This window comes from Chrysemys picta, chromosome 4 (assembly GCF_011386835.1).
Source record: "Chrysemys picta bellii isolate R12L10 chromosome 4, ASM1138683v2, whole genome shotgun sequence".
NCBI classification, from domain to species: domain Eukaryota; kingdom Metazoa; phylum Chordata; order Testudines; family Emydidae; genus Chrysemys; species Chrysemys picta.
Genome location: NC_088794.1, coordinates 138,578,440 through 138,722,618, shown reverse-complemented (window position 1 = coordinate 138,722,618; position 144,179 = coordinate 138,578,440). Strand labels below are relative to the sequence as shown.

General features: G+C 41.0%; 1 protein-coding gene across 3 annotated transcripts; it reads left to right on the top strand.

Annotated features, from left to right (window-relative positions):
• The first annotated feature begins 28,648 nt into the window (after positions 1–28,648).
• On the top strand, positions 28,649–123,189 carry JAG2 (jagged canonical Notch ligand 2). 3 transcript variants are annotated; one of them, XM_008168216.4, is made up of 26 exons: positions 28,649–29,517; positions 30,289–30,612; positions 68,445–68,499; positions 76,365–76,619; positions 77,897–77,957; positions 92,588–92,718; positions 93,151–93,270; positions 95,669–95,782; positions 97,149–97,262; positions 97,901–98,014; positions 98,830–98,876; positions 99,219–99,392; positions 102,196–102,346; positions 102,899–103,063; positions 103,790–103,903; positions 105,816–105,929; positions 106,390–106,503; positions 107,497–107,613; positions 108,745–108,772; positions 110,059–110,144; positions 112,692–112,805; positions 113,010–113,125; positions 115,513–115,761; positions 116,245–116,376; positions 117,449–117,605; positions 120,874–123,189. In XM_008168216.4, the coding sequence occupies exons 1-26, from the start codon at positions 29,437–29,439 to the stop codon at positions 121,347–121,349; spliced, it is 3,723 nt and encodes a 1,240-aa protein (XP_008166438.4). In that variant the 5' UTR covers positions 28,649–29,436; the 3' UTR covers positions 121,350–123,189. The 3 variants fall into 3 exon arrangements, with proteins under 3 accessions (XP_008166438.4, XP_065449819.1, XP_065449820.1); XM_065593747.1 differs by lacking the exon at positions 97,901–98,014 and having other exon boundaries at positions 29,096–29,517; XM_065593748.1 differs by lacking the exons at positions 28,649–29,517; positions 30,289–30,612 and adding an exon at positions 31,134–31,436.
• Positions 123,190–144,179: the final 20,990 nt, after the last annotated feature.

The following is a 144,179-nucleotide window of genomic DNA, read 5'->3' as shown; positions in this document are numbered from 1 at the left end:
TAGTCAATAAGGTGTGTCACTTCTCAGATTCCAACATACATTGCAAATTGCTGCATCAACAAATAAACTAAACACCCTTCTTTGCCTGGTAAGGTGATGAAAAACATAAATTACAAGGTCTTTAAACAAAAGGGAAAAGGTTGCCTTATTAGGCTTCAGGGTCTTATGTGTATATGTCCCTTGTAAAATCCCTGTCATTCCAGGGTCTGTAGATCTGTATAATGTTCTGCACAGATTCAGCCGAGTGGCCAGCATTCCAGAGCACTGCCTGGGCTTGGGGATTTGTCATAAAGATGTGTGTGTATATATATATTTAAGTAGCTAGAAAAAGTTACAATCCATGCTGGTCCTTTCACAGAAACATCGCCCTGTGAGGAACATGCTTTGCCTAGTTTCTGGTGTAAGAGGCTCTCTCTCTTTTACCCTCCCCTCCCCCTCAAACACTTTTGCTTCTTCTCCGTTTATGTAGAATATACTCAGTTGATTCAATCTCTTGCTTTACCGTATAGTGGAGAGCAAAGTTCCTCTAATGCCAGGCTAACAGAGCACCAGTTATTAGGAGCACAGCGCCTTCTCCCTTCACATTCACATGCCCGCTATCTATTCCCACTTCGCATTCTCAGTCACCTCTGAATTCAATCCAGCTATTCTCATTCACTCTCTTCCCTACACTCATTCACCCTACTCACTCTCGCCTCGTTCATTATTTCCCCCACTGTCATGCCCTCTTACTCATTTCCCCAGTTTCTCCCCAGTCTTTTCCCCATTCTGTTTCCCTCTTCCTTATCCCATCTCTCACCTCTTTCTTACCTATCCCTCCAACATCAATTGCTCCTGTCCTTCTCCTATCTTAGGCGTAGGTGCTGGAACAAGGGTTGCTGCCGCACCCCCTGTCTTGAAGTGGTTTCCATTATATCCAGGGTTTACAGTTCAGTTCAATGTCTCTCAGCACCCCCACTATACAAATTGTTCCAGCACGTGATCTTAGGACAACCCATACCTGCTGTCTCTTAGGTGCCAGAAGACCCTCTGTCTGGGGAGTAAGGGAGGGTAATAGGATCATTATTCCCCCAAAGATTGGGAGGAGAGAGGCAAGATAAGATCCTGGATGATCAGTGGTAATCACAGGAGCCTCTCTGCCAGTCAGGAGAAGCAGCGGTGGGTATGGAAGGATGTGAAGTCCTGGAGCTTCCCACTAGGGCTGGTCAAAGATTTTTCATTGAAACGTTTTGTGAGAGAAAATTGGGCTTTCGACACAGTGAACATTGTTGTGGAAAGTGCGTCCCTCAAAATGTTTCGGTTTTTCATCAGACAACTCAAAACCTGATTTTTTTTTTTTGATTTTTTTTTAATTTTTGGCTGAAAATATTTCACTGTGTCAATTTTCAGTTTTCCAACAAAAAGCTGAATTTTTCATCTGAAAGGTCAAACTTTCTGTGAGGAGAAAACAACCCATTTTCTAACCAGCTCTACCTCTGTCCCTAACCAGGAGGCAGAAGCTCAGATAGTGGTGCTTGACAGCAAGGAGGTAGGGTGGCTGAGCACATGTACGACTAGGCAGGACCTTGGGCTAACAGGATAAAAAATATATTGATAAAATTGGGAAAAATACCCCCAGCCCAGCTAAATCTCTCCATGGGAACCTAGGAGTAACAGATACCCCAGTCAGCTTAACTTGAGCCTGGCGTTAGGCAGGGTTACAGCAGTTGTGTTAGCTTGTGACCCCAGTTGGACAGTGTTAGTCTGACACAGGAGGTGCCATTGAAACCTGGACATTCCCTACCTGTACCAGTTACCTATGCTCTGGCCTTTGAGGTATTTCATGAATGATGATCATGAAATAGGAGAATGCAGGAACTCATCATTCCATGAGTGGTGCCTGTTTGTACATGAGTTGCCCTGTACCTACCTAAATAGTTTTTTGTCACAGTTCAGGGCAACTGCACCTGTATTTCCCCTCAGGGGCCCAGTAAGGGGACCCACCCTCCGGCTTCTGGCTCCCCAGCCGTTGCCTTTCTGGGTGGAGACTCGTAGTTTTCTCCCTTCCGAACGGGGTATTGACAGGCTGCACAGTTCCCTCTCAGCACTGTGTATTTTCCAGCACAGACAGGTAGCCCAGGACCCCTGCTTGCTTTCTCTTCAGAGATGGTTTACAGGTGTAATTGCTGCAGTTATAAGGTACCACACAACACTTCCTATGCAAACCTGCTGTTTAGGTATAAAGCATTATAAAGAAAAAAACATATTAAAAAGCATAAAAGAACCTACACATGTGCTAATAAGCTCACCAGAGTTAACCCCGTGGGCTCTGGCAGGAGCAGGCCTCCAACACCCCACCCAAGGGAATTGTTTTGTGGTCACAAGTTCATCACAGTTCCAGCTCAGAACAAGCACCCAGAAGACCGAGTCCTTCCAATCCACCCTACGGATTGGGATTCTCCATAGACCAGAGAGCCCATCCATTAGCTAGATCCTGAGCCGGTTTAAAACCAGGCTATTTATCCAAAAACCCTTTCTTTGTCTGTTGGTCCCAGGAGAATCCAATCTGAACTATGTATGTGCACCTTTCCACCGGGGTGGCTTTTCTGGAGAGGTCACATTCTGAATGAATTTGCCTACTCACCCTCTGTTGTTCTCCTATCTATCCTTCCCATGAAAATACATCTAATTCCACAATCACACATACACAACTACATGTTTAATACAATGGATCCCAAAGGTATTCGCCCTAATTCAATACAGTTTAACTTTATTCAATAAGGTTTGTTCAGGATATTACAGGAAATTGTCAGTCTGTCACAGTTTTACCTAAGTAAATAGTTCAACTCTAGTCCTACACCTGCTGCTAGAGGAAATGCCTTGAATGCTGCAAATACTGACATTATCTAGCTGCAGATATTTCTTAGTCATCTGAGGCAATTGGCCAGTTTTTAAGGTCCACCATTGTCGATTATGATTAAACCTTGTCCTATTGATGTATGTTTTATATATTCTTACCAAATATGTAAGGCTCATTTCTTCTGGGGAGCCTTTGACCATGAACCTGTACTTCTGGTCTCTTTCCCAACTTTATTTCCTCAAATAATAACCATTCACTTAACATACATTTAAAATAAAACAAGAGAAAAGGAACACAAAGGAACCTAGCACAGTGGGGTCCTATCCCATGACCCTGGCTCCTATGTACTACAAATAGCAATAATAATAATTAATGAATTAATAAATTGCATAACAAAGCTTATCTCGATAGCTTACTGTTATGATTATTCTTCCTCCCGAGCCCACCTCCACCCTTTGTTCATCAACAATTTACCATGCGGTTATATCTGATTTGGGTTAGAGCAACTGCAATTCCCATTAAAGTGAATGAGTTATCTAGAGATATTTAAAGACAGTGGAGGCTGTGGGTGATAAACAAGTCTTAGGATCAGGCATGAGGCAGGGATCTGTCTTTTGTACAGGTCTGTAAAGCACTAGTCATAAATTTGGCACTACATAAATAATTACATCCAAAAAATCCCTCAAAACAAACAAACAAACAGCCCCTTCCCCCTTATGTTAAAAGAACATTAAGATTGCAAAGTCAAGCACTCAGAAGTTAGGAAATGCCCCCTCGACTGTATGTATTATGATATAGTCTTTAGTTATATGATCACATACTATTTTTTCCACAGGACTCCTGTAGAGAATGGGTAGTTATTCAATATTTATTTTTATCTTTCTCATTCAGTGTGTGGCTGGAGGTCTTATTTACCACACAACATCCAAACCCTACACTGAATACAAAATTCTTAATTTCGTCATGAGCATTTCTATGGTACTCTCATCATGGTATCTGAGTGCTTCATAAACAATAATGAACTTGTCTTCACAATACCCTGTGAGACTGGGGAGTATTATTATCCAGCTGGGGAATGGAGACACAGAGAGATTAAAGCCAAATATGTCCACTAATTTTGGGTGTCCAATTTGGGACATTGGGGACTGATTTTTCAGAGTTCTTAGCATTTTAAAACACGTTATACGTCCAAAGCACAGCTTCCACTGACCTTAGCTGCAGTCGTGAGAACTCAGCACGTCTGCAAATCTGAAACCAAGTGTAACACTGAAACTCTCTTCCATGCCTAAACCCTCACCAACCAAAACAAAAGAAATGATTAAAATCTTTCAAAAACCCAAACAACCAAAACAAAAAACCCTACCCTAAGCAGAGTTTTCATCCTGAACCAAAAGAAGTGCCAGAGACTTCATGACGTCACTTAGCTACTTTGCTACTGATATGGATTGTATGTGATAAGCTCAGATGCTATAGTGATGGACAGCAGTATAAAAGCACAATTCATATAGATAGATAGAAGATAAATGTCTCATGCTGGGCACCCAGAAAATGAGGAAAACACAAATAGTGTTCAACGGTGACAATTTTGATCTAAATGGCTTGCCTAGCATCACACAAGAACTCTGTGGCAGAGGCAAGGATGAAATCCAATTCTCCCGGACAGCATTCAACTGCCTTACCCATGAGACCATCTTTCCTCTTTCCAATGCTTCATTCACTAAACACCTTCCAATTTCTGCAACAAAAGAGGTTGGGATCCTACAGACAACAGTCTCCTGAACCACGCAATCCTGATTCATTCTCGGAGCACAGTGTGTTGTGTGTTCTAAACAAGGCAGGAGTGCTGAAGAACGGAGCAATTGGAAATGGCGCATCTGCTGTCAGATTGGCATGCAGGAGCTGTGAGAGTCTGGTACATGCTCAGTGCAGACAGAATCTTCTAAAAATTTAGCTGTTTTTGAAGCTTTTCTGTTGCAAAATTGCCACCTTTAAGTCTGTTACTGAGTGACCAGAGAGGTTGAAGTGTTCTCCTACTGGTTTTTGACTATTATGATTCTTGATGTCAGATTTGTGTCCATTTATTCTTTTGCGTAAAGACTGTCCAGTTTGGCCAATGTACATGGCAGAGGGGCATTGCTGGCACATGATGGCATATATCACATTGGTAGATGTGCAGGTGAACGAGCCCCTGATGGCATGGCTAATGTGATTAGGTCCTATGATGGTGTCATTTGAATAAATATGTGGACAGAATTGGCATCAGGCTTTGTTGCAAGGATAGGTTCCTGGGTTAGTGTTTTTGTTGTGTGGTGTGTGGTTGCTGGTGAGTATTTGCTTCAGGTTGGAGGGCTGTCTGTAAGTAAGGACTGGTCTGTCTCCCAAGATCTGTGAGAGTGAGGGATTTTTACAGACTCCAATGAGAAACTGCTGAGCTTGAATTAATATGCAAACTAGATACCATTAACTTGGGTTTGACTAGAGACTGGGAGTGGCTGGGTCATTACACATAGTGAATCTATTTCCCCACGTTAAGTATCCTCACACCTTCTTGTCAACTGTCTCAAATGGGCCATCTTGATTATCACTACAAATGTTTATTTTTTCTCCTGCTGATAATAGCTAATCTTAATTAATTAGCCTCTTACAGTTGGTATGGCTACTTCCACATTTTCATGTTCTCTGTATGTATATATATCTTCTTACTATATGTTCCATACTATGCATCTGATGAATTGGGCTGTAGCCCACAAAAGCTTATGCTCAAATAAATTTGTTAGTCTCTAAGGTGCCACAAGTACTCCTGTTCTTTTGAGGGAGGAGTGAATCCCTTTCCCTGTCTTGATGGTACGCAAGTTAGGCCTCAAGTGGGCAAAGGCTTATGCACATTCTTGATTATATGCACATCAATAGTCTCACTGACTGCTCAGATGAGTAAAGTTGTGCACATTCATAAATCTTTGCAGGATCTGCCCCCCAGTATCTATATTATCAGGATGGTTCATCCTGGGGCAGGCTAAGGGTGAGTAATTAAGGTTATTTAAATGTGCATTTTTCCTTGCTAGAAATTGTGTAATGTGTAATTTTAACTTTGCATTTATTAACTATCTGATGTTCTGGCCTTTACCCTTTCATTTACTGATATATATTTACAGCTTTAACTCTAGCTAAATTAAGCTGTTTAGCTAGGAAATTGCTGTTCATTGTTTAATGTCACCCACACATATCTCTTTGGCAACTCTGTATATGAATTTCTATAGCTAAAACAGCAGAGAGAGGGAAAGCGATAGAGACTGCGATGTTGTTGTGTTATTGCAGCCACTTCCAATGTAACCTTCTTTTTCAAAATGTCATACCTCAATACATTCTCAGCCCTTCAATACATTTCCACATCCTAGTGGCCTTAGACAAAGCTCAGCTGATCTTCAAAACATAGTGAAAAAGCAGAAATCCAAGGCTGATGTTTCTGCTGCTGCTTTATCCAGTGTTACTGGCAAACCATGGTTCAAAACAACACTTCTTAATGCGCTGCCTTGTGTCAATGCTAATTCCTGACCTGAAAAAAACCAAGATCCAGTGTACTAGCCTTCCACGAGGCCCGAGCTTGTAAGGTATTGAAATACACCCAGCTGGCCGACACCCTGAGAGACCAAGGCTACGAGGTTCAGATCCATGCCCTGATTGTGGGAGCCCTGGTTGCGTGGGACCCTCACAAAAAACCGGTCCTGAGACCATGCGGAGTCGGTCGGCGCTATGCCCGGCTCATGAGACAGCTCATGGTGTCCGGCACCATCAGGGGGTCCAGAGACACACACACGGAGCACATCACGGGACACCGTCAGTACCAGGTTGAGTAATTGAGAACGCCGATCAGGGAAATAACCCACTTCCTTCCTTCCCTGACGAACCAAGGGACGCACCCCACCCATGTACTTATTCACTACACCAGTACTGACTTAGACTCTGAATGCATTCTATGGGTGGTGTACCCGAGACCACTTATCCACTGACATTTTAAAGACTCCCACACCCCAATCTGGGACTATGCTGGTTATGTACTATGTATGTATCCTGTGAACCTTGTAACCGACACTTTTAATCCCTCATAACCCAAGTCTGACCCCAGATGTACAGTACCTTCCTTCTTAACTTGTGTAGATTTGATCTTAAACATTAACTTTAATAAAATGTTTATATCCTCCAGTAGACCAAGCAGGATCTCTAGTCAGGGCCGGCTCTGGCTTTTTTGCCGCCCGAGGCAAAAAAGCCTCCTGCCCCCCCCCCTCCCCTCAGAGTGTGGCAGGGGAAGGCGCCGAGCCCGGCCGCGGCTCCGCTCTCCCAGGCGGCCAGAGCGCCAGGGGGAGGGCGGCGAGCCCGCCGTGGTTCCGCTCTCCCCAGCAGCCAGAGCGCCGGGGGAGGGTGGAGAGCCCGCCACGGCTCAGCTCTCCCCGGCGGCCAGAGCGCTGCGGGGAGGGCGGCGAGCCCAGTCGCGGTCCCGCTCTCGGGCCGGAGCGCCACGCCGCCCCCCTCCAGGTGCCGCCCCAAGCACATGCTTGGTGGGCTGGTGCCTGGAGCTGGCCCTGTCTCTAGTAGCTATAAGAACCTGGTGTTGTGTAAGTCAAAGTAGTTTGCGTTCTGGTACAATGCTCATCCAGTTCCAGTCCAAACCAACCCCTGTGTGGTGGAGGAAAGGTAGTGAATGTGACACAAGAACAGTCTGTGGAGAACTGCTAATAGACTATCTTATCTTCTATCTGCAAAAGCCATTGGTGATCACGATTTCCCCTTCTACCCATTCTGAACTCTCATCAGTATAAACAGACTGATACGGCTCCTGGAGAGAAAATACAAGAAAAAACATGTATCTGTCTGATATTCACAGTTGTATGTATGGCTCTGAGAAGCCAGCGGCACAACATAATTTGCAAAGTGCAACTCTGCAGATGGGTTGTGAAGAGAGCTCTTAGAAAGTCGGCTTTACAGTTTAGAAACGTTCTTGGTTTTTACTCACCTCGTTGTCATTTAATTTTCTTTTAGCTGAGATTGCTCTTTTCACTTCAGACTTCCTTTTAGCAGAACCATACTCAGGCAATGTCACACTGGAGAACTCTGACCCACATGCCAACTTTGGAGGGCCTCTTCCTACACCCTTAGCCAATACTTCAACAGATACTGGAATATATATACTGTTTAATTGATTTTATGCAGAAGACACTAAGATCCTATGGTGATGGGTGACAGTACAGAGCCCTAAGATCAGACAAGACATAGAGTATATGCAGCATTTTATTGTTTTGCTTTTTAAGTCCAAAGGAAAGGAGAGAAGCAATGAGGAGGAGACATGGATTTCAGCTGAGTCTTCTGTGTGTCTGTGCATATGCAGAGAGTACTGGCAGTGTTGCCAACTGCCATTTAGTGAACCAGATGGACCTTGAAAAGTCTCTAGACAATGCAAAATATCTATAAACTCCAGAGAGCCTGTGCTGTTAGAGTTTGGCCAACTGCCTGATTGTTTTCTATTGGTCTCTGTCATTGCATGGTACAAAGATGTCATAAGAACGGCCATACCGGATCAGACCAAAGGTCCATCTAGCCCAGTAGCCTGTCTACCGACAGTGGCCAATGCCAAGTGCCCCAGAGGGAGTGGACCAACAGGCAATGATCAAGTGATCTCTCTCCTGCCATCTATCTCCATCCTCTGACAAACAGAGGCTAGGAACACCATTCCTTACCCGTCCTGGCTAATAGCCATTAATGGACTTCACCATGAATTTATCCAGTTCTCTTTTAAACGCTGTTATAGTCCTAGCCTTCACAACCTCCTCAGGTAAGGAGTTCCACAAGTTGACTGTGCGCTGCGTGAAGAAGAACTTCCTTGTATTTGTTTTAAACCTGCTGCCTATTAATTTCATTTGGTGACCCCTAGTTCTTGTATTATGGGAATAAGTAAATAACTTTTCCTTATCCACTTTCTCCATATCACTCAAGACTTTGTATACCTCTATCATATCCCCCCTTAGTCTCCTCTTTTCCAAGCTGAAGAGTCCTAGCTTCTTTAATCTCTCCTCATATGGGACCTGTTCCAACCCCCTAATCATTTTAGTTGCCCTTTTCTGAACCTTTTCTAGTGCCAGTATATCTTTTTTTAGATGAGGAGACCACATCTGTACGCAGTATTCGAGATGTGGGCGTACCATTGATTTATATAAGGACAATAATATATTCTCAGTCTTATTCTCTATCCCCTTTTTAATGATCCCTAACATCCTGTTTGCTTTTTTGACCGCCTCTGCACACTGCGCGGACATCTTCAGAGAACTATCCACGATGACTCCAAGATCTTTTTCCTAACTTATTGTAGCTAAATTAGCTCCCATCATATTGTATGCATAGTTGGGGTTATTTTTTCCAATGTGGATTACTTTACATTTATCCACATTAAATTTCATTTGCCATTTTGTTGCCTAATCACTTAGTTTTGTGAGATCTTTTTGAAGTTCATCACAGTCTGCTTTGATCTTAACTACCTTGAGCAGTTTAGTATCATCTGCAAACTTTGTCCCAACTCCACATTACTTTCTAGATTTTATGCCTGATTCTACTGCTATTAAAGTAACTGACTTGGAGCAGCCTAAACAGTAGGAGTGTTGTAACCAACAACAAAACCAGAGTGCATCTGATTGCAATGTTTTGATATTTGGTAAACCTTTATAGAATACTTTGTAATGCTTTTATAGAATTGTTTGCAGGGGTACATTTTAATACACAATTTTCTCTCTCTGTTTCTTTTTCTTCTTTTTTGAAAAACATGGTTAACATATGAACTACATCAGTAAAATCCTGAATTATTCTATATGGGCTTTACTCAAATAGTGGTGGAATCAGTTTTAAATGTCACACTTTTGAATGTTATTGTAGCATGCAATTTGCAATAAAAATCCACAAATATAAAAGCTAAAAAGAAAAGTTGCTTCTTTCAAACATTAAGACAGCTATAGAAACAGTTAATTGGAGTTTTAAAATCATTAACACTGAATTTTAAATAAAGTGAATACAGGCTTCAGGACTACCAATTACTTTTCTTCTGCATGGATCCAAGAGATTGGTTCTTTTGCTGAAAAGGAGAATTCTGATGATTCTGCTGCAAATGCTTCCCCTTTTAAATATACTGTAACAAGACATAACCGGTCTGGGTTAAGTGCTTAGGGGTGGAGAGTGCTCTGTGGAAGCATTATGGGTGTTAGATGGCTGAGAGCTGGGCAAAAGGCTCTGTGTAGGACACAGGATGATGGGTCTTAGGGGGTGGTGTCAGGGGCTCTGTAAAGTGGTGAGGGTGATCAGTGCCTGAGGGGAGGTCCTGGGTGTCTGGGGGATGCAGGGTACTAAGGGGAGAGGGGTGCTGGCAGTCTGGGGGTGAAGGGCATTGGTGGTGGGTACCTGCAAGAGGTGAAGGATGCAGGGGGCTGTGAGCTGTGTGTCTAGGGGATGCAAGGAGCTGGTGGTGGGTGCTCAGTGTCTAGGAGGATGCAGGGAACTGGGTTGTGGATGCCTGAAAGAGGTAGAGGATGCAGGGGGCTCAGTGCTGGGCATCTAGATGGATGCAAGGGCCTGGGGGGATGGCAGATGCTTGGCATCTAGCAGGGTTGTGGGTACTGGGTGTCTGCGGGAGGGATTATGCAGGAGGCAGGGTGTTGGTGTCTGAGGAAAGCAGGAGGTGGGGAGGCAGGGGTGCCTCCCCTCCTTCCCTGTACATCCTCCGGTCAGGGGCAGGTACCCAGTACCCAACCACAGGAACAAACTAGAATTTTCCTGAGGGGGGACCGAGAGGCATGTGTGTGTGAATGGGATTTCCTCCTTCACATTGCTGCAACCTCCCCTTCCCCCTCGTCTCTCGCCAGAGAGATCAGGACCTCTCCCTCCATGTCCCACTGTAGAGACATGAACCAGCAGGGACTTCTCCCTCCCAGGCTAAGGTCGGGGGCGGTGGGCTCCCCCCATAGTGCTCGGCTGCTCCTGACTCTTACCTGCCAAGCCCAATGAGACTATCTGCAGACAGAGGCTCTGTCTTCGATGCTGCTGCTTCTCGTGCATCAACAGCAACTGGCTAAGCAGTGGCTGCCATGTGCTGCTGCCTACAGCTACCCGAGAAGTGACTGGCACCTCCTCAGCTCCTCCTCCCCCCATGCAGTGCTCATGCGCAGATGCCGCCAATTCCAAGCAAGGCTGCCTGTGTCTGACTGGAAATGAAGCCCCGTCCCTAAGCCTGGGCAAAGCAGACGTTGCAAAACTATCAACAGATTTAGTAAAAAAATCAGTTTACTGAGTTATCATAGCAAAGCTTGGCAAATCTTTTGGAGACCTAAAAGGTCACTAGATTTAATGGCAAATCTGCTAAATTGGCAACACTACAGAGTAGGGCGAGGGGTGGGGGTGTGTGTGGGGGTTACTTAGAAGAGACATCAAGAGGCAGAGTGTGGTAGTTACAGTACTAGACATTCTCAGTAGCTATTTCTGAAGCTGCACAGAATATTTCCATTAAGGGTAAGTAGTCTTGCAGGTTCTGCATATTTACCATCTAGGAGCTGAACCAATGGGAACTTAGGAGGGAAAGGTTATAAATACAGGAGTTGGAGGCAGCCCTTCGCACTCAACAGTTGACTGATGAAGGATTAAGACGTGTTGGTTGTAGCCAAGCACCGTCTACCACTTTGGATTATGACGACAGATTCTCTGTCTTGCTAGAAACTAAGGAGACACAGTCAGCTATTAGCTCAGGGTCTGGAATTGTTGCTGGTTGTGAGGACTTTGGACTGTTGTGTTGCTGAGGAGATTCTGAAGTGTTTGGAGGGGAGCTGAGGAGGCTACCATTTTCCTCAGGCTCTGGAGCATCCAGGTGACACACGAGTTTGGAGGCCACGTCATAGAGACTGAGAAATCATCGGTGTGAGAAGATCGGGGGTGGGGATGTGTTTCATACTGAAGTATAAAAGGGTACATGTTCAAACGGTGAGATATATGTATAGCAACAAAATGGGGAAGTCTGTATAAGGAACAACTGTAGACTTGCTGCTACTAGTGTTAAGAAGTTACTGAAAAATATTCCAAATACCGTTTGCAAATGTTTGTATATGTATTAAATGTTCACTAAGAAATTGTATGGTACTCTCTCTGAGGCTGGCTGGCACCCACCTTCAGGGTTCTGCAAACTACAGCTCTGAGGTCTAACTCTGTGTAATACTTTTTTTGAAAAGTCCTGAAAAGACACAACTGTGGCCTATACTTCTGCAGAGAGATAAGCGGAGATGCAGGAAAATGGGAAGTATAAGTGTAACCAACACACCTCCTGGGTGTGGTGTCTTGTCCCATCTAGTGGCACTGAGACCACTTAGCAATTAATGAGTCTGTTACAGCCTGAGCTAAGGGCCATCTGGCTTTTAGCTCATGCGGTAGAGGCTCATACACTGAGGTCCCAGGTTCGATGCCACCCGGTGATGACCGGGGTCTGTCGGTGTTACATAAGCATCCCTCTAGGCCATTGCATCAGGAAAACGTAAAATCAGAGTTTGTAAATGTAACAGTACAGCTCTTGATTCTATATGTACTTCTGGCCTGGAATGATTCCCATATGAAAAGCAGTGGAACACCATGAGTTGCAGGAAGTGTACAGGTATGAAATGCCCTCAGTTTGCAGAGATCTTGCCTCTGTGGTGTTGAAACTTGGGAGTCCATGCAAATTTGTGATGGAGTCCATGTGTTTTTGGACAAGGTGCCCAAATAGCAATTGAACTGGCACCAATGGATGCTTGTTTTTAGAAAATGAAGTGGTAATGTAGTGTGTTACCTTCCTGTGATCTAAACATAGGGGAGCAGATCTTGCCCTAGTGTAAATTCTCATCAGGGATCTGCACCAGGGAACAGAAATGGGTATTGTGATGTGTATAGCCCTTAACTTCAGGTTTGCTTTGTAGACCAGTCCCTCTAAACCAGGAGTGGGCAAACTATGGCCCACAGGCTGCTTCCAGCCCATCAGACATTTTTATCTGGTCCTCGAGCTCCCGCCCGGGAGCGAGATCAGGGGCTTGCCCTGCTCTGTCCACCTGGCACACCCCAGCCCCTGACTCTCAATTCCCTTGATGAGCACCATCTGCTGCCACACTGAGCAGGTGTGACTTCACTGTGCTGTTTCTGGGATCGGAACCCCACCCCTTTGTGGCAGCCCTTCCTCCCCACATGGCAGCACACTCAATCCTCTCCCAGTCTCCTATGGCCTCACCTTCGAGAGCCTTGAAACTGCCTGTACCTGTCCCAGCTAGGGTGCCTCTGCCCGAGGCGGTGCCTGGTACAGCCGTCTTGGTGGCACTGCCAGCAGGGCCCCTAGGAGTCCCCGGTACAGCCCCTGTAGAGCCCCCTCTGGCACCATGCCACATCTCATGAGTCCCCCCTCCCCCAACCTCGGTAATATCCCTTATAGAGTCCCCCATGCTACACCCCATAGAGTCCCCCTCCCCCACCAGGCATTCATGGCTCCCCATACAATGTCCATACCCAGATGCCGCTCTCAGGACAATAAATGTGTCCACTCCTGCTCTAAACGAAAAGCTGATAACTAAGAATAAACCAGCCTGAAATGTTCCATGACATTTAACTTTGAATGGACTCCTGGGGTTGCTCTTCCACTGCTTGGCACCTTGTGTATTCCTTTGCACCTGTGAAAATTGAGTGCAAAGTGGGTGCAAAACATTCCTGCTCTGATTTGGTAGCATTTCTGATCCAATGCACAGCTGTGAATGATTACACAAGGCCCAAAAGAATGGAGAATCAGGCCCTGGTATGAATTAATCACACTGCAGAATTTGTACTGGGATTTTGAATACCTCAAAGGTCAGGAGTGTTTGGACCTGGGGGGATGGGGTGTTGGTCCGTTATAAAGATAGGAGCTATTTTCAAAACCAGATTTAGGTCAAGACTGAAAAATCTCAAAGTTCTGAGGTATTAGCTTTGTTTAGGGCACATCTCATGTCATTCGGTCTGGAAAGAGTTTAGTTCTTAACCTTTCTCTGTATGCAAGCCAAGGGCCAGATCAGTCCTCTCTTGTTATTATTATGAAAGGACATTAAGCTTAGAGCATGTGGTGTCTAGCCACAATGGTGATGGGCACATTAAAAATACTGTACAAGTAAATTAGATTTGACTGTAGTAAATTAGACTGGAGATCTGAGTTATTTTCTTTAAAACAAAAAGCCCATTCAATGTTTGTGTCTGGTTTGAATATAGTTCAGAGGCCCTGTGATCAATCTGGACCATGAAAAGAACCCTCTGGTACATTTGGTGGCAAGCAACCAATAAGGGAGTTAGTGAGGTGCTGTAAATCGGTTTATCGTGTAGCAACAATCATTTGTGAAAATGTCTTTGTAGCAACAGACAAGTCTATTTGATGGTAGCACTGAGTAATGTAAATGAGGATTAATTAATGATTTCCCGCAGTGATGTTGGCAGTGATGGTGCTGTATTCATGTAATTTAATTTCTATTGACAGGGCTGCTAATGAAAATGGATACAGATGGGTGTATCTTACAGCAGGCTAGTTCTTTCACAGAAGCGATTTTGCTAGCTGTTAGCTGGATTTGTTCAATGGTGGGAAAGATGTAATGAAAGGCGACCAGTGAGAGAACAGAAAATAATGGGGTTTATTGGCTGGTTTGTACCAACAGCACTACTCACTTTCTACAACTGCTTTCCTTAATGCTTTGAAAGATAGTTCAGAAATAGCCACACGTAAATGGGTCGAGAGTACTGCTATGAGGCTGCTGTCATAGAAGCAAAGGGACAGAAGGAAGTTTTGGCATCAAACACCTCACCCCTCCTACCTCGCTAATGTTGACATATTTTTAACTCTCTCTAATTGCTTCTTTGTTCTAGGTAGTTGATTCCACAGATTGATTACTCGTTAAGTCAAGATATTTCTCCTAAATTTCCTCTGTTCCCAGACCCTGGTTGGCTTAACTTTGTGTTCCTGTGTTCTGGAGCTAGGCATAAGTTCAAAAAGTTCTGCCCAAGGCTGATCGTACAGTCCTTACTTCAAAAGGAGTTTGAATTGATATGCAAACTAGACACAATCAACTCAGGATTGAATAAGGACTGGGAATGGCTGAGCCATTACAAACATTGAATCTATCTCCCCTTGTAAGTATTCTCACACTTCTTATCAAACTGTCTGTACTGGGCTATCTTGATTATCACTTCAAAAGTTTTTTTCTCTTACTTAATTGGCCTCTCAGAGTTGGTAAGACAACTCCCACCTGTTTATGCTCTCTGTATGTGTGTATATATATCTCCTCAATATTTATTCCACTCTATATGCATCCGAAGAAGTGGGCTGTAGTCCACGAAAGCTTATGCTCTAATAAATTTGTTAGTCTCTAAGGTGCCACGAGTACTCCTGTTCTTTTTGCGGATACAGACTAACACGGCTGCTACTCTGAAACCTGTTCAAAAGGAGTTTTACCCTTGTAAAGACTGCATCAGCAGCAGCAAGAAGATGTGACTCCTCTTTCTCTCCATTTCATACATTTCGAAAATGTCTCTAACCAATACAAGCGAGTACTATACATTTGCATTTCTATAGTGCCTTCTCTTGATTTCAGCAAGAACTGTGGGTGTTCAGCACCTCTGAAAATCAGGCCCTTGGCATTTAAATTTGGGCACCCAAAATTGAAGGATATGGGTGATATCCTGGCCACCTTAAAGTCAGTGGGGGTTTTGCTATTGACTTCAACGGGGCCAGGATTTCTTCCCATTTTTGAAAATTTGGACTGAAGTGAGCCAAGAGTAGAGCCCAAATTTCCTCACTTCTCCTCTTTTGCCATAACAGCAAGACAAATAGCCTCTGGGAAGTCCAAGAGAGTCCCTGACTGAGCAAACTTCCTGGAAGCATCATTACTTAAAGACTGAGATACCTTATCATTGTTAGTTTCCCCAAGCCAATTGCTCATCAGGCTGATGCTTTAAGGTACATCAGTTACCCCTACAGTTCACCCAGCTGCAAAATGGGTACCTGATCCATGGGGTTAGGGCAATCAAAGGCAGTTCAACATGATGCTGGCCACATCACTCCTTTGGATACCATGGGCTATGAAACTGATGTGCCTTATCACTGTGACAGAAGCAATTCCATAGATGACTGGAGGAGCTTTCTGGACCACCGTTTGAGAGCTGCAAATTTTAGAAAACCTTGTGTGTCCTGGAAATTAATCTAGTACCATTACAGGGTTTGTCCCATGTTTGTTTGTTCCCTGTTTTGGATCTTTGACAAATATTTGAAAAGCCATTTACACTGTGGATTTTACCAGGAAGTGACCGCCTGCTACCTCTGTGGTGGTGTACCATTCATGGGTTTTTTCTAACCACCTGCTGACACTTTTTCTGCTAGTTGGTAAACACCTTCACTTAAACTGTTAATCTCCTTCCAGGAGATGTGACCAGTATAACTCCTCTCACTCCGCTGGATGTATGTCAAGAACATCCATTATACCCTCAGTTTCGGAAGCACTCCCTTGTTGGGTTTATGGTAATGACAGTGTGTCACAATCCACCATCAACATTCATACCCCACATAGAATTTCTAACCATACTTCGTTTGCCAAATGCTATAATTGTATGTTTTATATGTGGAGATATTAGAGGCAGGATGGCATTGTTCAGTTTACAGCATTTCACTGCAATTTCAATCTACTCTTTCATGCCTAAGATGTAAACAGACAGCCTATTTAATAAGCAGCGAAATTCTGTCAATACTGGTAGTTGCTATGGAGAGAATTCTGTGCTGTGCTGTACTATTTGGTCACTATAAACCGACAAAAATGTAGGTGTTTGTGACAAGATAATCTGCTCCCACAGTGGTGCCTAGGGGTCAACCCCCCCTCATCATGTGGCATGGCCCTTTAAGATTTGGGGAGGTTTTGATGTATGCACAATCCTAGGAAATAAGAGGTATTGGTAGAAAGGAAGCAGTCTTGAGCATAAGTAATATTTGGGAGAAAGTTAGTTACTGTTTCTTTAAGGGACCAGGAGCCTTGCAGAGTGGGTGGGGCAAGGTTACCTTTCCCTGACCAATTGGGAATGAGCTGGAGAAGGGGATTGGCATAGATGCTGCCTCCTCCCTCAAAGCAGGGCAGACCAGACAGGATACCAGCAGGGGATGGTCTGCCTGCTGAACCCTCCTACTATGGGAGTGAAGGACTAATTTTAGGAAAAGGGCCAGGTGGAGGAGAACCTTGCTGAGGTCCTACACCTGACCTAAATTACAACCCAGCTCCAAGGAGGACTGCTGGCTTAAGGAGGGACAGAGAATAAAGTAGAAACTCAACTCCAGGAAAGGGGACTGGGTAGGGTTGCAAACCCTCCAGGATTGTCCTGGAGTCTCCAAGAATTAAAGATTAATCTTTAATTAAAGATTGTCATGTGATGAAACCTCCAGGAATAAATTCAACCAAAATTGGCAACCCGAGGGCTAGGGAACCTCCCAGACAGGAGCAAGAAACCAGCACCCAGAGTGGGTGTGAACTAGCGTGACTAATGGAGTGAGTTACACTTTGTAGGAAGTCTTAATCAGACCCAATGAAGTGGGTACATTGATTTAAAGGACCCAAGGGGGCACTGACAGGACCATGAGGGCCCACAAAGGGGGGGCATTTTGGGGATCAGCACCCTATGACAGAATTTCAGATGTATAATACAATATTCACTATGCTATATTTGAAATGCATCATAGGAGATAAGCTAAAATAATCAAAATACTCAAAAAATCTAGCAATGAAGCAGTCAAAACCAAATACTTGTGAAAGTGACCATAGGAGAGTGACTCAGTGATTTAGGTAAGAGAATATGAAATTGTGGGATCAGCTGTTCAAATCCAGGAGTACTGAAGTTGTTACTGTCTGATGACTGTTTGTGAAATTAGCTGACATTTCCAGCACAGTGCCAAGTAGATACGGCTTCACATCAAAAATTCACTAGCACCACTGTCACTAGTTGGCATTCTCCTTGGCCGTCCCAGCAGAGAGGGCAAGGAGTGAACAGAGATAGAGAATTAACTGCTCTTTCAGCCCCAGTGGTAGTCTGGGCAGAATAGAGTTGTGTACGGGTGATGTTGGGTTGCTTGATCTGCCTCTGGATGTGCTGTATCTTTTCTGTGCAAGGAAGAGTCAAGTCTCCAGGACTGTCAAGTCACCAATTTTCAAATGCAGGAAATGTTAAATGCAAAGAAAGTAAGAGGTTAATAAGTGAAGGTGGCTGGAGTTCATAATGGCTGCGGATGTTTACCTTTCATTGGTAGAAATAGAGCATTATTTTGTGATTTGGCACAGAGGTATTTTAGCAGCCTATAAAAGGTAAACTTGGTATTATAGCCAGCCACTTGTACTGTACAAATAAGAGCTGTGAATGCATTCTGGAAGTAATGTCAAAGAGGACCAGATGGGAAATGAGCAACATTCATTCTAATTTAACAGACAGCTAACTCAGTACTTGCATCAACACATTTAGCATTTTTAGTCCGATTCCATTCAGAACAGATTTTCAATATCCTTTCCAAACACAGGAAATGGAAGGAATGGCTAGTCCTTTGTCAGTTCTCATTCTTTGTTAATTGGAAAGGTTTGTCTTTCAAAGCCAGGTGTCACTGCACTTGTACCTGTTATGCCCACAAAATCCTGCATTGTAGCATGTGCATATTGGTCTAACTACACGTTTGTGTGCAAACATGAAGGGTTTTTGTGTGGCACCCCTATTATGCTTTACTTTGAATGTTTGTAACATAAAGACAGTCAAGATACTCAATATTAGATTTTGCTTTTTAAAATGTTAACTCACATCTGTCCTATTGCAAGATTGATCGAGTGGGACTAGTGGAAACCTGGAGGGGGAAAAAAGGGATTTTTTCCTGAATGAAACAGACTTCACCATCTTGTTATTAAGCACAGACACAACTTTTCCTCCTTTTTTTCTTAACTATAAAAAGGAAGTTAAATGCAAAGAAACCATGGACCAAATCTTGAACTTCATATTCACATTTTATTCAGGCCTTTTATCTGGCATTTTTGACTTCAGGGGGACTCTCTTCTGAGAGGAGTTCAGGACCCTTGTGTTAAAGTTGTGCAGTTAAAATAAAAAAAAGTCCAAACGGGCCAAAGATCCCACAGCACTATTAACTCAGTGCCATTTTAAAGCCTGTGTTTTATGGTGCTTTGGTGGTTTGCATTTAAAATAGGAAATCAATTACTTATTATGAAGAATAAAGCACAATTTTAATGTTACATTGACAAACCTATCTTCACTTAATTCTAAAATATTCTTTGTCATGGGGAAATCTATTCACATAACCAACACCTGATACTTAGTCTATTCTTCTTTTAAATACTGAAGCAAAGGAAAGCCTGGAAAATACTGAGGTTAGACTGATCAGCCTTTTGGCTCCTTGTGGCCTTAAAATCTGTGAATCTGATAACTGATAGTTCCACATGCAGGTTGACATGGTACAAAAATGTTTTTCTTTTGATTAACGCATCTGATTTAATGGGTCCTTTTAGTCCCTTAGTTTTATCCTACATACTAACCCTGGGCTTCTCCTAGGCTATTCTCCTGTTTTCACTAAAAATCACATCGGAAGGTGCTATATGTTACCCTAGGCCAGTAATCTGTCTGGAGGCCACCACAAATCTTCTTTATCTGTCTCAATATACATAGAGTGTGTACAGATGGTATGTGAAGAAGTCACTCAGAGAAGAATAGGATCTCTAACTTTCCAAGTGAATGATCTGCCATTGATCTAAAGGAGCAGCTGGGCTAACTCAGCTCAGCAGGGACTCTGTTATAGTTGGGGTAGATGGAATTCTGCAGCATTCCAGGGCTTATTTCTGCAGCAAGTGCGAGATAATTTTGTGACAGATTTTACCAAAATTTTCTGTTGTTCTGTGGATGTGCCAACATGTAACCATCTGTGATTCTGCACCCACGGATCTCTACAGCATTGCATACAGGCTGGTTTTTCACAATCCCCCATAGCCACAGAGTTAGCGAAGCAAATATTTGCCATGCAATTTATTTAACTTTTTTTCAGCACTCTTGGGGATAGTGAATACATCCATGGAGAGTCTATATGGATGACTAAATGAGCATGCGTTGGATCTCCTGTCAAATCACTGCTGGTAATATCCACCTACCTGCTTCACAGTGGTGCTGTGTGCATTAAGCAGTTAGGTCCTGATCTTTCTGCTCACATAGGTAAAGTTTTGCATGTGCTTACGTGTTTGCAAGATTGAGGCTTTAATAGTTGTACAGCATTTTGAACAATGTAAAATTGTTATAGTATAGAAATGCTGGGCGGGGAGTGGTTATTGCCAGAAAAATGAGCAGGGGAAAAAATCCTAAACTATAATCGTGTGCAGTACTGCACACTGAATCCACCATGGCAATGGATACAGTTTTCACTTTATGCTAACAGCCTCTGATAAGCCAAGGTGGCAAATATTTGTTGGGACTAATGTAATGAAACCTATGATATGTCTTGACATCACTATCTAAGCTGGCTAAGACAAATCAACTTCAAGCTTTACAGGAAAGCGAGTAGTAAAAAAAATGCTTTTAAAAGGCTTTTAAATAATATCCTATCCCTTAACAAAATTACAGCAGTAGTTTCCTCCTTTAATAGCACTCTTCTCCGGGGTAATCTTGTTTTAGTTATGGTTTGTGACAGGCAGACGCCGATGGCTAAATCATCTGACACCCCTAGGGCTTAGTTCACCTGGCTCTAGGAAAAGAATGGGATTCTATTTTGGGGCAAGAGACCTCAGCTGGAAGAGAGAGTCCATATTTGCATTTGCTTCTTCCTTCTACTCCTCCACCCCACAAAATTTCTTGCAAAAAGCAATGTCAGCCACTGGCCAAAAGAAAGGGCAAAGGCTGAATCTAATCCTGATGAAAGTAAGTGCTCATGGAGGCAATGGGCATAAGCAATTCAAACCAAGAATTCTTGTGTGGAAAGTCATTTCTCTTAGGCACACAATGGCCCCAAATAAACCCAGAGGTACTTTAATCTATCTGCTGCCATTACTGTATGTGATTTTAAGTATCAATTTCCCATAAAAGTGACTATGTAAAAATAATACCATCTGATCCGTCAGGGCCCTGATTCTGCAGTGAGCTCCCCTGTGCTATTGAAAAAATCATTGTAGGATTGAAGCCCAGATCTGATTTTGGGTGTATTCAGAGTCCATTCTGCTGACTTTGGTGACAAATAAGTTTTTACTCATGTTATCCCCACAGATCTGAACCAGCTAGTTTCTGTTCTTTCTTGTGCTTTAGGAACAGAATTGCTTACTCAGTTCTAGCCAGTTTCAAGCCCTTTGATGGTAACAGGATGGCACAGATATAACTGAGAGCCTCAACTGACCATTGATAATTTGGCCTGCAGCACCTTTATTGATGGTGATGATCTATGAGAAGAGGGAACCCAACTTGACTTGCAGATCCCATGTGGACTTTGCAGGGCTGGCAGTTTAGATAGAAAGATATTTTAACTGTAAATTGAGCATATTTTACATAGAAATCACCTAGACACAATAAATGTGGAAGACCATGATACCAGTTTTATAATCAAAATAAAAGGGAAGGATGTGCAGAAGGGAGAGCAGAAAGGTCACACAAAGGTGCACATTAAATAAAATTATATGCTGGACACCAGCTTCAAATAAATATATGTTGTAACAACAGGTACAATGGGACACAACCTAAAAAAATGTCTGCCATTACTTGTGTGTGTGGGGGGGAGGAGGGTTCTATTATACACCCTTAATAGCATAGCATCTGAGAGCCCTTCCAGTAGTGCATTATGTGATATCACTAACTTCTGTCATGTGTGACTTATTCTCTTGCTCTCATTCTCTCCCCAGGGGGAGAATCGTGGGTGCAGAATAGTGTTTCGTTTTGGGAGGATATATTTAAAAACTTTTAACTGTACACAAAGGCAGGTTGAAGCACTTGGAGAAGAAGACGGTGAAGTTTGTGATGTGAGTTTGTTCCACAGTCTGGGATAAGCCAACAGGACAGTTCTGTCTTCTGCAAGGACACGCTTTACTCTTATGGGAGAAAGTTCTGTTGTGCCTGAGGAGCAGAGCCGTCAACTGTGAAAGTGTTTAGATATCCGAAACTTGGGCCATTGAGCATCTTGATGATAAGGACCAAGACCTTGAACTTGATTCGATTTTCTATGGGAAACCAATGTAGGGAGTGGGGGACAGGTTTGAGGTGGTACTTGTATCCTGTGTGGTTGAGGAGATGCACTGCAGTGTTCTGTACTAGTTGAAATTTCCTACGGGTGGACGGCTTCATGTCCAAGTATATTGCATAGCTATAGTCCAGACAGTGACAAAGATGTGTGTAACCACAGCCATGTCATCATCTGCAAGGCTAGGATAGAGTCTCCTAGCCAAGACTCGAGTATTACTTGAGGATGCTGCCATCTGAGAGCTTCGTGTCAATAAGGAATCCAGGAGCATTTCTAAACTTTGGGCTGAATTGACCAATTGTGGGTGTTTGCCTTCAACCTAAGAAGGTGGCACTGTAGCTGTGAGTGCCTCAAAGTACTTTGCTGTGTTCAACAGCATAACCTCCATCTTGCTAGGGTTCAGCTTCAAGCAGCTGTTCTTCATCCATGAGCGTCTCTTGTCCATCTTGGTGCTAGTATGACCAGTTGTCCTCTTTGAGGTACAGGGGATCAGCACTTTATACCATCCTAGTCCCACTTGGGTGAATCTGGTCCCTTGACTTGTGTTAGTAACTCCAATCAAACAATATCCTTCAAATTCAGGCTGCTTTGTTTCCATGCAGAAAGATGCTTGTAAAAACATTAAATGGGCCAAACAATGTCCAGGGATAAGACATAGTTAGATTCCGTCATGTCCACAGCAAAGCTCAAAAGTGTCAAGCCAAGTTTCTGACAGGAAAAGAAATCTCTCTCCTCCCATTACCTTTTAACACCAGCTGTCTTCTTGAAGAGCCTTCCCCACTCTTATTAGTAGACTCAGCCCACCACACTTTCCTCTGGGAGTGTGCTGGATGATGAAGGAAGGAATTTTTCAAGCTGGTTCTGTCCTGCAATTTTCTGCGCTTAGGACAAGAAACTGTGGTCCTCCTTGTACCCTGAAGGAAAAGGTTAACCCCTTCCCTGCTAAGCTTTTAATGGAGTCTATATACATCACCGCAACTTCCAACATGCTCCTCCTGCCCTTAACCTTCCCAGTGGATAAATTCTGGCTTGGGTTAATCCTATGAGGGTTCCCATTTTACATACAACAAGACAACAAGGCAAGTGAATATAGTGAACACTGTCTCCTGTGTCTTCATAGGTGCCAAGTTTTCTGCAGCTCCATGTCACAGCTTATACAAACGATTTAATGAGCCAATGTGCACATTTGCAAGTTACTTGCATATAATCATAAAAAAAAGTGTGAGCGGCCCAAATCCTGCCCCAGAGCATTGGGAGCAAGTAGGAGCGGAATCCCACCCTGTCTTGAAGGAGTTGGTAGCTGAGCCCCTCCTCTGCCACAGGGATCAATGCTCTCTGGTTTCCTTTGGCGTGTAGAATGCATAGATGCCAAATTTAAGTTTAAAACATGTTTAAATAAAGCACAGTCTCTCCCAGTCGCATTTCCAAAGGGGTTGTGCTGCTTCCTTATACCGTCCATAGCTCACACTTACCAGTATGGATTGTAGGTGGAATAGGAATGAGCCAATGGAAAGGGGCTGAGGGAGGGGAAGAGACTGTGCATTGAGATGTTAAACTTCAGCTCAGCAGCCACTGATTCCACAAAGAGAGGGCAAGGAAGGGGCATCTGGGAGCCTGCGTCTCCCAGGAGGGAGAAGCAGAAGAGGGTGCAGGAGGGAAGGGGAGTCCCAGAGCCCCCTCCCCCAGGCAGAGCGTAGGTGTCTCTTGGCACAGATCACCGTGCTCCAAGCATTGAGCAGACAGCATACTGCCTACGAGCCAGGTGCATGGCCTATTAAGGTGAAGGAGGAACCAGAGGGGTGCAGTTTAATGAATCTAGGGTGTTGGTGCCAAGGCCAGTTGTGTGAGTGGTGAGGGAGCTATGATGGGTAGCTGCAGGGGTAAATGGTGTGTGGAGGGTAGTCAGATAATTACTCGTGCTGGGGTAAGTAGCTGGAGGAGCAGAAGTTGGTGATGAGGGTAATCTAGGTCCACAAAGGAAGCCCCCGTTGTTTCCCCACTGCGATCCAGCAGGGGGAGTAGCAAGTTGGAAGACAGAAAGGGCCGCCTGCTCAACAGGCACCACAGCCATGTGGAGTAACAACTGTGAGCAAAACACCTGCTGCTGCTTCTCTGCAGCCCAGCCAGACACATGACAGTCAGGATAGGAGGTGGGATTGGGTGACAGTCAGGCTGGGTTGCAGGGGTGTGTATAATGTGAGGTGTGTGACACTTGGAAGAGCTGTGCACCCTTTCACCTTGGGTTCTGGGTTCAAATCTAGTCTGGGACCCTAAACACTGCTCCATGTGCCTTCTCAAGCAGCCTGCAGGATCAGGGCTTCATCAAAAGTGACTGAAAACTGTTACCCTTTGAGGGTAGATCTTGCTGTTATGGCTCACCTAAAACACCCACTGACCTTAGCATGCTGTGTGAAAGAAACTCCCAGGGCTGTCTGATACCCTTTGGTACATGGATTTTGTGATCTCAGTACAGTTCTCAGGGGACACTAATCTGCATCACAAAAACCACCACTACCATTGGCCATTTCGGGAGAGAGGACAGTGAGCAAATAGGACTCACCTGCCTCCCTTTAGAGGTGGTCTCTCCGGGCCAGGTCTAACGCACACTATTTGAGCCATGAGGACGCTTCCTCTGATACTGCTTGTGCTATACTTGTTCTGTGAATAGTGAGCGTCCTAGCCCAGGGCTGGGAACAGAGCACATTTCTAAGGAACTAAATTCACAAATGAAAAATATTTTCATCAGCACCTCTGTGGCATGTGAACATTACCTTCACCTGCTCAAAAAACTAGCATTACACACACAAATGTCTCTGTGTAGAAGAAGAAAGTGAAAACCTATGGCACTCTGAGAAAATACAGTTTGAAGCAAGTTCATGCTCAATAGCTACAGTAAAATACAGTAAAATCAGGAAAACATGTGATTCAGGCTGTGACGCAATAGGGAATAGTTAAAACTGTGGAGAAAGGCATAACCAGAAAAGAAAACGAATTAGGAAGTAGCTCATCTCTGTCTGTTCTTTCTGAAGTATGGTTACAGTTGAGAAAGAGATTTTTAAATGGTGTCATATCATTGCACATCTTCTCCCCTATACGTGTCCTAGCTATTTATGTGCCCTTTTGCCAGACTATCTGATCACCTGATAAGAGTTACCCCTGGGGAACAGAGGCACAGAAAGTAGAAAGATGAAGCAATTTGCCCAAGGCAGTGAGTGACAGAGCAAGGAAGTGAGGCGGGGTCTCCAGAGTCCCAGGACAGCGCTGTAACTACTGCACCCTCTTTCCTCTTTGTGCTATATTTTCTTTGCTTAGTGATAAAAATACATGTATTCTTTTCCCACACGCATACTGGCTTTAGAATGCTGAAATAGATGTGTGATACTTGTAATGATGATATATACAAATAGAATGGCCTTAGCATTTTGCTGCTCGCCACTTCAGTATAACCAATTCCCAGCTACCATGCTCTCATCACTAGACAGAGAGCAGTGCTTAGTACCTCTCCCCAGCAGCCACGGAGAAGCTTTAAAGCTAAATAACACTTTCCCCTTCCTTTTGGAACCTGGGAAGGGAAAGAGGTGGGAGGATGGGGGTTAGTGGAGGTTTTGCCTGGCAATTTAATGTAATAACCTTAAAATATCACTGACTCTTGTTCCTCCTCCAGCTCCCCTTTGCTGAAAATTACCCTATGCCTCTTTCTAAAGATAGCATTATGTCTTGAGGAGGATTTGTGCACACACCATAGATGAAAGTGCCAAGGCTATCTTAACCAATAGACAGATGGATGCAGCTATGATGAGGGACATCTATGGGAGGTGGAGGGGGAAGGGGTCGGAGAGCATAAATGAAAATGAATATTCATCTCTTGAGGCTTGAGCTATTTTAATTTAGAGGGGAAAGCAGAAAATCAGGAGTAACTGGCTGATTGAAGGAAGCTTCCTGAAGTCAAGTCAGGTGAGTAATGATAGCTGTGGGGGTGGCTGGGTGGGTTCAGAACAGCAGGGCAATGGGTACCTGTAGCAGACTCTGATGAGTGGGAAAAGGGGTGGCGGAGGAGAAACAGGCCTATCGGTGGGTAAGCAGAAAGGCACAGCAGCAAAGGAAGATGGGGAGGGCAGGAAGACTTTGGTGAGTGGCTGGCCAGCTGGCATACATATCGCAGCTGCTGTTGTGTCAGCCTAGGGGAGTAGCTGCAGCTGCGTGCTGGCCATGAATAGTGGAGAAGTGGTGCATTGGCTGGCTGCTGGAGGGAATGAGGAGTCAGGCTGGGTCTCTGCACAGAAAGGAGGAGGGCTGGCTCTGTGAGGTTTTCAGCACAGTGGGAGTGCTACAGCCCTTTGATTTCTGAGCTGTTTGTTCCCAGTAGTCCACTTTACTGGATCATCAGTAATAAAAGGTTAATGTGAGGAGGAGTGGCAGAAAATGTTAGGGCCTAAAGGTTGAGCCAGTCTTCTATAATGTATCTGTAACACACCGGAGCTCTGTGGTCAGAAGAAATCAAACCTGCTATTTTTAGCACCAAAACCTCTGCCCCGGAGCTAAAGGAGAAATCCTCTACTGTGCTACTCTTATCGCAGGCTCTTACACTTCCTTGAGCCAGCCTCTAGAGGAGGACAGGATCACACCACTTAGTCATCTGTTCTATATATTATAGGCTGGGCTAGCAGCATCCCCCTTTTATTAAGGTTGCCCAGCCCTTCCCATTATAAGACCCTGTTTTCAGTTGCTTATAACTTTGTGAAACTTTAACCATTTTGGATGGTTTCCATGCTGGGTATCTGCTTCAGGCTGAACTGTTCTGGAAAATTTCAGCCAAAGTGGTTCAGGTCTACGCTACCGCTTACATCGATCTAACTTACGTCACTCAAGGGCGTGAAAAAGACATCCCTCTGAGCGACCTACGTGCTGTCCACACCGGTACTACGTCTGTGGGAGATGCTCTCCCGTCAGCATAGAGCATCTTCACCAGACGTGCTACAGCAGCTGTGCCGATGTAGCGCTTCTAGTGTAAACCTGCGCTAAGAATGAGGCTAGGGAAAAATACATTGTTCTGCCCATGTTAAAAAAGTTCTTGAGACATTTTCTTTGAACAGTGCTCCCAGGCTTTCTGAGATGAGAGGCTGGGGGTGGAGACTGGGTTTGGGAGCCAGTGGGGGTGGGGAGGCTGGGAGTCAGTGAGGGAAACTGGAAAAAATGGAAGCCAGTTGGCCTGGGGGGGGGGAGGGCACAACACATATTTGGCCTGGCTGGACAAAGAGACTGGGACAAGGAGCCAGGGAGGTTGAGACTGGATGAGGAGCCCAGCAGGGGGAGAACTAGGACTGGGTGGGCAAGGAGACTGGTGAATTTGGATAAGAGTGGGGGAAACTGGAAGTGGGATGAGAATCCTGAGTCGTGGAGGGTGAGATTGGGTAGGCAGGGAGAATAGGACTAGGATAAGGAGCTAGGAGTAGGGAAGAGACAGAAACAATTTTACAGATTGGGAGCTGAGGCACAGAGATTAAGATAAAAAATTGCCACCCATTTTGGGTGCCCAATTTGAGATGCCTAGGCCCTGATTTTTCAGAGTCATAACATTTCATGTGTTTAAAGCACAATTCCAATTGACTTCAGTTGCAGCTGTGAGTATTCAGCACTTCTGCAAATCAGACCCCAGCATTTCTAGTCAGGCACCCAGGAAATGAGGAACACACAATTAGTGACTACCTGTGAGAAGTATGGTTGAAGTGACTTGCCTAGCATTGCACAGGAAATCTGTGGTGCAGGCAGGAACAGAATCCAGTTCTCCATTCAACTGCTTTAACAATGAGGCCCTCCTTTCTCTTCCTACAAACCTCTGACTCATTCATTCAACACCTTCCAACTTCTGCAACAGACAACAGTCTCCTTCTCTCCAATACCCTGATTCATCCCCAGAACAGGTCTGTAGCATACGCAGAATAAAGCAGGGGTCCTGCGGAAAAAGTGATCCCGCAATTAAGGACTGTGTCAAAATGCATGGGCGTAAGGGGGCCAAATTAAGGTTGCACAGGCAACTCTACTGCCTCTGCTGTTCTGAGATTGCTCAAGCAGAGTGAAATGAACAAAAAACTCTGCTCAGTTTGGTCGGTACTGTTCAGAACCATGTAGAGGGCAGTAAAAGGGCAAGATTCGTGTCAATTTCACTCTGCGGCGGCTGCTGCTTGGGAAAGCTGTGGACAACAGCAGAAGTCGGGACTATAGCCATTCAGAAAGGAGGACGACCACAAAAATAGAGGAGCAGAAATTGGAGTCGCCCCTTTTAGCAGCTAGGAGGCTGGTAGGTGGGGGGCAGAGCAGCCGGCCTTCTCCCAGCTAACAGGAAACTTGGGAGAAGTAGAGTAGTATCAACGTCTTCCCCGCGGCCAGGGGCTCTTGGGTGGTGAGTAAGACAAGGAAAATCCATGTTCCTTTTTATCAGCCAGAGGGTAACGTCACATGTCTCATTACCCAAAGGCGGATTTAAGAAAAAAAAAAAAGGGACTCCCCTAACTTCCTCCAGCCTTTCCCTTGCCAGCAGCAGGTGGGGCCAGGGAGGGGAAGAGGACTGGGCCGCTAAGCGGTGCATTAGCCCTAGCTGCTGTCTTATCGCTCCCTCCCAGTTTGCTCCGGGCTTGCTACGGTCTGGTAAAGTTTTCCACCCCCAGACACACCCGCTGGACGATTGATGGCGCACCTCTCACAATCCACAAGGCACGCAGCTGTGATCACACCGTGGTGGATAGGGCACCCCCAGCGCGCAGGTGGCTGCATGTGAGCGCACGAGAAGTACTGGGGCGTACAGCGCGCACTCCCGATCCCTGCGGCTAGTCGGCATGCACCCCTGGGCTATGGTTAGCGCGCACGCCCTCGGGCTGTGCCCATCTCCGGCGGTCTCCCAGTCCCCAGCCCTTTAAGAACAGGAGCAGCGCCGTGTGGCCACACCCGCCTGCTCCTGGGTTGGGCCCGTCCCCCTCATTAATATGAAGGCAGAGGCGCCGGTGACTAATGGGTAATGAAGCTGTCACTCTGGCACCTACTTGTTGGGTGTTCGTGCAGTGCGGGCGCGCAGAGAGCGAGCCGAGCTGCCTGCGAACCAGCGCTGCTGCTGCGGGAGCACTCTAGGCGGTCCGTGCTGACAGCCCATGCCCTGCACCTCTCGGGGCGGTGGGGAAAGCTTCCCGGGCAGCAGAGAACGCATAGGAGGCTCCGCCTTGTGCATGTAAAGACCTTCGCCGTCGATGCTCCGAGCAGCGGCCGGTCCATGGCTGGTTTCCTCGCCCGTCTCTGATCAAGCACCATTCGGCTCGGAGCAGCAGGCATGCTGGGTTCTAGCAGGCGGCACTGGGCTCCCCTCACAGCAGCACTGAGCCTGGTGTTGCTCCTAACTTTGTGGGTGCAGGTAAGAAGATTGGCGGTTGCAGAGTGGTGGGGAAATGTCCTGGGGGCTGCAGCAGAAGGCTTTCCTCCCTGAAAGGGATTTACCTTCCCACCAAATGGGGTGCGGTGGAGGAGAGGGAATGCATTTAATGTCGTAGGCAGAGGTAACTGTCTTTTTAGCATTGCCCCTTTGGGGGCATGGCTCCTAGACCTAAAACCCTGATCTCATTGTGGGGGTTGCCATGGCTTCTTTCTGTCTGTGTAGCCTTTCAATCAGTCTCCTGTTCATGGCATTAGATCCGTGGGTTTAAACGAGGGGGGAGGAAATCAATATGCTGTGTTAGAAGAACATATACAACTTGCAGCTACATGTCCTTCACACCCATTTTATTTTAAGCGGTTCTGTATGAAAACGAAGGATTGCATTTGCAGAGATCATAATTACTGTTGTATTTCAGGAGTTGGGTGCTCACTTCTGTATACGTCTCCTCTTCATACCTTTATCAATAATTTATTCAGCCTTGAGGGATCTTAAAATGTCTATATCCCTTGCAGTGGATTATGTATGCACAGTACTTTTGCAGTGCAGTTACCTAGTGCAGCTGTTTGTATTGCTGCAGTAACAGCTATACAGTTCTAGATGTATTATTTTATAGTAAATAGAATTTTAATAGCAAAACGCTTTACTAGAAGGCTTAGGAGGAAACCTTGTATTGGCTGATTGCAAACTTCCATGCACTTTCCCAAGACGCTATAGTAATGAGGTTGACTCCCCTTTGATTTTTATTTTTAGGTGTCCCAATCCACGGGCTATTTCGAGCTGCAGCTTAACGCGGTGAAGAATGTAAACGGAGAATTGTTGAATGGGGAATGTTGTGATGGCATGAAAAGTCCCCAGAACCTGAACTGTACCCGGGATGAATGTGATACTTATGTGAAAGTTTGTTTAAAGGAATATCAGGCCAAGATCACGCCCATTGGACCTTGCAACTACGGATCCGGATCTACCCCAGTTCTCGGTGGAAATACTTTTTATTTGAACAGCAACAAATATTCTCATCAGGGCAAAAATCATGACGTGGGCAGGATTGTTATACCTTTTCAGTTTGCATGGCCGGTAGGTTGACTCTCGTCCCTTTTTCTATAACATTTTAATTTCCTCAAAGCAAAAACCTTTTTCTTGGTGCATTGAATAGGCTGGAAGGAATAAACTAGGAAATAGGGGGTTTTCCCCGATGGTTGCTAATGGATGGCTGAATAGTTATGACCTCCCTGTGTTCGTTTCTCCACTTCCTAATTTGAGTTGCCTTTTTCCTTCCACCCTGCGCTGCAGTCCCTCTAGTAAACTACTGAAGGGAGTGTGTGCTCTTTGCTTGTGGAGGTTAGAGGAGGTATGGAAGGTGATGGTTACCCGGTTTAATATTAACGCTTGCTGTTTGCATGTACATTTGCAAAGCTGGGGTTTCCCCTATTCACCAGCAACGATTTCATTGGTCTTGCAGATCGGGATCTGTAGGGCTAGGGGAGCTGTATTACATCCCTTATGTGATGATAGGGAGGCATTCGAGAAACGCTTGCAACAGGCTGCAGTCTAGTGACTCGGAGTATTTGTGGCAGTAGTAGATATAAAGCATAGGCTGCAGTGTAATAATAAATAAATCCCATAAGTACCTACATAAGGGTGTTTCAGTCCTGCAGGAGCAGCTGGGGAATCAGTTGCGTGACCGCTCCTGCTTTTCGCAGATTCCAGGTGTGGGCACTAAGCCATGCAAAACGCATTTTGCCTCTGCATGGAAGGAGATACGTTGTTTTTGGCTGCAGGACCTGCAGCTTTGCACAGACTTGGAGCCTCCCCTGTTTGTGGCGCAAGGTGCTGCCTGCTTGCAGTTAAATGGGGCATGCATTGAAGGGAGCCTCCCGGCAGGGGGCGCGTGCACCACGGTGAGCCTAGGGCGTGGGGAGGCGAGGCGGCAACCGCTGCACTGGCCCCAGGCTATGGGGAGCGAGTGGAGAGCGCGTGCGGCGGCTCGCGAAGGGCGCGAGCTGCTCGGCTTCTGGAACTAGACCGGCCCCGGGGGCGGGAGGAAGTGGCTGGCGGGCGGCCGTTGGCGCAGCAGTGGGCGGGGCTGAGGCTGGGAAGGGAAGCCGCTGGCCTGGTAGGCGTGTGGGGTGCGCGGCGCCTAGACGCCAGGAGCCCTGCCCCACCCACCTACCGGCGGAGGCTGGGAACCGTCCCCTGTGGGCGGGGCTGAGGCAGGGCGGTGGGTTTGGGCCGGTCACGCCCCCCGGGCCTGGGAGCTGCCCTCGGTCTCAGGGCGCCTGGCGGCGCCCTGCCCGGGGGTGTGGGGCTGCAGCAGCCAAGACTGGCGCTGAGGGGGGGGGGGGGGCGCGAAATCCAAGGACTGGCCTCCCTGGCGTGGGGGAGGGGGAAGAGGGGTCGGTGTCACGTGGCACGGAGCGGGGTGAGTTCGGGAGAGGCTGCGAGCAGGGAGCCAACTCCAGCCTTTCCGGCCCGCGCCAGGCAGGTGGGATCCTGCAGGCCCCGCTCGGCTCTGCTCGGCAGCTGCCAAGGGCAGCTTTGCTGTGGGGGTGCGGCTTGGCTAGTGTCGGAGTTGTGGGGACTCGTCATGGCAGCGTGTCCTAGTGAGGCTAGGAGCCTCACACTGGAGGATGAAACCCGGCTATGGCAGTTCTCGGGCCGAGCACATTGTTGGTACTGAACAACAAAGGACTGGATCCATGCTTGCCTTGGGCTGTGCAAAGCTTGTAAGATTTTCCTCTTCTGGAAATCATCAGTCGTTGGAAATGTTAAATGACGAAGCTAAGACTGGTCATGCTAAAGAAATAAGTCCCACAACATTTAAATCCTCAGTAGTACTGAAGACTCATCCTGCGAACAGTTCCCACTAATGGGGGAGCTGGTCAGTTTTAAACAGGCTTTTTGTAGTACAAAAGGGAGAGGGGATACTTCAGATTAGAAAGATACTTTAACTTTTCGCTGTTTAAATCCACATGAAGAACTTTAGAATGGATACAAGCTCTTACATGTTGATCTCTGTGTACACAGTGGCTTAGCTTCTAATGGCCAATGCAACTCTTAACTCTTTCCTAGTCTTCTCTTGAATTATAAGGCTCCCTGCTGATGGACTATGGTGAATATTATATAAATGATACTTGATGAGTGAACAGCTAGCTGAAATGTGATAAAGGATTAAATAAAGATGCTTTCTGTCTTAAAAAGTCAGCTGTAAAATACAGGTGAGGTGAAATTATAAACTTGGCTTTGAGTAAGCTAAGTGAGCAACATTAGCATCTGAAAACGTTTTATACTTGAGGTGCATGAGGAAGTAGAGGTAATTTAGCTCATTATTTTATTGTGCCAGTTTCTAGTACTGCTTCTTGAAACTGGCAGAGAATTGGGTAGTCTTCATAATACAGGTTCGGAGCTCAATTCTGTTTGCTGTCAAAATAAGCGCATTCCTATCTTGCAGCTACCATCTACTATGTTTCTGTATCCTGAAGAAGTCCTAAAATTTAACAGGGCTTTCTACTTCAGACAAACTTAGTACAGTACTTCCAGCACCCAAGTAATATCTGTCAACCATCAAATCCTTTACACCACTACCCACACCACTTTATGGAAGCACTGAAGCTGAAACACTTGGTGTTTCATTTCCAGTGTGTCTTTGCAGCTGTTGCAAAGCAACCTGTAATTTATTTAAACAGTGCAACCAGTCACAAAATGCAGTTTGGTGGGTGGCTTGCATTTTGAGTTTGGAAGGAATAAAGTCCTCTCCCTGCCCACCCTTAACTCTAAAAATAACTGTAGACTAGCTGTGCTACAGCTTTAAAAACTACCCAAGCTGTTTTATATGCTGCATTTAAACTGGTATGTTGTAGCCTCATCACGAGTGTCCAGCTTTAAGAGGAAGGTATTGGGAACGCCAGACTTCCGTGATACATTATACAATTAGACCTGTGATGAACAAGAGTAAATTGAAAGACTTCCCAGTTCATGTAAGACTTTTTATTTTAACATAAATGCTAGAAATAATTGCATTTTTGAGCTGAATTGTGTTCATTGGTGAATAGTCCTCAAGAAGTTGGCTTTAATGACTCAAACATCAAATTCTTAAAACTGCCATTTTCAAAACAGGTCACTTTGTGTAAACTCTCCATATTGGCATACCTGTCACTTGCTGTACTCTTATCATGAGGCTAGTTTTATGCACATCAGTGTGCACATAAGCATACCAGTAATGAGTAATGTCACTTACTGATCAAGTTGGAGGAGATGCCATAAAGAGGGCAAGAAAGCATATCCTTAACTTACATAAAATGCATTTGGTTTGGCATCTACTATCACCAAGGGACTTGAAGCCTAAAACTTCTTGTGTAAGCCAGGGGGAAAAAAATATAAAAATCTTTGGATAAAATATCACCTAATATAAATAAATTGGTATATGTGCACTTACTGGTCAGCATATTACTGGCCACTAATTGAAGGCTTGGTTGCCTACTTAAGGAGACTGTTTTTAACTTCTTAGTATTGATTAGGACAAATTGAACACTGAGGAAAACTTGTCTCTAGTATTCTTCCCTCCGTGTAATCTCTTAATATCGCAAATTAACAATGGCTGTAAATGAAATGTTTATAACTGTTAATAGAAACACCCTTTTCAGCTGTTAAGATGCTTTATTGTAATAAAACATACTTTTCAATTAGATTTGCATATTTCAAGTCTCTTTTAAAAGGACAGTCTTCTTTAGAGTAGTCTGAGGTATGACAACTCTGTTCTATAAAGCTGAAACACCTGAGTTCAGTGATCCCTACAAGGTGATATGAAGTGTCAGTTGTTGTTCATTCCCTGTTTCCTGTTAGGTGTGTGTGTGGTGTGGTGTTTTTTTTTATTATTATTATTATTATTATTAAACCTTTGTAGCTTGATCCGTTTTCAAGAGAAGGTTGGGATATTGCCAAAAAGTTCTTAAAATTGCTACCTTGGGATATATATGTCTTTTGCAGAAATTTGGCAGTGGGAGAAATTGAGGAACAGCTAGAACAATACAGCTGTCTTCTTCACCCACCCACCTCAACTCTCCCCTTCCTCCTTTAAAATTTGAGAAGCTTAACATGTAAAAGATTATCAATAAACAAATTTAACTTCATTAAAATAAAAGTACTTCTCAAGTTAAATATAAACTGCATAGATGGCAATAATTGCTTCTAAACCACTGTCATCTTATTTTGTGTTCTAAGTATAGAAGTTTCAACATCTGACTAAAATACTACTGAAAACTGACTTCATTGCAAGGCATGTTGAAAATCAAAAGTGTTCAATCTTGAATGCAATTGGGATGCTTCTGTATGCAGAAGTTCAGCTCTACTGGATTTTTATATTTAAAAGCTCACATTCCACAAACTTTTAAAGTGGTAGGTTCTTTGCCCAATGCATTGTGTTAACCTACATTACTGGGAACTGTCTGCATCAAGAGATCATGAGAAACGTCACATTTATAGTTGAGTCTAATCTCTTGCTGCAGAACAGGCTCTTCCTAAATTGATGGATTGATTCTGGAATAAGTTTGCCATGGCAACTGGTAAGTGACATGTAAGAAATAAGTGATAGGTAGCTTTCAGACTTTCTGAAATAGTATCTCTTTAACTGGGGCTATCAAACATCTTGAAGATGCAGGAATATAATAATTGGTCCTGCATTTCCACAAAATGCGTAGGCTTCCATTAATTTTAAAAACTGGTTTTGTACCTTGATCAGGAGAGAAGCATTGAAAGGTGTATTATATATGAATGGGGCTAACCACCAGTTAAACAGGCTGTGCTGGGAGTATTGACTAATGGTTAGAGCAAAAGATTGGGAGTTGGGTCACTTAATACTGACTCTCCATCACATCGGTAAGGCTTAGTGTTTGGAAGGAGCTCCTAAGAATCTTAGTTGGAAGATACACATAATCATTATCAAAATAACCAGTATCTAATTATCCAAGGCTAGGTTCTTGCTTTGCCAACTCAAAAAGAGGGTCTGTCTTCTCTCTGCCCCCCCCCCCCTACCTATTAGGGGCTTACTTGTGTCTGCTCTGTAAGAGGTCAGCTCCTCTGAGAGTCAAGCTGTATGTGTAAGGTCTCTGCCAAGAAGATGGGCATGTATGCCAATGTTTTGCAAATATCTTGTAGGCTATTGTGCACAAAAAAAAGTGTAGCACCTTAACACACTAGATCACATCTTGACCTATCAGAGGGCTAACTGATCTCCTAGAATGGTGACCAGGACTTCTCCACCTGTGGGTTGCAACAAAACCGTGTTGGGATTGCTACCACCATTCCTCTGTCCTCTTATGAAATAGTACTTCAGCCCCTGTGGTGGCAGAGAACCTTGCAAGTGTGAACCAGTGTAAACCGCTGCAGTGATTCCTGGTTGAAACAATAGCCCTAAAAGGTGTGAACTGTTGCATTCAAGGCTCCATTGTGTCTGGCCTTCTGTAGCCATGCAATCTCTGACCTCTCCATCATGCCATGAAATGGTGAATTCCATGGCAAAAATGTTTCACTTTTTCTGCACCAGGCACTAAATATATTGGTACTCTATCTGGCCGTGCAGTTGAGTTAAACATGCAGGTGTATTGTACTGACAGGTCTTGAAGTTGAAAATTTTGAACAGAGAATGGAAAACCAGTAGTTGCCCCCCCCATTTTTCAGACCCTTGAATGTGATGGTCAGATAAGAGCATATTACACCTGTGTGCTACACAGGCTGTCAAACTCTCTAGGTAAAATTCAAAGTGCTGATTCTGTCTCCAAAATCCTGAATCCTGAGTGGTTAGGCTTTTTTCTATTTGTTACCTCCAGGAACTTGCCAGAAGCTTAGTGTGCCCTATGCTTTTGGATTGTGGCCAGGATTTCCATAAGTGTTTCAGCTCTTATCTAGCCTGTAAGGGTCCTTCTCAGTCAAAATTTTGTAGGACTGAGGGGAACTTTCAGGTATTGGATCTTATGTATGAAAGTGTGGTGGTTTTTTTTTTTTTAACTCTAAGTTTTATATGCTGTACCCAGATACTAGGGTGATCCGTCTCATCCAGATGTCTGGAATTGTTTATGCTTTAGATCAAGTTTGAACTAGAGTGTGGAATATATCATACCCAAAAGTGTTGAAAGACTAACTTGGCTGCACCAGTACATCTAAGATCCATGTGACACTACACCTTTAATATATAATTTAAACCTGTTCTTTAGATGTTCTCTAATTAAGCATAATCCTGCACACACAGTTAGCTCAGGTAGACTCCCCTAACTCAAAATCTGAGAGCTGCATGGTTGTAGCAAGGGCAGAATTAAAGATTGGAAGAGATTGGATTGAAATTTACCTGGACTCCTTGCTGCCTTTGGGCACCCAAATAGCTTTGGTTGGAAAATGCCTCTCCCAACCCTGGCTAGGAAACTGCATCCCATCTTCTCAGTTCTGGGTCTGGCTGCAGTGAGCCATTCTTTTGTCGCTCAGGCAGGGATTACCATAATGCAATGCACTTGGGATCTCTGATCAGCAATGCTTTCTTCACTGGATTCCCATTGATTACTGGATCAAATTCAAGGTCATGTCATTTTCAGTCTTCCATGGGACCAGCCCAAGTTAACGATGCAAACTAAATGCCTTTCGAATGAAATGTAAAACCTCCTACTTTTGACAAGCTGTCTCTTAACCCCATTGACACTCAAGTTTTAAAACAACAAAACTTGATATAGAATAGAGTGGGTGAGGGGAAGGAGAGAAAGTGAACATAAGATCATCTAACAAACTAAAGTTCTCAGAGATAGGTGCAGTATAAGCACATTATATGAATTAGGCCAGTATAACAGGAAATGAATATGAAAAATGAAGTAGTTGGTAGCTACACATTGGTTGCAAACATAAAATATCTATGCAACTTAACTTGACTGTAGCTTTTTTTAATGGAAGTCTGTGCTGACCATACAGTTTCCCTATAAACCAGGGGTGGCCAAAATTACTGACCCTCCAAACCACATGACAATCTTCAGATGTTCGAGAGCCAGGGCATATCTGCTGAGGCTCGGGATTCAGCCCTGTGGGAGGCGTCTGCCAGGGTTGGGGTTTCAGCCACACTCCTGCTGAAGCCCTGAGATCCCCCCCTCCCTGCTGGGCAGAAGCCCTTACCCCACCACCACCCTGCTGCAAGGCCGAGGCCCCCAACTCACCCACCCAGTCTGGTACGTGGAGACTCGGGGGGAGGGGGCGGAGGGACGGGGGCGTGAGGGGCTCCACGAGCCGTACTTCAACTGTAAAAGAGCTTGTAAGCCACGGTTTGGCCACCCCTGCTATAAACTCTTAAGACTTGCCACAAACTGTTCATATTAGTAAGGTGGGTGTAAATCTACTCTGTGCTAGCCTGCTGTGCATGTAGTGTTGAGGTGGACACTACTGCCCCTCACTAAAAGTTCCCTAGTGTGCATCAATCTACTATTTCGAAGCAGAATAGATCCAAGTGTGGTAGGGAACTTTTAGTGTGCAGCAGCAATGTTCACATGGACACTTAATGTGGGGTATATTTGCACCCCAGCTTGCCACAAAATAGGTGTTTGTGTAGGCAAGCTCCTAGTTTAATAATCTTTCAAATGAAATATTTACTCTTAAGTGCCTTTTTGTGGCACTTTGGCTAGGCAATTTGAGAACCTTCTAGTAGTACTGTAATAACCATCACAGAAAGTTTTCTGACTCTAAAAGGACATGCTATGCTAATAGCCCAAAATGATACTTCCAGATAATCATAACTTATGGATGTGCATCAGAAATCATCCCCTGCAGCCTCTCTGCTATGCATTTATGAATACATAGACTGGGGTGTACAAGGAAATCTTGCTCTGTTTCCTATGGGTTAGTGGATAAATGCGTTTGGATAAATTTCCAGCTGCTTAGTACTTGTCTTCACAGCTCTTACTCCTCTTGGGATTTTGTGTGTGTGTGTGTGTGTGTGTGAAGGACTATTTCAGTATGTAAACAGTATCCCTTCAGTATTAGATCAGAGCGCTTTTGAGTTAAATCTTGCATGTTCACTGTTGATAATATAGCAATGATCTAGGCTAGGGGTTCTCGCATCAATTTTTTTGGTGGCCTCAGAGTGCGGCCACCAACACACTGACACTTTTTTCCCCTAAAATTATTTATTTTTTTCCTAAAGTTAATAAAGTAATAGGCACATATATACTTTCCACGTTCTTGTTTTTTATTATTTTTTATTTATTTATTGTTTCTTTTGCTTTTTTGGTAGAAGTGGGTGTCTGTACAACAATTCTGAAGTAAATTTGAAAATGCTTTGACATAATAAGTCCAAATAATAATTAAACATGTCTGGGAAGGAGCGGAGGGGAGGCATGGCTGTGGCATTGCAGCTTGCCCAGAGTAGAAAGTATGAAGAGAGAAGTTTCGTGTAACTATAGAAAAGTCCTCTTCCAAATTTCAATGGAAAGGTAACCCTTGATGTCCTCTGCATATTTCAGACATAACTGAACCTAGAATTTCTTGTAAAAATAACTTGCAGTGCAGAGAGATTAGTGGCCTGCCAGCTGTTCTATTATACTTTCTTAACCTTTCTTCCTTCATATGCCCTTAAGAGTACTTTGAATAACTCTTCAGATAGTAGTAATAGAAGGACAGTTTAAACTTAGTCCTGCCTTAGTGCAGGGGGCTGGACTAGATGGTCCCTTCCAGTCTTGCATTTCTATGATATCTGTGCCTCTGAAAGCTTATTTAATTCTAACATTTAAAACTTCTTTGACACACCAATGTTTTACTAAAGTTCTCTTCTGTAAGGATACTGAAGCTTAATTCAGACTATGCAGGCTTTAGTATTATAGATGTGAAAGAAATTCTGATTGCCAGGTATCCATCCATTTCAGAAGGCACTCCAGGCAGTGCATCAAGGAGATCGTTTCACTCTTGTTGCAGTATACAGGACATGTGCATTGATCCGTTTATTCTAATATATAGTCCATCTGCAATCAAAGAATCCTATTAACAAAAAAATAATAAACCTAGGATAGAGGAGGGGAAGGAGGTTCTTATCGGTCACAATTTATTATTGTAGAAGCTCTGTATCATTTCCACTTATAATACTGTCTTGAGCAGTTTGACCCTATTATGAAGTGTGAAGCCACTCTGGCTATGTCTACAGCAAGAAAAGTATTTTTACAAGGAGATAACTATAAAAGGTTATAAAAACTAAGCATAGGACAAAATGTAGTTTTACCTCAACCAACTTTATTTTAAAAAAGTAATTGTGACTAGATGCAGCACTGTCCTTTGATCTGCCGATAGTTGTAGATACTCTTGTGCCTATAAACTTCTCTTTCCCCTGCCCCGCCCCCCCCAAGTAAGTGGAATAAAACTAATGATCATATGTCAACTTTGTGTAGATGCTGATTGAAAAGTCCTTGGCAGAAGCAAGCAATGATGCTACTCCATGGGCGGGGGGGATGTGGTACAGTAGTTAGCAGAAAGTAAGTTTTTCTTCGTTTCTTCTTCTTTCCCCACCCTATTGGTTTACTTAAAGCAGCCAGGAAGCTCCTAGGTTGAAAGAGGAAATATTTTTTCCAGGAATGGGATGGGGGCAAGGGTGGGGCTTCAAATGTATCAAAACTTAGCAGAGGATCATCTAAAAGATGGAGCTCCTGAACAGGGGCTAGAGAGAGCACCTCTTCAGGAATCCTGCCATCCTGCCCCTTTCAGTGGAGGTGTGTCAGCGTGCTAAGCTTCGTACCAGTGAGTTGCCCTGGCCTTTGCTGCTGGTACCACCATTCACTTCTGGCTAGTAGGTATCTAAATCATTTTGATTGTTGCTTTTAATTTAGTAGGGATCAACTCCTAACAAAATGTCATATGGAACATTCTTGGGTGAATTTTAGAATAGAGGCCATCAGAAATCCACTGAGACTGTGTTTGTGGGTCAGTTCAGTCCTCAGTGGCATATATCCAAATTCCTATTTGGATAATTTCATTCTTGCTACCTAAGTTAACTGCTTTTTAATTGGATACAACATACTATTTAGTCTCAACTCTTGCCATAGTGTTGCTCTGCCAGCAGTGTTCCACATTGAAATGGCTGCATTTTATGGTGGATAAAATAATCCTCTTACCCATCTCACAAGTTCTGGGGGCTTAAATACTCTTGGGGGGATCATGAAGTATAATCTCCAAATCCTATGGTTTGCTTGGAAACATGTCCGTACTGCTGCTTGCGGTATAAAGATGCTTTTCTTATATAAAGTCCTACTGAAGACCATTCACTGTTGCAAAAATTCTTGTTTCGTGAACCAGGCTCTTTTACCTCTTTATAGAGTCTGACTGGAATGGACCAATGTGATCATCTCCTCTGACCTTCTCTATAGTACAGGCCATAGAACTTCCCCTAAAATAATTCCTAGAGCATATTTTATAGAAACAACATCCAGTCTTGATTTTAAAATTGTCAGCAATGGAGAATCCACCATGACACTGGTAAATTATTCCAGTGATTAATTACTCTGATTATATAGTGACTTTCTTCCCAAAGGATCCAACTACAAACACTTAGACCCTAGTTTGAGTGGTTTTAGCTTGGTAGTTCATCTAAACAAATTGAGGGGAAGAAAATGGATTATTTCAGCAGTCAGCATTTCAGTTGTTAGCTAAATGAAATAAAGGGAAAGGCATATAGTGAAGAGCTTTCCTGATCTCTGGCATCAGAAAGAATTCTCAGCTGAAATGTGTAGTGAGCATGGATATTATCCATGGCTAAAACTATTATTTGTTGCCTAATAGCAGTTAGAATCCTCTATTAGATGAAAGGGGCATGGCATTTCAAGGATAAATGACAATCTTGGCCTTACTTGATTAGAGCTTACAGAGGTTGCTAAGAAACAGACTAATAGTTCTTGAATAACCAATTATATACCCCTTGGACAGATGCACAGGTGCTTGCTCTCTGAAGTAACTTTTATTTATTTATTTATTTATTTAAAAACTTGGGATAAGACTGGCGTATTAAGCAGGCTGTAAATAGATTGCAGTTTACTTAAGTTTTAAAGTGTATATATTTTTAAAAAATTGTCCCTTGTTGCACATCTTGTCTAGTGGGTTTTTTATTCCCTGTATTATTCTTTAGACTGTACTGTATTTAGCATTCATGTATATATATTTTTATTTTCAAAGGGGAATCTTCCTCTTACCTTTTTATTCCCCCTGAATAGTCATCTCTGCTGCTATAGTTTCTAACATGCTTTTTGCTTTAAGATACTGGAAATTGTTCCAGTCCCCTATCTTAGGTTTAAAACTAGATACATGTGAAACTTAAATTTCTTGCCCTTCAGTGTTTACTTGTTATGACTCGTCTCTTCACTAATCTTCCTGGGTAACTAATGCTTGTGTACTTCATTGGACTGCTAGTGCCTTTTTCTGGGAAAGGGTCTCTTCTATTATTCGTGCAGAGCAAACCAGTCTACCTTGCTTTTTTTTTAATAATATCTGATAAAATCTGCCCCACATTCTGGAAATAATTTTGTACAGTGCAAGTGTTCTTGGGGACTAATTGCAATTTGAATGGTGAGCTTTGTCTTGCTGGGATTTCAATCCATAGTGTCTTTGCTCATATAGTATTTGCCCTTTTGGATTTTTAACTGTTGTGTATATGAACACTGCATAGGTAAAGGAATTATGTAAGTGAGGTTTTATGGACCTACATTAGAGTTATGAACTGACTGGTCAACCACACACCTCATTTGGAACTGGAAGTATGCAATCAGGCAGTAACACAGAGGAGAGGAAGAAGAAGGAAAAAAAAAAAAAGCAAATACAGTATTAAACCTAAACAACTAAAAAAATGTAAAAATCTGACAAGGTAGGGAAACTTTCTGTGCTTGTTTTATTTAAATTAAGATGGTTACAAGCAGCATTTTCTTCCACATAGTAAAGTTTCAAAGCTGCATTAAGTCAAAGAACAGCCATAATGTTTTGTTCAGTTACAAACATTTCAGAGTTACACACAACCTCCATTCCTGAGGTGTTTGTAGTGCTGAGGTTCTACTGTACTTAGTTTCTGGCGATCGGGATAACCAACTTCTAGGTGCTTTTTGATAGCCCATAGTGCTTCCACAGCATTACCTTTTAACTGGAAAGGAAGATGCAAATATTAAACATTTAAAGTACAGCTTCAGTTAGCAAAGTATACCTGTGTATTCCTTCTCAAAATAAGCAATGAACAGCTTTTCCAATATGAAATTCACACTGACTACAGAATGAATTTTGGTACAGTAACATTATTTCTAAAGTCTTCTAATAGCTTGTATTATAAACCATCATTTAAGAAAAATGTGGTGGTGGGGCGGAATAGGGAGGTGAGATCCGTTAGCCTTGTGCAGCTGTAAAGTCCTCTAGAGGGGGGTGGGAAATAATTTACATTTGTGATCCAAGAACCTCTTAATGCCAGCTGGCAAAGGGGCACAGAGGGGGTCAGGGTTGCCAGCCCTCCAGGATTATTTTTAATTAAAGATAATCATGTGATGCAACCTCCAGGAATATGTCCAATCAAAATTGGCAACCTTAGGGGGGTACATAGAGTTTACAAGTATTTCCTGAGACTGGTATATTACATCCTGGTTCACCAAAGAACATCCTGTAGGATATCAAAGGAAAACAGCAAAAACGAGGAGTCCTTGTGGCGCCTTAGAGACTAACAAATTTATTTGGGCATAAGCTTTCATGGGCTAGAATCCACTTCATCACAAAAGCTTATGCCGAAATAAATTTGTTAGTCTCTAAGGTGCCACAAGGACTCCTCGATTTTGCTGATACAGACTAATACGACTACCACTCTGAAAGGAAAACAGGTGTCACTGGTTAGGAATATTGTCATAAATTTTATGTACTGCTACTATGTAAGGAGGGGTGTGTGTGTGTATGTGTGTGTGTATTTTATACTAATATATATATATATATATATATATATATATATATATATATATATATATATATATATATATATATATATATATATAAAAAAACTGGTTTCCTGTCAGAGCAGAGATGTTTATCCGTCTGTTGCAATGTAAAGTGAGTATTGTCTCACTCGCAATCATCAGTCTGAGTGAGCTAAATGCAGATGAAGGATTGAGGAAGAGAAGGAACAGCAGGGGAAAAAAGCCTTATCTGAGGGTGCATGTCAAAGGTTTATTGGACTATAACTAGGGGACAGGTAAAGCACCCTGTTATCCTGCACCTAAGAAGTGAATGGACCTCATGTTTACAATCAGCCTTTTGCAGTGTTTCCAACCAAGGCTAAGCGTAAGAAAAGACTGCTCTAGACAGGAGGTTAGCCTGTTTGTTTAGGCTCTAGAAAGCATGTATTGATTTTTGTTCTATATGTAACCCTTCCGTTTCCATTATCTTCACTCATTCTCTTGAATCCTGAGCTTTGATGATAAAATTACAGTTTTCACTATAAATATCTGTGCTGTGGCATCTGTACAAGGAGCTGATCGTAAATTGAACTAATCAAGAAGGTGTGTATGCTGTTCCCATTGGGGGCAGCAGACCTAGTAAGTGTTCAGTGAATGAGGGGCTGTCCACTTCAAGGGAATGCTTCAAAGGGTTTTGGGAACTGAGGTGCACTTATTGTTAATCTGTGAGGCAAAGTAAGGGCTGGCATAGCCCAGAGAGGATTATTTGGGTGACTAGCAGGCAGGAGGTGTCAGGGAACTGGCATCTGGTTAAGCACAAGCTAGTCTCACTGGAGGCAGGGGGATAACAAGGTGAATCACAGTCCTGAATATCCTGAGAACTATCACCATATTTATATAGTGCCTTTTGTTTGAGGCTTTCAAAGCTTTGTACTTCACACTGCACAGATGTGCTATGAAGTAAGGCCATATTATTTTTTTATTACAGAGAGGAAAATGGGGTGCTAAATGACTTGCACATTTAAAAAAAAAAAAAAACTTTGGAAGAGAAACTGGCTCTGGACTCAAATCCCTGTGCTTTAACCACTAGGTCCTGCTGCCCCTCATGAGAACTACCAGCCAAAGTATCATGGATTGTAATTGTCACAAATAAGATCAAAAGTTTGCTATTCTGCAAAATCAAGTATTCCTACTTATTAGCTTGCCAAGAAACTGGATTGAGCAACCATGAATAAGGAAGCCATGACAAACTGGACACTTTTTCAGCTTAAAAACACACTTTTTTTTTAGTGGTTGCATGTTTTGCTGTTACTAATTGTGACCAGTGCTGTGCTAGGAGTGCTTGGAAATAGTCTTTAAGTTATAGGACTAGATTTAAAAAGTGATGAAGAGCTGTTAACATCTTGATGGTTGTAAGTGGCTTCATTCCAGTTCTTCACTTGGCCATATCACAGAAACAGTAGCAATTGGTACTCTTTGAGGAACTAGCTAGAAGCCAAGGATTGGGGGAAACTCATTCAAGTACTTGCCCTTTTAAAATAGGGGTGATTTCATATTGATAGTACAGAGTTTTTGTTTTGATTTTTAAGCTGCCTACATAGGGACATGTCCGGTATTGCACGTTTGAATGGATAAATGTTTCATCTTTTAGCAGGAGGTTCTACTTATTTAAAAACAGGTATCTTGTCTTGCTGGATGTGTATGTAGAATGAGGATTTGTTAAAAAGCATACATCTAACTTTTTTGTTTAATTGTTAATTACTTAAGCTATTAAACTACAGTGCTACAACATTTTATTTTAGAATATTAAAATTGCTAAGAATTAAAAAATAACTCACTCTTGCAAAAATGTTTGCCATACATTATAGAAACTATAAGACATTTATATTTTGATTATACGTTTACCTTTTAGTATACACAGTTGCAATACAAAATACAATGCATGCAGGTGTTCTCTGTTTAGAACAGTAATTAAAGTACATTATTACATGGCTAGTTTAATTCCCTCTTGACTTGAAGTTGAAATTATAATGATGCACAGCTTGAAACACCCAGAGGACCTGATAATATCCATGCCACATGGAGCATGGGGGGGAGGGGAAGAACAGTATTAATTACTAGTTCAGCGCTGAATTCTAAATATCGGCATGAAATAATTATGTAAACCATTAATGGCTCTTCATGGTCATTACATACACTTGAAAGAGACAATTTGGCTTCTTTTTCATCAGCATAAGAAGAGCATGCAGGAGGCATGTTTCCCTGTAACAGCTATAGGTCATGGAGAACTTGCATATCAAAACTTAAAGTGACTTTTGAGAAGTGAATAGAAGGTAGATGACCCTCCATGTCCACAACAGGTCAAAAGGATGGTAGTAAGGCTGGAAGCTTTTTTTTTTTTTTTTTTTTGAATATTCAAATATTTGAGTAAAAATGGTGTTGACTACACTTCACACAAGACTACATCACACTTGTTTTGTATTGCAAGTTTTCTAACTTCATAGATGCTTCATTGTATATCTCTGCTATTGGCGCACTCCATGTGAATTCCTGGAAACGGCTTGAAGCTCACTTCAATCAGCTGGCATGGAGAGCACTAAATCTTAAATAATTGTGTAGTCATGAAAGCATCTAGGATGGAAGTAGAGAAGGAAATTGCTCTAGGCTGTTATGACCAGGCAAAGAGCATGTCTATTGTCTTCATCCATCATGTCTCTCCTCTGAAGACAATATCCTCTTCAGAAAACTAGTGGAAGGAGAAATCTTTGGCTGTGTCTGAAACCAAAGTTCAAAGTGGTTAAAAAGATATTAGCATAACAATTTTAAAAACACTTTCTGTTGAAGTGGTGACTATGATTTCTTAAATTAACTTTAACATGATTAACTATATATATAAAAAGATTGCTTCTACTTTGAATAGTAAAGAGGGACATAAAAATGAACTTTCTGTGACAACTTTAAAAAAAAATTAGATGATACATTTCAGTTTTTGTGTGCGCACACTCTCCTCTCACCACTTCAGAAGTATTTATGAAGGGTGACATTGGGGGAGGATTCACAGGATTCACTCACTTAGGAATCTGATAGAATAGAAAAAATTGGAGTCATGTGACTTAAGCCTATTGATGAGCTTGAATCCCAGCTCTTTTTTAAATTTGGAAATATAAGTTAAGTTTGAGGGGACAAGGATGTTAACACTTGTATGGTGGTAGTCCTACATACAACAGCTATTAAAATGTGTGCAATTCATTGGACCATCAGTTATGTTTTCAGCAACTTGCACTAGCATTTCTAATATTGGTCAGCATCCTTTCTGAGGTGTAAAAAGAAAGCTTTGTTGAATTGACTTATACCCTCATTTTTGTTTATAATAAAAAAGCTGTAGTTTGAGATTTTGGGCTGACTTAAGTTAGCTATTTACTATGTTGCCAAAATATTAAGTATTCAAAACTGTTATAAAAGATTATACTTAAGGATGTTATACAGAAACATGACTACTTCACTATCCTCTCATACGAGTACAAGTGGCTTTTACTTCATTAGCTAACTGAAGGAAGATCGGGGGTTGGGGGGGGAGGCTCTAGTTTTGCTTTCCCAAACAGATATTTGCTTGCTGCATTAGCTTTGTTTCCTGTTCTGGCTCCAGCAAGTGGAAGTAATTCTCATGCTGTCTCCTGGCTTTGTTTTGGAAGCTGATAAGTGTTAAGCCTGGGAAATAAGGCTATGTTTCAGTTTGTACCTTTAGGGCACGTCTTTGCTACCCGCTGGATCAGGGTATATATCGATCTATTAGGGATCGACTTATCGCGTCCAGTGAAGACACGATAAAATCGATCCCCGATGGCACTGCCATCGACTCTGGAAATCCACTGCAGCAAGAGGCGGAAGCGGAGTCGTCGGCGCAGCAGCGGTCGACTCGCCGCCGTCCTCACAGCCAGGTAAGTCGACCTAAAATACGCAACTTCAGCTATGTGAATAGCATAGCTGAAGTTGCGTATCTTAGGTCGACCCTCCCCCTCCCCCCAGTATAGACCTAGCCTTACTTTGCTTGAGTAGCTTCTCTTTCCTGACATCACACACAGATTCTTCACAAGTGCTATGAACAGTGTGTCCTATTTCTCTGACATCTGGAAGAAATGGCACTGCAGGGGAGGTTCTTGCTTCTTTTATAAGAGGAGCTCTTACTCCCGATGCATGCAGCTTACTAGGGAGCACTGGTCCTGCATAGTGGACCTCTGAAGGCATGTCCATGTCTCAGGCAGGGTCAGTCAAACACTGCCCCTCAGGCTGAGGACATACAAAATGTGGTGGGGATCCTGCTCTCTTTAGTGGAAGAAGTGTTTGGCATTACTAGATGTGAATGCTGAGTTCCTGGAAATTTCTCCAGCCTCTGAAAGAAGCTCCCGAGAAGACTGTTCCTCACAGTACCTGTGTATTAATCAAAACCTCTCCCGGCATGATAGTGCTTATGGCTTGCTTTACTGAATAATGTGACTTCTTGGAATTTAGTACAGAAATGTTAATCCAGTTGTTTGAGAACTATAAAACCTGGGGTTAGGCCTCTGTGCAGTCTTGGATCCAGAAGGCATGTATTTCCCCTCCCCCAAATGTAATTGGGTTTGGCTTCGGTCTTGACTCATTATTATTCCCTCCCTGTCTCTTAATTCTGAAGCTGTACACCTGGCCCTATTTGACAGCTGATGCCAGGTGAACCCTCCTGGGGCTATTCTTTGGAATGCATCTATATCTGCATGACTCTTCTTTTTTTTTTTTTTTTTCCCCCTTTAATTTTATATTGTTGTTTTTTGTTTTTAATGTGGCATGTACTGAATGAAATAAAAACTGGCTAACTGATCTCAAAATGTAACTGTAAACAGTCAGTAATTGGCGTTTTGAACAGGGCCTCACAGGATTCAGTTGTTGGCCTTATGTTTGTTTTTCTCAGTGACCTGGGAAATAAACCATAAAATCATCACTGAAAGAGTTTGCAGATGACCCAGGAAATTGGGAGAGTGGTAAATAATGAAGAAGACAGGTTACTAATACAGAACAGAGAAGAGCCATGAGAACATAGAATCATAAGACTGGAAGGGACCAGGAAAGGTCTTCTAGTCCAGTCCCCTGCATTCAAGGCAGGACTAAATATTACCTAGAGCATCCCTGACAAGTGTTTGTCTAACCTGCTCTTAAAAATCTCCAATGACAGATTCCACAACCTCCCAAGGCAATTTATTCCAGTGCTTAACCACCCTGACAGGAAGTTTTTCCTAATGTCCAACCTAAACCTTGCTGCAATTTAAGCCCATTATTTCTTGTCCTATCCTCAGATTAAGGAGAACAATTTTTCTTCCCGCTCTTTGTAATAATCTTTTTTTTTTTATGTACTTGAAAACTTCTGTCCCTCTTCAATGGTCTCTTCCAGACTAAACCAACCCAATTTTTTTCAGTCTCCCTTCATAGGGTCATGTGTTCTAGATCTTTAATCATTTTTGTTGAAGTGTGATTTGAATGATTGAAGCATGGGAAAATATGTCCTTATAGTGATCAGTTAGACTGAGCTCCCTAACCTTCTCTTTAAGTAGCCTTAAGCAGTGGCTTGATCACTCGGTAGGTGCCTACATGGGGAACAGAAATGAGATGGCAGGCTCTTCAGTCTAACAGGTAGCAATTCAGGCTATCTAATGGCCCCTGCCAGGAATTCAGGTAATCAACCCTTTTCCTTCAGGAAGAGACTGGATAGAAAAATATTCCCTGGTTGAAGTACCTTGGGCTGATTCTAGGCTGATTCTCTTGTTAAAGTATCTGGAGACTTCATATTTATGGATGACAACACTTCAGTCTGTGACTGAAGTGGTTCATTAGGGGAATTCTCTGCCATCAACTTCTGGGATGCCTATATGCTGTTTCTAATTTAGCTTCAAGGTACTATCAAGTTTGTCTCCGTCACTGGAATTTCCAGATTGTCGTAGTGCCTCATGACTTCAGGTGATGAGTTCCTTGCCAGCCATACTAAATTGTTCTACATAAGAACAGCCATACTGGGTCAAACAAGGTCCATCTAGACCAATATCCTGTCCTCTGACCGTGACCAATGCCAGGTGCCCCAGAGGAAATGAACAGGCAATCATCAAGTGATCCATCCCCTGTTGCCCATTCCCAGCTTCTGGCAAACACAGGCTAGGGACACCATCCCTGCCCATCCTGGCAAATAGCCATTGATGGACCTATCCTCCATGACTATATCTAGGTCTTTTTTTGAACCCTGTTGTAGTCTTGGGCTTCACAACATCCTCTGGCAAAAAGCTTTACAGGCTGACTGTGTGAAGAAATACTTCCTTTTGTTTATTTTAACCTGCTGCCTATTAATTTCATTTGGTGACCCCTAGCTCTTGTGTTATGAGAGGGAGTAAATAACACTTCCGTATTTACTTTCTCCACACCAGTCATGATTTCATAGTCCTCTGTCATATCCCCCGAGTCGTCTCTTTTTAAAGCTAAAAAGTCCCAGTCTTATTAATCTCTCCTCATACGGAAGCCATTCCATACTCCTAATCATTTTTATTGCCCTTTTCTGAACCTTTTCCAATTCCTCTTTTGAGATGATGCATGCAATATTCAAGATGTGGGCATACCATGGATTTATATAGAGGCAATGATATTTTCTGTCTTCTCTATCCCTTAATGATTCCCAAGCGTAGTTAGCTTTTTTTTTTTTTTTTTTTTTTGGACTGCCACTGCACATTGAGTGGATGGTTTCAGAGAACTATCCACAATGACTCCAAGATCTTTTTGAGTGGTAACAGCTAATTTAGACCCCATCATTTTATATGTGTAGTTGAGATTGAATTTCACCTGTCATTTTGTTGCCCAAAGTTGATAACTCCAAAGTAATGCACACTAGAAATCAATCACCCAGTTTTGTGAGATCCCTTTGGAATTCTTTGCAGTTTCCTTTGGATTTAACTATCTTGAGTAATTTTGTATTATGCAAATTTTCCCACTTCACTGATTACCCCTTTTTCCAGATCATTTATGAATATGTTGAACAGTACTGCTCCCTGTACAGCCGTGGCAGACACCACTATTTACCTCTCCATTCTGAAAACTGACCATTTGTTCCTACCCTTTGTTTCCTATCTTTTAGCTAGTTACCAGTCCATGAGAGCACCTTCCCTCTTATCCCATGACAGCTTACTTTGCTTAAGGGCCTTTAGTGACGGATCTTGTCAAAGGCTTTCTGAAAATCTAAGTACATTATATCCACTGGATCACCCTTGTCCACGTGCTTGTTGACCCCCCCTCAAAGAATTCTAGCAGATTTGGGAGGCATGATTTCCCTTTACAAAGGGGAATGTTGACTCTTCCCCAACAAATTATGTTCGTCTGTGTCTGATAATTCTGTTCTTTACTATAGTTTCAACTACTTTGCCTGGTACTGCAGTTGGGCTTACTGGCCTGTAATTACCAGGATTGCCTCAGGAGCCTTTTTTAAAAATTTGGTGTCACATTAGCTATTTTCTAGTCATCTAGTACAGAAGCTGATTTAAATGATCATAGAATATCAGGGTTGGAAGGGACCTCAGGAGGTCATCTAGTCCAAACCCCTGCTCAAAGCAGGACCAATTCCCAACTAAATCATCCCAGCCAGGGCTTTGTCAAGCCGGGCCTTAAAAACCTCCAAGGAAGGAGATTCCACCACCTCCCTAGGTAACTCATTCCAGTGCTTCACCACCCTCCTAGTGAAATAGTGTTTCCTAATATGCAACCTAGACCTCCCCCACTGCAACTTGAGACCATTGCTCCTTGTTCTGTCATCTGTCACCACTGAGAACAGCTGAGCTCAATCCTCTTTGGAACTCCCCTTCAGGTAGTTGAAAGCAGCTATCAAATCCCCCCCTCATTCTTCTCTTCTGGAGACTAAACAATCCCAGTTCCCTCAGCCTCTCCTCATAAGTCGTGCTCCAGACCCCTAATTATTTTTGTTGCCCTCCGCTGGACTCTTTCCAATTTTTCCACATCCTTCTTGTAGTGTGGGGCCCAAAACTGGACATAGTACTCCAGATGAGGCCTCACCAATGTCAAAGAAAGGGGAATGATCACGTTTCTCGATCTGCTGGCAGTGCCCCTACTTATACAGCCCAAAATGCCATTAGTCTTCTTGGCAACAAGAGCACACTGTTGACTCATATCTAGCTTCTCGTTCACTGTGACCCCTAGGTCCTCTTCTGCAGAACTGCTACCTAGCCATTCGGTTCCTAGTCTGTAGCAGTGCATAGGATTCTTCAGTCCTATGTGCAGGACTCTGCACTTGTCCTTGTTGACCCTCATCAGGTTTCTTTTGGCCCAATCCTCTAATTTGTCTAGGTCCCTCTGTATCCGATCCCTACCCTCCAGTGTATCTACCACGCCTCCCAGTTTAGTGTCCTCTGCAAACTTGTTGAGAGTGCAGGCCACACCATCCTCCAGATCATTTAATAAAGATATTAAACAAAACCGGCCCCAGGACCGACCCTTGGGGCACTCCACTTGATACCGGCTGCCAACTAGACATGGAGCCATTGATCACTACCTGTTGAGCCTGACGATCTAGCCAGCTTTCTATCCCCCGTACAGTCCATTCATCCAGCCCATACTTCTTTAACTTGGTGGCAAGAATACTGTGGGAGACCGTATCAAAAGCTTTGCTAAAGTCAAGGAATAACACATCCACTGCTTTCCCCTCATCCACAGAGCCAGTTATCTCATCATAGAAGGCAATTAGGTTAGTCAGGCACGACTTCCCCTTGGTGAATCCATGCTGACTGTTCCTGATCACTTCCCTCTCCTCTAAGTGTTTCAGAATTGAGTCCTTGAGGACCTGCTCCATGATTTTTCCAGGGACTGAGGTGAGGCTGACTGGCCTGTAGTTCCCCGGATCCTCCTCCTTCCCTTTTTTAAAGATGGGCACTACATTAGCCTTTTTCCAGTCATCTGGGACCTCCCCTGATCGCCACAAGTTTTCAAAGATGATGGCCAATGGCTCCGCAATCACATCCGCCAACTCCTTTAGCACCCTCGGATGCAGCGCATCCGGCCCCAAGGATTTGTGCTCATCCACTTTTTCTAAATAGTCCCGAACCACTTCTTTCTCCACGGAAAGCTGGTCACCTGCTCCCCGTACTGTGCTGCCCAGTCCAGCAGTCTGGGAGCTGACCTTGTTTGTGAAGACAGAGGCAAAAAAAGCATTGAGTACATTAGCTTTTTCCACATCCTTTGTCACTAGGTTGCCTCCCTCATTCAGTAAGGGGCCCACACTTTCCTTGACTTTCTTCTTGTTGCTAACATACCTGAAGAAACCCTTCTTGTTACTCTTAACATCTCTTGCTAGCTGCAACTCCAAGTGCGATTTTGGCCTTCTTGCATGCCTGAGCAATATTTTTATACTCCTCCCTGGTCATTTGTCCAATCTTCCACTTCTTGTAAGCTTTTTTGCGTTTAAGGTCAGCAAGGATTTCACTGTTAAGCCAAGCTGGTCGCCTTCCATATTTACTATTCTTTCTACAAATTGGGATGGCTTGTTCCTGCAACTGCAATAAGGATTCTTTAAAATACAACCAGCTCTCCTGGACCCCTTTGCCCTTCATGTTAATCTCCCATCTGTTCCCTGAGGGAGTCAAAGTCTGCTTTTCTGAAGTCCAGGGTCTGTATTCTGCTGCTCTCCTTTCTTCCTTGTGTCAGGATCCTGAACACGACATCTCATGGTCACTGCCTCCCAGGTTTCCATCCACTTTTGTTTCCCCTACTAATTCTTCCCTGTTTGTGAGCAGCAGGTCAAGAAAAGCTCTGCCCATAGTTGGTTCCTCCAGCACTTGCACCAGGAAATTGTCCCCTACACTTTCCAAAAACTTCCTGGATTGTCTGTGCACCGCTGTATTGCTCTCCCAGCAGATATCAGGGTGATTAAAGTCTCCCATGAGAACCAGGGCCTGCGATCTAGCAACTTCTGTTAGTTGCCGGAAGAAAGCCTCATCCACCTCATCCCCCTGGTCTGGTGGTCTATAGCAGACTCCAACCACAACATCACCCTTGTTGCTCACACTTCTCAACTTTATCCAGAGACTCTCAGGTTTTTCTGCAGTTTCATACAGAAGCTCTGAGCAGTCATACTCCTGTCTTACATACAATGCCACTCCCCCACCTTTTCTGCCCTGCCCGTCCTTCCTGAACAGTTTATATCTATCCATGACAGTATTCCAGTCATGTGAGTTGTCCCACAAAGTCTCTGTTATTCCAATCGCATCATAGTTCCTTGACTGTGCCAGGACTTCCAGTTCTGACTGCTTGTTTCCCAGGCTTCTTGCATTTATGTATAGGCACTTAAGATAACTCATCGATCGTCCCTCTTTCTCAGTATGAGACCGGAGTCCTCCCCTCTTGCACTCTCCTGCTTGTGCTTCCTCCCAGGATCCCATTTCCCCACTTACCTCAGGGCTTTGGTCTCCTTCCCCCGGTGAACCTAGTTTAAAGCCCTCCTCACTAGGTTAGCCAGCCTGCTTGCGAAGATGCTCTTCCCTCTCTTCGTTAGGTGGAGCCCATCTCTGCCTAGCACTACTCCGTTCTTGGAACACCATCCCATGGTCGAAGAATCCAAAGCCTTCTCTCTGACACCACCTGCGTAGCCATTCGTTGACTTCCACGATTCGACAGTCTCTACCCAGGCCTTTTCCTTGCACAGGGAGGATGGACGAGAACACCACTTGCGCCTCAAACTCCTTTATCCTTCTTCCCAGAGCCACACAGTCTGCAGTGATCCGCTCAAGGTCATTCTTGGCAGTATCATTGGTGCCCACGTGGAGAAGCAGGAAGGGGTAGCGATCCGAGGGCTTGATGAGTCTCGGCAGTCTCTCCGTCACATCGTGTATCCTAGCTCCTGGCAAGCAGCAGATCTCTCAGTTTTCCCGATCGGGATGGCAGATAGATGACTCAGTCCCCCTGAGGAGGGAGTCCCCGACCACCACCACCCTCCTCCTCCTCTTGGGAGTGGTGGTTGGGGAACCCGCATCCTAGGACAGTGCATCTTTTGCCTCCCAATCGGTGGAGTCTCCTTCTGCCCCCTTCCCTCAGATGTGTCATCTCGTCCACTCTCCGCATTAGTACCTATAGAGAGAACATGGAAATGATTGCTCACTTATATTTCCATTGCTGGTACATGGACGCTCCTCTTCTTCTGGAGGTTGCATGCTGCCAAACTTGCGCCTGCTCTGAATCTTCAGAACTTTGTGGCCATAGAAGCATCTCCTGATGTCTGTCCAGGAAATCTTCATTTTCCTTTTTGCAATGCAGAGTTGATATTTGTTTCTCCAGACCTCGAACCTTCTCTTCCAATATGGAGACCAGCTTGCACTTTGTACAGACAAATGATAGGTTGCATACCACAGTTAATAGGTCTGTAATTTCACATTTGAGTTCCTTCAGAATTCTTGTGTGAATGCCATCTGATCCTGGTGCCTTATTACTGTTTAATTTATCAATTTGTTCCAAAACCACCTCCTAATGACAGCTCAGTCTGGGACAATTCTTCAGATTTGTCACCTAAAAAGAATGGCTCAGGTTTGGGAATCTCTCTCACATCCTCTGCGTTGAAGACCAATGTAAAGAATTCATTTAGTTTCCCTGCAATGGCCTGATCTTCCTTGAGTGCTCCTTCAGCATCTCGATCTAGTGTCCCCACTGGTTGCATAGTAGGCTTCCTGCTTCTGATGTACTTAAAAATTTCTCTGCTATTTTTGAGTCTTTGGCTAGCTGTTCTTCAAATTCTTTTTTTGGTCTTCCTAATTATATTTTTACACTTCATTTGCCAGAGTTTATGCTCCATTGTTTTCCTCAATAAGATTTAACTTCCACTTTTTAAAGGATGCTTTTTTGCCTCTCTATCTACCCTCACTATCTGGGTGACAGATTGGTAAAGGAGAAAACAAAAGAAGTAGTTTTTGTTTCCTGAGACTTTTTAAAATAGGAGAAAAATCCTTGGATGAAATCCTGGCCCAGTCGAAGTCAGTCAGGCCTGTATTTCACCCCTGTTTTTGACTGGTTACAGTGATGTGAAGGAGCATGGCTGTCTGATTAACAGATACAGTCCTTGCAGAGTTTGGCCTCAAGATTAGGTTTGATATTTGGCTCAGCAATATGGGTATCAAGCTGGTCCCAGGTTTTTGAACAGACGGACAACCCTGAGTCCAATTACTGAGTAGACTGAGGCTGGGGCGGGGAAATAACAGTTAACCTTTAGCAAAGCCTTGTCATGAAATTGTTCAAGACTATCATAACAGGATAGTTACAGTTTAAGGGTGCATGTCTGCAGCGAGTTTCTCAATGTAACTGTTTGAGTTTCCTCTTTCGGTACACTTATTTTTCTCCTGAGACCTAAAAAATGGAATTTTGTTGAAATTACAACAGATTGGTAAGTAAGCACATGTTTAGTTTAGTTAGTTTCTTATTTTTGTATTATTGTAGCACCTAGGAGTCACACTCCTGGACCAAAATCCAATTGTGCTAGGTGCTTTATAAACAGAGAACAAAAAGATCCCTTCCCCTAGGGGTGCTGCATAAACAGTGAAACAGATGTCTCAGTTGATGACACAAATGTATGTTGCTGGTGGACAAATCTGCATAAGATGTTTCTTTTAATTTAAAACAAAAAAATCTTCTCTTAACAACAAACTGGTTGGTTGGATCACCTTTCCGTAATGTAGATCCTGACTAAGTCTAGACTTGTCCTTAGTGTTAAACAAACCAAAAAATAGCTTTCCTGGTTATGTGGCTAGCTGTCAATGGATGATTGTCCATCTAGATCAGTGGTTCCCAAACTTGTTCCGCCGCTTATTCAGGGAAAGCCCCTGGCGGGCCGGGCCAGTTTGTTTACCTGCCGCGTCTGCAGGTTCGGCCGATCGCAGCTCCCACTGGCTGCGGTTGGCTGCTCCAGGCCAATGGGAGTTGCTGGAAGTGGCGGCCAGTATGCCCCTCAGCCTGCACCGCTTCCAGCAGCTCCCAAAGGCCTGGAGCAGCAAAGCATGGCCACTGGGAGCCGCGATTGGCCGAACCTGCAGACGTGGCAGGTAAACAAACCGACCGGCCCACCAGGGGCTTTCCCTGCACAAGCAGTGGAACAAGTTTGGGAGCCACTGATCTAGATGAACTTGTCTTGTGGAGAAGTTAATCATCTGCATATGAAACTTCCATTTCTTCTTTATTTTCCTTTACATGTAGTAAAGGAGCCTCAAATTAACAGTTCTAAACACTTCCGGCCTTATTCAGAGCTTGTGCACTTAGTCAGTAACTGTATCAATCCCACAATTTTTTTTTACTATTTATAAAGTCTGTTTTCAGCTCTTATTGTGATGTATTTTAAGTAGCAAAGCCAGCACCCTCTTTTGCACAGACATTTTTACAGGTAACTACCATTTAGTGGACTCCTGTACACATGCAGTGCACTCTGGTTTCGTATGGTGGCTTTTACTAACTTTAATGGTGAGAACATGTACATAGCCTTACAGAAATCACTGTAATATCAAGCTGCTTTGTGACTTTGTTCTGTGTCATAATTACCTTTGAATTTGTTGGGGGTGGGGTGAGGTGGAGAATCTTTTAGTATCTCAGACTGAAAGTTCCCTTCCTTAAAAGTCATAAATACAATTCTATAACTCAGAATTTTCAAAACTTTACTTAAGGATTTGACTAGTTTGGTGTGGAATAAACTATTAGCATACTGCAAGTGTCTCTTTGGTTGGGTAAGGAGAAAAGCAAATCTCTGACACCACCTGGTCAACCATGGGATTGGTAGTTAGTTTGTAAGCACTACTTGCTTTACCACAATGCTGGCATTAGCAGAATGTAAGGTATAGTTTGTTCATGGAACTAGATAGTCAAACTTTGAGACAAGCATGTGTTTTGACAGGCAAAAATTCTTAATCTGAAGAGGAGGAAAGTACTTGCAGAATTAGATGTGGAAACATACCTAAAGTCATACAGGATTACGTGAGGTATTTTCACCCAACCTAGAAATGTAGTTAAACGTATAAACTCAAGTTTCGGATGATGATTTCAATTTGGCCACAATCTTATTTTGAACGACAAAAGTAAAATTGACTGTTAAAGTGGGAGTACAATAGATTGCACACACAGCTGTCAGAATTGCTGTAGAAAAGTAATGAGACGGATTAACTTTGTGTAAGTCAGTCTAGAAAAGTTTTAAATAGACTAACCTCTTGATTCTCTGGCCCATATAATCAGAATACTGTTAAATTTATTTGAGCTACTTTACACAAGTGTTTTTCTACTTAAATGATTCTTCAAGTACATGACTGAAGACTCTAAGATCATGCCATGTTGCCACTATGAGGCTAGTCTATAGGGTTCATGATAAACTAAAGAATTGCCTTTGTTGGACAGGTTGGAACTCTGAATACACAACTCTTCCAGCCAGTGTCATAGACCTCACCAGTCTAACAGAAAGAAAAAGAGTCAGAAGGGGACAGCTTGGACTGTACAATGAGTGTCTGTCAGTCCTATACCATATCTCTATATCAGACCGCCTCTGTGGAAGAAAGGATCACAGGGATCCTCGTATCTCGATAACTGAACATCTGGGATTGTCTAGCTTAGTCAAAGTGTAGGGAGAGGATACAATTAAAAATGGACTTCCAAACACTGATGTCCAAATTGTAGTGGCTAGAGTTGTGACAGCCTGGAATCAGGAGCCCACATACTTGGAACTTGGCCTGTCCAAGAACAGGAGTTATGTAAACAGGCTGGAGATTACAGCCTAGACACCGAGCATTCTTCTCTCTACTTCCTTCCGCTCCCTCAGGAGTGCACTCTGTCCCATGTGAGCTTTTTGGTTGCCATGTACTTGGCAGGAAAGGAGAATACTTAATGATGTAATGAGTCTCCTTGGTTAATCCAGAGACCACTCATAAGGATTTGGGAGTGAAAGATCAGACCTTCCTCTAGGGAGGTGTTGGGAGGGTATCTCTTTGCTATTGGACTAAACAAGAAGCTAATGTCTGTATTCTCATGGCTCAGATAAAGAACTGCATTAGCAAGGGAACATGTTCTTCAATCAATGGAGAAGGAGGCTGCTATATGCCTTTGCACCAATTGCTCTGGCAGCAAAGGTACTGGCAAAACTCAGTTGAAACAAAATTTGATCCTAATATCCCTATACTGGTGCAGACAAGTGTGGTTGTGAACTGTTTCAGATAGCAATGGAAAGTGTCCATCAAGCTGTGATTCAGGCCTTGGATCCCTCAAAACTGGGGCACCTTACTTCATCCCAGCCCCAGAATCTTCGTTGATAGCTTGGCTTGTAAAAGAGCGTGTATAGATGGAGGAAATTGTGTTTCAGAGCAGGTGAGTAATGTCCTTCTGGTGGATGCCAGAGGGGGGACAATTGCCAATGGAAAAAGCTTGCAGACCAATGTGGAGTCCTCTGTTCACCCTGTGCAAAAACTGAGTGACGGAGTACTTTAATTTTTGAGCCTAACTTTAAAGGACAGCTCTCTCTAGACATTTTGGCCTATCATGAACTTACTGAAAGTAGATCAGTGTCTCTGCGGCTTAAAATAAAATGAATCCCTGTCCTATAAGATATTAATGAGGTTCTAACAAAGTGGCTAAAAACGCCTCTTCTCCCCCCCCCCCCCCCCCCCCCCGCCCCTTGAAACTCTCTGAAACAGTATGTCTTCCTGACCACTGATTGACTTGCATAGTGAGTTTCAGGCTCTAGTTATTGAACCATTGACATTGAATATCGGACTTATGGTAATGCATGCAGTGCTATGGATTTGGCATCTTGGAGGGAAATCTACAATATCATACTCCATCTTTAATGCATCTGTCTGTCTGTTCTTCCAACTAATGTATGCCCGTTGCTGTGCATTTGATGTTGAAAGATCTTTTTGGTGTGCTACTTGGAATGGACTAAAGCACTCAGTTCCTTGTTCACGTATATGTGGTGATTTTTGTTTTTTTAAATACCCATTTAACAGCATTGTCCAACAAAGTGCTATGTCTGCGTAGATGTCAGTGTTTCACATTGTTACCTCCGTCTTAAAGTTACATATGCTAGCCCATCATTTTGGCATCTGAGTACTTGAGCACAGCAAAGTCTGTGGTGGATTTCATGGAGCCTCTGGATCGCCTCTTTTGGAGTAAAAATTCTGTTTGGGTGTTTTTTTGTTTGTTTTGTTTGCTTGTTTCAAGATTTTATTTGGGTAGATGGGTGTGTCAATATCATTCTTATTATGGTCGAAAGGCTTATTTGGAGAGGAAGATGCGTGGTTTTGTTTGTTTTCTCAACACTTTTCTTAGATTGATGAATCCAGAGTCTGAAGAACTTGACCTGGCCATGGACCTAAGTTCCAGAGCCTTTCAGCTGGGTTTTTTTTTGTTTTTGTTTTTTATCCGCCAAGAGGCACGTAACCATCTTTGTAGTTCTTGACCTAGCTTGAAAATAGGCTTTAACAAAGCTTGTTTAAAATTGAGGCAAGGCTGCTACCACTATCTGTTACAGATGTCTGTAAAATAGCTATTTGATCCCCCTCTTAATACACAAAGTATAATTGCTTGGCTTTGGCTTCCAAAAAGGAATCTTTATTTGGGACTCCCAGGCCTGGGACTTTTTTCCAAGGTAAGGGGAGTGGTGGTGGTTAGGATGTTCCTTCTCTTCAGCTGGCCAAGTCTTGCACGTAGGGTTTGTTGCAATTTTAACTTCACATCTAGAACATCCATAAAGTTTCTTGCTTTCCAGGAGTGATACGAACAAGACATGTTTTTTTTGTATTCTAAGCGAAGGAAAAAGTTACTTCTCTTCAGTTTATCTGAAGAGATCACTGCAGGATTCTCTAGCCTCAATTCTGACACCACTTTTTTTTTTTTTTTTTTTTTTTTTTGAGATCTAATTCTTGCACCTTGTTTTTTTTCTCTTGGGCACATCTTATCAAGATCTTGAACTAGCTGTTCTTTGCCTCCCATGCGGTTGAGTGAACTAACTGGATTGTTTTGGAGAGCAGCATCTGTATCCAATCCCCTTGCTATCGAACAATGAGTAGGAACCTGGATAGTGTTCTGTCTCCCTAACCTAAAGGGTTCTCTTAAGACGTCTTTCCCTCCCACCCCATTCTTAAGAGCTGAGAGATTCAACCATACTGCACTGGATTAATAGGTCCAGCTGGACAGGAAGCAATGGTGAGAGGTTCTTTCTATTAGTTCACTGACCCTTGGTAACTATCGAGTCAGAATAATACTGCTCTGTGAAGTGCAAGAGGTCTGAAGTGAGGCAACCAAAATGATGGAATTGAGCATCTCTACAACATAAAAGCATCTATTTTTTTTTTTCCTCTGAGGCATGCCAGGGATAAGTGATGTTACTCGATACTGGTGGGATTTTGCTTCACTGAAGATTGCAGACTGTGAAACTAGAGTAGACAATGCATACAGAAAAGTGCTAATTTAACCATGGAACAGAAAATATACATGTTGTAACATTTGGATGTAGAGAGGTTCACTGGTCAATCTTTTCCATTTTATAATGCATTCATTGTTTCCTCCAACCTTCTGATCCTATTAAAATATTGATTAAACTGTTTTAGTGACAGAATCCCAAATGCAGTTAAAATACCGTTAATTAAGGGTAAGTCCCTTTTAATATACAGTGGCTTGTTATGGAATCTGAAACGGGAAACAATGAATCTAGTGTCACTTCCAGCTAACAGACTTAAAATTTGCAGTTGTACCAAAAAAAAAAAAAAATCTTTTGAACGTGAGGGGGAGGGGTACAAATTAGCTAACAACTTGAGGTTTCAGTCTAATCTGTGGTGTGTACATCAGCAGGCTAAGTATGATTGATTGAAATGAATCTTTCTTGGTATGTTAATGTCCTTGAAATTGGGATTTGATCCATTGTGTGGTGGTTGCTTTTTGAGAATATATCATAAGTGTTAAAGGTTTAACCCATGAAAAGACATTGCCAAACAAAACTAATTTTATTTTTGGGTCTGTTTAATGAAAATCATTCAACAAGTGGATTTGGTCAACATGAAGCCATAAAATCCTCCTGAAGACATTGATTCAGTTTTATTTAATGCATCTCTTCAGAAAGCTGAACAAGTAGTCAGTTCTCTAGTTCACAGACGGTAGCATTTCTTGGAGGAAAATAGAAACTGAACATTTGCATAACTGGTAGCCTTTGACACATTCTCAGTTGCTTCATTCACGTGAACACTTGATTGGGTTTAATCACTTTCTTCTTGAAAGAGAAACTTGCACATCAAAGTCAATAAAAATGAGACTTTACTTCTAGTGCTATCAGCTGTTCATACCATCTTCATATGTCAGTAACTCACATTAGGTGTTGATTTCGGGGGAGGAGGAATTGTCTTCTAGCGTACTATTTGCTACCACAATGATGAACAGTAAATGCTATCTGATATCAAACAGCTTCCATTAATTGCTTCACATAACATACAAGTTGATATTTTATCAGTTTTTTAACTTCATACTGGTTAGAAAATGTGCAGTAGTTTTGACTTTTTTCAAAGTAGTTTCACTAGACATATTGCTTCTGAGAGGTTTTTATAATTGCTTATTTAGTAAAATATTTTAGAAAACCTAAGTCTCTATGCAAGAACTGACAGGTTGCATTAATAGGGAAATCTTGTCTAGACTACTAGCTGACATTCTAATTTAAAAGTAACCCTAAATCGCTTGATCTAGTTCTGACTTTTTGGAGCTACGCTTCTGGCTGGTGCTTTAATAGTGTTATATTAAAATCCCCTTTAAAAAGAGATCAACTGTAAATAAGGCTTGGCCTGTGGGAAAGAGCAGTGCTACTACTGACTTCCATAAATCTCCCCCAAATTGTTGCCTTTAGGAATACAGAACATTGTTTGCTATAAAACACCTTGTATTGGAGAAGGAATTTTGTCTTGCATATGGCAGTATATACCATATTTATATGTAATGTCATTAATGCAGTCACATGGCTACTGAATAACTTTTGATAGTTGGGCTATAATCTTAGGTGCCTGAAGATGCAGCATATATCCTTCAGAGGTAATTGGAGGGTGTAGTAGCTCTATGTATGTCAGATGGATATCTGCTGTTATCTTAACTGGGGATGCGAAAAGGCTAATACAAAGTTTATTTCATAGAACAGACCTATTAGCTTGAAAAAAGTGTGTGTGTGTGGGGGGGGTTGTGTTTGTTTGTTTTGCAGATGTTGAAACTGTAATAGTTGTATGTGCACTAAATTGAGGACTAAGTCATGGAGTTGCCTCTTGTTTTAGTGTTAACTGTATCCTAGATGAGACCTCTTCCCACCACAAAAATTAATTCCTTTTGTTTAAACATATTGAATGTTTGGAGTTGAGGATGGGGTTAGAAGCTGAGATGGCCATGCGTATTTGTATATTTTTCTAGAGAGGTAGAAGAGCAAACACCGAGTTGGAGCATAGTTTGATTTGTAGAGGCTCTGATACCACACTCATAACCAAACAGCTGAATAAAATAATGATTATGCAGAAGCACTCATGCTCTTGTCCACAGCCAAGTAGAAATCAGGAAATTTCATAACTGAGAACTGCCCTAACTGAGAACGTCATTTTAGTATAATGAAAGAAAACTACAGATGAACAAATGTAGTACTTGATAGCATTTTTAATATGAAACTTCTTGGCAATGACTTTAATATTTCATATACTTACATAGATACAGTGGTAGTTTTAAAAAAAAGACATTCATAATCCAGCTATTTTATATGAGGCAGAAGTAGATCTGAAAGACCAGTTGAGAGTGTGGGATACCAGCAAGTCTCCAAATTTAATGGTATGGGTCCTTTCTTCATCACTTTTCTGGCCCTATTTATGTCTTGTGTTTTGAGATGTCGCTTTTAAAAATCATTTTGGGGCGGTGGGGCAGGGAGAAAGTACTTTTTAATGTAGTTCCTCAGTTTTACAAGACTGTTTCGCACCTTTCAATTGTCTAAATTATTAATTAATACAAATATATAAGAATGTTAAATTTGAGTCCAAAACTCAAGTTGCACATGTAGGATCATGCAATTTGTGACTGTCAAATAAAACCATACCAGTTTTCTGAACCTTACATGCGTAGCATCGTGCAATTTCATTCTTGTATGCTTCTAATTTCCTTGTCCTATTGGTGTGGCATATCTTATTTTAGCATTTTGGGCACCTCTGTGTTGTAAATTTTTTTTCTCTTTAGCCAACATGCAGCCTTGCCTTGGTGCAATTCAGGGAATGAGGCAGTTTGCCTAAGCTGATTTTTGGTGACCTGTGTATGCCAGGAAATTTCTGTTGCTCCAAATATTGTAAATACTGTGTGTGTGTGTGTGTGTGTGTGTGTGTGTGTGTGTATTTATATATATATATAATACATACACAGTACAAGAAGCTGCAAGTTGATATAAGGTTGTTACAAAATTTATGGATTTTTCATTACTTTAGAAATAGTATACTACTGTGTAAGTATAGACTGGAGGCACTGCACCTTCAGCTGTGGGATTCCCTATTACACACAGTTTTAAACAGCTAATAGATTCTATATTGCATCTGAAATATAAACCTAATTTGTGTCCGAATCGCTACCACTGAGTATCTACCTTGTATGAGTTGGACTCTTAATAATCATGAGACCTTTGGGTTCCAATGGACTTGACAAAGCTATTGCATACTCTCATTTTAAGAAATGTGGAAGAATAGCATATTGCTAGTTTGAGGTCTGGAATTGGGGATGTTAGTGTATGCAGGTTAATAATTTAGTGCACTTAATGTAAGGACAGTGATTCCTGGAATGGGTCATGCTGAACACATGTTTGAAATAAAGATTCAGAGAAGCTGTAGAATAACTAAACTGGACTTTACCTCAGACTTTCCTAGAATCTAGACTAAACTGTAGCCATCTGAGTAGATTGCAATTTAAAGAACTTTTATGGACAGCAGAGACTACTTTTGAGTAACATTCAAGATGGGTGGGGACTTTGCAGAACCCTTTTCAGATTGGTGTAAACCGAGATCATTGTATATGCAGAAGGCACCTCTGGGTTACTGCATGTGCAAAAAGTGAGACAACCTGAACCTTTAGTCTTGACGGCCTAAAAATCAGGCCCTAAAACATGTAGCCCATTGTTTTAATGCAATTAAAACTGGATGTAATGGCACACTAATGGTAGGAAGACCTTTAAGAGGTAAAACTACAGACTAGAAAACTCTGATCCCTTACATTTTTATGTAATATAAATTAATAAAAGCAGGAACCTAAGCAAAATTCTGAGTTGGGGTTTGGGGGAAGGAATAGATGTTACCAAGCAGGGCCGGATTTAGGGGCAGGCAACCCAGGGGACCACTGAGGGTGCTGGGCTTGGGGTGGTTGTTTGTTTGTTGTTAGTGACAAAAGGGAAAATAGAATGTTTGTTTCAGGTATTCTGTATGTGGATTCATTTTTCACTAACCTCCGAATGTTCTGGACCTCTGTAGAATCTCATGGAACCTTCCAGACTTTCTGAGAATTACGCCTTCCTTGAACCTCCTAGAATGTTGTCAGCCATACCCTTGTGGGCATACAGGGGTGGGGTGTTGCCAATTAGTCAATGAGGTATAAAAACAAAGTGAGAGTCCAGCTGCAATATTGTGAACCTTGTTTTATTGTGTAATTGTGAAAGAGTACACTTGTCTTAAACCTCGAAGAGTTTAAGTAGCAACTAATAAAGGACATATTTGATGAGACACCAGAGATATCTGTCAAACTCCTATCTATGCAACAGTATTTCTTTTATACTGTTACATGTTAAGCATGGCAAAAGAAATAATGTTTGACAGTCGCGAGTGGTGAATGCAACTTTTCAAAGCTCAGGCTCATTAAAACATATCTTTGATGGATGATGGCTGAGAGATTGACAGCCTGCTATTTTATTCCTTGAAAATGCAGTTGGCCAGTCTTTGGATCTCTCTGATTCTGTGCTTCAGTTCACAAGGGTAAAGGCGAGAAAAGCGACCTTTTTGAACTAGGGTTAACGTTCTAAGGCTGTCACCTACTGTAACACTATTTAATACTGGTCCACCCGATCTTGGTGCCCAGTTAAATTTCTCGATGTTAGTACACTTCAGTTATTAAAATTAAAATGTTTCTATAATCTTAGAGGAAAACATTTTTACTTGCTTATATATGGCATGAATAATACAGAGTTACAGATCCTAGTGTGCAAATTTATCTTAGATGACCGGGATAAATTATGCGTGCAAATTGTGCATCAAAGTTGTGAAATGGGCCACAAATGTAATAAAAAATAAGGCATTCAAAAGTTTAACAAAGGGGGGGATGGGGACTCTGAAGATGCTCCTTGCCTGTAGTGCCATTCGATTTAAGACTGGTATTTGAGCTCACATTCAAAAGCAAGAGAGCAATAGAGAAACTATGTAATACATCAAAGATTATAATATCCTTACTAGAATAACGTTCAGTCAGAGGGCTGCCAGAATATATGCTGAGAATCTCTTAACCACTAGAATACAACTTTCATGGAGTATTTGTCTATCCCTGTTGTATGTAGTTTCTGAGATTTTACATTTATACTCTAAATGAATAGTAACCGTGTAAGAAATGTGCGTTTAGATAGGTCTTAAAACTTTGAGTAGCACAGCTACATATCATTTCAACTGTTCCTCACAGGATCCCTCTTACCACCAGTTTAATAATAATTAATAAAAAGGGGGTGGGGGAAGGTCTTTTGGAAATGTAATGGCTGCTATTACACTTTGAACAAGTAACGAATTGTCTCTTTCCTAGCTATGCTCTTACCAGCTGTCCTTTTCCAAAGCAATCTCTCACTAAAAAGATCCACTTCCCTGCCCCACACTGTTGCTGTCCCCTTGTTACCTCCTCCAGTCAGCAATTGGGCTAACTCTTTCCTGGTACTTTGGTAAATGAAAAGTTATTTATACTAAAATTATCAGTTGACAAGCTGCAAAGTGCAGGAGTCTGCAGAATTCTAGAGAGACCCCTCAAACCATAACAAACTGCATTTTTAGCTGAAAGTGCATGAGGCGCATTTATTCAGAGATTGTAACCAATGTCCCCAATATTCACATAACTCTCAGCATTTTTGTATCTGAAAAATGAGGTCTAGAAGATGCATGTCTAAATAGGCTTTGCTGACTTCTTGTAGTATACCTACAGAAACCAAAACAATTGGCATTTTTAAAAATACTCTACTTTTATCTTCTAGGGGTGCTGCACAAGTTATGCTTTTAAAGCATGTAAACTTTGGAGTCTTAACAAGCTCTTTTGAGAGGGGCTAAGTGCTAAAGAACTATGGTCAAACACTGGTATACGTCTGCTAATGTAAAGGTAGGGTAGCCCTAGATAGCCTTCCTTGCTGCCTCCTTCCAAAAATAACCATGTAAATTGACCCAGATCCCTTTTCCTAACAAGGGGCCTTCTATTTGAAAACTGAACTTGTCCAGGTCACTTCAACTCTGTAACTGCTGTACTTAAGGAATGTTGCACATACTAAATTTTGTACAACTAAGTGTGGTATATGAGAACTTGAGACTTTTTTTTTATGCCTCTAATTTATGCATAAAGTGTATGAATATTGTATGTTTCCCATAAGAGTTCTGGGGTGCTGTTGCACAGCTGGTTTTGTTTTAGTTACATTTATATGAGCACTTCAGTTTGATGTAAACAAGACTGTAAGATAATATAGTAGATAAACAGCTATTCTCAGTTGAAACTAAGATCTAGTAAATATTTAGACCTACAAATAGGACTCTAGTTTCCCCGCTGAGTAAGTACAGCACTTAAATGTGCTAGACAGTTATGATCCGACTAATTAGATACTGTGGGTGTAAACAATATTCAAGACTGTTGAAAGCTTTTAACTTTAAAGCTTTCTTCTTCCCCACTGCTGCCTCCAAACTATAGCTACTTCATTCTAGATCACAAAACCTGGGAAGTGTTGCTTTCACTCTTTTTTTTTCCTAGAAAGGGAACACGTTGTTCACCAAAGAATGTTTTTCTCCCTCCTTCCCCCACCGCCCCCCATATATGCTCTGTTTAATTTTGCTGACGAGCCCTGCCTTTTCTAGGTGCATTCTTCACACTTCCCCTTTTATGAAAAGATCAGTCAAAATTTTTGGTAGGTCTTAATAATGAAACACTCTATATCTGTAAAAAGCAACAGAGGGTCCTGTGGCACCTTTGAGACTAACAGGAGTACTGGGAGCATAAGCTTTCGTGGGTAAGAACCTCACTTCTTCAGATGCAAGTGACTTGCATCTGAAGAAGTGAGGTTCTTACCCACGAAAGCTTATGCTCCCAGTACTCCTGTTAGTCTCAAAGGTGCCACAGGACCCTCTGTTGCTTTTTACAGATTCAGACTAACACGGCTACCCCTCTGATACTCTAAATCTGAATCAGGGATCAGTTTAGAATATTGGATTTTTGGACATCTTCATGGTGGTTTTCCTCTTCTTAATTTATTTTTTTTTAGCCTAAACACTTATTAGCTATTTCTTGTAGCTAGTAGTTCCATACAACTGAAGTGAAGTGTCTTTTTGGTTTTGTTTTGTTTGTTTATTTAAAATAGGATTAATTTATACAGTTGTGGTGGTCGGCCTAATTGGAACTAAAACTTACGTTGGCTATAGAGGGTCTTCATATGTGTTTTGTTTTAGTGCTGTTTTATATTACTTAAACCAGCTCTGCTTCACAAACTAATGCTGCTAATGCAATATTTTAAGTAGTATCTTTGAAGAGTTTCACATTCCAAAAAAAGTGAAGTTTTTGAGATTGCTTTGCTTTGAACCTTGGATCTTTCTTGGCAGTAACACACGCTGTTTCCAAATCACGGTTTCTGGCTGGCTTTGTAAATATGGATGGGTGGGTGGGTTGGTTGGTTTTGTTTAACCGGTATCTAACTAGTGTTTTGTTTCTTTTCAGAGATCATTCACATTAATAATAGAAGCTTGGGACTGGGATAACGAAACAAAAAATGGTGAGTGTTTATGAAGAACTTCCATATTTCGCTCATCCAAAAGTGTATTTACACAATGTACAGCAAAATTGTGCACGTTTGAAACTGGAATCTTGGATTTGGGAAGCCTTTTCTGAATGCATGTGTCCTGGGATATTGCATTGAAAACTGGAAGTTTACCAGGGAAAAATGTAGGTTAATAGTCACTAAAACTTCTAATGTGGCTCATTGTTAAAGGTAAATGAAACCTCTGAAAGCATAATAATCAGGGGCAGACATCCATAAGCGCGCGCGCACACACACACACAATGAATAGCAGTTCTCTGTGATAAGTGGAAAACTTGTTAGAAGCCTGATGGAAGGAAAATGTGACTCCTAGTTTTGTCAAGCTATTTGAGGGACTGGATGATGGCAAGTGAATATATTCTAGTCATTGGTTCCTGATGCCCTGTAGTTTTCAATTGTATTTCAAGACTTGCTTGTCTTTGAATGCTCTTGTTACTAGGGGAATTGTGCCCACACAATTGACCCCCCCCCCCACACACACACACACTCTCTCTCTCTCTCTTTTCTTTGATCTCTGCAACTCCTACTTAACTAACTCTATTTCTCTCGTCCTCATCCATCAAAAGAAAGCGTACTTAAATATGATTGACCTCTCTAGCTAACGTTCATCATACTTTTGTGGTGTGATTTTTATATTTATATATAAATATTATGCAATTCCTTTTCTACATTGTTTTTGCCCTATAATTTCATTACTACTTTGTCACACTTTTTGGTTTAAAAAAAAAAAAAAGTATTTACTAACTGGTTGGTGCAGACAACATGGGCAGGATGTCCCCTTGCTGTTTCTTGAAAAATAGAGCGTACTGTAACATTTAAAATGGACTGAGTAAACTGGTCACCATTTCTTCTCCCAATAGCATAAAAGAATCTAATTTGAACACCCTGTTTAGGAGAACATATAAATATGATACCCCGTAACTTTTTGTCTTGATTAGTGGTGCTGGGTTTTGAATGTTAAGAGTAGTTAAAGCTTCATGACTTCTATGATGGCTACTGTTAAAGCTGATTTAAATTTAGAGGAAGGTAAAAGAGAGAGGTTGGAAATCTCAAAAACTTTGGCAAAATATTTCACTTTTCAGACTAGCTCAGGGCTCCCTTCCCCCCACTTTTGTATCAGCCCATTTAAGAGGACAACCACGATTATTCAAGTAGTAGATGGATGCCTTCCTAAATGAGACCTAAAGCATAGGTTCTAGTTAAGCTTGGGTAATATGATGAAGTTAAGATTTTAGAGTAAATGCTCTAAGGCTTGATACAAACCTTTTTGCTCTAGTAACAGATATTTAAAACTCTGTGCTATATTGTATAACAAAACAAAAAGCACTTCAGCTGCACTAAAGAATGTAGTTACAAATCAAAACAGTGGTTTGATAGCTTTATATCTGGGAGACCTATATTAGGGTAGCTGGCTTGCCAACATGAACCTGACCAAAGAGAAACACTTGTCTGTTTCAGATATTAAACACTGAATTTTGTCTTGCACTGGTATCATTCCAGAATGCCCTCAAAATTGGATATATTTTGAGTGATTGGATGCTAAATTGTTTTGTGCTAAACTGAAGTAATCTACTCTGTTCTCTTGGATTGGCTCTTGTGAACTTGAAACCACTAAGAATCCAGCTGGTAGTGGCACTAATAGCAGTCCATACCAATGCATTTAGGAGCATAATTAGATGTTCATTTTTTTAACTTCCTTAGCATCTGTAATAAGTTCATATTTGTAAGGTGCTTTGAGAACACATCTATACAAAATATCTTTGTTAAATTCTGGCAGAACTATGTTGCTTATAGAATTGAAAATAAAATCAAGCTGATTTTAAAACTTTATATTTTGTGCTACTAGCACTAACTAAGCCAGGTTCTGCTACTAGTCTGTGCTAACACTACGGTCTGTGAAAGCTCCCTGTCCCCTCCAGGTTCCAGGGATGACAACTGGAGTAGGCAGTAGTGCAGCCTGAATGGGTTCAGCTCACCTCTATCTCTGGACCATAGCTCTGTGCAAAATGGAGGAATTCAAGTGCGGTATAAATCCAGCCTCTACTCCTGAAAACTTCAAAAGATACATTTAAATCTCTAGAAGGAACTGAAGTAGCAGCCATGCAGTGAAACTTCACACTAGCATACTCAAATTACATAGTGCTATCTGGCAAATCCCCTCAGAGGTGGAGAAGGAAAGAACTATCCATTGAGCATGCATGGAGCCCTCTGCTTTCAGAGGGGGAGATGTGGTGTCACATCTAGTATACATTTGATGTGTCTTAGATATTTATAAACATGAGCTGATGAAACCTCAGTGCTTCTGTGACACTTTTGTAACTTCTTACAATGTCTTGTACATTCAGAACTTAAAATGACTTTGAATTTTAAAGGAAGCTTAGTGGAAAGGTAATCGGTGGTTTTGGGGCCTGAGGGAATGGCTGATGTTTTTACAATCTTGTAAAACGCATATACAGGAAGACTTTATTATAATAAACTTCATTGAGTCTAGAAAAACACTTGTGGACTGAGCGATAGTCCATAAGCATTTTTTGGTATCTGTCAGTGATGGATTTGCATAACCTGTAGAAGACCACAGAATTGTCAGAATCCATTTTGCAGCGCTAAAGAAAGTGCTAATGTGTAGGCATACAAGTGCAGTTGAGTGGAGTAAGTTTCCTTCATTCTTGGGTGCATGCTAATGTAGTTAGTTGGACTGACATCTGAAACCCCAAAACAAAACCTTAAATCTGAATTTGTGAAGCCGTTATCAATCCCATAACCTGACAAGGCACCAATTAAACAAAATACCAGATTTGTGAAGTGAATCTATTTATCATCCCCTTAATGTTGTAACTCTGCAATTTAAGCTTGCTATTTTAGGGTTCTAGGAAAGACTCTTTAACATTGGAGGTTTTAAAGAACATTCTTTATCTGATGAGGCTTAGAGACCCTATTTTATAAGCAGGCCAAAAACTACCAGATCTTCTATTTGTACTTCCTGTCTTTTTCTCTTCCATCCCCTTCCCTTTTTGTGCTTTGTTTCTCTTCTGCTTCCTCTCAAATTTTCCTAGCCCAGTATCTTGTTAAAAAATTGATGCTTCAAAGAGTTGCTGTAAGCAGCATTACTTTACTTGTGATTGGAAGAAAGTGGATGTGCTGAGGTTCTTGGGTTTTTTGTTTGTTGGTTTGTTTTTTGGGTGGAAGGAACGGGCAAATTGCATGGATGTAAAACTGATGAATAGGTCTAGCTTAGCTTCTCTACTCTCAGACATAACAGGCCCTCCTGTCCACTTTCCAGCTGTCATTTGATTTAGTCTTGTCTGCAAAGGGATTAAACTGCATTAATTGTGTGCACCCTCTCATTCAGAATTAAAGTGGCCTTAATTCAGTAAACCAGTTATCATACAAGTCCCACATGGGGATTTAATGCAGTTTAACTAATCTACTTCTAATTCACACCATTAGTTAATTTGGATTAAATTTCATGAGTGGCCTCAAGTAGACAAGCCTTTAGATAGAAAAGAAAATGATTCTACTAGGAGTGGGAAGGAAGGTTGTCTTTGGTCCAGCGTAGACCCTTAGGAAAGCAAGCTAGTGTCTGCGTGGTAAAGTAGCTTGCAATTTAACTACCTGCCAGCCTCCTACTTGAGGGTCCTGGCATATTTCCTTCTTTACTGCAAGCCTCTGTGAAGAGGGGATAGACTCACATTCACTTTCCTCTCCTATAAGATCAGTCATAAAATATAAGAAGGCCAGAGGCAAAACACTGGCTGTTGTCTTCCAGATCCTCCCTTGAAGGGCTGCAAGGTCTCAGCCAGAGCCTGTGGAAGTGAGTGGTTCAGAAGAGACTAATTTCTCCAGAACCTACTTTCTGATATGGCAGAACCGTATTGAAATTAACAGCAGGTTTCTGGGTATCTATTTCCTTGCAGAGGACTGGTAGGTGGTGTCTATCACCAGATCTGCCGCTGTCATGGGTTTTACATTAACAAAAACGTAGTTACTGGCTGGTGCCTAAACAGGGAAATCATTCTTCTGTTTTTTGTTTTGGTTTCTTGAGTAGCTAGAATCTATGGCACAGCTACCGATTGCAGATACAGCTATGGCATCTCTGTCAAAGCCATCTTTTGCGGGGATTCCTTTCCTAAAGACCAGGTGGGCTGCGAGGTCTAATATTAACTCAGAAGAAACTCTAAGAGCATCAGCTGCTATCATGCAAGCCTCTCTGCCACCTTTATTTTACAAAGAAGTAGGCTTGTGGGAAAACTGATTTCTGATCATAGAAAAAAGTCAAATTGCTATTGAGTATGGTGTCTCTTGTTTGTCTCTGTAGCATACACTTCCTTTAACCGGTAAGACTTGCAGCAAGATACGTTTCTTAAATACCCTGCCAAGTAACCCTAGCTCAGAACTAGGAAAAGTCCCTTTTGCCAAATTTACAGAAGTGAAGTTTTGTAGGCTGCCTGGAGACTGGTTAGACAAGGTCATAAAATAAACTTTAAAAGGCAACTCCTTGATGAGATAAAGGAGTTTTTGGCCTAGCAGTGGAAGAGCCATGTTAGTATTCTTCCACCACTCTTCCTTTGGATAGGCCAGCTCCTGACTACATATCGCAGTCCTTGTTTAAAAACACACATGGGATTTAAGGGCCTTCTTCATCTCTACTCTTGAAGTAGACTATGACCCTGATAACACCAGAACTCTGAGAGCTGATTAACAACTTTTTTCCTCCCTTCCCCACCTTACCTCCTCTACTTGGCCCAGAGCCAATTCCTTGTATTTCCTAAATAAATACTTATCTAGGCTTCTAAATAATCTCTCAGGCAGGAGCTCCAGGAAGAATTCCCAAAAATGAAAATATTTTCCAGGATGGCTATAACTTATTCTGAAAGAAGGCAAAGTGGGAAATTTGGGACATTTGAACCTCACTTCTGATTCATGAACAAAGTTCTGCATGGAAATGCTAGCAACAACTCTTCCAGAAATAATCAATATTTTAATGCCTTAACTGAATCTAATGAATGTGCACTAGCCCACTTATGTTTAATGAGGTTTCATTACCAAAGCTACTCCTTTTAGTTCAGGCCTTAAGTCAGGTGGATAGCAATACCTCGGCGGGTTTTTCCAAGAGTATATGGTGGTAGTCATTGCAGCTCTTAGTTTGTAGACACTATGTAGATTTCTCACACTTGGAAAACCGTTATCAATGCATTTTTACTTGAGCCACCATGATAGTCAGTCCTTGGGGTCATGTAGGTTCCTAACTGAGGAAGAGTGCCATTGTACTAAGCTGAAGGATAAACAACATAGCAGTTAGAGTGGATTCTACATCCTTCTACCACTTGGTTCTGTTCCTGCAGTTTAAATAAAAAAAAAAAAAAAAAAAAAAGTGGAAATATATCTCCACGTGTATGTACTCATGTATATGTGGAAATATATATATGTGGATCTCACTGTCACTCACTTTTTTTCACATGTAATACACCATACTAGGTTTTAATGTGTCCTTATTTGGCTTTGAAATTTCTTCTTTGCAGAGCTTTAGGGTGGCCCATCCAAGGTGTATATTCTGCCTATTCTGATCTGTCCATGTGCTGCAGCAGAAGAAAAAAACCCACATACAAGGACTTATGGGCATGTCCTTAAAGACCAGCAATAGGCAGATATTTGAACTTGTCTATCTTATAAATTCAATTTTTAATACAAGCCAGTCTCAACAGACTTAAATTGCTTTCTTGTGTGGATTTTTACTGTTTCAGATCTTCCTACTTCTTATATTTACTGCTAACTTTTTAAAAATATTTACTGGGCTGGAGGAAGTGAGCGTAACTAGCCCCAAATCCTACTGAAACTTGAGCGCCTTGTCATGCTTGAACTAAACTTGCATAATTCTTACATCTGAATTCTTTAATTTTTGAAGGGAAGATGTAGATGTCATACACTAATGACAGAGGAAATGCTATTACATTGTTTGTTTTTTGGGAGGGGGCAGGACTTCTACTTCCAGAGACTATACTTCTATAGTCTTCTTCTAATCTTTGAATGACTTTTATTTGAAAAATGTTCACTCTAGTCCCACTGAAGTCCTCTAGTCTTTACCAAAGAGGTATAACTATGGCAACAGACATACAAGAGGCCCCATACTGTCACAGTGTGCTTAGCCATGATAAGGGCAACAGGGTCACAGGTCTCATGTTCATCTTCTAAGACTGCCAGCAAGACTGTTATGCTAATTATGATTGTCTATTAGTAATGGGATAGACAACACAAACCTACTTTGCATAGGGTGCTGAAACCATGTAGTAGTAACAGTGTCATTCACTACCAGCTAGGGTGACCAGACAGCAAGTGTGAAAAATCGGGATGGGGATGGGGTGGGGGGTAATAGAATCCTATGTAAGACAAAGACCCAACAATCGGGACTGTCCCTATATAATTGGGACATCTGGTCACCCTACTACCAGCCTGGGCTGGGCTAGATGTGAGCCATAGACCTGGAGATATGGGATTTGATCTTTCCACGTGGAAACTGTCTACTCATCGTAGCTTTCCTTTTGTGCTTTATTTTTATTTATTTGAAACATTTGGTGTTCAAAGAAAACAAATGCTAAAGTATCTTTATTTAGCACATTTTGTTATGTATGAAGTCAGTACATTCATGACCACTTCAGGGGTTGTTATAACCTCTTCACGGGAGTAAAAGTAGTATGTGCAATTTTAGATGACTTTTTTTCTAGATTAACTTCAGTAAGTGATAATACCATGTGATTAACCTTTCATTTTAGGATTTTATATACATAACATCTGGAGTAGGGGAAGTAATGCTTATTATAGTTTCTAAACACTGAATGCTAGCTAAAGATCTCTTCTGGCGAACACATACATTAATTTTTTTTTGTATTGCTTATGAAAACTTTCCAATGCTGGCGATCATTAAGTCTTCTAACTATATAATATGTATAATGGTAGCAGTTCCTTAAATCTGTGTCCTATAACCCTCTTGTCGGGTGAGACTACTTAAGGCATGAAGTCCACTCAGTCCTTTAATTCACTGTGATTGCCACCTGCCATGCTTTATTTATTTTATTTTATTTTTATTTATTTATTTTAGACTCTTTTTTTCCTAGAGAAGAATATGAAAGTTACACAATGGTGAAATGCTATTCATTTAATTGTACTGGAAAAAATGAACAAGTGATAAAGTAATCATGAATATTCCATATATTACCTTGAGTTTACTCTCTCTAATTCTAGATGTCTTGCTTCCAAATAACACATGCAGTCTCACTTTGGCACTTTTTAAGTCATGGATTTCAAATTTTGGAGGGAGGTTCCATGAGGTGGATGAGCCTTTTACATACATAAAACAGGATTTATTGAGGGATACAATTGTATGCGCCTATTTAGAGCAACCTAGCTGAACATACTATGGGCTTTTTTGTTTTTTTTTAATAACTCGTATCCGAGAACCCATATTCCAACAATTTATTTACTGGATTTATGCAGATTTTGCAATTTAAGAATAAAGAACAGAGCCTCCTATGAAGCTAAACTTGTTGATTTGACATTGTGTGGGTATGGTGTATTTGGAAGCATTGACAAAAAGCCATTTCCTATTGATTATATTCTATTTCTTAAAGTCCTATAACTTTGCGAGGCAGAGAAATAAATTTGGGGTTAGTAGCCCTTTAGCAACTTAAGTGTTTTTTGTTTGTGTTTTTGTTTTTTTTTGTGTGCTGAAGGTCTTTCTAACAAATTAATACAGGAAAAAAAGTAATTTTGCATAGTGTGCATCCGGCTTGCAATATATTAGGGTTTTTGTTTTCTCTTTATAAAAGATGAAGAGCTGTTAATAGAGAGAGTGTCGTATGCTGGTATGATCAACCCTGAGGATCGGTGGAAGACACTACCATTTAAGGGGCATGTAGCTCATTTTGAAGTGCAAATAAGAGTGAAATGTGATGAGAATTACTACAGCACGCGGTGCAATAAATTTTGCGGACCTCGTAATGACTTTGTTGGTCACTACACGTGTGACCAATATGGAAACAAAGCCTGCATGGAAGGTTGGATGGGAGACGAATGTAAACAAGGTAATACTTTGTTTACTATTTTACATAATTGTTGTTGAAACAAGAAGACCTATTGAGGTTGAATCTTTTTTAGCATGCTGCGCCAACTATACTGCCATGTGCACTAGCACAATACAAATAGATTTGCTTTGTTGTTAGAGCTGGGCAAATAATGGGTTTTTCAGTTTGCTGGCAATTCCAAAAAAATCATTTAGAATTGAACCATAAGCTAACTTGATCATTCTCTTTTCCTGGCCCAATGCCTATTCACTATCCCTATGAATGACTATGAATTGCCACTATGAATGCAAGCACTATTTTGTTGCTGGACGCTTCTTTTGCTTTTAAAAAACAACAAAATAAAAAAACCCGACTTGCTCTAGTAAGAGTGAAGTGAGACTCTTGGGCAGAATCTGATAAAGGGATCCAGTTGCTGTAGAGAGGACTTGTCTGACTGCCTATCAAATCAGGTCTTTAAACCAGTGAATTAAATGCCCTTTTAACTTAAACTGAAGGTACTGGTTAACTTTGTTCAAGGAGCTAACTTTTTAAGAAAAAATGATACATTATAGCTTAATAACAGATTTCTAAACTGAAGATAGCTTTAATAACATTTTACAGTACCAGATTCAGTAATACTATGTACGTTTTTTCCAGTCCTGGAAAAATGTCCTTGTAACTCTTGAAAATGAGGATAAAGCTGTTTAAAGTTTAATGTATACAAAGCTGTTAATGTTCAAGTGCAGTCCTTCTTAAATATACCTGGAATGTTCAATTTAGTCCCACAGCATTTTTCCTCCTATCTTTCAGTGAGTAACTAGCACTAAAATTGTTTGTTTTTTCACTTATGACAGAATTAAAGTGATGAGAGAACACCAGTTTATAGCTATTTTAGCCAATATTGTATAATTTTTGAAGGTGTACTGGTCTTTAGTTCTACTTTTCTTATTTTAAAAGGTTGAGTAACTTAAAATGTCTGAACCCATGTAACAAATCAAATTAATTGGTATAACATTAAAACTGTAATCCATGTTTTGTAGATCCATGCTAAACAAGAGTCTACCTCAGTTGGTTTTATAAAAACAGCTAGCTTGAAGAGCTAGATTTGTTTTGGTTTTTTTTTAATAGTTGTGCTGTTGATGTCTGGAAGAATTAATTGAAAGGAAAAGGATGAGCAATGAATAAGCTACTCCATTATGAAATTGCTTTAATTGCTGGACTAGGAGCTAATGTTTCTGTATTAACTGAAGTCTTACTGCCCATACTAACTGAAGTCTAAACCTTTTTTCTATTCACAGCTGTATGTAAACAAGGATGTAATTTACTCCATGGGGGTTGCAGTGTACCTGGGGAATGCAAGTAAGTATATGTACTTGGCTATTTTAGTGTGAAGGAAGAACACTGGCTTTCCAGGACTTTGCTTTTAAGAGTGATTTTAGCAATTAGGCAGTGTACATAAAATAAAAATTGGCTGGATGGGTATAGATATGGATTATATTCAGTCTATGCAATATTAAGTTGCATTTATTTCAGACTTTTAGTTTCACAGAACTTGTTACTTTCAGAGGTTGTCTGCTTCTGTGTTTGTGACTGAAGGGATTTGCCAAAAACACAGTTGGGATTAGATGAGGCACTTCAAACAAGAACCAGCACTGTGTTCTATTTAAAGATCACCTGCAATAGCAGAAAATTTATTAGCCTGCTCTAACTTTGAATATTTCTAGGTCTCCCATAGGTCTCATCCAGGTCTTCTGGAAAAACAGAGACAGTCTTTCACTTCAATTGGTTTTTATTTATTTATGTTTTAAAGAATGGGTTGTATGGGTAGATGGTATTTTCCCAACTCCAGCACAAAAGGTACATTCTGGATCAGTGCCAAACTCAACCCTTTTCTTGAGGTCCTATTTTTCAATTGAGATAACACTAAATAAAACACCGCCTATGCATTCTACTCCCAGCCAGGCCTGTTCTTAGGGTTTCTTGCAGGTATGTCCCAGACTCTATTTCCCTCTGGGTTGAACCACGTAACTCTACTCTGAAAATAAAAGGAAGGTGAACAGGTAGTGCCTGCCACAGTGGACATGAACTGGTTATCACTTCCATGCAGGAGTTCTAACATCTGTTAACAGGGTCGGTCAAGAGAACCAGTGCTACCTTATTGCAGCTGGCTTTGTAAATCTACTTGTCCCAACTCTTCAAAACTTGCCGCTTGTACAAGTACTCAAAAGTGTTTGTGGCCAAAGCATAAGCATCAGTCTATTCTCCTGTAATTATGTACTACTTGCCAGCTTATCAAAACACTGAGTTCTCTGTTAATTAGACACATTCTTTATTTGTTAAGAAAATATCTTGCAGCTCTCAACATGAAAGTCTTGGCTGACTGAGGTTAGTTCCTGTTTTGTGGAATACAAAGAAAAAAAAGCTTGGGAGGGGAGTTATATAACCTACTAAACTTGCCCCTCCCTCCCCCAAATTTTTTCTTTTCTTTTTCTCCCTTATGACTGGAGAGGTGTTAACAGGCCGCTTACCTTGAAGGGTTCCTTGAAATATATTTTAACTACCTATGCTAAAGAATCTGTTCCACTTTGTATTTAGCTGTGATGCTCTGAGTTCTTTTCCCAGACCTGAAGAAGAGCTCTGTATAAATTCGAAAGTGTCTGTCTCCATCAGAAGTTGGTTCAATAAAAGATATTACCTCACCTATCTTGTATCCCTAATATCCTGGGATCAACACCGCTACAACAACGCTCCATACAATGTTATAAAATGCATTTATGACTTCACTGCCACCAGTTCAGACTATGACTTTGACTTGGGAAAATGACCATCAGCTTATATTGGGACTGTTCCCCAATGTGAAAACTCTTGAGGGAGAAAACTGAGCAAGTACTTTCCTGAATTTTGGTTCAGGTGGGTGGGGCATCTTCAGAGCCTTATTGATGTCCAGGTAGTGGTGGGATGTGAGAAAGCATCTAAGGAAATACCAATTGAGATGAAAAGACAATACAAACCTAGGCTAGGTCTCCCATATAGCTTCTCTATGCTGATGGGAGAGAGCTCTCCCATTGGCATAACTACCTCCCCCTCAACAAGCGGCGGTCGCTGTGTCGGCAGAGCATTGTCCACACTGGCGCTTTTGTCGGTGAAACTTATGTTGGTCAGCAGTGTATCTCCTCCCCCCGCCCCCCTCCTCACCAACAAAAGTTTTACCAAAAAAAGTGCTAGTGCAGACATACCTTGCTTTGCCTAAGGCTAATACCTTTTTTTTTTTTTTTTTACAAGGAGAGAGAGAAAAGCTAGACAGATAACCATGTAGGAGAGGTAGTGTCAGTACCCTCATCTTGCTGAAACAAATAAAGGCTAACAGGAATGTGTTCTAGCAGAAGAGAGTGAAAGAAAATACCTTTGAAAGATTCAAAGGGGGAGAACACTTAGGACCCTAAAGATTAGGTTGAGGCTCCCGAGAGACCAGATGCTTTTGAAGGGGGATTTTTGAAGGGGTAGCTTTAAAACTAAAGGAGGGAATCCTGTTACATATCCCCTTGGTTTCTAAAGAACATGAAGAGCTGTTTCCTTAATATTTGATATCTGTATGGCTCTTCTAAGGTACCCCAGTTGAGTTAAATTTCAGAAAAGTAGAATCCCAGTTTCTTTTAGGGGCCCTGACTATAGGCTCTTCCCATTATTCTGGTCGGTCTAGTTAGTCACTCCTATATATTCAGGAAGTTTAAACAGCAGCCTCTTTTGCTGGAAGAGAAGATAGCAGAAGACAGTTTAGGTGTAAAAATACTACAGTTGGATTGTATTCCCCCTGCCAGATTCTTGACAGATGTGAAAATACACCTAAGGTCTCAACAGAAAGTGGCAAACACTACCAATTTGGTTGTCTTAATGTACCCTCTACCCACATGCACCTCATTTGAAAGCTGCTTATGTCTACTATAAGATGCAGTATGATGTGGAGTTATCAAGTGGTGCCGTTTCCATAGAAATGGAGATAAACAATGACACCATCAACACATGCAAGTATTTCAGTGGTCACTTTCATTTGTTTCTTAGTTTAATGACTCTGTATTATTTCAAGACACGAAATTGGATTTCTTTGACCTCAGAGCATCACAATAATAAACTAAAGAGTAAAACAAAATCTAATAATAAACTTGAACAGGTATCCTGGAAATGTAATAACATTGGTGACATTTCTAGTCACCATCATTATTGTCATTTTGTTTATCGTTATGATCTCTGCTGAGTTACCAAGTCTTTATTGCTTGGCACGCACATATTTCTGTGCAGGAAATATTGTTCTGACTACAGACACAGTTGATCATGCAGCAATTCCCTACTGGTACAGGCTCAAATAAGGTCTTGTAGAAACTCCGATTCTATTGGGCCCTTGAATACCTGAAGTCGTTCATCACCCACACTTTTCCATCTATGTTGCAATGATTTATCTATGTGTGAAGATATCCCAGTCTTTGCCAAGATGCTCTTTTGATATAGTCTTCAAAACTGTCCTCACATGGTGAGTGTTTGGCCAGTGACTTGTCCTTGTTGATGGCTAGATTGAGGCGCAAACAATTCAGATTTCTGTGGGTCTCCTTTCCTTCCCTGCTCTAGTCATCTACCAACTTCCTTGCTGCACAAATTGCAGCTTATCCATCACCCTCTCCCAGTTTGGCAAGATCTCTGAAGCAGTGGGCTCTTTGTCATCCCTATTTGATATTGGTGGGGAAAAAAATTCTGTAATGTTGTCAAAACAGTCACATCCTGTTAATACTTGTACAGCAGGAAGCATGTTACAGAAGTCAAGAGTGAGTGCTGCACAAGTTGCGTGCACAGATGTGAAGTGATGCATGTCCATTGTGCTGGTAATGGCACCTATTTCAATCCATGTTATGTATGTGTTCCATTTTTGGAAAGTAGTGAACAGCAAGGACCAAAACATGTGCATCACATGACCTAATTACCATGGTTCCTTTGGTATCGGGAGACCATACTTGCACATAAAGTATGCAGAAGCATCCTTCTGACCACTTCCTGTTGAGTACCTTCTTGGGCTTCTTCAGCACCTCTACTGATGATGGACTTTGCTGCTTTACAATTGGAAAAACCTCCAGCTACAAGGAGTATTTGTGTTCAGTGTGCTCCTACATTATCATGTGCATTTAAACCATATATTCATGAAGGAATTTTACAAGTGACTGCTTGTTGAATGCCATGTTTAGGAACTCTTTCCATGGAGGCACAGGGCGTCCACCAATCACCTGGTATCTTTTGTAGCATCTTTAGATCCTGTCTGGTGTGGTCTTTCCGCAGTTTTCGGTTACTTTGTCATATCTGTCAAAGACTTCAGTTACAGAATTAGCTTTGTCAAAATCTTCCAGGACCTGCCTCAAGTACTCAGCAGCCAGTTAATCAAATGTGTGGAATTTCTCTGGCCATCATTTGTATAATAGCCATGGCATCTCTGATGTACACCATGGTTTCTTTGTTGCATACTCCTAGCTCATGGATTCTTCCAGCTAATGCCCTAATTGAGTGTCTGGTATTCTTGTTGGTTCATCAGCATGGAAGAGGTACATAGGCACAGGTCCTATTGGGTGACTTAGAACAGTTGCTATTGAAACATAATCTCTGCATCTTGCTAAGGACAGGGCTCTGTGGAAGACCATTTTTGGACTGATAGCTACTGTGATTGTCCCTGTCTTGCCAGACTTGTATTTGGTGGTTTTGGCCACGGCAGCAAATGTAGTGATGCCAGGTTTCTTAACTGTCTGAAGAAGCTACATGTCCCATCAGAATCCGCTGTTCCTCTCTCAAATCTCTCCATTTGTTCTTCACCAACATCTGCTATTTTAGTAGAGACTCTTGTATGTCTGATGTCACATGCAGTCCATTAGATATGTTGATAAGCACCTTTTGGCTGTGACTCCGTGTCAAATGGGTTTGTCATATTGTGGATGACATGGTTGGGAAGAGGTAGAACATTCTTTTCATCCCCTCTTCAGTGCAGAGTCAAGGACTTTTTTGTAGATGTATGTTTGCTGCTACTTGTTTGGCCATTTCTTTCATAGGTTTTGCATATTCATAATATAAAGCTGTGTACATTCATCTCTAACACTGTAGCTGACCCATACATAAGCATAACTGAATTAAAAAGCTAGTTCCTAGACTATTTCAAAGACTAGTACTGAATGCAGAGCCAGCTACAAACTAAAACCTTCTTCCAGGCAGACTACATGTTACAATGTATGTACAAAAGCTTACAAATGGAGAAGCATTACATTAGGAATTCACATACATTTATCTTCCCACTATGCAGTACAAACTATGGGCATGCAATCTATTGCTACTGGTGCACAATCTTCAGCGTAAGCTTGATCTAGTCAGCAAATTTCAATTGGAATACAGATGCCCCCCCGATTTACGCAATCGTTCCATTCCAGAAAGCCTTGCGTAACTCAAATTTTGCGTAACTCGGAAACGTATACCGGTACGTTGCAGAAATTTTTGTGTAACTCGAAAATCCTATTTCTGGCTTACGGAACTTTTTCCGTAAGTGCGAATTTGTGTAAGTCGGCTCTTGCGTAACCCTGGGAGCGTCTGTATAAAAAATGTTTTCCTTGTAAAATACTTTGCTAATTAAGAATATGCCATGTGAAACATTTCATGTTAGTATATTGTAAAATGTAGATGTTTGCCTTTTTTCTGTATGTTAAACTGCTTCATCACTTCTGGGGGAAAATCTTGCCAGTGCAAAACCAAAAAAAAATTGTAATACATCATAGTTTTGGCCAATAAACAGCACCTTAAGGTGTTTGGAATTAACTTAAATAGCAAAAACTGTAGTCATAATTATGTTGCAGTATTTCTAGAACTTCAAAAAATGACCTTTTCTCATTTTGGATACCATTGTTTCACCTCGCCTACAGTTTTACAGCACCACTTGACAGCTCTTCTTCTGAACATACCATTGGAAAGCTTATTTTATGTATATGATAGAGGGGGGTGACGGTGTAGGGAGGGTTCATTAAATTCCAAAGATCTGGCCCTCTTTGGAGACTTGCCTCAGACCTACAACTGATGGCACCAATCCATGAAATTGGTTAGCAAGTAGAGAGACTGTTAAAATCAGCGAAGGTATCAAAGATTAGTAGTAGGTCGATACTACAGTTTTTATACCCTGTTTATTTTATTAAAAAAAAAAAAAAAAAAAAACAGTTGCCCTTGATCTGCATGTCCATCAGAGATATTGGACTGATCTATAGAAGTTAATACAATGACACTAAATCTCCCATTAATGCAACAAGTCTTGAAATATGTTTCTATAAATGATTTGTTACTGATTGGACAAGCCAACCTCACAGTTGGTATTTAGTGTACCTCATTCTTGCATGCCATGGTAGAAATCGGTGTATGTTAGAAAAGAACACTTTGACTAGATGGTAGAAAATTTCTATAAAAAAGTGGAGTGAATTTTAAACAAGGCTTGCAGGCGTGACCTTTTGTTGTTTACAGCCTTGCAAGGAAGACTGTTTGTTTAGATGTACTTGGGATAATTGTGTTTGGAGCTATTGAATTATAATCTAAATTCCTTCTTCGGATTTTTGGACTATTGCCACCCTCATTTAACAGGTAAAAACAATGACTGCTTTCTAATTCTAAAGGGAAATGAAAAATGGGAGGAAGGCGAATGGGTGTGAGAGGCGTGGAAGTCTGCTGGTGCCAGTAGTCTGGCTCATAAACTGATTTGCCTTATTCTCAAACTTCACAATTATTTTTATATACAGAAAAATTGCAAACTGTTTTTCATCTCTGATTTAGTGTGAGGATTCTAATTACAGCTTTTTACTGAAGTCGTTTTTTTGCTTTTTTACTCTTGATATCAAGTAATTCAAAGTGATTCCTTGGACTAAGTGCTTCTGTAGAGGCAGACATTAGAACTGTAGCAGTCTGATGTAGCCATTCAGCTGGTAAATAACTAAATTCTCAGTTATGCCTTTGGCAGCAGCAGGACTGTCATCCTTATCTGCTGGAAAGCTTTCTTGCCTCTGATTTTTTTTTTTCTTAAGTCCTTTTGTTGGTGTTGCTTGAGCTATTTATCAATGTATCTTTTTGTCTGGTTAGCAAGGTAGGGAGGAAAACAAAAATACAGGTCTTCATTTTAACTTGTTTTGGGAACCCCTATAGCAAGCCCCTGTAAAAAGTTATCTTGAGAACTAATGGTCTGATGTGTCTTGTGGTTGGGGGGTGAGGAAGAGGATTTTTCAGATTTTTATTTTCTTCTTCTCTTGAGAAAGTGGTTATTATGCTGGCACCTCATTCTAGAATAAGTATCAACATGGAGTTGAGCAATTTTAAAATGTTTTATAGGGTATAACATATATGCAGGAATTCTACTTGGTAAGGAATGTGCTGTGCTTCAGAAATGGTTTTCCTCATGTGGGGGTGATTTTACTGCAGAGTCAGTTCAGAAGAAACAACAGTGAAAAGCTTGCTCAGATGACAGGCAAAATGACATTGATATCAAACCAATTGCTTCTTGTATAGACAGGAATCCGCTGCTAAAAACTGATAAAATAGCTAGATTTGGGACCGCTAATCTGTCTTAAAAACTGGGTTTTTCTTAAATTGCAGATTAAGTGGTCTTGTTGATCAGTGACTTCACAGTACCTTGAACTGATTCACATCACAGACCATTGCTTAAAAGTTCAGGTGGTGGGGGGGCAATTTGTTTTCTGGTCTGTGTGGGTGTGTTGTGTTTTTACAGTTTGGACAACAGCAGATCTTAAATACTAGATTGTATTGTTTGTGCTACACAGCAACGGGTTAATTTTGATGTAACAGTTAGTTATTTGTTGAGGTAACCTTTTTCAGAGTAACTGGGCCCTGCACACCACAGTGATCCTGGATGGCCATAGATATGGGGGAACCTAAAGGCTAGTTCTTCGAGATAGGTTATCTGAGTCTTTTGGTACCATTTTCAACAAGTTGTCAGTACACTTAATAATTTAATCTCTCATTTTCCTCATGATCCACTTTGGCACGTGTTTGGAGAAGTTCCAGGTATCTCTAGTATCCGAGCTACATTGTTCCCATCTTGCCAGAATGGTAGTGCTGTGTATAAAGTTTGTGTACTTTCCTTTTGTTTATTTTAAGCTTTTACAGAGAACCTTGCTTCAAAAACAATTTAAAGGGGCCAAATCTCCGTATTCAATATGTTGTTAAAGTGAAACTTAATCAGCATAGAACTATGGTAGGTGTATATCATGCATCTGTTTAAAAAAATAATAATTTCTAAAAGATAAAGAAAAATGTGTCCTATAGAGGATGTTTAGACTGAGTCAAATGGACTGGAATGAGATTTTGGCCAGCATTGTTTATTGGGGTGGTGTCAGTGCCCCAGCTACACTTGCTTCCCCTATCCGAGGGATAAAGAGCAGATGGGCCCAATCATTCCTCATTTCCTTCTTACTGCCTGTGATTATAAGAGGGAACCCTTGGCAGTGTCCACTGCTTTTTGCACACTATGTAATTTAGGTCCTCTCTTTGTGTGTATGTGTGTCGGTATAATTAGTACTAGTGTAAATAGTAGAGTTGTAGTTAGTGTAGTTTTAGGATTAGTTGTTTAAAGGCTGTTGGCTAATACAAATACAACAGTAATAATAAAAAAAAGTGTTAGGGCCTTCCCTCAAACCGGGGTTTAGAACCTATGACTGAAGCAAAGTCTCCAGGCTTCAAAACTTTCCTCTTTTAATGTGGTTACCCTGCTGCATGCCTGGCGCTCAAGGTGCCTTTTCTGTTTTGGGGTAGAGGACCTATTCTTGAGAATTAATTATTATTAATTATTATTTTATAGAAGTGTTCAGTTTGGCATTCTTTCTGGAAAAGAACTCAGAAGGCAAGGGAGGCCCAATTTAAGCTCCCCCCCCCTTGGATCAGTCAATGAGTGCCCCCCAGATCTGGAGGGGAAAAGCCTCTAACAGACCTTAGCAGACATCACTGAGCACTCCTCATTGAGCTAGTACAATAACAGGTCTTAAAATGTGGATCCCCAATTCAGTGTCCGCTTCTAGTAACTAGAGCACATTGTCTCCTAATATATAACAATTTAACTCTTAAATTAAGCAGACTCTTTATACCTATTTTAAGTAAATAACTATACATGACTATTGTTTTGGCTTGTGCAACACCATCCTGTGTACGTCATCAGAAAATTTAGTGGATTTTTTTCCCACCCACTGAATGATGCATTTTGCTTCTGTCATTAGCATCACTGAATTGGCTTTGTTTTCCTGCCATGAATGTTTTGGCTAAAATTTCTAATTGAAGTCTAAGTGCGGGAGGAGTTCTATTATTTGTCAGGAAGGTTCTGTAGGGGAAAAAATACACATGTGAGTAACAGGACACAGTTGTGATGTTTGCTTCTGCCTTGCAGGATGTAGGATTTTTATTTTTGGCTGAAGTGTTTCAGCTCAGCCTTTGGAAGCGTCATAAGTTCCTTCCGCTTCCTTGAACTGCTTTAACCAAAAGAGTGGTAGGAGCCTAATGTTCCCCAGCCAGCCAGGATACATGGTGGTGGGATATTGAAGTATAACTGTAGTGGAGAAGTACCTGTTAGTGCAGATATAAGGAAAGAATCCAGCATATTGTATTGAGGCGTTTTATCAGTCTATAGAAGTGTGGTCTGCAAATTGGCATAAATCTGTGCCCCCAAAAAAGTGTGTGTGTGGTGGTGGTTGTTATTTAAGCCATTCAATTCCATGTTACTCTTTCCTAAAGAGAGACTAATAAAGCAAAGTGGTGGGACTCAAGATCACTAGATTCAGCCCACTTGTGGTTAATTTCTTTTAGAGACAATTAGCCTTTAAAGTGGGCCTTAGCTCTGAGTGTAAATACCTTTTTTCCTCATCTTCGTTTTGAACATTGATAATAGAGATTTGTTACCACCAGGACTTGACATATTTAGCCAGAACATGAAGCCTACTAGCCAAAAGTAGATGCAAAAAATTAATTGGACTCCCCAAGGGAGGTCCATATGCAATTCCAAGCCCAGCTGCTTTCAGTTGTTGAGATTCTTGTCAAGGTGCTATCCCTGGATCCTATGCATGGAGTCTGACTCATGTGACAGTCTGACATATGAAACACTCCCCTGGCTTCTGCAAGGGAGGAGCTCTCAAAATTAAGATGTCCCTCTTTGTAAGTCAGTTTCACTGCTCTGGCCACCCAGACCTGAAGAAGAGTTCTGTGTAACTTGAAAGCATGTGTCTCTTGCCAACAGAAGTTGGTCCAATCAATAAATAAATAAAATAAGTGTGTGTGTATGTATGTGTGTGTAATTTATTTATATATATATATATATATATATATAAGTATAACTGTAGTGGAGTATATAAATATATATTATTTATATATAAAACCTCTCACACTTTTTTTCTCTCTGGTCAAATGTTAATTTTGTTCAACAGTAACGTATGTTACGAGTTTTGTCAAGTGAAACTTAAGCTCAGCTACTTCTCTTACTGGGAAAGATCTGTGCAGCTAAATCCTAACTTCCTGCTAGGTGAGAAACTGATAATTTAACTAATTCCAGAGTACAATAGGCTGTTCTATAGCCTCAAAGTCATTGGCCTATTTTAAACACCGGTAGGAATAACCTGATTGGTAGGTGGATAAGAGGGGGATAAGATCCAAGTGACTTCAGTGAGTCTACTTTGCAAACACTTGTGGTATTATTTCTGAGTGTTGAACTAGATCCGTTTTTCCCCTCAAAAGCTAAAGTGGAACAAGTTGAAAGTGAAAATAAAGTAAATTACATGTAATAAATGGCAAAGACTTACGTGAAACAGCCAAGTGAACAGGATCATGCATTGGCAGCTTTATAATTCAATGTGCTCAACCTAGAATCTGGTTTTGAAAACTAGGGGCCCAATAATACAAGATGCAAGCACCATCAGAGAGGTGCCAAGAACCCTTAACCCCTACTAAGGTCAATAGACTGAGCACATCTTGGCACTTTGCCAGATCAGACCCTTCAACTGCATGATGGTTACTAAATGTCTTGTTTTGGTAAATACTGCTCTTCCACAAATGATGATTTGAAAAAATTGGGTCTTAACTTTGTATAGTCTTCACACTTTTAAAACTAATCTTTGTAGTAGAATATTAAAACTCCAATTAAAGAAACATATCTCAGCCACATTGTCACCTGTTACTGCCTTTCAATGCTTTTTGCTGTTTCTGAATACAATTTGGGGCTGCAGTGTGTACCAGATGCTATCCTTTTATTATTTATTTATTTATTTTATTGATTGACTCTTGTGGGATATCTTGACCTTGTGTCAGCTGTTTCACAGAGCCTTAATGCACTCAGACTTGGCATTTCTACAAATGTATTGGCTGTAACATCCTCATTTACCTATTTCATGCCACGCTTACTAGTAATGTGGTGGTTAGGGGTTGGACTAGATAACCTCCTGAGGTCTCTTCCAACCCTGATAGTCTATTATTCTAATCTGAACAAATATTTTATACAAACTTAAATATATTGATGATACAATTCTTGCTGATATATCTTAAAATAACTGAGTGTGTGGTAATCTACAGCACAATTGTTTCCTTTGGTTGCCTTTATTTAGTTTGTGAAATTTGATGTCCCTACACGTTTTGCTAATATTTTCTTCTTTAAAGTAGCCTATTTCAGCCTTAATCTAAACTGTAGGTTTCCATTGTTACCAATCCCTCTGTAGTCTAAAGAAAATGCAGCCCTTTTCATTTGCTTTTGAAAGCAGCTAAGCTAGGTTTGTAGAACTGTTCATTATTTTTATGGGCTTTTTAATTAAAATTACTGAAGATCATTCCGATATGTGCCTGTTGCACTCCCTGTTGCACTCCAGATCTTAAACCTGATGTAGCGGACCTGTCTGATCTGAGACTTGATGCGTATGCTTCAACCTTCCCTCAGGAAATCACTAAACTAGAACAATCTATTTATGGTAACTTCCTTTGTACTGTTAGTAACCCAGAAATTTAGATTAAGCTATCTGATTTGCTTTTGCATAGCCATGGTCATAAAGTTAGTGCTAGTAAAATTGGCAGAAAAGGGAAGGGAGAAAGGGACAAGAAATTAACCCCAATCAAGAATCTTGGATTTTCTGAACCTAGGTTGTTGTACAGGGTGAATTCCACTTTAAATAGGAAAAGTGGCTTACAATATTCATAATCGGGTTCAAAATTAATCCTAGGATTATGGAAACTTCAAGTATGCTTTTCCATTCATAATGGCAGAAATTTAATCTAGTCCACTGTTGGCTGCATAAACAGCTTCTCTTTCGGCTTTATTTACTGGGGTGAAATAAATTAATTCTGTTTTTCCTAAATATAACTCCACTCTCCTCTAAATCTTTGGGTTTTTTCCATCACGGTGAACTGATGTTCTTATCCTTAATGCTTTGACATGATTTTCTCACAAGTTTCAATACACAAGCTGTTGAACAAGTTTTTCTTTTTATCACATTTTGCTCTAGGAGTGAGCAGAGATCCATGTAAACGTTATCTTTCAAGAAGGAAGTGGAATTAAAGCTGTTCTAGCACCTGCTAATGTAGGATGCGACCAGACTTCCTGTTTGAGAGGAAATCCTAATTTATTCTTCCTTGTAAACTGAAGACTGATCAGTTTACCACATAGTAACCTTTTGACTCGTAAACATAGTGTTCCTTTGGTTGGACTGCTGGTAGCTTGTAGAAATGATTTCCCTAGGGCTATTATGGTAACTCAACTTATACCGGAAACAAAGTTTACAGTTAATGTCATGAACAAGTAGTAACCCTTTCCTACCAAATAAGCATTTTTGTGTGTTCTAGCAGGGGCTAAAACCACTTTTTTTAATTCCATTTTTCAGAAGATAATTTACATTGCCCTCTCCATGCTCCTAGAGCACTATCACAATTTCTCGTAGCCCATTTAAATAGGAGTTACTGAAACACACTTTCCTGTCCTAGTCACATTGACATGCCACATTTGTCAGTAGGTATTTATTCTTTGGATTAAAACCGATTTTGTGTTGGCAATAATGAACCAAGTTACAGAAGCTGAAGTGTGTTGAGAATGCACTTAAATATCAGAATTGTATTACCAAAATTTAAAACATTAAAGAAATCATGCATGCTTTACTATAAGTAGGTATCCTAGCATTGGAAACAGCTGTACTCTGTGGCTATGTAATTGGTACTGCCTAGAGGAAAGAGGATGAATTTTTAGTATGAACTAGCTTTCTAATTATATTTATCTTATTTCACTATACAACATATTAACACAGGAGGAGAGAACTGCTATAGAGCTTGTATATTCTACAGATTCCTGGCAACCCCCATTTATCTGAATCTTTTAATTATCTGAATAAACTTTGTCTCCTGAAATAAGTAGATAACTGTTTACAATTCCAAATTGTGGGGATTGCAATGTAAGTAGGAAGCATCAGAGCAATCTCTAGCACCGTCACTTGCACAGTATCGTTCCAGAAGTTTACCAGTGAGACACTAAACATACGTGAGTACACGAAAAAAGCTACCTTTGTAACTAAATACAGAAGAGCAGAAATTCAGAGCTTTAAGCAAGGAGTAGTTTGTGTTGGTATTAACACAGAGGACAGCATTATCATGCTGCCAACATATGGCCTCAGAAACCACAACCCCTTATTAAACAGTCTAATATATTAGTCCCTAGTGAATGGGGATTCCCTGTTTGATTTTCCTCTTCCACTCACAAGATGGCTACAAATGTTAGTGCCATTCTTTTACTGCATTCCAAAGGGGTACTGATATTGAGACACTGACATTGATATGAAAAATGTAGCTTTGTTGGCTGGCACTCCTCCCTCACAGAGCATATGGGGATTATATCCATACAATGTAGTCTAACAGAGATCTTTCTAATGAGACTTTCTGGATATAGTGAAGCATATTTAACAGCCAGTTCAACAGACAAACAGTTTAAATTAACTGTCAGATAGGATTGTATTGGAAGATTTAGATGGTCCTTTTTAAGAGAGTATCTGAGGTAAGGAAGGAATTCTTGCTGTTTTTGTTGGTGGTAATTTAAGATAAGTACACCTGCTCTCTTGGGGCAGTCTCTTTAATGCTAATTCAGAGAGTTTCCTTCTGACTTAAAGCCATAACTTCTGTTTGGAGACTTAAGTTTTTTTTTTTTTTAAAGAGTAAGACAAAACTTCCCTATAGAGCACACAGGTATTTTTGTTAACAGAATTCTGGCCTTGTAGTATGTCTCATTGTTACAAACAATCCAATCTGAAGGGAAAGGTTTTTGAAGAAACCTAGTTTAAAGTTTTGTTACCAAGTGTTAATTGCTTTTAATTTTTGTGTATTTCTCAAGTGTTCATTACTTTATTTTGTCTGCTCCAAGTAAGGAGGACACTAGAATAAGCTGCTAAAGAACAGTGGGAACATAACAAACTAAATCTGCAGAAAGAGTTCTTAAAATAACTCAGAGAAAATTGACAAGACAGCTGCATCTTTGATCACCCCCAGGTCTTGAAATAAGTGTCGTACTCTAGAACAAATTAGCTAATCTCTCACCAGCCATCTTCACAAAACAAAAATACAATGTATGCCTCTTTGTCCACTAAAAGAACTTGCAGTCTTCATTTCTAATAATAGGTTATGCAACCCATCTTTACACTACCGTAAGGCATGATAATTTCTAACTGTGTAGGGGCTGGATCTCTTGTGAAAGAACAGATATGTATGTGTGCATACTGTTTAGAATAAGTTACTGTGATATTTTGGGAGTTTGCTTTCTTGTTCCTAGTGAATTATGGTAAAGATGCATATCACTCTTCAACTAGGCAAATTGCAGAACAAGTTCTAAAAGAGAATAACACTTCAATATTCTGTTACATTTATCATTCATTATTTAAAACAAGTGGATTGTTCAACATGTGCATTAAACACGTGCACTTACTTCCTAGGTGTCATTATGGTTGGCAAGGACAGTTCTGTGATGAGTGTGTCCGCTACCCAGGCTGTGCTCATGGGAGCTGTAAAGAACCATGGCAGTGTAATTGTGAAACCAACTGGGGTGGTCTGCTGTGTAACAAAGGTACTTAATGTTAATTTACGGGGAAAAAATAATAAAATTGCTGGATTAACTGGTAACTTATTAATTGTTTGCAATGTGCAGTTATCTGAACACATCTGTCACTAATCTTTTTTTGTGGCAGATGACTGTCCAACCGTCATAAGAATAAAACATTTTAAAGCCAGGGGCTCAGAATGATACATTTTACCCTCTTACTGATACAGTTGTCTCTTGTCCATCCTTTCTTACTCCACGGAGAGCAATGGGGTGACGGGCTTGCTAGTGATTGATGACTTGAAGTCAAAATGGATTAAGGGGGAGGAGGACATAATGTTTGTTCAAGCCAAGAAGGCGTTGTATGTCTGCCTGTAGTCTCTTGACTGTGAACTAAAACAGTAACTTTGGATTTATGTTACACCTGTCAACTGGCATTTTCTTTTCTTCTGTGTCCAGATTTAAACTACTGTGGAAATCACCATCCATGCTTGAATGGCGGAACCTGTATGAACACCGAACCAGATGAATATCACTGTGCTTGCCCAGATGGTTACTCTGGAAAGAATTGTGAAATTGGTACTGATGACCATTGCATGCATCTACTTGAATTTGAAGCTATGTTAAGCAGCTGTAGAGAGGAATGGAAGCTGTGTGCTCTTGGTGGTGTTCTAAGCAGCCTGCTGGTTTCCCTGCAGTGATACATCTCCCCCATCTAAGCCACATATGGAGAGAGGAAGGAATTATTTCTTATATTTAAAGCTACCTTCCCTTTCAAAGGGAGTCATCAAAAGATCCCTTCCAAAATCCCATTTTTTTCCTTTCTGGGAAGCAGGAAGAGGATTTCTCCACCCACCTGCAAATTCAGATCCTTGGAGGGAGGGGTACAGATGACGCTGGGTAGCAACAACCTGCTGTCTTCCTTCTTAAAGGTCTAATCCAAAAACTACTGAGGACAATGGAAAGTCTTCTGCTGGCTGCAGTGGAGATTGAATCAGGCCCAGTGTGTCTCCTTTCTTACCTTTTTGTTTGTTTGGGTTTTTTTGTTTTGTTCTTATGCTGCCTCTCCTTCCTCCCCCCAATATTAAACTGTACCATGCTATTTTGGGAAGGGGTGCAGGTGCACCTTTTTCTGCTGTACTCTCTCCCGTCTTCCTCCTGTGCACACGTGCGCATACACACCTGGATCATCTTAAGGATGCTACAGGCGTTTGTGAAAGTCACTTCTAGCTCTGACCCCTGTAGTAAAGTAGACGTCTATCTGGGCAGGTATTCTAACTGTGATCAAAGAAAAGGGAGGAGGGCACTTAAATATTGTTGTTTAAAATATTACTTTTAGAAAGTCAAAAATTAGCCACTTACTCTCCTGACCCTCACTTTGAAGAAAAGAAACCGCATTTCCCACAAAGGTATATCGCAGTTTGGATCCCATTCCGCAGGGTTAAACTACGTTTGAAAACTCTGCTCAAGGCCTGCTAATGAGTATTCTCAAGAACAGTTGATACTAAAATGTTAGTTACAAAACTATGTTCATGGGAGCATAGAGTTTTCTATTCTATTGCAATCTCTTCCCCTCTAGCCTCCCTGATGTCAGTCTCGCAGCTCTGAGCCTATCCGATTCCACTCTGAAAATTACTTCCTCTCCCACAGTTTCATAGATATGCTATATTTTCCTTTATTCTATCTTCCCTGGCTTTTTGGCTGTTCATGTTCAAGACTGTACTGTACTATGGTCAGTTTATCCTTGAATCTTCTGTATACATCTCATTTCTTGTTCTTACTATTGACCCCTGTACTCTCGTCCCTGCCCATTTTAATTGCTGGGCTATCACTCTGCTCACTGAATTCTTCAGACCACTCTGTAGACCTCTTCTTCTTCTTCTTCTTTTTGTTGCCAAACATCCTAAACCCCTTAAAAAAATCTCACTTCAGCTGTTGTTCCGCTGCTAACCTCCAGTGTTCACCACTGGAGCTTCCAATTGCTACTCCAGCATCTAATCTCAATTAGAAGGCGGCATGCGAGCTGATTTTCAGTGGCACTCACACTGCCCGAGCCCTGGCCAGCGGTCCAGGGGGCTCTGCATTTTAATTTAATTTTAAATGAAGCTTCTTAAACATTTTAAAAACCTTATTTACTTTACATACAACAATAGTTTAGTTATATATTATTGACTTCTAGAAAGAGACCTTCTAAAAACGTTTACATGTATTACTGGCACACGAAATCTTAAATTAAAGTGAATAAGTGAAGACTCGGCACACCACTTGCCGACCCCTGACCTAAATGATCCAGAGTTTAACTTGATTTTAAAACAACTATTTCTCTGGTTGTGAAAAACCTTCCAAAAATAATCCAGTGCATTGCTGCCCTGAGTTTGCAGGCAGCTGTACTTTATAGGTTCCAAGGCCAGAAGAGAGCACGGTGATCATTTTAGTCTGACCTCCTGTATATTATCGGCCATCGGACTCCCCAAAATAATTCCCAAAGAACAACAGCAGAGTGAAATTACTCTGTAAATGAGACCTTTCTCACTTGAACTGTTGCTGTTTATCAGTAGAGAAAGGCACTGGAGCAGTTCAGAAGTGAAAGGTCAAAAAGCAGAGGCTGTGGAGAGAGTGGCAGGGAGAAATAGGTTAGTGGAGATATCTGTAAGTGTCGGGTGGTTCTGAGACATTAGTTGGTCTCCCTTTTGCTTCCTAGCAGTTATAGGAGGTGAGAGGCTGATATGAAAGATGGTGCCTCTGAGCAGGGTCCAGGTACAGTCCCCTGATAGGAATCTAGCACCCTTCCCATCACAGCAGGTAAGGATGGAAGAGCCTGAGCTTCCCATCTGTGCAGGCATCCTTCCTTTTTATGTTTCCGCTGGCTAGTGAGTTAGTTTTGACTAGAAGGTGTGCAATAAAAATAATCTTAGACCTTGGTTGAGGTGTTCCTGTGTAATCATTCTACTTAGGAAGACTTTCTTTTCTCTTTTAGCTGAGCATGCATGTGTATCAAACCCTTGTGCTAATGGAGGAAGCTGCCATGAAATTTCATCGGGCTTCAAATGCCATTGTCCATCAGGGTGGAGCGGACCAACATGTGCTGTTGGTAGGTACAATTCAGCTGATTTTAGCATATTGGGCTTGAAGGATTGTTGTACACTTTGCTGAATAAGCCTGCCACGTGGTAAAGTGGGTAACATGCTGTACCAGTTGATTTTTGTTCAGTAGTTGTGAATTCCAAACTGTTTTATCATGTATTTCTATGGTATTGTTCTTGAGTTACTTAGAAAAACAGGAAGGCATTGAAAGAAGCAGCTATTTTTGCAGTCTAGGACTAAAAGTTAACAAAAGTCTAACTAAGGACATGTTTGCATTACAAACGTACATCAGACTTGCATACAAACTTCATGGGTGTGAAAGATCTGCACGGCTGATCGACATAGTTATACCGTTCTAATCCCCCACGGTAGACAGTGCTATTCAACAGGAGAGCTTCTCCCGTCAACATAGCTAGGACCTCTTGCAGAGGTGGCCTAACTATGCTGACAGGAGAAGCTTCCAGCAGCATAGTAGCATCTTCACAAAAGTGGTACAGCGGCACTGCTGCAGTGGAGTGTGTGTGTGTGGGGGGGGGGGGGGGGGAGACAAGCCCTAAGTCTAACTACCCACTTTCTGTAATGGTGTATGTATGTTATGCCCCAAGTTTCCTTGCACCTAAATAAATCAATCTTCCCGCATTGCAATAAACGTTATGAAGTGTTTCTCTTCAAACTGCTTAACTTATAATTTATATGTAAATATTTTGTACTCCATTCTATATGGGTTGCTAATTAGTGATGTTTTAACTCCATAACCACACAGGAGCAGCACTTAAATTAACTTAAGAGCAGAGTATGTCTTGTTGCTGACTTCATATTAGAGATCTAAAAGCCTTTTTAGTTGGAATACGTGGAATTAACCAATTCATAGTGGGTAGAGTGTACTAGTTCATCTGCCTTAGGGAATGTTTTGTTTGGTTTGCTTTAACAACCTGTGAAGGAGTACCTAAACCTTTTAATCTGTGCTAGTAGATTCAGTGAATCTTTTTACTGTAGGAGGGCAGAGATCTTCCTAAAATTTTTGGAATCATAAATTTATAAACAATGGTGTACACAGCACTGTACAGTGAGAGAACTGTGTTTAAATGGCAGGCTTCAGTCCCCAAAGAGATTTTAGTTTTATTGGGATATAATGGGAAAATACAGAACAGTATACTACCAAAACCAAAAAAGATCGCCGTATGTCACAATATTGAGGTGTCCTAGATCACAAATAGAAAGTCCTGAAACTTTTTTCACATTGAGGTTAAATAAGAACAAAGGTTGAGATTTTCTAGGCAGTGCAGAGGATTTATCCACACTGCTCACTTTTGAAAAAAACTCAATTCATACATTTCAAAACTGTTTTATATCGGCTACCTTTTCATTTGACAGATATTGACGAATGTGAGTCTAACCCTTGTGCTCGTGGAGGGACCTGTGTTGATCGTGTTAATGGCTTTGAGTGTATATGTCCACAACAGTGGATTGGAGCAACCTGCCAGCTTGGTAAGTAATTGCTTTTTATGGCTCTTGAAGACAATTCCACACTTTGCATTTACTCATTGGGGTTTTTTAAAGGGTTTTTTGTATTCAGCTCTATTATGTCAGGATAGATATTTCAGTGAACTTGTAAGATATGGGTCATTTACTCTTGATGTCTTGGTTCCTGCTTAATAGGTTTGGTAGCAAAACTGGACATGAAAAGCAAACACTAGTTCCTATAAGCATCTAAGCCCAGACCTACATACAATTGTAACAGATATTCGAGGATGCCTGTTAACTTTTCTGATTCAAAATACAATAGTGGTGATGGTAGCTCCTTCTTAATGGTGGCAATGGCTGATTTTATAATTAGCGTGACAGTAATTTACTCAGGGAAAAGCCTTCTCTCACTTCCATAACTAACACTATCTGTGAGATTTGTCTAAGGGGAAGATGTTTCTTTTACTTGGCATGTAAAAGAATGTAAATGAATTTGCATTGAAAAGCTACAATATAAAGACTATTTTCTTGGCATACATAAGTAAAATTCTACTGTTCCTTGTAACTGGTGCTTGGATTGCATGGAGGCTTTGCTTGGTGCAAAGGGAATCTGTTTCTGGGTTTGTTCTTTATTCTCTTCTTTCTTTTATCTTGTTTCACAGATGCTAATGAGTGTGAGGGGAAACCCTGTCTTAATGCTTACTCTTGCAAAAATCTCATTGGTGGATATTACTGTGACTGCATTCCAGGATGGAAAGGAGTAAATTGTCATATCAGTTAGTATTTCTTCTTTTAGTTTGTGTACATATATCGACCCCAGGATAACTTGGTTCTTTTTTAAAGAGCATCACACATAATGGTAGCATAGTTCTAAGTGACTGAAGGGAAAAGAACTTTTATGCTGTTTCAAAATGTCTCTGTAGCTTTCCTAACTTTTGGCAAAGTAAACGGAGTGCATATTGAAGTCTATAGAAATGCTTTATTTATTGATATAAAGCATTTATTGGATCTAAAGCGTTTGATTTCCGCTGTGGAATTGGACTAAAACTGTAAACATACAAACACACCATATACTGGGTTCCAGAGTAGCAGCCGTGTTAGTCTGTATCCGCAAAAAGAAGAACAGGAGTACTTGTGGCACCTTAGAGACTAACAAATTTATTAGAGCATAAGCTTTCGTGGACTACAGCCCACTTCTTCGGATGCATCCGAAGAAGTGGGCTGTAGTCCACGAAAGCTTATGCTCTAATAAATTTGTTAGTCTCTAAGGTGCCACAAGTACTCCTGTTCTTCTTTTTGCATATACTGGGTGATATAGTTTAAAATACAATCTTTCTGTTCTACCTTAGAAGAATGTTGTATCAAATAATTAACGTAATTGATATGATACTTTAGTTTGTATTCTGATTTAAACATGAATGAGTTTTAAGGCAGTCAAAAATTAAACCTATTTACCCCTCAGAATCCTGTCAAAATCCTTCCCTCAAAATAATTAGTACTGACTTTTTAAAATTATATTCTGGACCTTACACTTCAAGGGGTCCAACTTCTGCTGTAAACCTTAATGTCTTTGTATATTTTTTTTCAATAGATATTAATGACTGTCATGGACAATGTGAACATGGAGGGACTTGTAAGGTAATTTTTTTTTTTGTAAAATATATTAATCACATTAACTTTTGTAAGGGAAAAGGTGCTCATCTTTAAAATCTTAAAATCAGAATTCATATTAATTAGCACTTGTATGCAATATGTGTATCTACAGATTAGTTCAATAAGAAGCAGGAGGAGAGACAAACTGCTTGTGTATTGCTTAATTCATGAGTTTGATTTATATCTTTTAATGGAGCCAAAATCTATCTGTCTGCTGCTGCTGTTTGTAAATACAGTATTCAAGCTCAATCTTGAAAATCTGAGGTACACCGTACTTTACAATAAACATTTCTTTCCAATCTTGCCCTTTCCTCCCCCTCTATGTAGGATGAAGTGAATGGTTACCATTGCTTATGCCCTCATGGTTATCAAGGGAAAAACTGTGAGATAGAAATAAATGAATGTGCAAGCAATCCATGTCAAAATGGAGGACGCTGTGAGGACCTGGTCAATGGATTCCGTTGTCTATGTCAGCAGGGCTTTGCAGGAGCTTTCTGTGAGGTGAGAGTGATGTTGAAACTGCTGTAATAGCTTTGATGGATTGAGTTCTGGAAAGAAACGTATCTCAAGTTTAAATTAGAGCAGCCCAAGGCCAGAGCATTACAGATTAATGCAGCTGTTACTTGATACTCTGTGTGAATAAGCAAATTTAGTGAGTGGTATAGTGGCTGTAATATTTAAAGCTACAGCCTAATGCATATAACTGTAAAGCGTTGTAAGCACATGTATTGGTGAATCTTTCTAAGTGTTTAAGAAATAATGAATCTTAAAACAAGTCTAACAATTTTGCTCTGAATTTCTTTTTGAATACCTCCTGCTCTTTTGATATACTAAAACATATGTATTTAAACCTGATCCTGCAGACACTTAAGCCTGTTCTTAAACTTACTTGTGAGTAGTCCTTTTGACTTCACTGGGACTATGTGCTTAAAGATAAGCATGTGGGTAGGTGTTTGTTTCATAGAATTATAGAAATGTAGAGCTGGAGGTCATCAAATCCAGCCCCCTGCACTGAGGCAGGACCCAAGTAAACCTCGATCATCCCTGACAGGTGTTTGTCAGCATTTTTTTTTTTAAAAGCACCAATCATGGGGGTTCCACAACATTCATTGGAGGCCTATTCCAGAGCTTGACTATCCTTATAGTTAGAAAGTTTTTCTGCTACCTAACCTAAATCTCCCCTGCTGTAGATTAAGTCCCTTACTTCTTGTCTTACCTTCAGTGGACTTGGAGAATAGTTGATCACCAGCTTCTTTATAACAACCCATAACATAGTCTTCAAATATTTTCCAGTCCCCACCTCAGTCTTCTTTTCTCAAGACTAAACATGCCCACTTTTTATTTATTTATTTATTTATTTATTTAAATAAACTTACTTCATAGAACGGTTTTCTAAGCCGTTTATCATTTTCGTTGCTCTGCTCTGGACTCTCTGATTTGTCAACATCTTTCCTAAGGTGTGGCACCCAGAATTGAATACAGTAGTCCTGCTGAGGCCTCACCAGTCCTGAGTAGAGTGCAGAATCTGGATCTTAAACCTGATATTGCACCAGAAGTGTGTGGAGATGATGCTTGCAGCAGGGTTTAGAACTTGCATACAAAAGCATGAGTAAGAATTAAAACCGCTCATGATGCTGAAGATTTGTTTTTGTGGGGAGGACACTCAACCCTTTCTAAACAAAACCTAGAATTCTTCCCCTTAACATCCAGTATCTAGTTTTTATTTTCAGTCATGAGAATTTCTGAGCAGTCACACAAGCATTGATGCAACTGTAGAAGAGCAACATCCACCAGTGAGGGTAGATTAAAATTTAGGGATAGGGTTGCGCCAGATTTTTTTCATGGAGGATCTCTGTTCTTCAATTTAATAAAATATTGCAAAAGTAATTCCTCTGCTTGAAATACAACTACTTTACAGTACCAATACCCTGTCTTTTCTTATTTAAAATTTTAAAATGAGTTGCCAGTAATAGCTGTGGACCAGTTCTTAAACTGATCCGTTAACTCACAGCTCAGATGCTATTTCTGCATGGTCTGATCATTTGAATGCTATTCCTTTTGCATGGTTTCTAGTACAATGTATAAGTTTATCCAACCTGATGAATAATAGAGGGAGTTGGCTGACTGCCATGAGTGTTGCAGGAAATCTCTACTGCTGATTCCAGATGCTGAAGTAGCAGCTACTGAACTTGAATTGAGAAAGGGAAATTTACTCTAATGGAAGGAAACAAATGGAAACTTCTGATAGAACAAGATCTGAGAATATCTTTCTCAGAATCTAAATGCTTTTTGTAGTCTGCTCTACAGACTACAGCATTTTGAAATGCTCTCTAAAAGAATAGAGCAAAATAGCTTGCTGAAAACTCTCTAATTTCAGTTGCACATGTTGCATTGAATTGAAACACGTCTACGATATTTGAGCCTTTAAGTTTGTTTACTTTTTTATTATTTTTTTTTGGCTACAGACAGTTTTTTCAGACTCTCTATAAAGTTGTCAGAATTACATGCAAATAATGAAAACTCTGCAGTGAAGCTAATACAGCTCCTCCTCTTTTTTTTTTTTTTTTCCCCTTTTTCTTCAGGAGAACACTAAAACAGGACAGGACTTAGCTTTTCCTAAAGTAAAACAGGCCCTTGAGAATAGCAGTTGGTAGGAAAGGTACCATGGTATAGGGTACTTTTGCTTTCACTGACATGCAAGGGCTGTTTTAAGCAAATGTAGCAGACATAAGACGACTGTATATTAAGATGAATCACTTCCTTAAAAGGATGTGTCTGTGTAAAGGTTTACATGCTGAGAGTTTTTTGTCTGAGTTTCGATTTTCATCCTAATGGTAGTAACGGACAGGATTTAAGAGATCTTTTAAACCACCTTTCTTAAATATGCACATTCATGGTTATCGTATTGAGTATTAGAGAGCATACACAGAGAAATAGTAAAGGGTAGCAATCACATATGACATTTCTTGAGTTTAAATTTAGTATTTTAGTTATGCATCATTTTGTACCCTTTTTTTGCACATTCAGCTTGTTGACAAAACTAAACTATTACAAACAAGTCCTTGTTGAATCTTCAAAATGATCCTTTATAGTAGTAACAGAACTGCTTTGCAGTGGACTTGACTAAAGTAACTTGCAGCCTGTATCCAAGCTGTAGAATGGCATGTGATATAGACAACTTATAAACATTGTGTTTAATATTAATTTCCTGATTAAAATACTTCATCTGTGTCTATGGCAACATTGATAATGCTGCTTACTGTGCTGGGAAATAGTTCCTGATAGCAGATTCCCTTTATTACAGATGGATATTGATTTCTGTGAACCTAACCCTTGCCAGAATGGGGCTAAATGCTATGATCTAGGAGGAGATTATTACTGTGCCTGCTCTGATGACTACGATGGAAAGAATTGTTCTCACCTCAAGGACCACTGCAAGAACAGTTCTTGCAAAGGTATGTGCTGTCCCCCAGGAATTCATTACTTGGGCAGTCGTGTAGAACACAATGGGAGGAAAAATGCAGAGGATTATAGGGTGGCAGGGAGTAGTGTCTCTTGTTGAAGTGCTATAGTTAGACTATGTATGCAGTGTAGCTGTAGCAGTGTCAGTTCCAGATTATTAGAGAGAACAAGGTTGGTGAGATAATATCTTTCATTGGGCCAGCTGCTGTTGGTGAGAGAGACAAGCTTTCAAGCCACACAGCTGTAGAAGAGCTGTGTGTGGCTCAAAAGTGTCTGTCACCAGCAGAAGTTAGACCATGTCAAGTACATGATGGCTGGGGGAATAGGAAATATGCTTGTAATCTTGTGTATTACTTGCAGGGTGGTGCAAGATAACTTTCTCTTAATATTATAATCTTAGAATGTGCATAAAATGTCTTCCAATAAGATATGAACAATGTGTTCACTACTCTAAGATTAAAAAAGCCACAGTTCTTGGTTGGCACAATCTTTTCTATATATAGCTAATGCTGTTAAGAATAACTGATTTACCTTTTTATTCTTAGTAATAGACAGCTGTACAATAGAAGTATTCACAAATGCTACGCAGGAAGGTATCCGTTTCATTTCATCTAATGTTTGCGGGCCTCATGGACGGTGCATTAGTCAGCCAGGAGGGAATTTTACTTGTGCCTGTGAGAGGGGTTTTACTGGAACGTACTGCCATGAAAGTAAGTGGAAGTCTGTCCCATTTGTCTGTCTTTTTAAAGAGCTTGAAGGCTTAGATTTTTTTTTTTTAATCATTAGAGGAACATTGCTTTGAAATTTTCTTTTAAAAATGGACAATTAATGTTCTACAGAGTGCTTCACTTCTAGGTCACTTGTTCAAACCCACGTCCTCTTGGTAATGACTGAAAGTCATTATGATACTATTTTAGTTTTCTCTGTAAAACGAGTTGTGGTTTTAATCCAGATTTTAGGGAATGGGTGTCTTCATTACAAATGGCACCCTCATGGGCAATCCCTTCACAGGAAGCTATGGATTCATTAGACGTAGCGTTTGAACTTTCTTGGAACAGGTTTTGAGGCATGTTGGTGAGGCAGCGTAAGAGAGCCTGCTGTGCACTGTTAGCATTTTTGGTACCGTGACTTAGAGTATTTGCCAGATGGAAGGAAATTCCCAGAATCAACAGTGAAACTATGATTAGAACCATTAACAATTTTTGAAAAGTGCAAGTGTGTGTGTGTGTGTGTGTGTGTGTGTGTGTGTGTGTGTGCAAGTGCGCCATTTGTATGTAGACGAATGGAGCACATAAGTTCCAGAGCTGTCAATCTGGCACACACTCTGTTGGACCTAGCTCTTTAAAATGTTTAACACAAACCTGAAACTGTCTTCTGCATTTAATGCACTGATTAAAATAGTCCCAATTATAACCCTGTGTTGACTTTCTCTTTAGATATCAATGACTGTCTTGGAAAACCTTGCAAGAATGGCGGGACTTGCATTGATGAAGTAGATTCATTTAGGTGTTTCTGCCTAAGTGGCTGGGAAGGAGAATTGTGTGACACAAGTGGGTACAACTAAAAATTTCCAGCTTTAACGTATTTTTTGAGGCATTTAGTCTGCAGTTAATAATGTTGAAATTGAGTTTCTCTGACTATTCTATAGAACCATGGCATTTCCTATTCCACTTGCCAAATGACTGTGTGCAGAAGAATGCAGCTTCTAAGGGGATCAGTTATTTAAATGTGAATGTAACCTGATTTTGCAATAATGTGCTTTTTGATAAAAGCTTTCAGTAATTATCACTCTTCATCCTGTTAACTAACACTTTCTAAATAGTTAGAGGAAACCATATGCTGGTCCTTAGAATATTCTTGCAACACAGTTGTCACCATACCAAAAGCAATCTGATAGTCCAGGTGTAGTAAAAATCAAACAAACCTGTGATATGAATCAGTCTTTTATGGTGGTATGATGGAAATCTAGATTAATGCCCAGACTTGGACCACAACTAAATCTTAAGTGCTAGAGGTTGGAAGAATGGAATAGCTCAAACAGTCTGCATTGCAGAGATGTTCATGTTTTCTTCAATTAAACTCTAAAATAGGATCATAAATCCTCCTACTGATGCGTCCAGAAGTACTATTAGAGTACAAACCAAAATATGCCAGCCAGAGGCTGTCTAGGATAGTTACTTGTAATTGATGTACTGGAGTATCCTGAGTAACTGCCCCAGAGCAGGGGTTTTTTTGTTTGTTTTTTTTTGTTTTTTTCCCCCCAAGGACTTCTGCTTCAGAGGTTTGCCATCCACACCACTAATGAGAACCCACTGAGTCATCTAATACTGTAGATTAAATATATAGCAAAAATTGAACTAGCATATTTTTAAAAAGTATAACCATAACGATTTGATGTAATTTGAGTTTGGAAGGAAAGAACTAACTTAAATATAACCTAGATTTTAGAATGTATTATCAATTGTTACCAAGTTATATCCTATCTGGATCTTTTTCCATGAGGGAAAAACTTCCCCTCTTGAATGAGTAGGGCTTATGTTCCTACCACTTTGGACTGATGAACGCGAAGAGCGTAATATTTGATCAGTACTTGGATGGCTTACTGCAAAGGAGAAAGGAGTTTGTATTTTAGTAGATCTCTCTTCCCTCTGAATTAGAATAGCATTTCTAAACCTTGGATTTAGGGGCTTACTAGGGTATTGCAGGTGCCATCTTTCAGATGAGATGTGAAACAAGGGCCTTTAACCCTTTGGTCCTTTTGCAAGACATGTTAACGTGGTGTCTTGGCTAAATTCCATCTTAGATAATTGTTCTGCCTACAAAAATTTGCTCCTGTTCAACAGAAAAAAGCATTCTTCTCTTCCTGTTCTAAAACTCCCAGGTAGTATTGATGGTGCCAGTTGATTTTATCTCATCCAAAAAGTTTATCAGAGGGGCCAAGTGTTTAAATTAACAAATACTGAACACCACTTAGAGGCCTGGGTTGAGGCCCATTGGTAGGGCAGCATGGGCCTGATCCAGAGCCCCATGAAGCCTGTTGGAATTTTTCCCACTGATTTCAGTGGGCTTCAGATCAAGCCCCGTGTGAGGAATCTTGCTCTAACGGTGCCTGTGCAGTACCTGTTCTATGGGTAGTAAAAGATCGGTCTCCAGATTGGTCAGTATAGCACCTTCCCCAAAATTGTTTTGAATCTGAAATATTCTTAAAGGAAAATGTAAACATCTAAGGCCTCTTTAATTCATGGTTTTCAGTCTTAAACTCTTGATTCTCATGTCATCTTTTTGCTGCTGTTTGTGCCAAGCTCTGAAGCTTTCTTTGCAATTCTGACCCGTTCTTATCTCTGTCTGGAGACATTTTATCTCTTTACAAAAGACAATATACGGTACCTAACTTTTAAAAACCGAAACTCCTCTATCCTAGTCCACTGCATTTTGTTGAGCATTTTGAATTTTTTTTAATAGATTTTAACGACTGTTCCCCTAATCCGTGTCACAATGGAGGCAGATGTATTGACTTGGTGAATGACTTCTATTGTGAATGTAAAAATGGTTGGAAAGGCAAAACTTGCCATTCACGTAAGTGTTTACTTTGTTCATATTCATCTTTTGTGCGCATACTTGTATTCTTTCTCCTGTGGAGGGGGAAACTACCAGTTTTCTGAAATGGATTTGAGACAGCACCTGTGGAGGAATCAAAGTCCATATTCATAATCTCCTTCCCAGTCCAAAACTGAACCTTTTAAAAAACAAAAAAAAAAAAAACCCTCTTGTGCAACATGTTAGGCTGTTGAATCAACAGTGCAAGAAAAAGACAACAACTGACATTTGCTTGATTTCATTACAATACCAGAGCAAATGGAACTGTGCACTTTCTTAATGGTATTACTTTGAAATATAGAGTTTGTTCTAAAAAATAGAAATCAAACTACATCCAAACATCCTCTGCAATGTCTGTCACAGAAAATGTTTAATATCTTGGTTAACTTCCATTCACTCTTGATGTGCTGCTTAGTTCTTGTTTTGTTGTGGCTCCTAGGTGAATATCAGTGTGATGCCAATACCTGTAGCAATGGAGGAACATGTTATGATGATGGAGACACTTTTAGATGTTCATGTCCTCCAGAATGGAAAGGGAGCACTTGCAACATTGGTAAGCTTTTAACTTTACTCTCTGATGTGTGGTACAGTCCAAAATGGGCTGAGCCAGAGAGGATTCTAGATAGCTCTCAAGTGTTTGGTAATTGGGAGGGGCTAGTTCAAGTCCAACCCAGTGACCATATGCTTTTAATACTTTTCATTTCATGTAGACCCTGAATATGAATTTTGTCACTTCTATCCAGTATTCAGTAGAATGTCCATATAATAAAAAATATGTATTACAATTAGCACGAAGACTCCTAACTACTAAGATTTCCAGGAAAAGATGGAAAGGGCATGGAGAAGCGTGGTAGAAGTTCATTGGGAGCAATGTGGGAAAGCTTGCATTGCTGCGTTGGGTGTTTTGTGTGGGGCTGGGTTTTCGTTTTGTTTCTTTGTTTTTGGTACCTATGATGTGAACAAATGGAAGATGTCAGTCTCCGTATCTAAAGAGCTGTTTTCATGAGTACTAAACTTCCAGTAGGAATGTGAGATGAAAAATTGGATGAAGACAGCACAGTTTTAGTCATTCCGTTGGGCTCTGGTTCCATTTCGTATATATCGTACTCATGTTTAAGTTATAGAATTTTAAATCACAGCTTGGCATTCATATTTACCACACTGTGTCCTTAGATGTTGACACAGGGAAGAGTATGAGGCCAAGCAACTAGCAAGACTTTTGGATTGGACACTTATATGGATAACAAGAATATCCAGAGCTAGTCATAACAAAAATGTGAAAGGTATATTAAACCTCATGCTTAAGGCAATCTCTGACTAATAGAGTTCAGGATCATACCTAAGATGGGATATAATATTCTAGATCTACCTACTTCTAGGTTCCTAAACCTTCCCTTGTATCATCTGGTACTGGCCACTGACCAGATGGACCTGGACTCTGATCCAGTATGGCAATTCCCCATTTTGGTTGGTTCATAGGTTCAAAGTTTGAAATCTAGATTTTTGATACTGGTTTACATAATTGTTTTGTTTGTTTAAATCAAAGCTCAAAACAGCAGCTGTATTCCTAACCCTTGCATGAATGGGGGAACGTGTGTTGGCAGTGGCGATTCTTTTTCTTGCATCTGTAAAGAAGGATGGGAAGGACGTACATGCACACAGAGTAAGACTTCACTTTTTTTCCACTAAGATATTAGGAGTGTCCGGTACAAAGCCGTTTAAAAACCTGCTTTGGTTTAGTTATGTTCAGGTGCCAACATATATGAATCATTCAGGCTAGAGGGGACAGAGCTTGTCTAATGAACTGAGAGAGCTTGTTTGTTTTGCATCTAATTTTTGCCAACATAAACGTTTAATTTCCTATGAGAAATGATCTTTGAAAGTTTTTATTTCCAAAACTTTACAAAGATTTTTTTTTTCTCTCTGAATATTTGTCTGTAAAACTAGTAGCAGGTGGAAAAGCAGACTAAACTATATATCCTGTTATGAATGCTAAAATGGTTGGCTTTTATTTTCCTTTTAGTATAACATTTCACTATTTTAGTGACATACCAACAGGATGATTTGTTTAGGTGGGGCAAAGCTTGCATTTCTGCTGCTTCAAGACATAACATGAAGAAAACATTGCATCTGAACTACATTTTCACCTTATTTCAACTCTGAAATTATGCCTTCATTAGATTGTTCAAAGTTGAATATACTGGTGGTATTAACCCTAAAAACTCTGAATTTGCTTATAATTGCAAGGTTTTGTAAAATAAATGCAATAAAGTTTAAAAAAAAACTGGCTAAATTGCAAACATGCATATGAAAGGTCAAAGGAGTAGTGCTCCTTTAAGAAACTAGAGGCTGGTTTAATTAGCAATAGCCAATACCATTATAATTGTCGATGTAGTCTTGCTGTCTGTTCCTGAGTTTAGCTGCTATCCCACAGCACTTTAATCTCTGAAGTTGTGATCTATCCAACTGAGACAAGAGTTCAAAGGTCACTGAATTAAATGGCCAGATAGAATCTTTAGCATTTGTCACTTTTATATTGTATGTAAAAGCTAATATTAAACCATTTTACTGTTCTGTTATGGAGTTTCACCTGAAAACAACCCTTTTTGTAGTTAGTTAGTGTATTCATACCATATTACAATTCCTTTATTGCAGATGAAAATAAAAAATTCTTTTGGCTTACTATGTTTTTTCCTTTAGGTTTTTAGTTTTATTATAGATTTAGTTTTACAGATTATAATTGGCATGCTACATATTTTAAAATTCATACAATTCATTTACTCTTCTATTATAGATACCAATGACTGCAACCCCCATCCATGGTAAGCACTAAAAACCTTCTGTTCATTCTTTTATTTTCATAGCACTTGAACATATTGTTATATGTTACTCTTAAAAATATTCATACTTCAGTGAATCAAAATTGCACTCTAAACATAATTAGACCTGGGCTTATAAAGAAAACATTCTTGCTGAAACTTCTAACAAAATATGCTTTTTTGTGCTCCTTTTTGTTTTTGCTTTCTGCCAACAATAGAGCAATTTAGAGTTCACTGGTGAAAATATTTATAAGAATTAATTTCCAAGTCTTGTGTTAGTATTCATGCCAAAAGTACTTTTGAAAGCTCATCCAGTCAAAAAATAGAAGTATTAAATAGCATTTTATGTAGTGAATCTCAACTAAGAGCAAAATTAAAATATTTGCTATCAAGTTTGAATGAAAAATGTGAAGATACTCCCTGAAAGAAGAATGTAGCCATCACAAATTTTAGTCCACCCATGTTATTCATTGAAAATTATTTGCTTAGCTCTTACTATAATATATACAAGAAATTTATATCCCATTTAAGATCAAATATTGGTTCTGAATCTTCTAAAATGTCTTAGTGAAATTTTGATAAGTAGCAGGATATTCATACACTCAATCTCTCGACACTGAAAATACAGGTTCCTTTGTCCATTGTCTAACACCTTTTGCTACTAACAATGCTACTCCCATAACTTTTTGTTTTATGTAAAATCTAAGTTTTTAAAATGCAGACATCTGGGTTAAGCAAACATCCAGTAAATCTTGCAAGTTCTCATTTTCTGATCCAAATTCTGCATTTTGTACATTTCCAAACAAACTGGGAGAAAAACCTTCAATTTCTATTTTACATCTTGTGCACAACCATTGTCTTTTTCCTGAGTTGTGTTCATATCTTTATAAATGTTCCTAATTATACTTTTTCCCACAGTTTCTATAATATTGTTTTTTCAGATGTGTTATTAAGCAATATAATTTATCTAACAGTATCCCAGATATCCTTTCTCTTAGTGGGAACAGATCATCCCTTTAAACAGCAGCAGAAGGTTTAATTAACAAAGGTTTAATTAGAGAGACCAGCAAAACAATGCATATGGTTTATTAAATAGACTCATATTATGAATTAGCAAGGATTTTTAATTCCATATTGTTGAACAGTGAGAAAATACCATGAATAGGAACAATAGAAATTTGCATTTGAACAGACTGTTATGTGAAAGAACTAGGGTTTTTGCTTATCTTTAGGCTTGTGAATCTACCCTGAGAGCATTCATTGTAATGATAGGTTTATTATTTTTACAGTTACAATGGAGGCATCTGTGTAGATGGTGTGAATTGGTTTCGATGTGAATGTGCTCCCGGGTTTGCTGGTCCTGACTGCAGAATTAGTAAGTACCTGTATGGCTGAAGGACTGAGAGGTCATGCCATCAAGACCCAAAATCTTTGTTATCTTGACCCTTTGACATTTCATGCATTAAGCTTAGGTCAGCTGTACCCCAAATAATGAAGCAGAAGCTAACTGAATTATTCATAGACACTGATCCTCACCTTGTAAATAATGGGCTCTTTTTGTCTGGGACAGAATCCCTTTATTCATTTGATAAATGCAACTAAAATGACTTGGCTTAAATTGTACTCAAAAGATCTGTTGCTGGATTTTATGTAGGTGTTTTGTTTTGGGTTTTTTTTTCCTGCCATTAGCTTTGTAGTGAGAGAGAACAGTTTAGCATATTTTTATGCTTAAACCATAACAAATGCCTTCTTTGTGGTAATAACTTTGGATTCCTATTGCTGATGTAATGGGTTGGAAATTTCATAGCTAACCGAAATAAAAAGATGAGGGCAGAGTATAGTCACATAAGGAGTAACACATGGAACATGTAGCACCACATTTACAAGCTTATCTTAAGGACAGTTTTTAGTGCTATCCTTCAATATGGACCATGAGAACTGTAAAAATTAAATGATGCATTTTGTGTGGCTTGTAAAGTGAGGAAATGGAAGACCAAAAGAATAGGACCCTTGCATTGAAACATTAACTTTGTAGTTAATTTAAATAAAAACCCGAAATCGTTAATACTGTGTAACCCACACTGATAGTGTGCCTCTTTCTATATGTGGTCTTGCCACGAAGAGGGACACTGTCTCTGTACCTGTGCACCTGGTCCTTCAGCTCAAGCAATAGAGATTCATGCCTTTAGGCCCAGAATTCCTGGGTTTACTCTCTCAAGATGATCCAACAGGGGGTGTCAAGTGTGGAGCCCGGTGTTACCTTGACAACTGTCACCCCACTTATAACAATGCCCTTGGTTGGATTTTCTGCAGATATTGAACCTGGGACATCTGTACCTAAACGCATGAGCAGGTCCATTAGCTCAGAGGCTGAAGTTATGGGGTGGCCTAGTTATGGGTGGGGGATAAAGCTATACTCTAGTAGCATGGTTACAGCTGTATCGGTTACAGGGTTCCTGATTTGCACTCTTCCTTATTTACTCTGTAGTAAGTGAGAGAATTGAACCATAAATCTTTCTTCAGGGTGACAGTGGTGGTACTGAGTGAATGCTGATCAACATATATATGGTGATTTGATAGACTTAACTTTCCGTTTGAAAGGAACAAGGAGTGGTAACATACTCTACTTGCTTGGTTTAGGTACTATTATATTCTCCTAAAACCCCAACCAACTGTACGATTTCGCTAAGAATCTAGCACAGAATGGTAAACAACTCCCTTGGCCCTCCAGGAGGGCATCAGAGACAGTGAGAACAACATGTACTTCCGCTGTCACTTGTCATTTTCCATTAGCTATGCTGATAACTATCATGTTGCTGTTCCATACCACTTTCACTTCCAGTTACAAACTACAACTTAAAAACCACACTCGCTTATATAATGATGGTGAATCTAGGGAATAAATTTGTTTTATAAGTTTAAAATATCGTTTGGAATGTTTGTTTGGGAAAGGGAGAAATGCTGAGAAGACACCGTACGCGTTTTCCTTTCCAACAATAGTCAAGTCTACGCTACAGCTGCACTGATGCAGCTGTGCTGCTGTAGCGCATCTGATGCAGACACGCTCTGCTGACAGGAGAGCACTCTCCTATCGGCATGATTACTCCACCTCGGCGAGAAACATCCACTATGTCGGTGGGAGAGCGTCTCCCGCTGACATAGCGCCGGTGTGGACAGCACACAACTTCCATCGCTTGGGGAGGGAGGGGCGCTGTAAGTTAGATGGACTTAACCGATAGTGTAGACCTTCCCTCAGTGTTCATGGTTTTGCAACTTTAAGTATCTGCGTATATCCTGATATTAAAGGATGTGTTGTGTTACACATGTTGTGTTGTAACAGCTGTTAGTTTCTTTAGCATTACAAAAAATACACTTCCCTGTGCATCTACATATGCATTTGATTCCTAGCCCTTTTTTTAAAGGGGTGGATTTTTATGGCCAGGCGTATGAGTTTCTTTTCAAAAATTCTTGCTCTGATTGCAAGAGAGATTCTAAAAATCTTTTTAAAGTAAGATAATTAGCTCCACTTTTGTTTTCCTCTCCTGTTGACATTAACAGAAGTTACATGGGTGTATGGGGAAGAGACTAGACTCATAAATGTTACTTTTCATCATTTGATGGGCCAAATTATACTAACACAGTCCATTTGTTTTAAACACAGCCAAGCCAATTTACTACTTAGTGCTTGAATTCAGATGCCTACATTAATGGACATGCGTTTTAATAAGGCTCAACGTGCTGAGACTAAGCAGCTGTTGCATGTAGCACAAAAGTCAAATTATTCCTTGCACAGACCCCCAGCAAAACATTCCTTCCAAGTGAGGATGGCAGATCTTGTCCTGTTTGATTGCTTGTAATTAGGCATATCATGAAACATGCTGAATCTTTGCCACTGATTATTTTACTTGCTGATTTTGTTTAGACATTGATGAATGCCAGTCCTCCCCTTGTGCATATGGTGCCACCTGTATAGATGAAATAAATGGATACAGATGCACCTGTCCTCCTGGAAGAGTTGGCCCTAGATGCCAAGAAGGTAACTTTAAAAAAAAAAAAAAAAAACTATTAGAAGATTAACTCAGGAAGCAACTGAGTATTTCATAACTAACACCGTTTTTATTGTTTATGCTATTCGCTCTTCTTGTAGATAAATCAAATTAATTTAGGTCTATTTAGTTTTCAGTTCAGTGCTTAAAAGACTAACTGTACTTTAATTTTTTTTTTTTTTTTTTTTTGTAAGTGATTGGTTTTGGAAAATCTTGCTGGCTTAAAGGAATGTCATTTCCTCACGGCAGCAGATGGGATCAAGAATGTAACAACTGCCACTGTTTGGATGGACATATTGACTGCACCAAGGTATAAATATTCTTCTGAAATACTCTTTTTAGCTGTACTTCTGTACCTGGATTTCTTCATGTGCAAGTTACTAGTCTTTAGTCCCCTTCCTTCTGTGTTCTTTCCCCATGTACATTGCCCCTACTATATACTATAATATATGTATCATATTAGGTAAGGTAATAGTGGTAAAGATGCATGATAAATTCAATTTGAGTGCATCATCTGCCCACTAATGTGTCTCCACTGTGCTATATCGAACACTCTAAACTTCTGAGCTGCTTTCAGACTATCACTAGAATACAGTGCTTGTGTTCAGGACTGTACAGTTGGACTTGCGGTACTAACACAGACTGGCTTTTCAGCTGGAGAGCCATGAAAAATAGTACCAATGTTGCTCACTGCTTGTGAGTTATACAGCTAATTTCAGATGAGCACCAATAATATCTGTAATACTAGACCACAGTATAGTCTCCTACAAAATTTGTAGGAAAAAATACCAAGTGTGTGTTTTTTTTTTTTTTTTTTAAGATTGCTAAACACTTTGCAGATTGGTCCAGCAGTAAAGCTAGCTGCCTTTATATTCTTTGTCCAGCTACACATGCGTCAAGGGCAAAGAAATTATAACTAAGATTTCTAGATCATTTTCAGATAGTTTATCATGTGAATTTGAGATCTGATCTATTTTAAAAACATGATGATTACTAGCTTCTTGGAGGCTCATTATGATACCCACTAGTTTTCACTAGGACTATAGTGCAAGTGAGGTGATCAAAGGTGCACTATAAATGGAATTTATCACAGTAAATAAACCGCTTGTTTTTGTGGCTCTTTCATACATCATGGAATAAAATATATGCTTCCTTAATATCCAGAGACACAAGGTGGGTGAGGTAATATCTTTGACCCAAAGAAGAGCTCTGTGTAAGCTTGAAAGCGTGTCTCTCTCCTCAGTAGAAGATGGTCCAGTGAAAGATATTACCTCTAATGTCCCGGGACTGACATGGCTATGACAAGACTGCCTACATCCTTACTATCCAGTCTAGACTTCCAAGGGCACCATATGTGCTCCTAGGAGAAGAATCTGTATAACATTAGGATACACCATTTACAGGTGTATACAGTTAAAATGTAGCTGTGCTTGAGGTGTTCTATACCTCCCAGTAACTGTGTGTGCCTATAGTCTTCCTTCCTAGGAAGGAGGACTGAAGTGTGTTAGTGAGGTAGCATGGTACTTATTCACCTGAGTGTCTCGTCCCACCCCAAAGTTAAGATTGACTGAGATGTTATCAGGAAGAAGTAACATGACCCAATGCAGCGGTTCTCAACGAGGAGTCTGGGGCCGCCTGGGGGGCCACAGGCAGGTTTCGGCAGGTCTTCCCAAATAAATCCGATTGCAGGGCCAACATGAGACTCTCTGGGGCCCCAGGGCAGAAAGCTGAATCCTGAGCCAAAGCTGAAGCCCGAACCCTTCCTCCCAGGTTGAAGCTGGACCCTGAGCAACTTCGCTTCGCAGGGCCCTGGGCAATTGCTCTGCCTGCTAACCCCTAATGCCAGCCCTAGCTTTTAATCTACCGGAAAACAGTTGGGGCATGGTGGGCCATGGAATTTTTATAGCCTCTTAGGGGGGAGGGAGTTCAGAAGGACAAAGGTTGAGAACCTCTGGCCTAGTGGATAGAATACTCCTCAAGCTTAGGAGGAGGCCTACAAAATATCTGCAGGACTAACTATTGTCCTCCTTCGAATTCCTCCTTAGAACTCTTTGTAGCTATCGCAGAAAAGATGTGACACCGCATAGGCTGCTGGTGTGCTGAGCCTATTGCCCATCACACGGACCAAAAGTGTCTCACTGTGTTTCCTTCCACTTCCCTCTCTGTGTGTTCCGTTTCCATTGGTTAGTTTGTAAGCTCTCTGGAGCAGGGACTCGCTCTCTTGTTCTGTGTTTGTACGGTGCCTAGCACAATGGGGTCTTTGTCCTAGGAGCTATAGTAATACAAATAATAATCGCAGCTCTGCCACTAGTGTGCTGGATGACCTTGGGCCCCTGGGCCTCATTTTCCCAAAAATGTGATTAATGATACTTAGCATTTTTTTTTAAGTGCTTTGTATGAAAAGTCTTGTAAGGCTGTGGTGGTGATGGTATGATCATCATTGTCACGCTAGGAAAACATGGCCAAGCTTTTATCATGAGTATAAATCTGAAGCACACTATTAAAGAGAGATACAGTAGTTAAAACTACAGCATATGACGTGTGGAAATAACTGTTTTTTCAGTAAGAATAAAAGTCGAGTTTCATCATTACCATTTTCTGTGGATTACTGGTAATTCCTGTAAATTCTAGTTATAATGCACTATTGTAGCTAATCAACAATAACTAACAGAAGTTTTCATCTCCTTTAATTTCTAGGTGTGGTGTGGGGGTAAACCATGTTTATTACAAAAACATCAGGATCATGCAAATAATTGGTGTCCCATTGGTCAAGAATGCCAAGAAATAATGTATATCAAATGTTTTCAACCACCTTGTACCAACTGGGGAGAATGCAGCACATCAGAGCCTCTACCTGTCAATATCAAGTGTCCGCCTAGTTCTGGATATTTAGACAATAATTGTGCCAGAATTACTTTAATTTTTAACAGAGACAAGGTACCCCAGGTGAGAACAAAATTGTTATACTTGTCTAATAGTATAGAAACACTGGATTCTGGTGTGTATCCTGTGTAGGTGCATATAAAACATACTTATTATCAATGTCTGATACTGCCCTCTGTTTACAAAACTTTTATCATGTGTGTAGCTGTAATGTGAGAACTTCGCTCCATGATGATGTCATTCAGCCACAGTGCACGCAAAAAACCCCACTGTAATTTAGAGGGCTAAATAAGGCTTATTTTAATATTTCTCCTTTAAACATGTATATAAAACTGGGTAAGTACTTACCAGTATATGCTGTTCAAACTGCTCTGGTTCTGTCCAAATATTGCTAGAGCAGACCAGAGAATCTGTCGCATGCTTGTTTTTGCCAGAATTCATATAACGATGTAAAATAAATTGATGATAAAGCTGTATACACCAGTAGCCTTTTAAATACAATCTTTAACTTGCACTAAAAGAGATGATTTATCTTACTTCTAATAGGGCACTACCATTGAAAACATTTGCTCTGAAATTCGATATTTACCAGCCACTCGGAGTGTTTCTAGGGACAGGACTTTGATAGTATTGTGCGATCTATCCTACTCCACAGAGAATGCAGTGGAAGTTGCTATTGTAAGTACTAGACTGTTCTCCTGAACTAAACATGAAAATTGTTGGTCTAGTTAGTTTGATTTGAATGTGTTTTTATTTACTCTTCCCATGTTCAAACACAGAAACAAGTATCCATATTAAGGTTTCACTATAATTTTGTTTATTACCTCATGGGTCTGTATTAAAACACTCAGTTCTCACACTGGCAGAAAATTGCTGTCATCTTATTGTTTATGCTAAGTTGTCTATTTGAAATAAGTTCAGTACAATTACTAGGGCACGGTGACCCAAATCACAAAAACAATCACCTGGCATGATTATTGACTCTCTCAGCAGAGACACTAAGCTGTCCTTGAGGGCAAAAAGTTATTGGTGGGGCACATAAGCAGAGTAAAGAAACTTTTTTCATGACCGCCGTACGTTTACTATGGGTAAAGAGAACTTCAGTCTCCAGGATGCTCAGAGGAAACACTGAAAACCTTAGTGGAGGGAGCCGGGGGGCGATCTGTCAGGGATATGAATCAGCTAAGTGGTAATTGACTGACTCAAATCTGCTGAACTATTTGATTCCTTGTAAGGGAGTTTGGGCAGGATCTTTTTTGTAAGTTTCTTTTAGGTAGAAGCACTGTACATGCGGCCGGAAGGTGCCGTATCAGACTCTCTTTGCTTACCAGTGCCAGTAAAGAGCATACTGAGCTATGATACAAATAGGGGGACCTGTAAAGTTTAAATATAATGGATTGTCATTAGTGCAAGCTAATATCCAGATAGCTTGAAACCCTTTACACCATGACGAAGTTTGGCTTGGTGGTGTAAGCAATATAGAGGTCTGCTGCCTTTACTTGCCATATAGCAGGAGACAGTGTCTTCCTGCCATGTGACCGATTTAGAGTATAGTATTGTCCTAATATTTGCATAATACTTCAAACTGAACCAGCCACCCTGTGGAAATAGTAAATTAGGATGTGCTAAACTGCTTCCAGTGTAACTATCAATCTGTACGACTGATTTAAATTAAGATTAATCATTGATATAGAGAAGTGTCGATCTGGAATTATTATAAAAAATGATTTTGTCATTTTTCCCCTCTTAGTCTTTTATCCCACACCAAGATGAGCAAGATAACAGTCTAATACAGAACGCTGCTAATACAATAGTAAATGCAATCACCAAACGGCAAAACAGCACTGCTATGCTGGCAGTTACTGAAGTCAAAGTAGAGACCATAGTTGTTGGGCATTCGTCATCAGGTAAGTTGAAGAACCATTAGTGTTTTAAGTATACTCCCTACTCTGACGCTACCAGTTTTATGACTTTCTTCCTGTGTCCTGCCAGGAGGGCAATAGCAGTCAATCATAAAGAAGCTGTTTTGTCACCTTCTCTCTGCTTCATTTTTGTAGCAGGATCCCAGTTTCCTGCCTCATAACAAATGTGTTGTTTAACGGCACCCTGAATTGTCCGTCTGTCTCTCTGTCTGTCTCTCCTCCCACCCCCAGCTTGTTCTAGATGACAAAACAGGGGAAAGGGCACCAGTGGAACATATACTATAACTTTCAAAGGCTCCATCCCAGGAGCAGAAAATGTCATGATATGAGGAGCCTTGCAAGATGCTGAGCATCCTCAATGCCTAGTCACTTCAATAAGAGTTAAAGCTACTCGCGCTTCCTAACATCTGGCCTGATACAATCGGTCATTGCTCTTCATATTCATTTGGATCGTATCATGGTTCTCTGCCTCTAGGGATATGGCACAGCTGCATGGATCCTTCACTTGGCGATACAGCCCTAAGCCTATGTGAGGGCAGGTGCAGAACATCTAGACGCTAGGTGTCTCACACCAGCAGTCCCTCCCAGCACAAGAGACACATAGGAAGCAGTTGTGGAAAATCCCTAGTGGACTCTTTCCTCTCTAACAAGGAATCCCAGAATGGGAGCCTTACGGTGACAGGAGATATACCCAGTCTCTTCCTAACTTCTCCAGGGTCTCATCCAAGGAGTCCTTCTACCAACAGTCTTGGTCAGTCACATGTATGACCTCCTTTCTTTCACTACTGGGGTGGGGAAGGGGTTACGTTCCATCCTTGAAAAATGTCTCAAATTTCTTGCTCATGTATTCCCTAAGTCCTGAGGTGCCCAAAAAAAACTGCATACTTCATCTCTTTCTTGGACAGGAATTCTCTAGAGGAGGTAGAATTGGATCCAGACTCTGATCCCAGGCGGTCATCTCCTGCTCCCAGGAGAGTCATTCTTGAGGAATGGGATCACTTAGTCTCCCACATCTCCAATAGATTAGAAAGCCCCAGAGGATGAAGCCAGTCTAACTATAGGAGGCTCATCAAATACTCCCTCCCATCCTTAAAATGGTCGGTGCAGTGTGCTTGGCTCCTGATTGCTCCATCTCTTCCTAAGAACATGCATGGAATCTACAAATTAAATATTGCTGTTCGTGGTCTTTGGCCTACTTTAAACTTAACTTGGCAACAGTATCCCGTTCTTAACTCAACTGCCTCTGAAGGCCAATATCTCTGTCCATGACTATCTGAATCATAAGGTATATGGGATGATAAGGCACATCTTTTTGAGATAGGAGATTCTGAGCTAAACACTTCATCTACCTCTCATACACTTAAATCTAAGCAGGCAGACCATCCTGTGGTTAGTCATGGGACAGAGTCACCTATCTGAATGGGGACTCCTTCCAAGACCTCTTGTATTCAGGTGACCATGGGCACAAACCCCTACTTAAGTGGTGACTCGACATTGGTCGGGCGGAGGGAGGAATGAGAATGCAAGCTTAATATCCTCATCCTGGCAGTGAAGTTGGTGGGAATGGCCCTCCTCTCCTTGAAGTATTCTGCCTTCAGCCACCATCTAATTGAATTTCACAGCACAGCAGTGACTTACTTCCTCTGTGACCCAGGGAAAAGAAGCAAAACTCTGTAGAAGTCTGTCATTCTCCAAATGGATGAAATATAATATGGGCCCTCTACATTCCAAGTAGACTCAACCCTCCAGTCTGAATGGCTAAGCTGCATTTGATGTTCTGATATGCAGGGCAGATTCGCAAACCCTCCTCATTGGCTGCCTCATTCACAATAAACTGAAACTGAGGCTTTGACATAAGAAAATAGCTTGTCCAAAAAAAAACTTCTGAACAAATTTTTTCTTCCTTCGAAAAGGCAAGACAAACATGCAAATCCGTCTCTTTGGCATTTGTTTAAGAAGGAAGTGTGTTCCAGATCTTGGTGTAGCTAGGGACCATGGTCCTATAACAGTTATCTTGGAGAACACTCCCCCATAGTCGTGAGTGTTCTCCATGACTTAATTCTTCCTGATCTTAAGTTTATCTAAGGAAACTAACGGCATGGTATTCCTGCTACTGGAGTCTGACTGCATAGTATTGGCTGGCATAGAATAGGACTAGAATCTTGCATGATCATTCCCTAGCAATACCCCAGCTCTCAAAGAAAAGCACAAAGTATCCCATCTTTTGAATTCTCTTGAAACTTCCTCTTCTGTATTTGCCTCTAATACTGCTTCCCTTCCTGACTTTGGAGAAGTAAACAGAAAATTATCCTCCATTGGATGTAAAAGTAGCTAGCAAAAAATACATTTCCAAAGCAAATGATCTCCCAGAGGTTGATTTTAAAAACATAATTTGCAGGGAAAATAGCCTGTTCTCTGCCATATTTCTGTATTCATGTAGCTGTGGAAGCACTCACTGGGGCTTGCTGGAAAGGGAAAGGAGAAAGGAAAAACTGCTACTTTGATTGACTGTTACCTTTTTGCATATCACACTACAAGGTATGTTTGTACTGACGGAATGCAGTCACAGCCAATATCAATAACTAACTTTGAACAAATGAAAAACTTGTACTTTTTTCTGCTTGTTAGTTTTACTTCTAAGAGTGCTAGATGTAATGTTTTTTTTTTTAATTCACATGATCAATGTTCAGGGTATTAAGCAAGCAAGTTTTAAAAGAAACCAACCATATGACACATTTGAAAAGAATATAGTTTCCGTTAAAGCACTCTCTGTATACCCTCACTTGAGTTATCTATATACAGGAGTATTTGGATAGTTACATTTATTAGAAAATAGCTGTATCATCAGTAGTACATACGTTCATATAAAGCCATGCAGTAAAGAGAGAGAGAGAAAAACCATGAATACATAGTTCATATGTAACTTTACTTCCTGAAAGGTAACTGGAAGAAAGCCAATCAGAGATCAACTAATTAATGTAGTTCTAATAGTGTTTCATACCACTGCTATACTCTCATGTAGCAATGTCCAGTAGAACAGAAATCTCCTCTGATTTTCTGCCATCCTATTTCTCAAAAGGACTAGAGTTTCAAGCAGAAAATTAACTTAATATATTGTGGCAATTCCATCCTTTCCAAAAGGATTCTGAGAGGATGTACCTACAGCATATGTATGGATATTTCTTATTGCAGATGCTCAGCATTGTCTAACTAGTTTTAATAACCAGGCTTTCTGTTTTGGTTTGTCCCCTAGATTATCTGGTTCCAATACTCTGTGTAGTTTTTAGTATTGTATGGCTGACTTGTATAATCATCTGTGTGTGGTGGACTCGAAAGAGAAGAAAAGAGCGAGAGAGAAGTCGCCCACCTAGAGAGGAGAGTACCAACAACCAATGGGCACCTTTAAATCCCATAAGAAATCCTATAGACAAACCTTACAGTAACAAAGACATTCGTTATGAATGCAAAAATTTTATATCTCCTCAAAAAAGAACTTGTGATGCAGTGGAGGAGTATGTAGAGTATGAGGAAGAGGAGGAGGAGGAGGAGGAAAGAGAGGTCATGGAAATGGACAAATTCCTCACAAATAAACTCACAATGCCTTTGTCAGCAAAGGCATCTGACATGTCAGAGAGCAGTCCAATAAAGAGGTCCCATCATATAAGCAAAATGGACAACAGATCTGTAAAAAATGTGAATGCATCAAACTTTGAAGGCGGTAGAGGCTAACCTATATTCAAAACATAGGCGTACTGTGCCTACACTTAATGGGGAGGGGGAAATTGACATCTCCACTTTGCATCAAGGACTAAAATATCTGGAGTCAAATGTTCATAGTTTCTTTATTTTGCGTAAAAAAAAACAAAAAAAAAAGTTTAAATAAATAAAAATAATAATAAAATAAAAAAAAAGTTTATTTTGTTTCTTTAGCCTTGTATAAATTATTCAATGACTGTCAGATGAAAAAGAGTAATCTTTGATAGTTGCTATTTTTGTAAAGTTTACTTGTAATACACTCGCTGTATGGCAGAGGAGAGAGGTTGTATTTTCAATATATGTGTAAAGTTTATTACAAGAGACTGTACACTGTTTACAGAATGTATTTCTTTTTATTACTTGCTCTAATTTAATGGTGGCTTTAAAACCTCCTGGTTGAGGAAATTGTGTGAACTTAAACTGTTTCTTGACTTCAAATCTCTATTAATGGCAGCTCACTGCACTTGTTACGTTAGTAGCTTCTGTAAGTTTATTTCAAATTTGCCTTACACACTTTGTAACAGGAACAAAAATTATAGAGATCTTTCAACTGTGGTTTAAAAGTGGCCTTTTTATTTTTTGTTTTAATTACTTTAGAATTGCAGTATTGAAGCATGTGACAAGTGCCTTGAGATTAAACTTTTTCTATAGCAACTGTCAAAGACTGCCATACCAATATAGTTAAATTTTGAGAACTGTTTCCCTAACTGACATGGTTTATTTTGTAATTGTGAAAATGCTTCTTTTGTAAATATGTATATATTAAATGAATCACTCTGTATATTTGATTTAATAACTTAAAATATTTTGGTCTTTTTTTATGTCATTCCTTTTAATTTATGTTGCCGAAAGGGAGGTTTTATGGCAGTTTATAAAACTTTTTTTTTGTATTATGTCCAGATTAGAAGATGATGTTAGTTAATACAATCAATGTTAGGAATCTGTTGGTCATTTATATTTACATTGGAACACAATCATTTTACGTGTAAATAGGTCCAGAAACGTTTATTTTACCCAAGTTCTTCCCATCTCAAGAACACTAGAGGGTGCATATACTGTACAGTACAACATAGCAAGGCATTGTTTTTCTTTTGTGAATGTTAATTACATGTGGTATTACATATTTTTTGCATTTAAATACAGGCCTAATGAAGGGAACAATATTTTCCTCATTCTTGTTTCTGTTGTGCTTATTCATCTATCGCTCTAAGAAATAGGTTGGCAAAGTCAGAAGATGGAGTACCTCAAGAGAAATGGTTGTTCATAATGGAAGGCTTGTGCATTTTGTTTTTGACTTTTTAAAAGCTTTATTATTGCTATAACTGGGCAAACTATACGTTTATTTTTAATTACTGGAAAAACCATAACACTACATACGCTTAGTTATCTTACCAGTGAGAAGAGCGGATGTTTATCTGAAAGTATAAACCCTGGCCAATGAACAATGTAAACATGAATGTTTTTGAAACCAATTATTTTATACATGAACGCAGGAATTGTTTTGCAGGATCTTCTGTTTAGTACATTTTGTTTGACATGTTCTTAAATAACTTTCAGAAGAAAACTATTTATTAAAGCATTTTATAACAATGTTTGTTGTAACTTTTTTTACTTTGTGCTAAATATTCAAAACTTATTTTGATAACCTGGTTTAGAAGGTAGCTTTAGAAAGGGTACTATCCTTCACATGTTCCCCAGTATAATCCTAAGTATTTAAACCAAAAATACTTTTTCTGCTACCCTTGTAACTTTTTGTACTGTAAATGCTGCTGTCTTCCACAATCTAATAAAATGATTCCCTCATTGTGTGTAATATATTTTAAACTGTGTTTGCTTTCAAAATGCATTCTAAACGCTCATGGTTCTACTGAACTACCACATCAGACTTCGAAGGGCAGAGTAGTGGGTTCAGTTTCTATTTCAAGAAGTCTGTTTTACTTTGCTTCTGCAGCAGCACTTTCAAATTTGAGTCCGGCGGGAGGTGAGATTAACAAGGAACCAGAGTGCTGCTTTAGCTGTGGGTTGTTCCTATAGCCATGAGTAACTGGCTTCCTGTGAACATCTGCACACTTAGCGCAAGATACTGCTACCACTTTTTCCTGTCTGATTGGCTGCCTTGATGCTCAATCAAAATGGAATACTTTACTGTTCAACATAACAGCTAGCTCTAGAAACGGAACCTGGTGGCACTACTGTATCCACCTTTAGCTTTTAGATCAAATTCCAGACTTCATCCTTGGCCATCTCTATTTCAGAAGCACTAAGCCTGCTTTTAGCTGATATGCTACCTATCAGGACTGAGCACCGTATGGAGGGGCTCCAACCTCCACTGTTGGCTAATGTAAACAGCAGCCTTTCTACTACTATATTCCCCTGCTTCCTCAGTTGAAGAGGGGAGACTCTAAAACATTCTACGGTGTGATGCAAGTACTTGCAGTGAATGTAAAACTTTTTTTTCTTTTTTAAAGAAAGCGAAAAGCTACTCTCCTAAACAGACCTCCATCTCTCTGCAGCTGTCCAGGCCTTGAACTAGACACCATATTAGTATATGGTCTGCTTTAGGTACAACTGTATCCTTGCCAATTGTAATAACTTACATGGCTTAAACATAGGTGACTTATTTGATTAATGCAAACCGATGCCTCTAACATACTACAGTAGAACCTCAGAGGTATGAACTGACCAGTCAACCGCACACCTCATTTGGAACTGGACGTACACAATCAGGCAGCAGCAAAGACATTTTTTTAAAAAAGCGAGTACAGTACTGTTAAATGTAAACTACTAAAAAATAAATGGAAAGCAGCATTTTTCTTCTGCATAGTAAAGTTTCAAAGCTGTATTAAATCAACGTTCAGTTCTAAACTTTTGAAAGAACAGCCATAACTTTTTGTTCAGAGTTACGAACAACCTCCATTCCTGAAGTATTCCTAACTCTGAAGTTCTACTGTAAATAGTTCCTCGACTGACTGACTGACTATTTCTGTAGTAAAATATGGAACTCAGTGTTTCCCTAGCACCTGATCTGGGGGTAGGGAGAACAGGGGCACTGGAGCCTATAGATCCTGAAAGTTCATCTTTCAATCTTCATACAGTTAATACATTTTCACTGAAGAACTAATATTGTTTGACTTAAACTAGAGCTGTTTCTGAGATACTTCAGGAATTATCTGCTTTTACTTTAGGCTAATAAGCCTGATTCCTGCAGTGGGGTGCATGAACCCTACAAATTTTGGTTCCCCAAAAAACATCCAAAGTTATAGTGAACAGACTTCACTCCCCTTATGACTTCCTAAAGCCAATCTTTGGTTTTTCCAGAATTTCCCATCTGCTAGAAGATATCCCTGCGCCACATCAGTTGGGGATCAGCACTAGCTGCATATGGCTGTCCAGGAACTCCTACCAATGTCTGTGGCTACCTGCTGCAGAGGGCGGGGAAAGACTTCTGTATTAGAAGTTAGTGCTGATCTAGTAATTGAGGGGGTGTTTTTACTGGCTGCTTTGGATGACTGATGTCCAAATACAATCGCAAAGACTTTTACAACTGCAGCAGAATGAGAAATTACAGGTTATATTTTATATGCCTCTTGCTATCCACCATAGAGCTTGGAGTTGGGTCTTAACAAATGGTATTTGTAAAGCTAATTTTGCTTATTTAAATAATGATGTACCATGCCAAGTAAGTAGACAATGTTTGAGATCCCTAAGCAATATAAAACATTTGCATTTGAAATACAAATCTTCTAATAGCTCTTGTGCCTAGCAGAGGTAAAAGTTGCTAGTGTTTTGAACAGCTTCATCCGGGTAGGGTTATCTTTACACATTCCAAAGTGAAAACATATCCGTGCCAAAAAAAGCTAGTGCATTTTATGTGCATAAACGATTATAAAGAATGAAACAATGAGGCGGGAGAATTACAAGACTGTTTCCAATATTCCCCAAAACAAGTATTAACCTAGTGTCTTGTATGTTACCTGTTTATAAATGAGACTGTAAAGGGTGGTAGCAAGTTAATATTAATTGAAATACCTGGACCTTTCCTATATTTAGAAAAGCTTCACTCTGGTATTTTCTTCAATGGGCCAATGTGACCCAATACACATCCACCCCAATATATATATATATATAGGGTGTCACAGCAAAATGTGTGGTGTAGACTATTAGTGTGCTCTCCATCTTGTTCAAGGAGCACTCCCATTTGGGTATACTTCTGAAATCATGCAGGAAAACAAGATTGCGTGATCTAGGTGATCCATGCTAAACCTGATGGATTCCCTACTACATAAATGGCATTGTTCCATGATACTTGCATGTGGTGACAAGACAGATTACTTGGAATGAGGCACCTGGACAGAAAGGAAGGAAGAGGAGGTATATTTTTGAGAATTGTCTTTTAAAGAGGAAAGAGGGCTAGCTTTTAATCTTTATATTTAAAATTTGTTTTAGTGTTGTTAAACAATAGAAATCTGTAGGAAACATAAAGGCTCAGTCCACTTTTAAGGATTTTTTAAGTTGCATCTCTTCTCCCCCACCCCTCTAAACTCCTGTCTGTCATCTGTATTGTTTCCTTGTATTTTAATCTTTCACATAAATTTCTGCAGTGTGCCACCAATGTGTTTGCTACTATAGATATTTTTTTAACATTATGCCAACATCACATTATTTTGAGTAAAACCGCTAAAAGTGATCATGTTTTAGTCTAATCGGTGACCTATCTGTGGAATGAGGAATTTTGTACTGCGTGACTTTTAATATGTAGTCTTTCAAGTATATTCATAGGGAAACCTTGTATACATCCCCTTTTGGGGTTTTCTGAAAGTAATTTCACTTTTATGCTCCAATGTGCTTCTGACCTGGAACTTACTGAGTTTTGTTGCTTGTGGTTCTTTTGGCCATTTGCCGTCTGCTGTTTGTTTTTGTTCTTCAACGGGCCAGTTAATTAATCCCCTTGAGTTCAAATTGTGCTTGAGTGAAAAGTTGATTGTAGAAAAATAACTTGATGTTGCCCTTTATTATATTAATGAACTACATGGAATTTATGGAAGGGCATTTCCCAGTAAATATGTAGAGTAACCAGACGGAGCATAGCTCATGACACGGGGCTCTGAGGCAGACTTATTATTTATATATTTATATGCCTCCTGGAGGGGCAGCGTAGAATCTCTACCAAGAATGAGTAGCTTTCTCATTTATACCTTTGACTGCTAATTGCCCAAGGTGTAAGGGTCCACAGAATGATCCTAATAAACAGTGGGTGAGCATGGAGACGGTGTCTTTCTCTTTCCTGTGGCTGCTGTAGAGTAACAAAGCTGCTTCAAACTACCCAGACAGTTAAAACTCCTAGTAAAATAGATGCTGGTTGTGATCTAATGTACCTTACTTTGTTGGGCATTCGTTCTGAGGGGTTTTTGGGAGGAAGGAGGTCTTGTACTCCACTTTCCCTCCCTTCTCAAAGGCGAACTGGCAGAAGAGAGGTGTAACTTGAATGATCGTTTTTGGATATCACTTAGGTCTCTTGTATTTATTTTTAATGCTACTTTTTAAACATCCATATGTTCTTGTTAAACTTTATTTTTTTATTGTTGTAGGGCTCAGAATAAAGAAGTAGATAGTAAAATAGTTCAAGAATAAGGACATAGTATGAAGGGCTAGAACAATTTTGACATAACCTTTTACCACTACCTCACATATCCACCCACACACACAGTGCCTAACTTTAAAAAAACGACATTTCTTTCAACATAAGTCATTGTCAAATAACTTTTTTTTTACAAATCTGCAAAATCTGCTCTTCTGCTTTTCTTTCCCTGGGGTACTAGTCTAACAGACATTTAGTAAAAGGGGGTATGTGAGTATATGAAAATGTGGGTAGGTATTGTCTTCCTAAATGGTAAAAAAATGTCAAGGCATTACAGCTCCGCTTCCTGTTGGAAAAGAGATCTGTGTTGCAGACTCGGGATATTTTCTTAGTGTAGCATTGTATGTAAAACAATATATAGACCAGTCCTGGAACAGAGCTACTCACAAATGACATGCAGGCAATCACCAATGCCTGGCTCTATAGGATCAACTCTGCCCTAAAAATTGACAGATTAGGCAGATTAAAACAGAGAAAACAGCTCCCCCCGAAACAATTGATTGCAAAACTAACTGCAGCATTTTTTCACACTTTTATACAATTTTGCAAGTTATTTAACAGCACCATCAGATGTCTCCTGCCATAACAGTATAATACGTTCCATAGTTAAGGTTGAGTTTTACACCTAAAGCAGGGATTCAAATACACTGTATTCTTCATACATAAAATATCCTCCCCCAAATTGGAGTACTTACTCTGAGTAAAGAACACTTTTTTTTGCAGAATTTTCAGGTAAATTAATTAGCTTGAGTAAAAGTTAATTGGGTCATTTTAAGAAATTTACCACTGGGTATTGGACAGTTTTTCTCCCAAATGATCTTCGCAACAGACTAACAAAGCCACTTCAAACTTCCCTTACAGTTAAAACTCACTAAAAGTTTCTGCATAGGTTATATTTGGAAAGGCTTCCATGTCTTGGATTCGTAGCAATTATTTTCCCATGACTCTTCATAACTGAAAGCCCTGAGAGACACCAGAGAAGAAAAATTAACATTTGATTTTTCTAAAAATCCATTTAATATGGGATCAAAAGTGCAATACTACACTGCCCCAATCATGATCTTATAGTTGTGTTTTGGTGTCACTATAGGAAATAATTAAGATTGTTTGAGTGTCCGAACTATGGATTTCCATACCTGAAAGAAATACAACATGCCTGGATTTCAACCTTAACTCTGAATTTCATGGGTTTATAATGCTTGATTTTTTGGGGATAATTACAACATTCCTGTTGTGTGTATTATCCTAAATTATTGATATGCACTCTCAATCTTCACTCCATTTTAAAGTAGTTTTTGTCTGGAAATAGATATAATTGAGGGTACGGCCGCACAGCTCTGGATATGCAGGACTTTTTGTCAGCATGAATTTTGGACGGTTACGTTACTCATATATTCTAAAGCCGAAAGGAAGTTATGCAGATCCCCTCCTACAAGTGCCAGTAAAATTTACTTGCATATCACACTACACCATCAGGTGTTCTTTATATACCATATATGTAGGAGTTGATAATCTCCACTTCACAGCCTATGCAGGCCTGTGAGTTAGCACAGGTGCAATACATAAAGCAGTTCCTGAGCTAAGACTCAATTTTGCCTCTTCCAGGCCTCAGACAGCTGTAATATGGAGCAAAGAGTGTGTGTCGCTTTAAAATAGGCAGCTGTTTGAAGCTGCTTGGTGGTTGGAATGTTGGAATGAATCCTGGGGTAAGGCAGTAGGGGACAGAACAGGTGAGGCATTCAAGGATGCATGTTAAATTAGTTTATCACATGAACATAACCTCCCCAGAAGTAATTTCCAATGTGTGGGTGTATATAGGTGTTTCTATATGAGAGAGTTGGGCCCAACCCCAACTGTTTGGGTCTGTAGCTCAACTTCTTTGTTAATCCAGAATTTTTGAATCTAGTTCAAGTGACTGTCGTGATTACTGAATGACTCCAAACAGAGCACACATCAGGTCTATGCTAAAATGCCCAGTTATTTCTGTTACTCTCTCCTACTTCCCTCCAATCCCCTACCTGCTCATTTACATTGTCCACCGGCTATGTCTTACCATCATTATCCTACGCTGGTTGGAACAGGGACCATTGCTCACTCCAGGTTTGTAGAATGCTTAGCACAATGGAGTTCCAACTTGGTCAAGCTCTCTAGGTGCTGCTGTTGCTTGTCATGTCCTCCTACTGCTCCCTGCCTCATTTGTGCACTTGTGATTGCCCGATCATTGCACACAGCCAGGCCACTAGAAGTGCATTTGTGCTCAAGCAACTGTCGTAGTGGGAGATGCCTCCTATTTTGAGGATGTTTGTTACAGACAAAGGTAGTGGGGCCAGTGATGTCCTCCCAGTTGATCATCACATCTGTAGACTGGCCAACTCCAGTGTGGAGTCGATTTTAAGGCAATGCCATATAGTGCAGAGCTGATCTGCACTGGGTTGTATGAGCTGGGCTGGCGGGAGCTGGAGCACACGGGCTATAGGATCATTCCCTGCTCTTCTTTGCTGTAACTGAACCCTTGTCTGTTTGGGTGACAATGTGAGGGGACTAGCGGTGGCCAGAGAACTTTGTTGTGGCTTCAGTTGACTCACATAGAGGAAGAAGTCTTGGATCTGCACATTGCCTTATGTGCTCAACTCTAGTAGCAACTTCCCAGCGCATAGCAGGAGGGAGTAATACCTGCAAGGCTGTTGACGTGGCTAGGCTTAAGCTATCCTGTAATATAGCAGCAGACAGTGTAAAGTACAGGGTCCAGCTTCTTTGTGTGAGGGGATTCTGCCCACACGGCACAAACCCATTCAGCAGTGGAATAGCAACGTTCCAGTGCTGTTGATCAGAGTGAACGGGTCTGCTATCCACTCTGATGTAAGCAGCTTGCTGAGAATGCTTCGCATGCTAACCTCGGCTTTAGTTTCTTTTATGTGAGCTCTAAAAGAGAGAGTCTCCATCAGACAAACATCGAGGGATATGAGATTTGTGGAGTGAGTAAATTTCATCCCAAGCCAGCTGATGTTGAGTTAGCATTTGTCCTCTTGGTTTTTGAGACGGAATGCACTGAGTTGCATCTTTGCTGGGGGAGTATGCAGTTAGTTGGCTGCATAGTACTTGTCTAGGATGTTAAGTGCATTCACCAGAGTACTCTGTAGTATACCAAACTCCTTGCACTGGGTGGTGACCCACAGGTCATCTATGTAGATAAAGGTCCTTGTGCTGGGGTAGCTTGGCTACTCGTTTGTATAAATATTAAATAATGTAGGTGCTAAGACACTTCCTCATGGGATGCAATTCTTCTGTCATTGCCTTCGGCTCTGTTTGCCACAAAAGTTCACGAAGAATCTTCTGTTCTCCTGTATGGTCTGTATTAGCTTTGTGAAGTGGTGGTTCTTCATTACCATAACTATTGTGGCAAGGAGTCCACAATGATTGACTGTATTGTTAAGCACCTGAGAGATCAACAAACCCCGCTCCCATAATCAATCCCCTTTCATATCATTCTCTGATAAGTTGTCAAGTTCAGAAGCTGTCCAGTATGACAGATGTGGATGAAAGCCAGCCTGTTCGTTGATACAAAATATTGTGATAGCTGCTATAAGGCGCTATAACAGTAGTTACTTAAACAATTTTAAAATATCACACGGGAGTGAGGTCAAAAGGTTTTTGGTCAGATGGTTCTTTCTAAGCCTTCAAGAGGGCCTTTACTGTGGCTTGTTCGATTTTTGGTATTTATATGTTAGTAATAGTATATTTGCCCAATATGACTTTTACCATAAGCCCCGCATTTGACTGTGAGCAATCTTACAAGAGTTTGTGTTCTACTGGAAAGTGAATTAAAAACAATAAGCTCAAGGAATAGCAAAATCCATCCGTCTGAAAAATATTTGGGTGCGTCTTCTAACGTTCAAGTGACGTGCATTGGTCTCCTGTTCTGATCTGATGGAAGTCAATGAATAACATTCCTGCTCCTTAGTCATCAGTAATAAATAATTGATGCCCAAACATTTATGGCTCTCAATGCTATGTAATCTGGCTTCTCTTAAGGCTTTTAAAAGCCTAATGCATGAGCTCTGCAGCTCTTTGGTCTTTTAAACCTGAGTTTAGCTGGAAAGCATTTTAGTGTGTGAGATGCCCTGACATGGATAAATAGAGGTGATTTCAATGCGAATGACCCCTGGAGTTGGGTGAATGCTGCAGAAAAATATCTGAGCATCCATCTGTCAGGTTTTCTGGAGGCCCCCGTAACTGTGCTATCTATGCGCTTTCCAATTCAAGACAGCACTGAGGGTTCCCTCATTGAAATACTCTCAAAGCCTCCCTTGTTTCTGTGGGGCTATTTGGCCATAGGACTTTTCACATATAAGTTTGCACGAAAATACCCACTAGCACCAGAAACCTAATGTTCTGGTCACCCAATCAGGTATTGGAAACGGTACATGTCATATAACTGACCAATCGTTTAATTTGCCTTAAAAAAATAAAAATAGCGAAGGCTGAACCAGTGGCCACTTTCTGAACAAGCTGAAGGCAGAAAGATTTCTTCAAACAACTGCAGAAAGGGAATGGTCTGTAAAATTCAATCAGGCAATTTGCAGAAGGAAAAATTAAGCTTCACGGCATGAATATATTGCACTCTGTGAACAGTTTGACCAGCTGTAGCCACCACTATAGGGAGGGCCTTGCTCTATTACTGTGTGATGGATGTAAGACTTGTGTAGTTGTGAGCACTCAGCCCTGATCAGATGACAGAGATGGTCCAGCAGGCATGTGTTTGTATGGTGTGTCACTTGAATGGCGCACGCCTCAGGCTACAGAGCTGTTTGCCCATCAGGCGAGTTTATAACCCAGGCGAGTTTATTACCAACGCTAGAATTACCCTGGAGGATTCCAGCCACAGATTCTGAAAAGGGGACAGAAATGGAAAACTCACAGGATCTGCCATCTGCAGGTTAACTTTTTTTTTATTTTTTTTATTTTTTATACAGTCTACTGTGGAGATTTTTACAGTGCTGCATTTGAACATTTAAGTAATTAGGAGCAAATGAAAAGCTAAGGGAAGCTGGACGATCTCTTCTCACTTAGAGAACTGGCAAACACTCGCAGACAAATGACAGAATAGGCTTGGTGGTCCTAGATCCTGCCTTGTCCACACACTTTGAAGTGCGATGTGTCTGCCTCTCTAGTTTTGCTTGGATTGCTGATTGCTTCTGAAGGCAGATATGAAGCCAGCCTCTCCCTTGAAAGGGTCCCATTGACAAACCTCACACATTTAGGCATTCCTAACGCACCCAATACATAAGATGACACCAACTCAGCTGATTTGAGGGAGGTGTTCTGACAGCCTGATGACATTACTTTCAGTACAGATAAGCCCGGGAGGTTATCTCAAGCGCAGCGATATCCTTTAAAAAAGTGAGGAGGAGAATCTACTTTGCACCATGTCACCAGGGATAAAAACCTTTTGATGAGTGACAGCACTAGTTAGTGTGTTCCAAAATCCAATGCCTTCTAAGGGCATCTGAACATGAAGAGGTGCAGCCAGATACAAACACCAGTCAATGGAAGCAGACATAATATAGGGCCAACATTTTCAAGCTCGGGTGACTAAATTTATGCACCTACATCTATATGTAGGCACCTAAATATGTAGCCTGTTTGCCAAAGGAGCTGAGCACCTTGTGCGCCCATTGACTTAAATGAAATACCGGGGTGCCCACTTTTGTAAATGTCAGGTCACTTTTAAGTAGCTGCCTAAATGTAGGTATTTGGTTTTGAAAATATTACGTTGGCGTTTGCGCTATTTTTACTATTAGGCATATGTTGCTAAACTTGGATACCTGTGCAAACTCTTCCAGAACACGGAGAGTGTGGATTTTCCAGAGGTCTGGTTCAGGCGCATCTCCAGTCATTTTTATATCGCTCATTAACCCTGCTACAAATAAACAGAATTTAGCTGGCAACATTTGTTTAGCTTAAGTGAGGGGATTTGTAGAGTCTCATGTCAAGCGTTTAGCCAAATCTCTCTAACGAGTGAGGCCATTTAGTGGCCCATTCCTTCCACCCACAAAACTCCATATGGGCATTCTGAGTGCCTAAGGAATCAAAGATCTGGTCCACCAATGTAGCCATTCCCGGAGTAAATATCCTGTTGCTTATGAACCTCACAATATAAGCCAATGCTGATTGGCCAAAACTGACATCGCTCCTAGAATACTGTCTTTAAAAGCACCACATTCAGGAGAATGCCCTAAAAAGACTATTCTCCTCTCTTCCTGCTCCTTTCAGTGTGTGGAGTAGTGGTACGTAATTTATGGAGCTAGGTAAGTGCTGGCAGCCAGCTCCATACTTCTGTCCCTTTATCATATCCTGTTGTTGCTTTCCAGTGAAAAATACCAGCAGACATTCAAGGTTATTTCCGTTTCATGGTATACTGTGTTTGCAGCCTGATTACATTGACACCACTTAGAGGTTTCCTGGTGTGCTCTAGCTTTACTGCTCTTGCATCGTGGATTTCTCTTTAGAGACAATATAGCATTAAGGCTGAAAAATTTGGTTGAAATAGTCCTGTATTTTCTGACCAGGCTTTGACTTTTTTCCAGCTTCTTGTTTTTGTTTTTGCTGTCTTCTGCAATACTTAAATTGAATTGCCCCGACTGTCTGCTCCTCAGATGTTTTAGTTCATGTGCTTGACAGACATTTGATACTAAATAGAACCAAGAACAGGATTCAAAAAAGGCGTTTATATGAACAGCCAGAGCTATAATAGCAAGAATTCTAACACACCATGTGCACACAGGAGTTTTGGAAGGGTTACAAAACTCTCATACTTCAGGGTATAAGCCAATCTATATCTAAAATAGGTTAGGAAGTAAGTTTCCCCTTGGGCTAGCTATTTCATGCCTGTTTCTGCAGAATTTCTTGCATTTCTCTAAGAAACATCTGGCCTAGGTCGTGCATGAGTCTGATTTGGACAGAGGGTACTGGATTAGCTGAATCACAGATCTGATCTGGTTTGGCTGCTCTTAATTCTTTTTATATTCTGGACTATAAACAGTATGGATTGAAGCTTTGGCTCTTCTCTTCTTCTATGTCTTAAAATGCATGAAAGGGATTAGGATTCAATTTGTTCTCCATTCTGAATACTTGTTCTTCAAGTGCATGTTAAGCTCAGCTAATATTAAGAACATAAGAATGACCGTAGTGGGTCAGGCCAACGGTGCATCTAGCCCAATGTCCTGTCTTCTGACAGTGGCCAGTGCCAGATGCTTCAGAGGGAATGAACAGAACAGTGCAATTATTGAGTGATCCATCCCCTGTCATCCACTACCAGCTTCTGGCAGTCAGAGGCTTAGGGACACTCAAAGTATAGGGTTGTGTCCCTGACCATCTGACCATTGATGGACCTATCCTCCATGAATTTTATCTAATTCTTTTTTTAATCCAGTTATGTTTTTGGCCTTCACAACATTCCATCATAATGAGTTCCACAGGTTGTCTGTGTTTTGTGAAGAAGTACTTGTTTGTTTGTTTGTTTTAAACCTGCTGCCTATTCATTTCATCAGGTGACCCCAGGTTTTTGTGTTATGTAAAGAGGTAAATAATACTTCCTTATTCATTTTCTCCCCATGCCTTATGACTTTATAGAGCTCTGTCATATCCTTCTTTCTTCACCTCTTTTCTAAGTTGAGCAGTGCCAATCCTTTTAATCTCTCCTCAGACAGAAGCTGTTCCATACCCCAAGTCATTTTTATTGCCCTACCATAGGTGCCAACTCTGTGGGTGCTCCAGGGGTGGAGCACCCATGGAGAAAAATTTAGCAGGTGCTTAGCACCCACCGGCAGCCAAGCTCCCCACTCTCCCCTCCACCCCCAGTACATCTCCCCCACCAGCGACCCCACAGATCACTCCTCCCTCTCCCTCCCAGCGCCTCCCGCCCGCCATGAACAGCTGTTTCACAGCATTCAGGTCAGCTCTGGGAGGGAGGGGGAGGAGGAGGGGATGCAGTGCACTTGAGGGAGGGGCAGGAAGAGGCAGGGGCTTGGGAGAAGGGGTGGAGTTGGGGAGGGACCTGGGCGGGGGAAGGTTGAGCACTCCCTGGGTAGAGGGTAAGTCGGCGCCTATGTGCCCTTCTCTGAACTTTTTCCAATTCTAATGTATCTTTTTTGAGATAGGACGACCAGAACTGCATGCATTATTCAAGGTGTGGGCATACTATGGAGTTACGTAGTGGTATTATGAAATTTTCTGTCTATCTATCCCTTTCCTAATGGTTCCTAACATTGTTAGCTTTCTTGACTGCTGCTGCACATTGAGTGTGTTTTCAGAGAACTATCCATGATAGTTTTTCCACTCCCTGGAAAAATCATGGAGCAGGTCCTCAAGGAATCAATTTTGAAGCATTTAGAGGAGAGGAAAGTGATCAGGAACAGTCAGCATGGATTCACCAAGGACAAGTCATGCCTGACTAACCTAATTGCCTTCTATGATGAGATAACTGGGTCTGTGAATGAGGGGAAAGCAGTGGACGTGTTATTCCTTGACTTTAGCAAAGCTTTTGATACGGTCTCCCACAGTATTCTTGCCAGCAAGTTAAAGAAGCATGGGCTGGATGAATGGACTATAAGGTGGATAGAAAGCTGGCTAGATCATCGGGCTCAATGGGTAGTGATAAATGGCTCCATGTCTAGTTGGCAGCCGGTATCAAGTGGAGTGCCCCAAGGGTCGGTCCTGGGGTTGGTTTTGTTCAATATCTTCATTAATGATCTGGAGGATGGCATGGATTGCACCCTCAGCAAGTTTGCAGATGACACTAAACTGGGAGGAGTAGTAGATACACTGGAGGGTAGGGATAGGATACAGAGGGACCTAGACAAATTAGAGGATTGGGCCAAAAGAAATCTGATGAGGTTCAACAAGGACAAGTAGAGAGTCCTGCACTTAGGATGGAAGAATCCCATTCACTGTTACAGACTAGGGACCGAGTGGCCAGGCAGCACTTCTGCAGAAAAGAATCTAGGGTTTACAGTGGATGAGAAGTTGGATATGAATCAACAGTGTGCCTTTGTTGCCAAGAAGGCTAACGGCATTTTGGGCTGTATAAGTAGGAGTATTGCCAGCAGATCGAGGGATGTGATCATTCTCCTCTATTTGGCATTGGTGAGGCCTCATCTGGAGTACTGTGTCCAGTTTTGGGCCTCACACTACAAGAAAGATGTGGAAAAATTGGAGAGAGTCTAGCGGAGGGCAACAAAAATGATTAGGGGGCTGGAGCACATGACTTATGAAGAGAGGCTGAGGGAACTGGGATTATTTAGTCTGCAGAAGAGAAGAATGAGGGGGGATTTGATAGCTGCTTTCAACTACCTGAAAGGGGATTCCAAAGAGGATGGCTCTAGACTGTTCTCAGTGATACCAGATGACAGAACAAGGAGTAATGGTCTCAAGTTGCAGTGGGGGAGGTTTAGACTGGATATTAGGACAAACTTTTTCACTAGAAGGGTGGTGAAGCACTGGAATGGGTTATCTAGGGAGGTGGTGGAATCTCCTTCCTTAGAAGTTTTTAAGGTCAGGTGTGACAAAGCCCTGGCTGGGATTATTTAGTTGGGGATTGGTCCTGCTTTGAGCAGGGGGTTGGACTAGATGACCTCCTGAGATCCCTTCCAACCCTGATAGTCTATGATTTTATGATACCAAGATCTAGCTTGAGAGCTAGCAGCTAATTTAGGCCCCATCATTGTGTGTGTACAGTTGGGATTATGTTTTCCAGTGTGTACTACTTTACATTTATCAACATTGATTTTATCTGCCATTTTGTTGCCCAGTCACCCAGTTTTGTGAGATCCCTTTGTAACTCTTCGCAGCCTGTTTTGAACTTAACTACCTTGAATAATTCTGTATCATCAGCAAACTTTGCCACCTCACTGTTTACCCTTTTTCCTGATGATTTATGAACAGCCCAGGTTCCAGTACAGATAATTGGGGGACCTTGCTATTTACATCACTCCACTGTGTAAATTGACCATTTTTTTTTCTACCCTTTGTTTCCTAATTTCTAACCAGTTCTGATCAATCAGAGGACCTTCCCTCTTATCCCAGGACTGCTTCCTTTGGTGAGGGACCCTGCCAAAGGCTTTCTGAGTACACTATAGCCATTGGATCACCCTTGTCCACATGCTTACTGACCCGTTCAAAGAAGTCTAATAGATTGGTGAGGCATGATTTCCCATGTTGAATCTTCCCCAGCAAATCATGTTCATCTCTTTCTGATAATTCTGTTCTTTACTCTAGTTTCAACCAGTTTGCCTGATACTAAAGTTAGACTTACTGGCCTGTAACAGCCAGTGCCATAGGTCAGCTGGCTTTTCAGGGAGTCATGCGTTCAGCCTCACCTGTAACTAGTTTACCTCTCAGACTAGCGGTCAGGTGATGGAAAGAATCATGTGACTAGATCCAGGCTTGTTGGGAGGAAACCATGTGACTAGGCACCAGGCTCTCGTCTAGGGGAGGACTAAGAACCTTGCACCAAGCCCTGGGATCCAGCAGGAAATATGCTGTGGCTTAAATGTTCTTCTGTTAACAAACCAGATTCTCACGAGGGGAGAGGTATAGTGAAAATATGGAGTTTGATTCACCGGGGGAAAAGGACATCCGCAGCAAGGGAAGCCAGATTGGGTAAGCCCTGCTGCAGACAGTAACCCAAAGGCATTATCAACTGCTACTAGCAATTGTAACTAATACAGTATAAGTTTATGGCTGTTCCCAGCAGATGTATGCAGATGTCTAGAGAAGGGGAGTTCAACTCTATTTCAGGTTGTACTGTCCACCATAAACCTCTATAGCTCTGAGTCTCATTTACACGGCTCTGGACATATAAAGGGGCTTTAAAGTGGGGAAGGAGAGCCAATCAACACAGTGCCTTAGTGTGGAGATAAGAATCAAACCCTACAGTTCTGTCCTTTGGCCGCTGTCTCAGTGAAAGCATGCACAGCATGTGCCCTGGGAGTTCTACTTCGGATTCTTTTCTCAACTTCTTCAAAGTCATTGGATAACTTCTCTAAAGAAGGCAATTGCCCTGCTTTTTCCTAGGCCGTTTAAATAAAGCGAGTCTTTCATAGTCATTGCAGCTCTCTTAGAAAGAAACAGTTGATTTAAAGTTTGATTTGAATTTTCTACAAGTTTGGAATGTTTTTACAAAATTGATTTTTCAAATGTGTCCTAAACCCGGTTATATTTTGCTAGATTAATTGTAGGTTTATTTTTTACTTGATGTTTAAATGTATATATTTCAGAAGATCAAAATTAGGGGTAAATATAGTTGTAAAAAACAATATTGCCTAGATTTTAGTGGGGCTCGTGGTAGAAATCTCCTCATAGGGCTGGTCTACACTGGGGCGGGGGGGAGATCGATCCAAGATACGCAACTTCAGCTACGCGAATAGCGTAGCTGAAGTTGAAGTATCTTGGATCGAATTACCTGGGGTCCAGACAGCGCAGGCTCGATGGCCGCGGCTCCCCCGTCGACTGCGCTACCGCCGCTCGCTCTGGTGGAGTTCCGGAGTCGACGGTGAGTGTGTTCGGGGATCGATATATCATGTCTTAACGAGACGCGATAAATCGATCCCGGATAAATCGATTGCTACCTGCCGATACGGCGGGTAGTGAAAACGTACCCATAGATGTTGCAGTAGTTGTAATTCATTTTCTTCTTTACATATATACTTGAGACTCCTGAGATAAATTTTCAGATTCCACTGGAGCCTTTCTCCATCAGATTACCAAATTAAAGGCGTGAAACTCCAAGCTACCCCGGGGTGACGAGACAAACTTTGCTCTCTGGGAAAATGAATTAACCTACTGGAATTCCAGATATGAGGGCCCAGATCCCCAAGTGATAAATCAGTGTAGCTCTGTTGAGCTCAGTGATGCTAGGCTGGTTTACGGTAGGGTGACCAGATGTCCCGATTTTATAGGGACAGTCCTGATTTTGGGGTCTTTTTCTTATAGAAACCCCCTGTCCCGATTTTTCACACTTGCTGTTTGGTCACCCTGGTTTACATTGACTGAAAATCCGGCCCTGTGAATGAGAACCTTGACAGATATCTTACTTTGAATTTTGACAGCAGGTTTTTCCATACAGGACAGTAACCAAAAGCCGCTTACCATAATCAAACTTAAAGGCTTGTATGTTTGGCTATTTTTCTCTGCTGCTATTCAAATCTTAATGGATATTGAACATTTGCATCTAAACCCAAATGTACTCTGATGGTAACAGGAGATTTGGAAACCTTAACTCCAGTGTCAGTTCTACAAGGGGGATACACTGTGATATTCTGGCAGTGATCTTCCCATGTGGGCTTGTGTTTAGAGAACGGCTGTTATCTCTTCCACTATAACTACCTGTAATTTATTACGCTTGATTGTCAAGGTTCACCTGTTGGGCTCCTTTACTCCCCTAGCAACTCCTTTGAAGGGATTATTTTGGATTTACAGCAGTGTCAATGAGAAAAATCTGCCCCTCAATCTTGTTTCGCTTTCCTAACACCGCTAATTATTAGAGATGCTGTCAGGAAGCCTAATCTTCTGTAAGAGCTTTCAACAATAACATTGAGTACGTTGTTGTATCTTCTGTACTATTTCCATCTCCTGTGCATTTCCTTTCTCTAGAGAGAAAGGGGTTTGGAGTAACACTCTGCAGTAGATAACAAGGTGGCGGTGAGTGAAGAAAGGAACCGTGTTTTCTACAGTTCTGTCCTGTGAATAGCCCTTGAAAAACAGCACCAGAAGGAGATGCAAATACACGTTGATAAAGAGGGTTGCCAACTGATGTAGAGGCCGATTCTGTTCTCATTGATGTTGATGGTAAAACTCCCATTGACTTCCATTTATTATTTTGTTTCTGCACATGCATCTTGGAGATTTTCATTTACAATGTCACGAGTCCAAGTGAGACAGCTTAGGAAGAGTAAGTAAAGTTAAGCACACAGTGCTTTACAAACTACTGTCACTAAAGACACAAACATAAAGCCCCTTTCACGTGGGAAGAGGAGTTACAGCAAAGGTCTGCTGAGTCCTGCTCCAGTCCAAAGCAGCTGGAAGCAAGACTGGGTGTAGTGCTGTCCTCAGAAGCTATAGCTCCTGTACCACTACCCTTCCTCTCCCATGTAGGTGGGAGTTCCCAGAGGAGTGGTGTCATGGCTGGAACACCGCTGCACTCGGGTAAGCCCTGCTGAAGTCTGCTGAATGACATCTTGGGGCTAGAATCTGCCAGGTGGTTTAGAGCAGCCCTGGAGTTGCCCTAAACTATGTTGGGGACTAACTGGCCCCGGGATTCTAGAAACCACCCCCCAACATCAGCTGGCCATAGTTGACGGTTGAGGCAATTGTCTGCTTGTTTATGTGCATAAATAGCCCTATTTCTGGTGCCATCTTAAAAACGAAACGGCCAGGAACCCACATCACCATATGTGACTGTGTCTATTCAAAACCATCTATCGTCCATTGGTAAGGCAGAAGGCTAAGTAGCCCCTAAAAATGCTCCCGGGATGGGATCTCACCGGATTTGCTCATGTGTCTTTTTCTGGGTGACAGAAGAACCACCCAAAATTGCATTTAAATATCTCCATGTTTGTATACTGCCCCTTTAACGTTGTGTGCTCCAAGCTGACTGAAACAGCCCCTGCAATGTGGCTGTTTAATGCCCTGTTACCTAGACTGTTTGTAAAGTGCTGTGTAAATTAAGCAGAGAAAGAGGAAACATTTTGTTTTGGCTCCTCCGGGAAGGCCAAGTAAATAGTTAAGTAGAAAGAGAATAATAGACTTTGGGGACAAAGTAACGATTCAGCTGAAGGTGCTTGGGAAATGTTGTTCCAGAACTGAGGACTTGGGAGACTGAGTAACAATAGCTTCAGTTTATGTTGAGCTTCACACGCTTTATGATCTGCTGCCAAGATCAACCCTAGCGAGAGGAACTGAAAAATAACACAAATCGTGTGGCAGCGGAGATACCCGGCAGCATATCCTGCTCCCTGTAAATATGCCTGGGAGTTAAGAGAGAAATATTGGCGCTATTGTGATGAAGCTAGATTTAAAAATAGAAAGAGAATCGTAGTTTTGGGGGGTGATAAAAATTGTGCTCCAGTTGTGCTGCTTTCTAATGCAGGTCTGGCAAGAAAATGCTTCATGGGTTTGTAAGTGCATAGAAAAGCATTTTGCTCCTCTGTGACAATGTGAGTGCTCTGCCTTCTCTCCATTTTCATTGTGATAATGCTGCTCTGGTTACTCCTGAGAAGTTTAGATGGGTTTTACACACCAGCTATTGTTGTACACAAATATCTGCAGCACTGTACTAGCTTTTCTATTGCTGTATATTCAGTGGAAGGCTAGCCAGGGCCCTGAGCCTGCACACATTGCTTAGCTCTATGTCCTGTGAGCCGTTCCAGTGACATCAGTCGATGTGCTCAGAGTGAGTGAAGTTAAGCACATGCCCCAGTTCTTTGTAGGATGGAGGCCAGGCAGTTTTCAGGGAGTTTGCCTGGCAGTTAAGTCTAGTGGAAGCAAATTGTCTCCAAAGATGCTTTGCCCATGGGAAGCTGCGCTGTTGTGAGCCGATTTCAGCTGCTGCTAAATTTACTTCTAGTTCGGTTTTTGATGCGGTGAGGTTCAGTAATTAATCTGGTGGAGTCCACTTGTTTAATTCTGTCCATCAAATTTAGCATGATAGGCACATTTCGGTAAATAAATATGAATAAATTAAATAAAATGCTGATCTTGAGATGCAGCCATCTTGCTGCACTGAGGGTCCAGGGCTGTCCCTTTCTCTCTGAGTCTAGGTCTCCTGGAAGCTAGCATCATCCCGCTCCAGATAGCAAGAGGATTTGGAAAGGGACAGGTTTGGGAGGGAGCTATTGGGGCTGTGACCTCCAGGAGCAGCTCAAGCATCGCTCAGTGGCACTCTGCATACACCAGCATGTCAAGGATGACAGGGATATTTTAGGGCCTGAGAGACTACTGAGGCCCCCAGGTCATTCTTAGGGAAGCTCAGGCCATGGCCTTGTGTCTGCAAATCAGGGCTGTCCCGGGGGGGGGGGGGGGGGGGCTGGGGCGGAAGTGACAAATCCGTCATTTCCAGGACCGACTGCACTGGCCAATTGTGCCTGCCCGTAGGGCCCGGAGCAGTCGCCCCGATTTGCCGTACCTTAGGGACAGCTCTGCCCAGGGCAGAACAGTCAATGGGCCCCCGAGAAAGGTCTGCCTGATGCTTGGGCGGTGCTGCGCCTGCGCTGGCTGGTGCCCAGTGAGCTGCCGGGTGTGCCGTGAGCGCGCTATTCCGGCACGGCCAGGGCTTCCACATGCCTGCCCGGCAGCCTTCGCCACCGGCGGTACACCCTACGTGTGCCTAGGAGCCCTGCAGCCCACTAAGGCAATTTAAAAGGGCCCGGGGCTCCCGGCCATCACCACCACTACTGTGGCAGCGGCCGGAGACCCCCGGGCCCTTTTAGATCACCCAGGCTCCTGGGCAATTGCCCCCTTTGCCCTTCCCCCCCCCCCCCCCACATCATCGGGCCTTCTGGGTCTGAGACACAGAGTGACCCCGTAACAGCTCCAGTGAAATGCAATTGTTGTCTGTTTGGATTTGATTTAGTCCCATGCAAAATGTCCATCTTGGGGGTATGTGATTGTCTTGAGCCCAACAGACTGCTTGGCAACTTCTAACCTTTCAGGTTTTGGAAAGTGGAAGCCTGGTGGAATGCAATTCCTTTCCTTCCACTCTGATCCCTGAGTGAGGAGGTGGCTTGTCTGCTCCTTGGGCCTTCAGGTGGACTCTAGGCCTCAGAAGTGCCTTGCACAATTACCATGGAAGCCCAAAGCCACTGAGCGGGCCCTGAAGATCCTGGGAGGTGGACAAGGTCAACCACTCAGTCGACCGACAGCAGCAGCCTAACAAACAAATGAGCTAACATCACAATTTCACCAGTGTCAGGCTGCTGATGGCTTTAAACAGCCCTCCCAAACTCAGTGATGCATAGCTCAGTGATGCATAGCCAGAGATCCACTCACATAGAAGTAGAAAAGTTCAGGTGATTTAAATAAACATAGCCCACTTCATTTCTGTCTGCAAGCTAACTAAATTCAGGGCTTTCTCCCAGGACTCCAAATACATCTTGATCCTCGTGGAAAACTGCAAGAACCAGAGATTCATAGATTTTTATTTATTTATTTATTTGTAGGGGCCAGAAGGGACCATTAGCTCATCTTATCTAACTCAGGCCGTCGAATTTCACACTGTTGAATCCAATAACTAATTTTTCGCTAAAGCCCATCTGCCAGAAATGCATCCTGTCGTCATCTGAAAAGTGCAAGACGTGGTGAATCCACCACTTCCCTTGGGAGTTTGTTCCAATGGCGAATCCTCCTCGCTGTTAAAAACTTGTGCCTTATTTCTAATTTGTCTTGTGTTAACTTCCAGCCACTGTTGCTTCCCATGCCTTCCTCTGCTAGGTTAAAGACCCCTTTAGTCACTAGTATTTTTCTCTCCATTAAGGTACTTGTACAGCATAATCAACTCACCGCTCAATCTTCTCTTTGATACACTAAACAGCTTGAGCTCCTTCAGTCTCTTGCTGTAAGGCATTTTTTTTCAGCCCTTGAATCATTTTTGTGGCTCTTAGATACGTCACAGATAACGTACATTCCTGGTACTAAGCATCAAAAATCTGGTTTGCTTCCCACGCAAAATTCCCTGAGCTAGGGAAGTTTATCCTTGGGCGGTGAGAAAGACATGAGATATGCTGTGTGCCATGGGGTGAATTTAATTAAAAGAACCAACCCCACGGTGCTGAGGCAATCCTCTCCCAAAAGGTATTGGGAAAGCACCACCTCTGATTCCAGCTGTGGTCTCAAGACAAGCACCTAAGTGTCTCAACAGGAGAAAGGGAAAAACTCTGACCTGGATCTCGTACAAGTACATGGCTGTTCCAGGAGCTTGTAACCCCGGATCCTGTTCCAAAGCCCAGCTTCTCTAGAAGATTAAATCAGCGAAAGGAAGTGAGAAAAGAACAAACAGATTTTAGAAGAACCAACAAGCCTGTGTGAACGCACAGCCTGACAGTGTACCCAACTGCTGTGGGAGATGGTAATGTTTGATAAGGGAGACGAAAACACAACATGGGGGCAGTGAA

Bases quoted from the DNA above. Each gene is read 5' to 3' on its own strand.
- JAG2 (XM_008168216.4), top strand. From the start codon at position 29,437: ATGCTGGGTTCTAGCAGGCGGCACTGGGCTCCCCTCACAGCAGCACTG. The intron at 29,518-30,288 runs GTAAGAAGATTG...TTTTATTTTTAG, and splicing joins TCCTAACTTTGTGGGTGCAG to GTGTCCCAATCCACGGGCTA. The intron at 116,377-117,448 runs GTAAGTACTAGA...TTCCCCTCTTAG, and splicing joins ATGCAGTGGAAGTTGCTATT to TCTTTTATCCCACACCAAGA.